General features: G+C 36.8%; 26 protein-coding genes and 1 pseudogene across 36 annotated transcripts; 14 read left to right on the forward strand and 13 right to left on the reverse strand.

Moving 5' to 3' along the window:
* Positions 1 to 3,081: 3,081 nt before the first annotated feature.
* Positions 3,082 to 4,836, reverse strand: LOC106380733 (chaperonin-like RbcX protein 2, chloroplastic). Its single transcript, XM_013820560.3, has 5 exons — positions 4,284 to 4,836; positions 4,128 to 4,219; positions 3,950 to 4,007; positions 3,486 to 3,551; positions 3,082 to 3,401 (listed from the first exon to the last, which is right to left on the reverse strand). The coding sequence occupies exons 1-5, from the start codon at positions 4,545 to 4,547 to the stop codon at positions 3,279 to 3,281; spliced, it is 603 nt and encodes a 200-aa protein (XP_013676014.1). The 5' UTR covers positions 4,548 to 4,836; the 3' UTR covers positions 3,082 to 3,278.
* An 8,810-nt stretch (positions 4,837 to 13,646) lies between these two features.
* LOC106377778 lies at positions 13,647 to 16,849 on the forward strand (annotated as a pseudogene).
* Positions 16,850 to 19,276: 2,427 nt separating this feature from the next.
* Positions 19,277 to 21,092, forward strand: LOC106377777 (F-box protein At3g26010). The gene is given in 1 exon segment (XM_048746487.1): positions 19,277 to 21,092. A coding segment is annotated over 1 exon segment (1,287 nt). The 5' UTR covers positions 19,277 to 19,509; the 3' UTR covers positions 20,797 to 21,092.
* Positions 21,093 to 21,219: 127 nt separating this feature from the next.
* Positions 21,220 to 24,413, reverse strand: LOC106379207 (transmembrane protein 45A-like). Its single transcript, XM_013819215.3, has one exon. The coding sequence runs from the start codon at positions 22,358 to 22,360 to the stop codon at positions 21,452 to 21,454; it is 909 nt and encodes a 302-aa protein (XP_013674669.2). The 5' UTR covers positions 22,361 to 24,413; the 3' UTR covers positions 21,220 to 21,451.
* A 5,675-nt stretch (positions 24,414 to 30,088) lies between these two features.
* Positions 30,089 to 33,464, reverse strand: LOC106379206 (peroxidase 58-like). Its single transcript, XM_013819213.3, has 4 exons — positions 32,112 to 33,464; positions 31,360 to 31,557; positions 30,858 to 31,023; positions 30,089 to 30,723 (listed from the first exon to the last, which is right to left on the reverse strand). The coding sequence occupies exons 1-4, from the start codon at positions 32,319 to 32,321 to the stop codon at positions 30,308 to 30,310; spliced, it is 990 nt and encodes a 329-aa protein (XP_013674667.1). The 5' UTR covers positions 32,322 to 33,464; the 3' UTR covers positions 30,089 to 30,307.
* Positions 33,465 to 34,065: 601 nt separating this feature from the next.
* Positions 34,066 to 35,917, reverse strand: LOC106379205 (peroxidase N-like). Its single transcript, XM_013819212.3, has 4 exons — positions 35,616 to 35,917; positions 35,301 to 35,483; positions 34,717 to 34,879; positions 34,066 to 34,618 (listed from the first exon to the last, which is right to left on the reverse strand). The coding sequence occupies exons 1-4, from the start codon at positions 35,817 to 35,819 to the stop codon at positions 34,194 to 34,196; spliced, it is 975 nt and encodes a 324-aa protein (XP_013674666.2). The 5' UTR covers positions 35,820 to 35,917; the 3' UTR covers positions 34,066 to 34,193.
* Positions 35,918 to 45,534: 9,617 nt separating this feature from the next.
* LOC106380728 lies at positions 45,535 to 47,506 on the reverse strand. The gene has a single exon (XM_013820555.3). The coding sequence runs from the start codon at positions 47,184 to 47,186 to the stop codon at positions 45,903 to 45,905; it is 1,284 nt and encodes a 427-aa protein (XP_013676009.2). The 5' UTR covers positions 47,187 to 47,506; the 3' UTR covers positions 45,535 to 45,902.
* A 1,190-nt stretch (positions 47,507 to 48,696) lies between these two features.
* Positions 48,697 to 50,262, reverse strand: LOC106379203 (mediator of RNA polymerase II transcription subunit 31). 3 transcript variants are annotated; one of them, XM_022695843.2, is made up of 6 exons: positions 50,123 to 50,262; positions 49,938 to 50,035; positions 49,789 to 49,867; positions 49,629 to 49,707; positions 49,117 to 49,358; positions 48,697 to 49,026 (listed from the first exon to the last, which is right to left on the reverse strand). In XM_022695843.2, the coding sequence occupies exons 1-6, from the start codon at positions 50,167 to 50,169 to the stop codon at positions 49,014 to 49,016; spliced, it is 558 nt and encodes a 185-aa protein (XP_022551564.1). In that variant the 5' UTR covers positions 50,170 to 50,262; the 3' UTR covers positions 48,697 to 49,013. The 3 variants fall into 3 exon arrangements, with proteins under 3 accessions (XP_022551564.1, XP_013674665.1, XP_048602447.1); XM_013819211.3 differs by having other exon boundaries at positions 49,771 to 49,867; positions 50,123 to 50,261; XM_048746490.1 differs by lacking the exon at positions 48,697 to 49,026 and having other exon boundaries at positions 49,092 to 49,358; positions 49,771 to 49,867.
* A 691-nt stretch (positions 50,263 to 50,953) lies between these two features.
* Positions 50,954 to 54,516, reverse strand: LOC106380727. The gene is made up of 7 exons (XM_022696365.2): positions 54,143 to 54,516; positions 53,368 to 53,872; positions 53,125 to 53,281; positions 52,855 to 52,899; positions 52,344 to 52,509; positions 51,799 to 52,172; positions 50,954 to 51,559 (listed from the first exon to the last, which is right to left on the reverse strand). The coding sequence occupies exons 1-7, from the start codon at positions 54,332 to 54,334 to the stop codon at positions 51,244 to 51,246; spliced, it is 1,755 nt and encodes a 584-aa protein (XP_022552086.2). The 5' UTR covers positions 54,335 to 54,516; the 3' UTR covers positions 50,954 to 51,243.
* A 9,130-nt stretch (positions 54,517 to 63,646) lies between these two features.
* On the forward strand, positions 63,647 to 69,313 carry LOC106380726 (zinc finger CCCH domain-containing protein 25-like). The gene is made up of 10 exons (XM_013820553.3): positions 63,647 to 63,856; positions 63,949 to 64,047; positions 64,124 to 64,479; positions 65,004 to 65,079; positions 65,154 to 65,207; positions 65,326 to 65,394; positions 65,482 to 65,547; positions 65,635 to 65,703; positions 65,788 to 68,382; positions 68,462 to 69,313. The coding sequence occupies exons 1-9, from the start codon at positions 63,746 to 63,748 to the stop codon at positions 65,857 to 65,859; spliced, it is 972 nt and encodes a 323-aa protein (XP_013676007.1). The 5' UTR covers positions 63,647 to 63,745; the 3' UTR covers positions 65,860 to 68,382; positions 68,462 to 69,313.
* On the forward strand, positions 68,070 to 69,313 carry BNAC02G09270D. The gene is made up of 2 exons (XM_013820551.3): positions 68,070 to 68,427; positions 68,524 to 69,313. The coding sequence occupies exons 1-2, from the start codon at positions 68,070 to 68,072 to the stop codon at positions 69,270 to 69,272; spliced, it is 1,107 nt and encodes a 368-aa protein (XP_013676005.1). The 3' UTR covers positions 69,273 to 69,313.
* Positions 69,314 to 73,561: 4,248 nt separating this feature from the next.
* LOC106349577 (GDP-fucose transporter 1-like) lies at positions 73,562 to 75,381 on the reverse strand. The gene has a single exon (XM_013789571.3). It carries the CDS (start codon positions 74,709 to 74,711, stop codon positions 73,722 to 73,724), a length of 990 nt encoding a protein of 329 aa, XP_013645025.2. The 5' UTR covers positions 74,712 to 75,381; the 3' UTR covers positions 73,562 to 73,721.
* A 4,007-nt stretch (positions 75,382 to 79,388) lies between these two features.
* LOC106380723 (26S proteasome regulatory subunit 8 homolog A-like) lies at positions 79,389 to 82,005 on the forward strand. The gene is made up of 9 exons (XM_013820546.3): positions 79,389 to 79,783; positions 80,162 to 80,259; positions 80,371 to 80,595; positions 80,676 to 80,738; positions 80,823 to 80,986; positions 81,087 to 81,243; positions 81,326 to 81,424; positions 81,517 to 81,627; positions 81,710 to 82,005. The coding sequence occupies exons 1-9, from the start codon at positions 79,582 to 79,584 to the stop codon at positions 81,848 to 81,850; spliced, it is 1,260 nt and encodes a 419-aa protein (XP_013676000.1). The 5' UTR covers positions 79,389 to 79,581; the 3' UTR covers positions 81,851 to 82,005.
* A 130-nt stretch (positions 82,006 to 82,135) lies between these two features.
* Positions 82,136 to 84,131, forward strand: LOC106380722 (GTP-binding nuclear protein Ran-2-like). The gene is made up of 5 exons (XM_013820545.3): positions 82,136 to 82,453; positions 82,582 to 82,651; positions 82,870 to 82,926; positions 83,031 to 83,148; positions 83,494 to 84,131. The coding sequence occupies exons 1-5, from the start codon at positions 82,151 to 82,153 to the stop codon at positions 83,909 to 83,911; spliced, it is 966 nt and encodes a 321-aa protein (XP_013675999.2). The 5' UTR covers positions 82,136 to 82,150; the 3' UTR covers positions 83,912 to 84,131.
* Positions 84,132 to 84,332: 201 nt separating this feature from the next.
* On the reverse strand, positions 84,333 to 86,591 carry BNAC02G09310D (DUF724 domain-containing protein 1). Of its 2 annotated transcripts, none has more exons than XM_013820542.3 (3): positions 85,896 to 86,591; positions 85,128 to 85,513; positions 84,333 to 85,043 (listed from the first exon to the last, which is right to left on the reverse strand). In XM_013820542.3, exons 2-3 carry the CDS (start codon positions 85,509 to 85,511, stop codon positions 84,504 to 84,506), a joined length of 924 nt encoding a protein of 307 aa, XP_013675996.1. In that variant the 5' UTR covers positions 85,512 to 85,513; positions 85,896 to 86,591; the 3' UTR covers positions 84,333 to 84,503. The 2 variants fall into 2 exon arrangements, with proteins under 2 accessions (XP_013675996.1, XP_048602449.1); XM_048746492.1 differs by lacking the exon at positions 85,896 to 86,591 and adding an exon at positions 85,599 to 85,867.
* A 264-nt stretch (positions 86,592 to 86,855) lies between these two features.
* LOC106380719 (tRNA dimethylallyltransferase 9) lies at positions 86,856 to 90,527 on the reverse strand. The gene is made up of 11 exons (XM_013820541.2): positions 90,225 to 90,527; positions 89,924 to 89,977; positions 89,788 to 89,830; positions 89,600 to 89,708; positions 89,321 to 89,519; positions 87,974 to 88,202; positions 87,783 to 87,877; positions 87,610 to 87,704; positions 87,440 to 87,515; positions 87,202 to 87,344; positions 86,856 to 87,121 (listed from the first exon to the last, which is right to left on the reverse strand). Exons 1-11 carry the CDS (start codon positions 90,474 to 90,476, stop codon positions 87,022 to 87,024), a joined length of 1,395 nt encoding a protein of 464 aa, XP_013675995.1. The 5' UTR covers positions 90,477 to 90,527; the 3' UTR covers positions 86,856 to 87,021.
* Positions 90,528 to 90,795: 268 nt separating this feature from the next.
* Positions 90,796 to 93,437, reverse strand: LOC106379933. Its single transcript, XM_048746499.1, has one exon. It carries the CDS (start codon positions 91,126 to 91,128, stop codon positions 90,874 to 90,876), a length of 255 nt encoding a protein of 84 aa, XP_048602456.1. The 5' UTR covers positions 91,129 to 93,437; the 3' UTR covers positions 90,796 to 90,873.
* A 187-nt stretch (positions 93,438 to 93,624) lies between these two features.
* On the forward strand, positions 93,625 to 95,334 carry LOC106380718 (probable receptor-like protein kinase At5g20050). The gene has a single exon (XM_013820540.3). The coding sequence runs from the start codon at positions 93,905 to 93,907 to the stop codon at positions 95,255 to 95,257; it is 1,353 nt and encodes a 450-aa protein (XP_013675994.1). The 5' UTR covers positions 93,625 to 93,904; the 3' UTR covers positions 95,258 to 95,334.
* Positions 95,335 to 95,854: 520 nt separating this feature from the next.
* LOC106377773 (acyl-protein thioesterase 2) lies at positions 95,855 to 97,888 on the forward strand. Of its 4 annotated transcripts, none has more exons than XM_048746494.1 (9): positions 95,855 to 95,978; positions 96,071 to 96,152; positions 96,226 to 96,337; positions 96,483 to 96,519; positions 96,620 to 96,668; positions 96,801 to 96,905; positions 97,108 to 97,258; positions 97,368 to 97,447; positions 97,538 to 97,888. In XM_048746494.1, the coding sequence occupies exons 2-9, from the start codon at positions 96,122 to 96,124 to the stop codon at positions 97,708 to 97,710; spliced, it is 738 nt and encodes a 245-aa protein (XP_048602451.1). In that variant the 5' UTR covers positions 95,855 to 95,978; positions 96,071 to 96,121; the 3' UTR covers positions 97,711 to 97,888. The 4 variants fall into 4 exon arrangements, with proteins under 4 accessions (XP_048602451.1, XP_013673473.2, XP_048602452.1 ...); XM_013818019.3 differs by having other exon boundaries at positions 95,858 to 95,978; positions 96,620 to 96,689; XM_048746495.1 differs by having other exon boundaries at positions 95,868 to 95,978; positions 96,091 to 96,152.
* Positions 97,880 to 99,830, forward strand: LOC106380715 (nudix hydrolase 19, chloroplastic). The gene is given in 7 exon segments (XM_013820538.3): positions 97,880 to 97,885; positions 97,969 to 98,109; positions 98,112 to 98,630; positions 98,708 to 98,953; positions 99,020 to 99,119; positions 99,203 to 99,295; positions 99,372 to 99,830. Coding segments are annotated over 7 exon segments (1,389 nt in total). The 3' UTR covers positions 99,656 to 99,830.
* Positions 99,831 to 99,832: 2 nt separating this feature from the next.
* On the reverse strand, positions 99,833 to 101,123 carry LOC106380716 (mitochondrial pyruvate carrier 1). 2 transcript variants are annotated; one of them, XM_048746498.1, is made up of 5 exons: positions 100,973 to 101,055; positions 100,654 to 100,761; positions 100,509 to 100,563; positions 100,295 to 100,430; positions 99,833 to 100,117 (listed from the first exon to the last, which is right to left on the reverse strand). In XM_048746498.1, the coding sequence occupies exons 2-5, from the start codon at positions 100,750 to 100,752 to the stop codon at positions 100,075 to 100,077; spliced, it is 333 nt and encodes a 110-aa protein (XP_048602455.1). In that variant the 5' UTR covers positions 100,753 to 100,761; positions 100,973 to 101,055; the 3' UTR covers positions 99,833 to 100,074. The 2 variants fall into 2 exon arrangements, with proteins under 2 accessions (XP_048602455.1, XP_013675993.2); XM_013820539.3 differs by lacking the exon at positions 99,833 to 100,117 and having other exon boundaries at positions 100,291 to 100,430; positions 100,654 to 100,762; positions 100,973 to 101,123.
* Positions 101,124 to 101,957: 834 nt separating this feature from the next.
* LOC125575020 lies at positions 101,958 to 107,994 on the reverse strand. 2 transcript variants are annotated; one of them, XM_048746497.1, is made up of 3 exons: positions 107,118 to 107,994; positions 106,623 to 106,644; positions 102,478 to 103,107 (listed from the first exon to the last, which is right to left on the reverse strand). In XM_048746497.1, exons 1-3 carry the CDS (start codon positions 107,589 to 107,591, stop codon positions 102,998 to 103,000), a joined length of 606 nt encoding a protein of 201 aa, XP_048602454.1. In that variant the 5' UTR covers positions 107,592 to 107,994; the 3' UTR covers positions 102,478 to 102,997. The 2 variants fall into 2 exon arrangements, with proteins under 2 accessions (XP_048602453.1, XP_048602454.1); XM_048746496.1 differs by lacking the exons at positions 102,478 to 103,107; positions 106,623 to 106,644 and adding an exon at positions 101,958 to 102,286 and having other exon boundaries at positions 107,118 to 107,742.
* A 1,318-nt stretch (positions 107,995 to 109,312) lies between these two features.
* Positions 109,313 to 111,001, forward strand: BNAA02G04710D. Of its 2 annotated transcripts, none has more exons than XM_013820536.3 (5): positions 109,313 to 109,561; positions 109,728 to 110,036; positions 110,257 to 110,421; positions 110,499 to 110,550; positions 110,639 to 111,001. In XM_013820536.3, exons 2-5 carry the CDS (start codon positions 109,777 to 109,779, stop codon positions 110,726 to 110,728), a joined length of 567 nt encoding a protein of 188 aa, XP_013675990.1. In that variant the 5' UTR covers positions 109,313 to 109,561; positions 109,728 to 109,776; the 3' UTR covers positions 110,729 to 111,001. The 2 variants fall into 2 exon arrangements, with proteins under 2 accessions (XP_013675990.1, XP_013675991.1); XM_013820537.3 differs by having other exon boundaries at positions 109,346 to 109,561; positions 109,739 to 110,036.
* A 216-nt stretch (positions 111,002 to 111,217) lies between these two features.
* On the forward strand, positions 111,218 to 112,932 carry BNAA02G04720D. The gene is made up of 3 exons (XM_013820534.3): positions 111,218 to 111,459; positions 112,171 to 112,395; positions 112,489 to 112,932. Exons 1-3 carry the CDS (start codon positions 111,295 to 111,297, stop codon positions 112,702 to 112,704), a joined length of 606 nt encoding a protein of 201 aa, XP_013675988.1. The 5' UTR covers positions 111,218 to 111,294; the 3' UTR covers positions 112,705 to 112,932.
* Positions 112,933 to 113,702: 770 nt separating this feature from the next.
* Positions 113,703 to 115,771, forward strand: LOC106379199 (SPX domain-containing protein 1). The gene is made up of 3 exons (XM_013819206.3): positions 113,703 to 114,859; positions 114,930 to 115,056; positions 115,162 to 115,771. The coding sequence occupies exons 1-3, from the start codon at positions 114,587 to 114,589 to the stop codon at positions 115,557 to 115,559; spliced, it is 798 nt and encodes a 265-aa protein (XP_013674660.1). The 5' UTR covers positions 113,703 to 114,586; the 3' UTR covers positions 115,560 to 115,771.
* Positions 115,772 to 115,906: 135 nt separating this feature from the next.
* On the forward strand, positions 115,907 to 117,031 carry LOC106379198. 2 transcript variants are annotated; one of them, XM_013819204.3, is made up of 4 exons: positions 115,907 to 116,008; positions 116,152 to 116,316; positions 116,487 to 116,642; positions 116,704 to 117,031. In XM_013819204.3, the coding sequence occupies exons 1-4, from the start codon at positions 115,929 to 115,931 to the stop codon at positions 116,735 to 116,737; spliced, it is 435 nt and encodes a 144-aa protein (XP_013674658.2). In that variant the 5' UTR covers positions 115,907 to 115,928; the 3' UTR covers positions 116,738 to 117,031. The 2 variants fall into 2 exon arrangements, with proteins under 2 accessions (XP_013674658.2, XP_013674659.2); XM_013819205.3 differs by having other exon boundaries at positions 116,757 to 117,031.
* Positions 117,032 to 119,369: 2,338 nt separating this feature from the next.
* Positions 119,370 to 120,733, forward strand: BNAA02G04750D. The gene is made up of 3 exons (XM_013820533.3): positions 119,370 to 120,054; positions 120,144 to 120,316; positions 120,393 to 120,733. Exons 1-3 carry the CDS (start codon positions 119,536 to 119,538, stop codon positions 120,550 to 120,552), a joined length of 852 nt encoding a protein of 283 aa, XP_013675987.1. The 5' UTR covers positions 119,370 to 119,535; the 3' UTR covers positions 120,553 to 120,733.
* The last annotated feature ends 3,776 nt before the right edge of the window (positions 120,734 to 124,509 follow it).

The following is a 124,509-nucleotide window of genomic DNA, read 5'->3' on the forward strand; positions in this document are numbered from 1 at the left end:
ATATTTCTTTTTGTGTCTATAGCCAACTTTCAATCCATATCTAGATTAGTCAAGATCAAACACAGATTTTCCAGAGTCAAGATCAAAAATATATTATCGAATATTCGATCAACCATTGATCCAATCAAATCAACAATCAAACTTGTTTCTTTTTTACAAAAATCAAGCTATATGGATTTTCCCATATTCAAATATTACACATTTGACCAGCAGATTGGATTGGATTCATCAAAATCATACCATCATATTAATATTGGTCCAGATATAGTGTTGGGTTTGCGAGTTGACCCGCCCGCCCAGCGACGGATCAAATCATTTTCTATTCAAAAAAACAACCCGCTTGATCCGTAAACAAAAAATCTAAAAGGCGCATCCGCTCGCCCAAACCCGCCGGAACTGCAGATAATATTAATTATATTAAAAATAATTATATTAATTCTTTTTAAAAAATAATATTAAAATAATATATTTATAATTAAAATTTTATAAATATTTTATATTTTTAATAATTTTTACCAAAATAGTTTTTAAATTTTTTTACCAATCAAATATGCTAGTAGTATTAGCTGCTAGTAGTATTCGATAATGAGCTGTCAGCAAACCAAACGCCCAAAACATTTGCAAGTGAACCAATCAACGTTTAGTTCGATGTGAAACCTCCGACTGGTAAAGATTTTCGCTTTAGGCTTTGACTTTAGAATTTTGGCTGTAGAGATTTTAATTTTAAAGGTTGTGTTATTCTAAATATTTTTAAAAGTCTGATTGGTATCAAAAGCTTTACAAACTGTGACTATTATAAAAGCATATATTTATATTATGAATTATGTACAAAAACTAATATAAAATCTGTAAGAATGCAAAAATCTTGAAAATAAAATATGAGAAAGTATTCAGAACGACATAATTGAATAATCAAAAATTACACTAAGCAATGGAATAAACTGAAAAAAATAGATGAAGTTGTTGAGTGTTTATATTAGGGGTGAACGTTTGGGTCTCCATTTGGGTTTTGGTTCAGGTCTACTCGGGTTTCAGATTTTTGGGGTCAAAGATTTCAGCTCCAAAATTTTAAATCCGTTCGGATATTCAATTAATTTCGGTTCGGATTTGGTACTATTTTTTCAGATCGGATTCAGTTCAATTCTTCGAATTCAGATTTTTGCCCAGCCTAGTTTATATGTGTAAAAATTCTAAAACACACATCTTTTGAAACAGGGGAAGGAAGTATTATGTAATTTGAAACAAGAAATTTGTGAAAATTTATCAATACAATGTATTTTATTTATTTTTTGTCACAAACAATAAGAATTTATGTTTATAAAAAAAAAGAAGTTGAAATTTAATTTGATTTAGTTTAATTTTTATTAGATTTTAGTTTTGTTATGTTACATATTTTTATTTTATTGTTTTAGTTTTTATTAGAGAAGGAAAGAAACTTGAAAAATGCAAAAAAAGAAAAGAAAAAAAAATTTCACAACCATGTAAAGTCTAGTTTATCTGGCTTTAGAACAAACAAATATTTAAAAGGAGTAAATAGTTAATAGTCGACGGTTGACAACTGTAGAAATTTTTTTAAAATAAAATTAATTATGTTTAATGGGATTAATCAAATGTTACTTTTGGTAATGTTTAATGGGATTAATCAAATGTTACTTTTGGTATTATGGAAAAAATTATACTATATAGATAACTTAAAGTTGAAATTATACCACAAGGATAACTATGTTGTTTTTTTGTTCTGTTTTTTCAAGAAAAAATTGAAAGTAAAAGCCTCGAAAAAATTGAAAGTAAAAGCCTGATTGGTTTTGTTTTGACTTTCACGGCCGTAGAATATTCTAAAGCCCCAACAGTCTTACACGCCAATCGGAGAGAATTGTAAGAAATTTTGTTAACAGCTGTCTCAACCGTAAATGCTAACACGTAACACCGTAACCGCTACGGCTAAGAGTGAACCTATCAAGGTATTTGAAAATCAGCCAAACGCTTACACCGTAATAAGCATAGATAGCACTTGTGCACGGTGAGTTTAGATGAAGCACCACCGACTTTCAAAGATTCAAAATCTTCGAGAGAGCTCCTTCTGCCGCCGAACTTCGAGCTCACCAACTTCCCTGCTGTACTTTTACCTGATCACCTCTCTTTCTTTCGCTAAATCTCTCAGAAGCCATGAGAGGGTAAAACTTCAATGATGAAGAACAGTTATAGCTAGTCTCTTAAATCATAGTAGCAGGAAGTTAGCTGATGTTGAGCTCTGCTGGTTTCTGGTTACTCAAGCTTTTCTTGTATCCACTACAACTAGTTTACATATGTTTAATCTTTATCTTATATATTTTTGTTTTTGTCTAGTTTCCAATTCTAAATGGTGAGAAAGAAGAGAAGGTTCAACTCAAGACTCTGAGACAAGACATTCAGACGGTATGCATGTTTTTTCCAGCTATCGTTTCCTTCTATCAACTTTTGGATGAATTCTGCACAAGCTCGATCAAGTGCCCACTATGATCCTCATCATAGCCTCTTATGCGTTGTCTCAGGGTGTAAAAAAGGGTTAAACCAATTGTTTCCTCCGAGTTAAACTGTCAGGAAGTTGTTTCTGTTGTTTTCTTTTTTTCTTAGTGGAATCAAATTGGTAAGGTATAAATGAAACTGCTTCACTGACTTTTAACGCATGTGGTACGTTTGAAGTCAGCTTAAAGTTCATCCTAGTTACTGGCAGATTCGATGATCTAACTTTGTGTTGTATGCTTTCTTTCTCACATCTAAATCAATTTCAGTCTTCAATTTAACAGTTGTCTTGTGGCCCCCTTCCGCCAGTCCTTCGAGTCTGGAGTAAAAGATTTCGTTTCCCTTATTGCATGTGCTTTTTGACTTCATCAAATATATTCAATCCCACAGTTTTGTCAGGCTGAGATAAATCTCAACTGTGACAGTTCTTGCACAACTCCCAAGTGTTCTCAAGTCATGTTCATGTCCAGTGCTATTAGCCTGCTGTAATTATTTGGCTGTAATGTTCATGTTTGGTCAATTAATATGGCATATCAGTGTTAATGCGAGAGGTGTAAGCGTGAGAGATGGCTGAGAAAGTTTACGAGCCCAAGCAGGGTATAGTTTTCTTCCCCCCTTATATATCATAAACAGTACATGCCAAGAAAGAATAGACACATATACACAATGCTCAATGACTGTAATCTTATATGTAAAATCAAACTAAAAGAAACTCAAGGTCCTAAAATTATGAAGCGAGTTGACGAAAGCAAATGGCTGCATTGTGACAGCCTTCTTCAGCCAATTACCTCGGAGCTTGAGTCATCAGAAGGCCATATCACGGTCTCCATGAGGCGTTCACGCATCAACGCCAAGTTCTCATCGGATATATCTTGGTATATCTTCCCATGGTCGCATTTCTACAAGCAACAACAAACTATACAAGATTAGTTTTGAGTCTTTTCTGGTTCACATGGCAAAACCGGAGAGGCGGGAGATTGTACCTTGATCCACTTGCCATACAAGTGGAGCCGCGTGATCATCACTCTTTCCGCAAGCTCCTGATTTTCCTACAAGTAAGTTAAAAGACAAAGCTCTCAGATGAGACAACAAAAGTACTCTTCTGTCTTGCCATGTTGATATATTTTCTATACCAAGCTCTAAACAAGGCTGAATCAAACATAGTATAGCACAACACAGAGTGTGGTTTTATGATAAGAACAAAACCTATGAACTTGCTTATTCTTATTCCAATTCCATAAAGTGAGAAGAACTGTCAACACAAAGGCTGATCCAAACCCTTTTAGTAAAATAATTTGCTGAGGTAAGTCTTGTATATATATACTAGAGTCCTCACTAACTGCTCTATAACCACCCCACCAGAGCTACAATCAGCTACAAACAGTCCTACGCTAGATATAGTAGAGACCTGCTGCTTAACTTATTCAACTAGGCTTTATAGGATTACCTTGCCGAGTTTGCGGAGGAAACGTTTACCATCGGTTGGTCTGTTTGATACGACGTAACTGTTGTAAAACAAAAGCATACACATAAAGATCAGATGCCAAAAAAATGATCACCTAAGTGTTTTTGTTGATGCAATTCATCCTTATAAAGAACTTGGAGAGCAATAAGAAACAACTCACTTATAGAACCAAGTGTACCGGGGAGGATTCATTTCGTAGAGCTGATGAAGAACCGTCCTCACAGCTTTATATGTAAAATAGTTAATAAGTTGCTGCAAAACAAGAAAAGTCAGAGACATAAACATTTTGACTCCTCTCAGAAACAATCATTCTCACCGTTTTGACATCTCCAAAGGTATCATCGTAGTTCCCAGCAACGTCCTCGTTCACAATCAAGAGCTTCCTTTTGCTCCTCCGATTCGCTATCCTCGGTACACGCTTCGAAGAAAGCCTGAAAACAATGCCCGAGCCAGCAAAGGAGCTCCCCAGCTCCAGCTTTCTTGCACTGCCAAGGATCTTCTTCTTGCTCCTCGTGTGAGCATCCTTACATAAACATGAATCCATCACCGATGAGCCAACAACAAACAGGGCACCCACCATTACTCCAAACAAAAAAAGATCAAAACTTTGACTGGGGAAAGCGAACTCCAAGAAATCAAGAACACAGTAGGTGGATCTATGGTGAGAATCAGACCAAGAACAAAACAGAGAAACAGAACAAAACAGAGAGAGAGAACACGAGTTGGGTGTGTAAGATGGAAAATGGCCGTTGAATACTAGCCAGTCAAAATCAGGGACAAGTGCTTTAGATATTTTATTATATTTTTTTAAAATTCTTAAACGCAACAAAGCAAAGGCAAAGTAGAAAACCACCGGGTGGGCTTTCGGGTTCACATGGACACGTTTGTACTTATTGTCTTCTTGTAACTTTGCGTAAATGAGGAACAACACTAAAGTAATGGACAACCTATATAGCACATGGCCATCTCAGAGGAAGAGAGTCGCAATAGCCACGAGTTCGAGCTCAATCTACACGTGAATGGTCTCGAACTAAAAACGTGTTTTTAGTATTATAGTATGTGAATGTGTCAAAAAGACAAGTTTTTCGATCGGATCTATGTGTAATGATTCTACTTGAAATGACCTATGTTGTTAGAATGCACCATCCACTGAGTTATGACATACATGATACAACTAATAGTAGTAGGGAACTTGAACGGCCAGAGTCTTATTTTGGTGGTGATGAACGAACTCGGGAAACATTTAGTCATGTTGTCTAGATACAGACCTTTTTTTTCGTGGAAACGAGTTTTAACATTTGACATTTCGTGGGAACGTATTTGTACAAAGTTGACTGACTAACACTCGACTCCACCGTTATGTGGTGTTGAGTGATTGTTGAGAGTAATCACTCGGTGATTAGCATCACAGCTTCATTCATCATTCCTGGAAGCTGCCCTTTTCAAAAAGAAAACAAAAAGTTCTGTTAGTGCAGGTGCCTCATCTATTTCCTACAACCCAGCCTGGATCACTTGCGAGTTGGCTGGTTTTAAAAGGAGCTAAGGCAATAAACACTCGGAGAAACCAAACCAAAAGCCATAACATTTGATCGAGGCTTGTGAATAGCATTCAAACAAACAGCATTTCAGGTTTATCAGCTACCTATTAAGCTACCAATACGAGCTAAAAGATCAAAAAACGAACCCACTACTTTCAGTTTCAACAGAATGTAGCACATGTACAATCCGAAAAACAGCAATGAGAAAAAGTATAAACTGCTGATGTATCTTCTCTCATTATCTCAAAAGAGATGATCTTTTAGCACCCTTTTCCAAGCTTTTTGCTTTTACCCTTTGTGGTTGGTTTGGTATAAACTTTAAAGGAAAGCCTACAATTACATGATGGTCATTTACAATCCCAAGCACCTAAACAGGTTCAAGTTTAAGATCCACTAAAATTTTGAACCCAGAATCTAATCCATATCATTCTCAAATACATCCTCTAGAACCCTAAACAAAACCCGTAAGCTGCTGCCATCTACGCATCATGGCGTCAATTGATTCGTTATTACCAAAAAGTTCAAATTAGATTACCCATCAAAACTCAATAAAGTTGCCAACTTTGAGATCAATTTCAAAAACCCAGAAGCGCAGCATCCTAAAGAAATCATCTTTACCTGGAGAAAACTCTTCCAAGAACATCCAGAGACGCCGCACGAATGCACAGTCTTGAACTGGTCAATACCAAGCTTCTTGTTGATAAACCCAACCTTGAAGTAGATCGAATCCGTGGGAGGCAGATCGACCTTGATCTCATCGACATCCAACCAAATAAAGAGCCGCTTCACCTGAATGCCCTCGAGCTCGGTGATGGAGCCGTAGCTAATGCGTCCGGACACGGTCTTGTCGTAGCGAACGCGGTAGTCGAATTCGATTTCGCAGGACCTGGCTAAGCGGACGACGAACAGGCCGTCGTCGGAGAGGGTGAAGTTGGTGACTGTTAAACTATAATCTAATCTCTCCTTGATACATTTACATAAGTTAGTTATTTATGTTATTACACAAAGAGTTGTAACTCTTCAAGTTGTGTCCTTTAGTATAAAGAGTTGTGTCTCTTATACTTGTATTGATTCGATCTCTATATAAAGATCAATCATCTGTTGTAAACTTAATTACCGAATCTCAATAATACAAAAAGTATTTTCAGAAAAGTTTATAAGCCTGAAACGTCTATCTTATTCTTTCTCTCGAACTCGTGTGTAACACACTGTGATCGTTGTGTAACACAAGCGGTTGGTAAAAGATTAACATGGTATCAGAGCTTTACGTTTGAGAGGACAAAGGAAAAAGCACTAGTAAGAGAAACACTTGGCGTGGAGAAAAGGAGGCTAGAGGATTTTGTCATACGATTTCGGAATCACTCGAAACGATGAAGAATCAAGTAATCCCCATATTTGATGGAGAGAAGTACGACTTCTGGAGCATCAAGATGACAACCATTCTCAAGACCAGGAAGTTATGGTCTGTGGTTGAAGAAGGCGTAGCAGCCCCACCAGCACAAGTGGATGAAACCCCTGAAACAGCAAGGGCAAGATCGCTTAGAGAAGAAGCGATGATGAACGATACATTGGCTTTGCAAATCTTGCAAACTGCTGTATCGGATCATATATTCTCACGGATTGCAGCAGCATCAACATCCAAAGAGGCGTGGGATGCATTGAAGGAGGAGTATGAAGGCTCTCCTCAAGTTCGTTTGATTAAACTTCAAACATTGCGAAGGGAGTATGAGAATCTGAAGATGTATGAGAATGAAGACATTAAGGTCTTCACAGATAAGATAATTGAATTGGCAAATCAATTAACTTATCATGGTGAACAGAAGTCAGATGTTCAACTCATACAGAAGATACTCATCTCTCTCCCAGCCAAGTTCGATAGCATAGTCAGTGTGTTGGAGCAAACAAGCGATTTGACTTCAACAAAGATGACAGAGTTGATCGGGACCTTGAAGGCTCATGAAGCAAGGCTGGCTGCAAGAGAAGAAAGCACCAGTGAAGGAGCATTCGATGCTCGTGTTAAACACAAAAATTCTGGTGTTACACAAGACAACTCAAAGCGCCAGGGAGGCAAGAAGTGGTGCGGTTTCTGCAAGAGAAACAACCACAATGAGAGCGAGTGTTGGAGGAAACAGAAGAAGGAAGATCCAAAGAAGGATCACAAAAGTAACAAGGAGTGTTACAATTGTGGCAAGTTAGGCCACTTTGCAAATCAGTGCTACTCAAAGAAGAAAGAGAAGGCACATCTGAGTCTCGAAGAAGATTCAAATGAAGATCACATGTTGTTCAGTGCGAGCGAAGCAGCAACAACAGTGATGGAAGATGTCTGGTTAGTAGACAGTGGAGCAACTAATCATATGACAAAGGAGGAGAGTTACTTCTCAAAGCTTGATAGGAGTATCAAGGTTCCAATAAAGATTGGAAATGGAAGCACAGTCATGACAGCCGGTAAAGGAGACATTACCGTCATGACCAAAGGTGGCAAGAAGACCATCAGAAATGTATTCTTGGTTCCGGGTTTGGCAAAAAATTTGTTGAGTGTTCCACAAATTGTTTCAAGCGGATACCGGGTGAGTTTCCAAGAGAAGAGATGCATCATAGATGATGCAAAAGGAAGGAGGATAATGGATATCCCAATGACTCACAAAAGCTATCGAATCAGGATGAGTTCGGCTCAGGTAGAAGAGGCCTTGAGCGCTAGTGAGCAAGGAAAGATGGAGACATGGCACAAGAGACTTGGTCATGTAGGCGACAAAAGGTTGCAACAAATGCAAGACAAAGACTTGGTAAAGGGATTACCAAAGTTTAAAGTCAAGAAGGAAGCATGTGAGGCGTGTAGACTTGGAAAGCAATCACGCAAAAGCTTCCCAAAGGAATCTCAAACTAAGACAAGAGAGAAGCTTGAGATTGTACATACGGATGTATGTGGGCCGATGCAGCACCAGTCTGTTGATGGAAGCCGATACTTTTTGCTATTCTTGGATGATCATACTCACATGTGTTGGGTATACTTCATGAAGCAAAAGTCAGAGACATTCTCACTGTTCAAGAAGTTCAAAGCAATGGTGGAGAAGCAATCGGATTGTACCATCAAGACACTGAGATCAGATGGAGGTGGTGAGTTCACTTCACGAGAATTCAACCGGTTCTGTGAAGAAGAAGGAATCAATAAGCAAGTCACCTTGCCTTATTCACCACAACAAAATGGTGCAGCGGAGCGCATGAATAGACCTTGGTGGAGATGGCTAGATCGATGTTGGCAGAGCAAGACTTACCGCTCAAGTTATGGGCAGAAGCGGTATACACTGCCTCATATCTTCAAAACCGTCTGCCATCAAAGGCAATAGAAGAAGATGTCACTCCTATAGAGAAGTGGTGTGGACACAAGCCAGATGTGTCACACATGAGAATGTTTGGTAGCATATGCTACATACATATCCCAAATCAAAAGAGGAGGAAGCTAGACGTCAAGGCAAAGCGTGGAGTCTTTGTTGGATATAGCAACCAATCCAAAGGCTATAGAGTTCTCATTTTGGAGAATGAGAAGATTGAAGTATCAAGAGATGTCGAGTTTGAAGAAGGAAAGAAGTGGGATTGGAAAAGGCAAGAAGAAGTGAGGAAGACATTGGAGTTGTCTATGGAAGACTCTTACTCGCCTGAGGATCAAACCGAAGGTGCATCCAGTCCTGAGAAACAAACCGAAGGTGCATCCAGTCCTGAGGAACAATTCGGAGGTACTTTCAGTCCTGTTCTTTTTCAAAATGATGATCATGATACTAGTAGTGGAGATGAAGAAACTTCTGAGGCACCAAGGAAGTTCAAGTCCATGGTTGATATCATGGAAAGGGCACCGAGAGTAGAGCTTGATGAAGCGGCTCAAGCTATAGAAGCTTGTCTTCATGCAAATGAAGAACCATACACTTATGATGAAGCGTGTGGTACCAAGGAATGGAGAGAAGCAATGAATGAGGAGATAGCCATGATTGAGAAGAACAAGACGTGGGAACTAGTGGACAAGCCAAAGAAGAAGAATGTGATAAGTGTGAAGTGGATCTACAAGATCAAGACCGATGCAAACGGCAATCACATCAAGCACAAGGCGCGGCTAGTTGCAAGAGGGTTCTCTCAAGAGTATGGTGTTGACTACCTTGAGACGTTTGCTCCTGTCTCAAGACATGATACAATACGAGCCATACTTGCCTATGCGGCTCAGATGAAGTGGCAATTGTATCAGATGGATGTGAAGTCAGCCTTTCTCAATGGCGACCTCAAGGAAGAAGTGTATGTCACACAACCGCCTGGGTATGTGACACACGGGAAGGAACACAAAGTGTTAAGGCTACACAAAGCTTTATATGGTTTAAAGCAAGCCCCAAGGGCATGGTATGGAAGGATAGATTCATACTTTCTTCAAAACGGTTTTGAGAGGAGTATGAATGATGCGGCCTTATACATCAAGAAGCAAGGAGGAGATGTGTTGATCGTGAGTCTATATGTGGATGATATAATCATCACAGGAAGCAACATTCAGAGCATCAACACATTCAAGGAGAACATGAAGAAAGAATTCGAGATGGTGGATCTTGGATTGTTGAACTACTTTCTTGGAATGGAAGTAATTCAAGACAATGGAGGCATATTTCTTTCACAAGAAAAGTATGCAAACAAACTTGTAGACAAGTTTGGGATGCGAGACAGCAAGAGTGTAAGCAACCCACTTACACCACAAGGAAAAGGAGTTGAGGATGACAAGGAGTATGGAGATCCGACTAAGTATAGAAGCATCATTGGAGGGCTTTTGTACTTGTGTGCATCAAGACCTGATGTGATGTATGCAAGCGCCTATCTCTCAAGATACATGTCATCACCTCGCATGAAGCACTACCAAGAAGCCAAGAGGGTGTTAAGATATGTCAAAGGAACATCAAACTTTGGAGTGTACTTCACAAGCGTGAAAGAACCAAGACTTCTAGGCTACACAGACAGCGATTGGGGTGGTTCTAAGGAAGACAAGAAAAGCACTTCAGGTTATGTGTTTACTCTTGGATCAGCCATGTTCTGTTGGCAGTCAAGCAAGCAACAAACAGTGGCGCAATCAACAGCTGAAGCGGAGTACATAGCCGTGTGTGCAGCAGCAAATCAAGCAGTGTGGTTACAAAGACTATTTGAAGACTTTGGTCAGAAGTTTGAAGGAGGCATTCCGATCTTATGTGACAACAAATCAGCAATAGCAATTGGGAAGAATCCGGTGCAACACAGAAGGACGAAGCACATAGAGATCAAGTACCATTTCGTGAGGGAAGCTGAGCAAAAGGGAATCATTGAACTGAAGTATTGCAAAGGGGATGATCAACTCGCAGACATTCTCACAAAGGCATTGGGCGGTTCAAGATTTGAAGATCTAAGGAAGCAGCTTGGAGTCAAGTCGAGATATGATTAAGGAGGAGTGTTAAACTATAATCTAATCTCTCCTTGATACATTTACATAAGTTAGTTATTTATGTTATTACACAAAGAGTTGTAACTCTTCAAGTTGTGTCCTTTAGTATAAAGAGTTGTGTCTCTTATACTTGTATTGATTCGATCTCTATATAAAGATCAATCATCTGTTGTAAACTTAATTACCGAATCTCAATAATACAAAAAGTATTTTCAGAAAAGTTTATAAGCCTGAAACGTCTATCTTATTCTTTCTCTCGAACTCGTGTGTAACACACTGTGATCGTTGTGTAACACAAGCGGTTGGTAAAAGATTAACAGTGACGGAGTCCGGCAAGAGGCCGCTCGGGAGGCCGTATTTGGGGAGGAGGTCGTAGACGGTGGAGAGGGAGAGGGTCGTTGTGGTGAGGAGGGTGAGAGAGAGGAGGAAGAGGGTTGAGAAAGAGAAGCGGTGGAGGGCCATGCTTTGTTGGAGGATTAGAGAAGAAGAAGGAGAGAGAGACTTCCGGAGATTTTGATGGGCTCTTCTCCCTTTGTTGATTGTTGCCACGCAAATCCAACAATATTCAACTCAATCAAAAGTTTAGTTTTTAATGTTTTCAAACATTTAAAACTATATTAAATTTTAACCATAAATATATTTTTATCACTGATTTTCCAATAAAATCAAATTAATAATATTTTTTATCACCGATTTTCAGTAAAATCAAATTGATAATATTCAATAAGTGTAATATTTTATAATGTATATTATTAAATAATAAAAACGTTAAAAATTAAAATATTTATAGAGTGAATTCGTTGAATATTCAAAAAAGAGTGAAAAATGAATAATATAGCTACGCAACTGTAATAATCAGATGATGGGGACAATGAGCATGATAAACTAAATCCAAAAATCCAACTAAATCTGATTTGATAAAAATAAATTTGAACCGGATTGAATTCGATATAAATACCGAATGAGTCTTGTTATACGGTATTTTGGTGGCTGTGGATTTTATCCGGTCGAATGAATATCCGAAAAAACTCTAAAAATTCAAAACTTCAAAAAGAAACTCATATCAAACCCGAACTCACTTCCAAATAAGTATCCAAAATATTATTAAGTATCTAACTTAAATATTTATTATTTAATTAATCAACTCAAATTCTTAGTTCATTTTTATTTTGGTATTTGGTCAAAATTTAAATTTTCACGTGTTAACAACAACCTTTGAAATTCAATTATGAATAAGTTTGATTTTTAAGTTTAAACATTACTGCTTTATTTTGAAAATTAAATAATGCTTCATACTTTTGCTAATTGTTAGTTTTAACTTGTTTATGTTTTTTTTCCTCTTAACGACTACTTTTTCCACCAAATTTTTTGTTGGTGACAATTGTTAAACTTGCCAAGTTTGTGAACTAAATATCTATTTTTGAACCGCAAACAAGTATGCGAGTAACCAAAACTCGATGTAGAACTGAACCCAAAGTTAAAACGGGTTCAACTAATTAGTTTTTGATGTTTCAAACCGAACTTGAACGAAATTCGAACCGGACTTTAAAACTATCGAATAGGATCAAATTTCATGCCTCCAAAAGACCGAAATCCGACTGAACTCGAACCAAATCCGACTGGACACTCAAACGCCCATGCCTATATATTCTCTAATGTATGCATCATTTTAATCTACTATACTTCATTTGTTTGAACTTCAGAACAAGAAGAGTATAAATCTTTGGATTAAAACAGTGTTTTGAAATTTGAAAATTCTTTATATGTAAAGAAGAAGTCTGTATATATACTTATCATATGCATTCATTCTAATCTAGAAAACAAACCCTTCTCTGAAAAACAGCTTCAAACATCACTACTTCTGCCACCGGGCCGGGGCTCAAATGTTAATTTTAGTTGGGTTCATCGTGGGTATGTGGATCTGTATCATTAAGAGCATGTGCAACGCTAGATTTTAGCTAATCCTTAGCGTGAATCCTTAGTGTTTTAGGATTAAAAAAACATTAAAAAAACGGGAAAGCTAAGGATGAATCCTTAATTAAAGAGAAGAAGGACCAGGTCCTTAATGTGCTGGCGTAAGGGAATTGGTTCGGGACTGGACCAAGTGAGAGGTTTTTTTTTCTGTATTTCTTTTGTATTTCCATGTTGGAGAGTCATGCGTTGTCTGTTTCTAACCATGATTCATAAACCTGATTAGTATTCTTTTTTTTTTTAACTCTAACCATGATCCATAAACCTGATTAATAATTTTTTTTTAACTCTAACCATGATTCATAATATTTGGAACAACTTTGGTAATGATGAAGATGTTTAATTATTGTATGTTTACATTTAATCATTCAATAAATGAAAATTTTTAATTTAAAATTTAATAATTTTTAATTTATAAGATTTTATTCAAAAAAAAAAATATATATATATATATATCTAAGGACTCCATGTTGGATCACACCATTGGACCTACAATTATGATTAGAATCCTTAACTATTCAAAAAAAAAATATCATTATTATATTGCTAAGGATTCCAATGGTGGGTAACACCATTGGAGTTGCTCTAAGGGGCTACTTGTGTAATATACGAAACCCTAGTCTTTTTTTTTATTGAAAGCAAAAACTACTTAGCGAACAAATAAAACCTCGCGCGCTAGTTAAACCACGAAACCCTAGTCTTTTCTTTTTTGCGGAGACTAGTTTCAATGGCAATGGAAACACAAACACATCTCATAGAAGCCATGTTGACGGAGGTTCTAGCGAGACTGCCCTTGAGAAGCATCGCGAGGTTCAAAACGGTGTGCAAAACGTGGAAAACGACACTCGAATCTACGTACTTCCGTCGTCTCTTCGTGTCTGCTCACCGAAACTCCTCTTCCTCATGGTCACTAGTGTTTGTATCAAAAGAAATCATAGGGTTCCATGGATGCGAGACATGGGATCTTCCAAAATCTCCAGCTTCTTTCATCCCACCGTCTCTTAAACGCTTTATTTTCGGTTATCTCAGCTACGCGGCTTCTTCCACTACAAGAAAACGTTGTGTACTCCGACAAAAAACTTCCGACAACATGAATTGTCACAAAAGTTTCGATGGTGTAGCGAGAATTTACCGAGAAAGGCGAAAATTCATCGGAAAGTCGTCAATATTTTCCGACAAACCCGTTTTCTCAGTATCTTCTCGGAAAATCTTGTCGGAATTTTCCCAGAACCATGCATTATCGGTAATTATTCGGAAAGCTCGTCGGAAGATGCTTGAAAATTTCCGACAAACCCGGTTTCTCAGTATCTTATCTGAAAAACTTGTCGGGATTTTCCGAGAACCTTGCATTCTCGGAAATTTGTAGGAAAACTCGTCGGAAGATGCTTGGATTGTTCCGACAACACATAATCTCATAAAATCCTCGGTAAATTTGTCGGAATAATCTCGGATTATACCGACATATGAGCTTTCTCGGTAGTTGGATGAGATATCATCGGAAAATTGACAGTTCTAAAAGTAAGTTATATTTGTCGTCGTTTTATCTTGGTCGGGTGAATCTGCAGAGCAATGGTCGTCGGAAGTTTCAGAGCAATGGTCATCGGGACTTTCAAAGCAATTTAGTAAAAAAGATACATAAAGAAATAAAAGATACAATACATAATTATAATATTTCCCAATAAAGAAATAATATTTCTAGTCCACGAAAGTCCATATCCACTTAATGTGCGTGTATATTAATATTCTTATTTATTTATTTTTCTATCTCAGTCTTTATTTTCCTTTCTTCTACCCTGTCATTTTCTCCTTCCTCTCCAGATCTGCTTTTTTTTTTAGCAACTCTCCAGATCTGCATCTAAAATCCTATCTCCGCTATCCTTTTATTCTCTTAATTATTTTCGATTTTCATCATTCAATTTATTCTCTTCGTTTCCTCATTATTCCTTCTTGCATGGTCTCTTTCTTTTCATTTCTGTCAGATCTCCGTTTTTTTGAAAAAAATACCAAAAGATTCCTTACATCACCACCGCTTGAACTGCTTACGCCGCCATCATCACAACTCCTTCGACTGCTGTTGCCGCTCACCCACCTACGCCATCATCGTAACTCCTTCCACTGCTGTTGCTGCTCACACTCCACCATCACGGCCACTTCGTGCATTACACCAACATCATCACACTCCACCATCACGGCCACCGTCAACGCCGCAGTCTACACCGCCACCGCCGCACCGTAAACTAGCCCGCCTGAAGTTCTTCCATTGCCGTTACTGTTTCTTTTTATTTTAGTTTTTAGAACTTTTGTATTTAATTTCTTTATTGCTAATGAATTTTTGATAAATATCATATTATTTTAAATTTCTTTTATTTCATTTTTGTTTTTTTAATTCAAAATATTAAATTGTCGGAAGTTTATAGGAATATGTTTCTCGGAACTATAACGGGACGTTTCGACCAACTTCCAACGAATGCTTCCGAAGATATTTTTTATCGGAATTTATCGACTACTTTCCGACAAATGGTATTTACCGAGAGCCAAACTCCGACTAAAGTTGGATTGTCGAAAAATAGTGGGAAATACCCATTACCGACTAACTACCGATGAATACTACCGTCGGAGTGTGAGCTTTATTCTTGTAGTGTTCTAGTGGATTGGTTTTGCTTAAAGACAGCTCCTACTCAAATGAATCTTACTGCTACGTGGGCAATCCAGTTTTAAAACAGTGGATTCGAATCCCACCAGCCCCAAGTTACTCCGTTGTGTTAGGTTTGGTTACTCGATTGGACGAGGATGGTGTCGTTTCCAGCTTCAAAGTGATTAGGATAGATTCGGTCCAATCTACGAATAATGATCTCGCCTGTATTTGGAGAGTGTTTATTTATTCCTCCGAGATAGGGATTTGGAGTTTCAAGAAAATTTACAGTCCGCACCATATCCAAAACATGTATTATTATATTACTCTGAATGGCACGATTTACATTAGCTGTGTGAGTGTGCATGGAGTAGTACTCTTATCTCATGATTTCTATTCTGAATCCAATGAGTTCCGGGTTGTGAAATTACCTGAATATCAGAGTGACAAGAAGGGCATCAGAAGATCCTTGACTACCTCCGGAGGCTTCATCATGTATGTCACAGCATTTTATCAAACGGAAGATGATGTTTTGAAGATTTGGAGGTTATGATGAATCTTGGAAACTTTTGTGGGTAATCAAGCTCCCGAGTATCAGTGTTTATGTACCCATGGCAATGCATCCATTTGATATAGGCACTGTTTATCTATGTAGTCATCATGATCGTCATTTGGTGTCATGTAACTTGCGTACACTAAACTATACAATCCTCAAGGATGGATGTCAAGATTGTTTCATTGACCAGTCTGTTTGTGACAGCTTTGTGAATGGGGTATCTGATCCAAGATCATCTTCATATTGGTGGAATGGAGTTTCAGTCAAGTTCTTACCATTAGTTCTCCCGCGGTGGATGGGTTCGGTGCCTTGTCCTCCCCAAGCTGAGATGATAGATACAGTTTCACTACTTTCTTATATGACTTCAACGGAGAGAACAATGAAAAAGGAAAAATCGCAACGACAATGATTTTTAGATGTAGTGGTATGAATGTGGTTTACTTTTCCTTGTTTGTGTTTAAGATATTAATATTGTGTCTAAGATATTTAGAAATAATATAAAATGTTTTAGGAAATTTTGACGGCCACAAGCCTAGTGAACTTTTGACTGCCATGAGAATGATAGAAGAATGGAAGGTGGATTTTGAATTACCAAGCACAAACAAACAAGTGTGTTTCTCTTACCGCAAGAAGGTTAACAACAGGATCATATAATGCAATCTTATAAAGTTACAGGTGGTCTGAGTTGGTTAGTTCTAAAAATTAATTTAGACAGTGTTTAGGTGTCCCTCTAGACCGCAAATCGTTCATAAGTAAAACGATATGCGTCTGCCTAAAACACTAATTCTGAAAAATGTCTGATACACCCTTAATTAATATTTCTTGAACATTTGTTAGAAGAATTTTTTGAATCTAAAAAAAATAAGAAAGTAGTTAATCACTTATTGAATTAGGCATGAGCGTTTTTACCTCAACTCGAAGTACCTACATAAATCTGAACCGAAAAAATCAAAACTGGATTCGAACTGTTATACAAAATTATCCGAACGAGATTTATGAGCTTAGTACTTTGGAATTTGGTTATAATCCGAACCAAACCAAAATCCAAACTAGGATCCGAAAATATCCGAAATTAGTTACTTGTGTTAATGTTTTTAAATAGGTTAAGATGATTTAGATATTTTAGAGTATTCAAAATATTTTTGCAGTTTGTTTTATTTGTTATTTTGAATACTTTTTAGTTAATTTAGATAGTTTAACTAATTTTTAATTAGATTTGTGAATAATTTTTATATTTTGAATTTTTATTTCAATTTTTGAGGTTTGAAAATATATTTTTGGACGATTTCAAACATTGGTTACAATCCCAACCGAACCCGGAATGAGCCGAACCGAATCCAACCTAATATTTAGTAAAAGCTCAACGAGACTTATGAACATAATACCGAAAACTCAAAAATCCGAATCAACCGAACCGAAACCGACGGACCTCCCGAACGCTCAGGCCTATATTGAATAAATAAGATTTTCTTCAACTGTATATAATAGATTACAACGATTTTCTTCAACTGTATATAATAGATTACGACATGTTCATATCTATACAACACATTACATACAGTAGAACCTCTATAAATTAATAATTTTAGGACTTTGAAATTTTATTAATTTATAGAGATATTAATTTACAAAAAAAATTATCTAAAATTATTATTTTAAGATATATTTATTCTAAGATAAGAACAATATTTGATTTTAGTTTATAGACATTAATTGTTATTTTTTGAAATTTGACATTTATGTTAATTTTATTATATTATTTGGTGTATATAATATAAATTGCATATAACTTAAATGTGGATTTAGATATAATATTACTAAATCTCATTAAAAATATATTAAGTGCTAAGAAATTTAAAGATAATTCTATTGTGAATATAAAACAAACAATATAATAATATGTTCTTACTTATATAAAATATGTATACATATAAATTATTAATTTATAATTTTAATGAGACTATATATTTACATAGAATTTTCTAAAATATTATTAATTTATTATTTTATCGATTTGGGTCAAATTTTGAACTGGTCCAAATTGAGACCGATAAATTTTATTAATTTATAGAAATTAGTAATTTATCGAATATTAATTTATAGATGTTCTACTACTGTATATGGATTGTCTCCCATCTGAGTAAAAAATATCTATATTCAATCACATGATCAAGCTCTCTGAATTGGAAAACGAAAACATCATGAGAAGTTAATAGTTATCTGTGGCCATGATTTCTCAAGCTAGTGACTTAACTCCATTTCGTGACTCGGAATCATGAACTTCAACCATGGTCATCATGATCTCCATGTCTTTGGATTCGTTTGTTTGATTCTTAAGTTTAAACAATATTGCTTTATTTTGCATTTTAAACAATGCGTCATACTTTTATAGAGTTGCTAATGTTGCTAGTTTTAATTTTTAACTTGTTTATGTTTTCTTTTCTCTTAACGACTACTTTTTCCACTAATTTTTTTGTCGGTGACAATTATTAAAATTGCCAAATTTGTGAATTAAAATGTCTACTTTTGAATCGCAAACAAGTATTTGGATAACCAAAATCCGATATAGAAACAAACCCTAACTAAAAATGGGTTCAACGAAGTTTATGATATATTAATATATCTGAATAGAACCTTAGTAAACTTGAACAAATATCGGACCGGACTTTAAGAATATCCGAATGAGGTCAAATTTCATGCCTCCAAAAGACAGAAATCCGATTGAACCAGAACCAAATCCGATTGGACATCCAAACACCCATGACTATATATTCTCTAAATGTATGCATCATTTTAATCTACTATACTTCATTTGTTTGAACTTCAGAACAAGAAGAGTATAAATCTTTGGATTAAAAAAAAAGGAAGTCTGTATATATACTTATCACATGCATTCATTGTAATCAAGAAAACAAACCCTTATCTAAAAAAAACAGCTTCAAACATCACTACTTCTACCACCGGGGCTTAAATGTTCATTTTAGTTGGGTTTATCGTGGTATGTGGATTGGTATCATTAAGAGCATCTTTAACCCTAAACCCCACGTTGGGGTTCTTTTTTTTTTTTTTATCTGATTAAAAAAAAAAATTTAAAAAGAGAACTAATCGCGGCGGCCGTCATGTGTCAGTGGAATCCACAAACAGTACGAGAAACGAAGAAAGAGAGTGCCTTATTTTTGCATACGGAAGGGACGGTGGTTTATGTTTTGGTGGGGCCATGCACTATTTTTTGGGTAGAAACCCCCATTACATACGGGATAAAGATGCTCTGAGGGGCTACTTGTGTAAATACTTGGCCTTCTTGACTTTTTTTTTTTTATTGAAAGCGAAAACTTAGCGAACAAATAAAACGTCGCTAGTTAAACCACGAAACCCTAGTCTTTTTTTTTTTGCGAGTGACTATTTTCAATGGCTTTGGAAACACCAAAATGTCCCATAGAAGCCATGTTGACGGAGATTCTAGTGAGGCTGCCCTTGAGAAGCATCGCTAGGTTCAAAACGGTGTGCAAAACGTGGAAAACAACACTCGAATCTACGTACTTCCGTCGTCTCTTCGTGTCTGTTCACCGAAACTCCTCTTCCTCGTGGTCACTATTACTGTGTGGCACAAAAGAAATCATAGGGTTCCATGGATGCGAGACATGGGATCTTCCTAAATCTCCAGCTTATTTCATCCCACCGTCTCTTAAACAGTCCTACTCGGCTTATTTCAGCTACGCGGCTTCTTCTAGTGGATTGGTTTTGATTAATGACAGCTCCTACTCGGATGAATCTTACTGCTACGTGGGCAATCCAGTTTTAAAACAGTGGATTCGAATCCCACCAGCTCCAAGTTACTCCATTGTGTTAGGTTTGGTTACTCGAGTGGACGAGGATGGTGTCCTTTCCAGCTTCAAAGTGATTAGGTTAGCTTCGGTCCAATCTACGAATAATGATCTCGCCTGTATTTGGAGAGTGTTTATTTATTCCTCGGAGATAGGGATTTGGAGTTTCAAGGAAATTTACTGTCCGCACCATATCCAAAACATGTATTATTATATTACTCTGAATGGCACGATTTACATTAGCTGTGTGAGTGTGCATGGAGTAGTACTCTTATCTCATGATTTCTATTCTGAATCCAATGAGTTCCGGGTTGTGAAATTACCTGAATATCAGAGTGACAAGAAGGGCTTCACAAGATCCTTGACTACCTCCTGAGGCTTCATCATGTATGTCACAGCATTTTATCAAGCGGAAGATGATGTTTTGAAGATTTGGAGGTTGAACGATGATGATGAATCTTGGGAACTTTTGTGGGTAATCAAGCTCCCGAGTAACCGTGTTTATGTACCCGTGGCAATGCATCCATTTGATATAGGCACTCTTTATCTATGTAGTCATCATGATCATCATTTGGTGTCATGTAACTTGCGGACACTAAACTATACAATCCTCAAGGATGGATATCAAGATTGTTTCATTGACCAGTCTGTTTGTGACAGCTTTGTGAATGGGGTATCTGATCCAAGATCATCTTCATATTGGTGGAATGGAGTTTCAGTCAAGTTCTTACCATTGGTTCTCCCGCGGTGGATGGGTTCGGTGCCTTGTCCTCCCCAAGCTGAGATGATAGATACAGTTTCACTACTTTCTTATACGACTTCAACGGAGAGAACAATGAAAAGGAAAAATCGCAACGACAATGATTTTTAGATGTAGTGGTATGAATGTGGTTTACTTTTCCTTGTTTGTGTTTAAGATATTAATATTGTGTCTAAGATATTTAGAAATTAATATAAAATGTTTTAGGGAACTTTGACGACCACAAGCCTAGTGAACTTTTGACTGCCATAAGAATGATAGAAGAATGGAAGGTGGATTATGAGTTACCAAGCACAAACAAACAAGTTTGTTTCTCTCACCACAAGAAACTTGAAAACAAGAGATATAATGCAATCTTATAAAGTTACGGTGGTCTGAAATATTAGTTAGTGTTCTAAATATCGATTAGACAGGTCCGCCTACATCGCGAATCATTCATAAGTAAAACGATTTTTATAAATCGTGTAGACGGTGCCTATGTGTCTGCCTAAAACACTAATCCCGAAAAACGCCTAACCACTCTCTTAATATTTCTTGAACATTGGTTATTAGACTTTTTGAATCGGAAAGAATATAAGAAAGTAGTATATAAGATTTTCAAGTGTATATAATAGATTACGGCACATTCATCTATGTACAACACACTACATATATGGATTGTCTTCCATCTGAATACAGAATACGTCTATATTCACATGATCAAACTCTCTGAATCAGAATACGAAAACATCATCAGAAGTTAATAGTTTTCTGTGGCAATGACTTCTCAAGCTAGTGACTTAACTCCATTTCGTGACTTAGTATCATGAACTTCAACCATGGTCATCATGATCTCAGTGTCTTTGGATTCCTTTGTTCGAAGCTCAGAATATTCAATTTTCTCACCATAGATCCTTTGCAAGAAAATATAAAACCACATTGCAAAGATGGTCACACCCACCAGAAACAAACTAAACTGGATATTAACCAATGATAATGCTCTATGAAGTCCTTTCACGCTAGAGCATCTAATGGTATGTTTACCCTCTTCAATGTGAAGAAAGCAATCCTTGGGAACCAAACTTGGCGTCCAAAGCATGCAAGCCATTGACATAAGCCATATTCCTTGGAAAGAAATACTAAGTGACCGAACAAAACTCACCAAGAAGCTACTCGGTAAGGCGATACCCAAGAGTGTTGTCACCAAAGAGACAAAAACCACGAGCTGTAGCAACAAATGGTAGTGGCCCTCGACGCCCGTGTGGTCAGCCGAGTGGAAATGGAAGAGAAAGAGTTGTTGGGCGAATGCGAGGGCCCCGATCAAGTTGATGAGGTCCCTATGAGCCACTGGTCTTGTTTTGTCAAAGATGATGGCAAAAGCGGCATATGTGATGAAGGTGATGGAGATGCAAGAGTGTTCAAAGTTATGGAGATGGTTTGATGGGATAGTTCCGTCATTGGGATCAAATGGTTGGTGGTTCTTTTGGCCAAGGAAGAGTTCCACGGAAATGGAAAGTGAGGAGGCTATAATGATCACGAGAGGCTCTAAATATCTTGGTTTGGAAAGGGGAAACCATGTACATGATACGTATGATTTTGGATGTAGAGAAAATAGTTTGATGTGGTTAAAGAGGTGCCATAGACCAAGTGAAAAGAAGAAAAATCCTGGTACGATGTGACCCACCAATGTTCCCATGTTGAACCTTTGAAGGTTCAGATTATGGAGGGTTAAAAATATAACTTGGGGGAAAGATGCATGAACTGAAGTTGAGTATAATAACAGTTGAATGAGCAAAGATCTTGATTTTACTTCAAGAATTATGATGCTTTGTGTATAGTCTAGTCATTGTATGTGTAAGGCAAGTGAGGAGACACGATTGGATTTGAATATTTTTATAAAGTCGATCTCAAGTAACTTGTAAGTATAAGCTTACAACCTTACGTGTGTGTTTTACGTTATCATATTTTATCGGTTTTCGTAATTGTGCTTAGGCTATTTGGAGGTCTCATTTCTAATACACTCCCGTACGTTAGGCTTATCACGCAACACAACTTAAGAGAAATAGGAACCGATATGGTTGCAGAAGCGAAAGCCACATTATGTTTGATCTATAATTTCTTTAAAATATAAAAATGAAAATGAACACATGCATAAAAACTATTGCTTGTAAATTGTATAAACTTTAAGAAATAAAAAATGTATTATTTTTCAAGCATTCCTTTTGTTTTTCAATTAAAACGTTCGTTTTTTTTTTGCACCAATGTCTTCATTACTAAATTTAAACGATTACAAGACTATTAGCAACATCGTACAAACCACGATGTGCGAAAACTGCGACATAAAGTTCAAGGGTAAACAAGGATAGAGACACAAATTTCGAAAAGTTTGATAAAACATTATGAAAGGTACAGAAATTGCCACTTGTGATCCAATCTAATAAAAGCTCAAACCACATCTCCAAATCTTCAAATAACAAACGATTAGTCACAATATCAAGTGACGTCGCAACACCATCCGAAACCTCAACTCTCATCTGAACAAGAGTTGTTGCATCTACCGGCTCCAAGTGAACCTTCACATAAGATAGCAAACGGCTAGGAAATTGGTAAGTTTTCCCGGTTTTGGTTACCGGGGTAAGGTCACCTCTTACAAAGAGGAATTTTGATGGAATAATTCTCTCCTGTGAAAAGGAGGATGTGGAGAAAGATCTCTCTCGACCCGAGTGAGAGGAAGTTTGAATAAACTTTTCCATGGTGGTTAAGTTTAACAGGTTGACTAAAGCAAGCTTACTATGAATCAATGGAGTGCTTGAGCTTGTAGTTGTAAAAGCAATCACTGAAAGTATGAGCACTTCTTTCTCTGGCCAAAACCCAGCATAAATATCAAGAAAAATCGAAAGTGCTCCTCTGTTGCCTCCGAGGTGATAAACAAATGGCAGGCCAGTCTAAGATACTATTCTTATGAAGCTTTGGACCTCCGCGAAAACATATACAGATCCCTACCTGAGTTGTTGGAGCTGGCAGGGAAGACAACAACACAAACTGTAATCTTTTATCACCAAGGGAGGTTTGAAGAACCAGTCACATCGCCTAGCCTGAGTGGACTCCGTGTAGAGCAGCAGTATACGGCGGTGGATTTGTAGCTCAACCATCGGATTCTTAGTAGCCGGAATATTTTCGCAGTATTGCACATACTCTTTAACAGGTTTGACTAGCAAAGGGAGAGGAACCGCCTGGGAGATGCTTTGTTTATGCCATGACCAGATGGAACAGATGTTCCCCATAGGGAGAGTATGCTTCACCCATAAAGACGACAGACAAGGTAGGATGCTTTTTTGAAAGGTTCATCGGGGCTTAAACCCGAGATGCAGTGAGAGGCGGTGGATGAGAAAGCTAGTGAATTCAGCAGCGAGATAAAGACAAGTCACAGAGATAGCACCACCGAGAAAGACATATCCAAGGAGCTGCTTCTCCGCCGCGAGCACATAAAGCCACTACGCCTTAGATTGCTCAGCAAAAAGAAAAGGAACAGACTAAAAAAGAGAGAGAGACGGTAGAAGAGCAGAGAGACAAAGAGGGAACAGAGGTGAGGTGAAGAGTCCCGACGCCGGCGAGCTTGAGCATCACCGGCGCCAGAAAATGGTGACATAGGGGTTGCCTCGATAATGGTGTCTGAGAGGAGCGGCTAGGGCAAATCAATTAAAACGTTCGTTAAAGAAAATATTTACTCATCTCTTATGAGTAATGGATACAAATGCCATATCATTGTACGTCGTAGAAAAATAACTGCAGGTGGCTAAAACGGACTAAAAACTTGGTAACGACACGATGAAAGAAAATAATTGACTTGAAGTAAAGTAGGTATATATCGCAATGAAATATTTACCCTCAGAGACACAAGTTGAGTTTACAATATCACTAAAAGACACATTGTTTACTGAGCACACTTTATCATGTTAGTTTTACTAAGATGACCCTCAACCAAGTGACATCTTCAAGTAACTAGACATCCCATCCTACTAACCAAACTCGTTACCCAACCCAACTAACCAAAGAGATTCCTAACCAAAACCGAAATCTGATTTTTATCTTTTTACAAATTGATAACTTTTTTAACTTTTTTACAAAACCTTATCTCTTCTTCTTTCTTCACAAATCCATCGCCGGTGAGATGAACCCTAATTTCTTTCTCCCCGATTGTTTCTAGATCCAGAAATCAAAACCTGAAATTGGATCCAAATATCAACTTTCGGAACCCACGTCTCTTCCATTGCTCATCTGTTCTGCGAATCTGTATTTGGGTTTTCGTGTTTCCATCGTGAGCAATCTCTGTATCCAAGCCTCGGAAATCTGGACAGATAAAATCCAAATGGAAGGTTAGCTCCCGCTTCTTAAACCACTTGATTCTGTCTGTATGTAACGTGAGTGTGGATACAATGGTGGTGGTTGGTGGAGGTGGCTACTCGAGTGGAGGTGGCTACTCGAGTGGAGGAGATGGTGGTGGATACGGTGGAGGAAGGGATGGATACCGCAGTGGAGGCGGTGGTGGTTATGGAGGTTTGGTGTAAGACATGAGGGTAGTTACGGTGGTGGTGTAAGTGGCTCCACGCGTCTCCCGACGACGCATCTCATGTCCACACGTCTCCCGTTCCACGCATCTCTCATCCACACATCTCCTGTCCACACATCTTTTTTTGTCCACAATGAACTTCCATTTACCTCAGGAACCACATACTCATTCTCTACATATCACCAAACACATCTCAGCCATCTGCACTTAAGAAACAAAATAATCAAAATCATGAAAATTTTACCCCCTAAGACACTGTCTATGTTACCAATTACCTTTAGAGGCACATTGTGTTGGGAGAACATTTTTCCATATCAATTTGTTCAATATTTTGTACATGTTACTTAGGCTCGTAAATCCAATATATGATGTCCACGATAACGTATCCACATTAAATCTGAAATCTAACATGATGTTCCTATCCACAACAATTTGTCCACCATAAACACATCCACATGATTTTTGTCTACCAAAACATATATCCACCAGTAGATTATCCGTGAAATTAATGTTCATTTATTGCAAACAACCAAAAACGTCCATGTTTGGTTTATTTTTTAAAAACAAACAAATTTCTCGTTAACTTCAAAAAGAGGCATTTTCGTCTCAAAATGGGAAGGTTCTACACATATAAAGTGTGTTAAAGACACAATGTGTCTTTGTGAGTAAAGAATTGCCTAATAAAACGAATTAAAGATTGATTGAATCGGTCATGGGGGCTATTGCCTAATAAAACGAATTATTCTTTCGTATACAGATTGAGATCCGCCGTTGAATCGGTCTAGTGGAGGATAAGCTGTTAGTTGAATCATCATTGGTGTGACAGAATAAATGATATAGCTTTACAAAATAGAATAACTGATAATTATAGAAACATGTGGTTTCAGATATATGTTAAGGAGTGATTCATTAATACATATGAAGTAATTTCTATAATACATTTATTTTATTTTGCAATAATGCAAAAACTTTACAAAGTGTAGTTTAGAAATTATATAGTTGGTATACATATAAAAATAATTTACACTTTTTGCTAAATTTGTCATTTATCTGATTTGAAATAAAAATTGTGAGTGTTATAAAAATTGGTATTCGATTCGCAGAAATATGAAACCAAAGATCGTATGTTATGGTTAAAAATTATTTTATTAATTAGGAGGAGTTTACGTTTTAGACTCTACTTTTTTTTGGAGTTCAAAGTTTGCTTTTACTAATATTAATTAATGATATGGCGTAAATCATTTTCACCGAATTTCGAATTAGGAACACAACCGCACCAATGTCTACGTTTAAATTAACTGGTCTACCAGTTATTGTGGTAAAAGTTATATGATTTACTGATAGTTTTGGACCTTTTGGTTGAAATATCTGCTTTCTGTTAATGCATTAGGGTTTTGACCTTTTCAACATGACTTCAATCCTGGTTTTTCAATATGACTTCAATCCAAGAAAACTCATGGTCAATATTATTTCCATTTTTGTGTATGGGTCCACTTAGAGGTCCTCTTTAATCCTTGGGAACTTTTTCTTTTATACATGAGAAATTAGTAGCTACACCAACAAAGTATAGCGTATTTAGCAACCTACCAAACGACACTGTGTACAAAATCTCGTCAAATGTTTAAGACATTTATATCCCTATAAGCCTTCCACGTAAAGTAACTATTCTGTAGCCGAAATATTATGGGGCGATTCTAAAATCTTTGATGTGGATTCGGAAAGATTTTATAGTCACTTTCGCATATATGGAAATCTTCTAGTGCCAGAGACGAACAAGGAAGGGAGTAATCTATTACACAGACTCTCTATCTATCTCCCCATTTCTCTTCATCTCTCACTTTCAGAAAAAGAAACAAATCACAATTGCAAATCAAAAACCACTATTCAATTCTGGAGAGAAATTTTGCGGTTAGAGAAGAACCAGTTGGAGTGAAGGTCACAACACTGTACCACAAACCCTTCGGTCTCATACAAATTTTGAATTGATATTTTTCTTTTTCTCTGATCTCTTTCCCCAAGACCCATCGCCGTGTTCACAGTTCTTGATTTTATTATCTTGTGGTGCAAACTTACAGAGGAGGAAAAGAAGCTGCAAGATAAAGTAATAAAGTCACTGGAAAGGGGAAAAATGCTACGACAAGTAGCATACTGAAATTGTTTTTATTTTGTCTTGGGGAGGGTTTATTGTCATCACCTCTGTCACTATTATCACGCTGAAATTTAATAGGAGTAATGTCATATCTCTTTGGAAAATATCATTTTGTCTTTATTATGTCTTGAACTCGTAAGCTCTGGTTTATGACTTCATCTAGTGTCTTGTTTTGTTTCTTGGATGTGTGTATCAATTTCCATCGATGTTGTTTCAACTGATATTTCAGTGTTGTATGACCTGAATATTTTCTCTAATTTTGCTTTGTGGTGTAGTATGTACGCACTTAGATTTTCCTGGCATATACATTTGTAATTAAATGTATTTAGCCATATAACTAATATTTTATCAATCAGTCCTTTACATTTAGATATATATGATACTTAGTATAGGTAACCCAATTATATTAGCCGGTTGTCTTAGTACATATCAGACATCTAGTTGCCATATCGATCGCTATTGCCTTAACTGTGGTAACAAATCGTACATGCGCCATATTCCAGAATGGTCCGAGACATCTGAAGCCACAAACGATTGAACCATATCGGTCTAAAACGTCTCCTACTACTCAATTCAACTCAAATATCTCAAACCATATATAATCATCAATTCCTTATTTTTCAAAGTTATATTGTCTGTATACAGAATTTTGTATGAACGTTTATATTAGCTTAAGACTATACATTAGATACATAAACTTATTTTGTAACACATCAGATTCATAAAATTATTTGATTATCCGGTTAAGTATCAGATACATATACTTATTAGATTAACCGGTTAAGACGCATCGGATATGGAAACTTATTAGATTAGCCATTTAGAAAGCATCGGATAGATAGACTTATAAGATTAACTGGTTAAGACACATCGGAAACGGAAACTTATTAGATTAACCGGTTAAGACGCATCGGATACGGAAACTTATTAGATTAGCCGTTTAGAAAGCATCGGATACATAGACTTATTAGATTAACCGATTAAGATACATCGGAAACGGAAACTTATTAGATTAGCCGGTTATCTTCTTATTAGATTAGCCGGTTATCTTTATAGATATTTGACATCTAATTATTGTTGACGACCCTTATTGTTTAGACCATGTTATTAAATCGAAACAATTAACATATCCTTAGGATATGTAGTAGCTCCCGTGCTTGTTTTCTAAATTGTATAACCGTAAATTATTGGATATTTATTTTACTTGCGAGTTTTCATATTATATGTGAAATGTCCCAGCCTATTGTTCCTTTATCAATGTGATATGTAATGACAATATTAATTTCTTCGTACTGTAAATAAACTTTGATACATTTGCTGCCATCGACATTTAGCTATACAAAAAGTGTTATTATGATGTTTATCCTTTGAAAACATGCACCTAAGTCATATGATCTGATCATGTTACTAACTTTGATGATTTTTCTTGAAAGCTTTTTACATGGACATCACATATTAGATAAGCATTATTATTTTTGAAGACATGGCATTCCAAATCGCTCAACACACCACCTCAATCGCCTCCCATCCCCCTTCTACTACATATCTTATAGATGGGTTGTTTGCAGGTTACTTTGTTGTGGCCTATCACTTTGCATCTGCTGCAAACAATAAAAACTGATGTAACATATCTGACTGAAATACATGTATATCTTTCCATGCCGCATTTTTTTCTTTTATCTCTATTTTTCTATCTTTTCACAGTAAAGTCATCGTGGTGACAAGTTTTCAAAACTGTTGTCTGGCTAATATATATTGTACCTGCGGTACCAAAACTATTGTTCGGGCAATATTATTTTTACACATATAGCTAACAATTTCAAAATAATAAAAAGAATTACTTTCCTGTGGTTCATTGTTCCAGAGCTTTTAGCATGCCAATGTTTTGATTGATAAATCTCGCTCACCGATTCACACAGGAAAGCTAAGAGGATCGTTGTGACAGCTCGGCACTCTTCGAACGTAGGAAGAATCACACAAATCACACAGAAGCTGGTGAAGTAGATGACATCGTTAATCGAAATCATACAACATCTGGTTCGGATTTTGATTGCTTCCAATCTGATTCCGGCATAGGTCGACATGCTCAAGATTTATGAGAAGAAACAAAGTGCACAACGTGCAACGACATGTACATCTCCGTCACTAAGGATCCCACCATCATCTTTGACGAAATCTTATCAGAGATTGAAACGAAGGAGGAAGATATATCGAAAGCTCCACATTTTTTTCATAGCCATTGGCTCTTCTCTCTCCTTTGCACAAATATTTGTATGTATGGAAACTAAATCTTCCAAAGGATTTGATATTGAGTTCCACCGTTTCCGATAGTAAATATGTGAATGGGGAAGTGGTCTCTCAATGTTACTATAATTCTTAACCCTTCTCGAGAACACAAAAAATCTAGGACATATCTTAGCAAATCTTTTTGATATCTCACAAAATCTATTTGCCAGCTATATAACCTACAACACAAACATGGTAGAAAATCTACCGCCAACTGGTAAGAGCTTTAAATGTCATTTTGCACATACCTTATCTACAACAAAATCCATTTTTACACTGTTGTAGGTATTTAGTTAATTTCGTGGTCTTTTATGGTTTTTGACCAAATTACCTCTTTTTTTTAACCCTTGAGAATTAATTTTAAGGAATTACGATTTCACAAATTTTCCAAAACTAAATTATTATATAGGGACATAGGGTCTAAATTGAAGACAATATGTAGGCTAATAGAAAGATCGTGAAGCTCTTCTCATATGTGTACATATATGATTTTAAAAAATAATAATAACAATGGCATGCTTAGCCTGAATAGTAAAACAAAATCCAACGGAAAAAAAAAGTTGTGGAAAAGCACAAATTTGCTACCACTTATTCCATGTAATATTTGATCACTCGAAGATGCAGTGATACAAATAAAATTAGTTGACCCGTCTGCAGTCTCTACGAATCTCACCTTCAGTACCCGTGAGAGTCTTTACGTTTCCCATCTTGATCATCGATCTAGCAAAGATTCTAAAGAACTCACTTTGGTTCTCTGCGAAACGATTCACCAAAGGTACAGTGGGAGCTCCTCTTGAGGAAAACAAGATTTGATCTGATTCAAGTACTCCACGGTTGTTTTGAAGGTTCTTGAAATAGTCGTTATCAAATGAGTCAGGGCTCGTAGGATCAAGATTTACTAAGGCGGTGGGACTTCCGCCTCGCGGGCATTGTCGTCGCAACGTTTGCAAGAATGCCGGTTCAACACTCGGGTCCGACTGTCCGTTGATACCATCAAAATTGTTCACACGATTGGTTATCGCTGCACACTGAACCCTCCCGAAGGTATGAGCACCTGTACAATTATTATGATTCATAATTATGATAGATTTAATACTTCGAAGTACTATTGATGTCCTGATCTTTATACATTATGAATTATAATCATATTTCTATAAGACGGTCAAAAGAATTAAAACGCGAATGTACCAGATAAAGCGACCAAATCGGTAGTGTCAAGATTATGTTCAGAGAACTTAGTGGTAAGGATATCGAGAGAGTCAGGTCCTAGTGGAAGTGCAGCCACCGCATCGTCACGGTTGGCGGTCCGACCATCTCTCCTTCCTAACAATACGTCCCATGACGGTCCTCCCGCCTTGAATGAAATGAAAGTTCAAATAGTTATATAAAATGTTTACGTAAAATTGGAATATAAATTCAAGAAATGTCGCCTATAATGATTTCTACTAATGCATGTTATGCCAGCAGTGCCGGCCCTGATGGAAAGCACACCAAGCACCAGCTTCCAGTCCATCCAAAAAAATTAAAAATCAGCTTTTTTAAAACAAATTATTGATATATATACGGTACTTTAGTAAATAATATACGAAATAGGCCAAGTTTTTGAAAAATGTTTGTGGTCTTTCCAATGTCAGGACCGCTACATAAAATTAAATATTTGAAACACCTAGATTTTGAGAATTATCATTACCAGTGAGACAGATATTTCAGCTGTGATAGCAAGGATATCGGCACAAGAGACAACTCCAGGGCAAACATTCTCGAGAGCGGTTTTGATTTCATCGATCACCTCGAAACCGCCAAGAGAGCCAGCGTTTTGGAAAGCTTCCTTTTCACCCTCTACTCCATCCGCCAGAGCAGCATCCAATAGTACCGAACCATCGCACCCCTGTGGTTCACACGCTTTAAGCTCAATGTTCAGTGCACAAGTATATGTCTATATATAATTATCTTAGTCATATTGTAAATCTATAACTACATATTTTCCTATGCCTTGTAACTTATTTAGCCCATGACTAGAGAAAAAAGTCAAGGAAAAATAATATTTTAGTTTATAGACTTTTTACCATCGTAATATGAAAATCATGTGAATGAAGGAATATGTAGTCCAAAATATAACTAATCATTAAAAACTTCAAATTTGATCTTAAAAATCAATGACTCCACTAAACTCACAATTTACAACACGTTGGTACTTTGTATGGTCAATCAGTGACGTGAACTATTAGTACCTTTTGAAGCCAAAAGAAATAGAGTTATGACCTTATTAATATAAACCACGGTTTGTTTATATTCAACATGAATAATATGATATTTCTTTTATTTCAAAATGAATCATGAGACCAAATGCGCATTGAATCAGTTGGTTTCATTTTTTTTTGTCAACCAATCAATTGGTTTCATTATAATCTGAAAAGTGCTAATGAATAAAATAGATCTTACGTTCACGAAACAGTCGTGAAAGTGAAGGCGCATGACTTGAGCAGTGAGTCTAACGTCGCTACGGCTTGCTTGCTCCAACAGGCTCCGAGCAATGACTGTGACATTAGGGCAGGTCGTGGAGTAAAAATCAGAGGTAAGCTGAGCATTACCCAAAACCCCAAACATCAAAATCGAGAGCAAAAGCAAGGGAATAATATTGCTTAGACCCATTTATATTGTCTCTCTTTGTTAAACCGAGAGATAAGAAGGCCAAAGGAATTTGTGGGTTGATGCTAAAAGAAAGATTTTCGTAGCCTTTTATAGAGAGCTTGTATCTAACGTTAGAAGAAAATTCTCAGTGTTGTAGGAAAATAAATTGTTGAAGGATAAATAATGGCTAAAAGAAATATATAGGTTTCAAAAATAAAATATATAGTAATATTTTTATAATCAAATCATCAAACTAAATGTATATGAAAAAAAAACTTTGTATTTATCTCTCATGAATAATAGATAAAAATGTCATATGAATGTACATCATGAGCTAATTGATTTTCTGACATAAAAAATACAAAATTTTAGAAAATATGATGTAATATAAAAAAAAAAAGCTACAAATTTGTAGTAACAAAAATCCACGAAAGCAAACAAAAATTCCCGTACTAAGAAATAGGAAAAAATACGTCAACACGAATTAATAATGATGTGTTGAAATTGGATCATGCTTACTATTCCTCCCGCGTAGATTTGAACGTAGTTTTAATTTCTTGTATTTCAAGCCATCAAAATGGAGCCAGTTTTCTAAAAATAATTGGACAGTGTTGTTGTCATCTGCTTAAAGATTTGATTCGTTGAATTTCACGGAAACTAGTCGTTTTTCAACTTTATTTTGCCTACCTTTAATATTTATCGGCCGACATATGCGATGAAATTTGATAATGACACCATCTTACACAAGAGAAATGCTGCAACTATTTTGCATTAATTGTTAGGAGTTTTATTTTGATATATATATTGGAATTTAGGCTTGGGCATAAAATCCGGAAACCGAAATCCGAACCCGAACCGAAAAACCCAACCCGTTATCCGACCCGAAACGTAAAAATAAACGTAAAATACTCGAACAGGTTTTGTAGGGTGGTACAAAAAATATCCGAACCCGAAGTGTTATTAACTGAACCCGAACGAGTAACCCGAAAAATCCAAAATTAATAGTCAATATAAATATTTTGAAATATATATAAGTATTTCAATTATTAAATTTAATATTTGTGGTAATATTATATATAATAATAAATTTTAAAATTCTAATAAATGCTTTAAGTACACAATTAGTTATAAATAAGTATTTTATAATTTGCTCATTGAAATAAAAAGTCTACTCTCTATAAGGCAATACATATTGTTTACAAATGATGTTTGTTTTTATGCTTGAATTTACATTTTATTGTTATTTTATCAATTTTATATGTGATATATTAATTTTTATTTAATTTAGATGTTTTTCTTTATGTTTTACTTCAAAAATTTTGTTTTTTACTTTGGTTATATCCGAACCGAACCGATATAACCCGAATCCGTATGATATATGATTACTTTATGGGTTTTATGATGCAATACAATTTTGAACCGAACCCGAAGTGTTATTATCCGAACCCGACTCGTACTAATAAAATTTTAGTATGGGACCTAGAAGCGTAAACCCAAAAATCCGAAAACCCGAAAAACCCGACCCGAATGCCAACGGGTACCCGAACGCCCGGAATTGGTTGATAAAGCATAGATTCAAAAATCTCTGTATCAAAGGTTATACCCCTACTCGAATTCTTCTGATACCTGACTTTTGATTTCTTGTGTTTATGTGAGGTTTAAACACACATTTCTAGTTCATTTAAGTTATTTTAGTTGCATTTAAACATTATTCTGATTAGCAAAAAAAAAAATTAAAACATTATTTAGGTTGCGTGCATGCAAAAATCATGAAGAGTATGTGCATATTGGAGCGGATTAAAAGCAAGAAACATAAGATTGCACACGTGGCCATTTTGAAACACACAAGGGCTGATCAACTCCCAAACATTGCAGAAAATAGGAACACACAGACTAGTTATTTATAACCCTACAGTTTTTCCTAACCTCCCCACTAGATCCATTAACAAGATTCGTAATACCACCCATTTTGATCATCGAACGAGTGAAGTCCCTGAAAAACAAGTACTGGCTCCGACTATAAGCCTCCACAAGTCTCTTTGTTGTGTTCACGGCCAAATCACTCGAGAACAGAATCTGATCCGAACTCAAAAGACCTTTCCCTTCGAGGAGGTTCTTGAAATAGTTGTTGTCGAAGGCGTAGGTAGAGTTCCTGTCTAGGGGAGCTGTTTGGTTTCCACTTCCTCCGGCGGGACAAACTGTTCGCAGATCAGACAAGAGTGTTGTCTCAAGTGTTGCGTCCGGAGATCCTGCGCCATCAAAGTTGAACAGCCTGTTGCTGAAGACATCACATTTTGCTTGTCCAAAGGTGTGAGCTCCTTTGTAATGAAAAATGTACATGCATAAGTGATAACTACTTCGAAGAATATAATACCCAAATAAAAATAATTTTCATTAAAGAAAAAAGTAATTAAACCTGATAAAGCTACGACGTCGGCGGCATTAAGGCCAACAGCTACAAACTTGGCAGTAATAGCGTCTAAGGGTTCAAAAGGAGATGGTAGATTATTTGCACTGCTCTGATTTGCCACAAGTCCATCTTTTCTTCCTAATGCTACTCTCCACTGAGGCCCTCCGCTCTGCAAATCAAATCCCGTTATGGACGACGGCCAAAATATCATAAAGATATATAACAATAGTTAATATACGAAAGCATGCATCATGCATCTGTATTCTGTAATTATATAGACGACCAAAGAAAATAAACACTAATCTCATGTTTTAGGGCATCCGTATTAAAGAATCACTTTATAAAAATTACCAAAAATAGTAATATTATAATAAAGTTATATGCATTGAAGGTCTCTCAAAAAAAATATCATGTCTAGTACTAAAAATAATGGCAATGGAAGTCACTGTATAAACTTTTGTTTCTTAAAATCTGTAACTTGTGTTAATTATATGAAATCTCTAACTCAAAATTTGATTAAGGATCCACTGAAATTAAATTAATCATTAAGGCTTTGATGGTTGTTAAATATTGGGAACAAAAAGGCTTACTAAGACAACCGAGTCGCGAGCGGCTAAAGTGAGTATATCAGCACAAGAAACAACACCAGGACATGCGTATTCCACAGCGGCTTTGATCGTATCAATTACGTCAAATCCTCTTGCAGAGTTTAGATTTGGGATCGCTAATTTCTCGCTATCGTCTCCATCCAGCAATACAGACGCATCGCATCCCTGGAAAGTTCACGCTAAAGAACTGATGACAAGCTAGTGTTTGGAAGTATGGAAAAATTGTTACAATATTTAAACCGTAAACATAAAACAAGTATTTGACAGAAAAGAAAACGTAGAGATAGCAATACATACATTAACGAAACAGTCATGGAAATGAAGACGAATGAGAGAAGCAGCCATCCGAGTATCGGCCTTCAGGGCGTTCATAACTTGTCTGCGGACAATTGGTACAAGATACGGGCATGATTTAGCGTAAATGTTAGGGTTTAGCTGTGCCTTAGCCCCTGAACAAAGCATACACAGGGTGAAAACAGTAAGCAAGACATGTCCTCTCATTGGCTATAAGATGGCTTGTTTAGATGAGTTACTAGAGTGATAGTTTAATACGATGTTGAAGAAATGTGGTTCTACTTATAGAGAAAAAAATAGGTAGCAAAGGGCTTAATTGTGCTTCTGTTAAGTGGACTATTACGAGAATGATTAATGGATGGTGACGCATGGAGGCTTCGAAATATTAATTTCTTGTGCTCAAGAGGACGCATTAAGCTCCATGTTTTTTTATAATTCTTGTAAGATTAGGCACAAAGAGGCATTCAAATTGATAGACTCATGAACTTTCTATCGTGTTTTGTATGTTGGCCGGTTTTATATTACGTAATCCACTAAAACTAGTGACTGTAGTCAACTTTGTATAGAATAGGGCTGCATGTATTTAAATGTATTTTTAGGACGCAAGTGGACATTGTGTGAAACAATTTTCCCTACTGGTACTTACACGTAGGGATGTCAAAATGAGGTAACTCGTTCAATTCAGTTCAGCTCATAGTGAGCTCGACTATTTCATGAGTTACCTCAGATCAGCTCATTTATTATATGAGCTTCAATATGTTAACTCGAACTTAGATCATCTAGATCATGAGTTAAATGAACTAACTCGTGATCTAAATAAAAATAATAATATAAAATAAAATAGTGATAAAATAATTTCTATAATAATGTTCAAAATTTAAATGTTAAAAAATCTAAAACATAAATATTAAATACTAAATAAAAACCAACACATGACAAAAAAAAAACAACACCTAATATAAATTAAATTAAAGCAAAACCAATGATCCAAATTCATATTTTTCGTGAGAGTCTTGAGACAATTCATCTTCAATGTCTAAACAGTATAGTTTCTTTTTTTTTCTACGAAAAAGTTATAGATAACTTTTAGAAGTTTAATTTCCATATTATTTATATGTATGTTTTACATTTTAATTTTAGAAGATAAATATAAAAATTATCTATTTTTTACATAAAAAAATAGAAGTATCCAAATATAATATATATATATATATATTATATAATTGTAAGTATAAAAATGAACAAGCTCATAAGCCAGCTCATGTTCATTAAAGATCGTTCATATAACCCGTGTTCTAATTTAAGCTCGATCATTAAACTCATTTATTAAATGAGCTTAAAATATAGAGATCATGTTCATGAAAAAACGAGTTGGGTTGAGTCAGCTCATGAGCTATAGCTCATTTTGACACTCCTACTTACATGTATCTTTTTGATGAGATTGAGCCTGATAGGAACTATGCACATGAATTTAGTTAGAATTTATTCTCACTATACATAAAGAAACAACATACTCATGATGATATATATATTTAGAGCCAGTTAAATTAAAACAGGTTTAGAAAATCCATTGAATGTTATTGGATCACTATTTAAAACATAAACTTCAACGGATATTTCCTTAATTAAAACTATATATTGCAATTAACAGATTTAAGTAGCTTAACCTTAAATGTATATACTTTTATATAAATAATGAATGAACTTGAGAATCAATGAATATACCTAAAACCAAAAAGATGTATATCAATTATCCATTGAAATGCTTACAAATGAGAAGATAATTGATATCTTAAAGTGATTGACTGATTGCTAACAATCCCGAAATGGATAAAACCATTCATTGATAGTTAACTAATTGTGTAAACACATCAAAAAGTACTTAGCAACACTGACGACTACCTTGATAATGATGGTATTCCACGTAGTAGTCAACTTATTATGATCGGTTTTAGCGGTAGTGTTACTTTCCCACTTGAACCTAATTATATAATTTTGCAGTAATTTTATATAATTCTTTTGTTTACAAAGTGCATCGTCCAAATTGTTTTCCACTTCGCGCTATTAGCAATATCGGCACGCCAAATAAAATATAACAAAAGCCACGTGCATTTATACATATTCTTAATTCTTATCTCAATATTGTATACTTATGTAAATTCCACATTCGATCCCACTAGAGCTATTTCAAGGCGTCTTCTCTGGTGGCGTGGTCAAGAATCAAGATGAGCATCTGAATACGGATGGTAGCCCCACAATATACAAATAGAGAAATGAATCAAACTGCATAAATGTGGGATAATACTTGACAAGAATGTGGGAAATAGTAAAAGAAACGATCCAGAAAAATAAACTTTGAAATATCCTCGGTAATCTTTTTTTTTTTTGTAACTTGGCTTTCATTAGAACATAAATAGGAAAATAAAAATATTACAAACCCATAAGGCTAGTGTTATAGGACAAAAGCCCATACCTGAAGAATGCCAAAACCTATGAATCTCAATGAGAACTAATTAGTTGCCAGGCCATGAAGAAGGCAGAATCACAGAGCGTAAGCAGGCCCAGAGTAGGGAAAGTAGGGTTGTTAGCGGTTGGGGGGTGGGTGATCAGTTAATGTGAATAGGGGGAGAGATCGAGAGAGTTTGCATCTCCTTGTAATGTTACACGAGCCATCTATGCATCATCGCTGAAGATAGACGAGGGTTGGAGTCTCGAAAACTTGAGATTTTGTTTCTGATCTGGCGGTCAAGCAAGCGGAATAGCACATCCACCGATCTGAAGACGTTCGTGTGAAGCCGAGCGTTACGTTCATTCCAGAGCAAATAAAGGGTTGCTTGTCAAGCCGTCATCAGTAGAAGACGCGCCGATTTCGCCATCTGAAGATTCTGAAGCTGAGCAATCGATTGATCCCAAGATCGGAGTGGTTGCAACCGACACCGAGCAGCTACTTGACTCCAGAGGTCGAAACTGTAGTTGCATTCAAAGTAAAGGTGGTTCCTCGTTTCAGTGGTTGAGTTACAGAGGAGGCAAGAAGGATCAACTTGAAGCCCCCAGCTTTGCAATCTATCTTTCGTAGGGCAACGGTTGAGCATCATGAGCCAAGAGTGGAACGCATGTCTCGGGATAGCGGAGAACCAAATTAGCTTGGTCCATATTAGATTTTGGATGTCTCCTCTCAGATAGGTATAGATATTTCCAGTGCTGAAAACTGTTGAGATCTTTCCTTGTATCTCCCATTCATAGTAGTCTTCAATATCCGTCAGTTCGATGGTAGTGATGTATACATAGAGTTCTAACATTGCGTCTGATCTTGCAGGTGGCAAACACCAACTTCCATTTCGACATAAGGAGGCAATAGTTGCAGTTTTTGAAATGCCTAACCTGGAGTTTGAGGCAGCTTGTAGTGCGAGGATGCATCCTTCCGGAGCCCAATTTGGGGACCAAAACCGAGCTCGTCGACCATTTTCAAGCCTGATCTTGATGAGAGGGAAGACAATCGGCCTCGCTTTGATCAGCTTGTTTACGAGCCATGAGTATGACTGAGATGGCTTGATCGTCCAGTAGTTATCCAGGCTCCCTTTGAGAATAACTTCCTTGAACCATGCTGCCCACACAGAGTCTTCTCTGAAGAAGAGGAGCCAGATTAGTCGAATACAACATGCTCTGTTCCAGGTTAGCAAGTCCTTAACACCTAATCCCCCTTGATCTTTGGTAAGCGTAACTCGGTCCCAAGCTACTTTAGCAGAGTGATGACCTTCCAAATTTCCTTTCCATAAGAAGAAGCTACACATTGAATTGATCTTGTTTATGCAGGCTTTTGGGAGAAGGAAAGCAGAGCACCAAAACGTAGTGATACCCGAGATGACTGTTTTAATGAGAAGAAGACGGCCAGAGTAGGATAGTGTTTTGACAGACCAAGAAGAGAACTTTGCCTTGATTTGTTGTAGGAGTGGCTGACAATTTACCAGCGATAACTTCTTGGAGTTAAGGGGAACACCCAAGTAGCGAAACGGTAACGATCCTTTCTGCATTCCCGTAGATGCCTGTATTGTATCAACTTCCTCTTCTGACAGACCTGATGAGAAAAAACTCGTTTTTTGGAAGCTTACCGCAAGGCCCGATCGCAACTCGAACTCTTTCAGGACTTTGAGTACTTGTTGCACTGAGTTAAGCGAGCCATCAATGAAGATCAAAAGATCATTAGCAAATGAGAGGTGAGTGAGTTTCATTGCACTGCATTTTGCATGGTACTTGATGTTATTGTCTTGCGCCGCTTTGTTCAACATTAATGAGAGGAAGTTCATCGCAATGACAAATAGATAGGGAGAAAGTGGGTCTCCCTGTCTTAGCCCTCTTCTTCCCTTGAAGTATCCATTAACTGTCCCATTATAACCCACCATGTAACTAGGGGTGCAGATGCAAGCTTTTAACCAAGACAAGAATAATGGTGACAGTTGGAGACCACGAAGACAAGTGAGGAGAAAATCCCAGGAAAGGGTATCAAAAGCTTTCGCTATATCGACCTTAATAGTAATCCTCTTGCTTCCCTTGTTTTTGAGATATCCATTTATTAATTCACCCGCTAGGGTAGTGTTTTCAACCAGTAATCTCCCCTTGATGAAAGCTGTTTGACATGGCATGATTAGGGAAGGGAGAATGGGCTTGAGGCGCTTTACCAACAATCTGGAGAGAACCTTATAGATGGTGTTCAGACAAGCAATTGGCCTGTAATCTGTAACTTTGCTCGCTCCCGGAAACTTCGGAACCAATGACAGTATGGTGGCGTTTGTGGAGGAAGGCAGGAAAGCAGTGGCGAAGAAACTCTGTATGGACACAACAACTTCAGAACCAAGAACGTCCCATGAGGCTTTGAAGAAACCCGAGGTTAGACCATCAGGTCCTGGAGTCTTGTTGGGGTTTAGTTTGAAAAATATGGCTTTGATCTCTGATTCAGATGGTAGTGTTGTCATTTGCAGAGATTGCTGGTCCGTCACTCAAAAAGTGGTCAATTCCTGAAACCAGTAGGTCTGAGTAAGCAGCTGAGGGCGACAGTTTCCTTGCGGGCCTAGTACTGACTGGAAGTGGGAGATGGCGTGGCTCATCTCAAGGGGGTCAATGATTAGGAATCCCGTGATAGTTATGAAAGATCTGATCGCATTATAGCTTGCTCGAACTTGACAAATTCTGTGGAAGTAAGTTGTATTCAGGTCTCCCTCTCTTAGCCAATTGATTCTCGACTTCTGTCTGAAAAAAACACTCTTGAATCTGACACAGGAAAGTCCATTTCTGGTGAAGGTCTCGTTCCTCTTGGTACGTCTGCGGAGAAGGGGATTGAAGTGCTTGTACCTGCACATGTTGCAACAAACTGTAAGTATCACTCACTCTCTCTTGAATTTTTGAATGATTTTCACGGTTTAGAGTTTTCAAATCTGTTTTGATGAGCTTTAGCTTCCAACACATATCAGCAAGGGAGGAGCACAAGCTTCCAGTTCTAGTCCACGCTTCAAGAATGATAACGGAGAAGTTGGGGTGTTTTGTTAAGTAGTTTTGGAATTTATAAGGGTGGGTACCAGCAGTGGGGAGGTGATAGGCAAGGTCCAGGAGACAAGGGGTATGGTCAGAGATATCGGGGGGGAGAAAGGAGGAGAGGGCATGAGGGTAAGCGGCTACTGCAGTACTATTAACCAAAAGTCTGTCTAGCTTCTTTGCAATAGGGTCATCTGGCTGATTATTTGTCCAAGTATGGGAAGGACCTGTGAATCTGAGGTCAAATAATCCGAGCTGAGTGAGACAGTCTTGGAGTAGATACATCTGATAGTCATTCGATGAGACAGATGGAGAGGAGTGCTCAGAGTGGTGTTGGATTTGATTGAAATCGCCTCCCACGAACCACACTTTGTTTTCCAGATCCAAGGAAGAATGGAGATGAATCAGCTCAGTCCAAAGATCTGAGCGATCAGCAACAAGATTCGAAGCATAGACAGCAGTATAGTAAAATGGCTCTTTGTTGGGGATAGTGATGAGACAGGTAAGGCTTTGCCAGCTCTGGTGAACAACATGGAGCTTCAGTGGGTCTTTCCAAATGAGGATTATTCTACCGTCTTCATCCGATAGGTGGTTAGAGGTAAAATGCCAGGCTGGGTAGAGTTTGGTCAGTAGGGGGCAACATAGATAGTTCTTTAACATGAGATTCAAGGATAGCACCAAAAAGAGGCTTATGGGTAAGAAGCCAACTAATAAATATATGATGTTTATCCGGGTCATTTAGGCCTCGGATGTTCCAAAAAAAGAGTTTGACACTCATTAAAGGTGTGAAGGAGGATCCTCGTTTTGAAAGCAAGGATCAAGAAGCAAAAATTTATTTGTACGGAGGATAGGGTCAGGAGGGTTGGAAAGGGGGAGGGAAATTTGTGGTGGTGGAGTTTTTGACATGGCGGAGAAGGGTAGTGCTTTTATGGGGTCAGAGCATAGGGGGGAGAAAAGGGTTCGAGTTTGTATTTGGAGTGGAAGTAGGTGAGAAAGTTGGTGATGATCTAGATCTTTTAAGAGAAGGCCGTGGGTGAGGAGGTGATGCTGGGATTAAGGCGTATGCGGTTTGAGCTAAGGTGGGAGGAGTGTGAGGAGCAAGAGAACCAGAGGGTGGAAGAGAGGGTTCAGGTTGGGGTGGTGGATTGGCGTGCGAAGCACTCAGTTTTTCAGATGATGGAGGGTTTTTCTTGACAAAAATCATAGAGGAGGGCTTTTTAGTAGTTTGTTTTGGTGGAGGAGTTTTTGGTTTGGTCGATGGAGGAATGGGGTTTTTCGGGGGGGGGGGGGATATAGTGGAGGCAGTTTTTGATGACATGTCCCAGTTCATGGCAGTGTGAGCACGTTGGAGAGACCCAAGGGTAGTGCACCAGGACCTCAACAACTTCACCGCTTTGGCGCTGAAACTCAACTACCGAAGGCAACGGCTTGGTAAGATCTACTTCCACCTTTACATGAGAAACTGTTAGGCTCACCAGATTTTTTGTAGAATCATATGTCTCCTTTGGTTCACCTACTAGGCCTGCTACTAAGCTTAGACCCTTGTTGTAACGAAGATCAAGAGGGACACCAGTGAGGTGAGCCCATATCTGTATAGCTTTCAGTGTTGGAGTGGACATAGAGTGCTCAGAAGACCACTGAACAGTGTGGAACATAGTCACCAATGTACCATACACACTTCTCAAGGATCTTGCTGCGAAGGTATTCACTTGGGATCCTTACTAGAGTAGAGCGATTGATCTTTTCCCCACATATGATTCAGCACACTCTGAATCTGATTGAAAGGTGGAGGTTTCCCGTTATAATAGCAAATAATGAAGTCTCTATGAAGCTCAGCTCCTTCGTGGAAAACCTCATCAGGGATAAGAACTCTCGGCCTACCCGACTCCGAGATTGATACAGGAGCAAGTCTTTTAAGAGTTTTATCCTCAGAAGCTCTGATTTTCTCAACTAGAGAAGACTCAGAAGCGACATTGGGAGCAGCAAAGGGGGGAGGAGTCGAGTTATTGGGATTTTGGTTGGAAGTAATGGTTTCAGAACTAGGGTTTTGGGGAACTGTGTTTTGGGAGGTAGTTTGTTGGTCATTTGAGGAGACTTTGTTTGTAAGGATGGGGGAGGGTTGATTTGGTGGTAGCGTGGTAAATCTCTGGGTAGTGAAAGGGGATTTAGAGCAAGATCCTGCCTCCACTGTGTTAACAGGAAAGGAGAAAGAGACAGTTGGTTCAGATCCAGTCTGGGGATCAGTTTCATGCCCTGATATAGGACCAGTTTCTATTTGAGTGGCTGCTCCTACCATCTCTTCTTGAGGAGTCATAGTGATGTCCACAGATTTGGCAGCAGCAACAGTTTGAGAAGGGTACCTAGCTCCACGAACAGAGCGTTGGACAGTAGGGTATTTGAACTTAGGGGCGGCCGGGGAGGAAGTTAAGGGTGGGTAATCTTGGGGCGACAGGGGGGAGGTTGGGTCTAGAGGGTCTGGGGGAAGGTCAGGCTGAGGGGGTGGGTCACCAGTAACAGACGACGGCGGACTAGAGCCGGAAGAGCGGCCAGGAACTCTACAAGGGTTCTGCATTGGGAAGCGAGTCAGAGAGCTTTTGACTTTTTTAGCTTTATTGACACTTATCCTCGGTAATCTTCATCTGCATCTTCTCATGGTGTAACAGCGTAACTCATGTAAACTCCATAACTTTAATGTAAGCTTTTTAGAATATCACATAACGCGCCAAACGAGTGGATTGGTACATGAATTGAATCACATAAATCAACGGCGTTTTGTGCAACTCCTATAAATTGAAGTAATTAAAAAATTAGAGCAGCCGCATTAATGAACCCCCGGTTGGGGTTCATCATTTGAATTTTTTATTATTTTTTTTTCATTTTTCGTTTGTTTTTAAATATATATATATATATATATATATTGACCAATAGCGGGCCGCCACGTTGCGTGGGGCCCGCTGAACAGTAACGACCCGGGTTCATGCAGAAGGGGCGTGGCGAGACAGAATCGTGACTGTAGCATTTTTTAATAATTTTTTTTTTCGGGAAGCGTGTGAACCCCCTATTGAACCTCTAATGCGGCTGCTCTTAGCGCTTTAATTTTTTCATTATTCAAGTGAGACTGTGTCTATCCTTTATATAGATGGAAAAGTCAATATTCTTCTTTTATGTCCAAGTTAGGTGTCCGGTTCGTATTATAGACATTAACCCGCTCAACCCACTGACCAAGATGGGCTCATACTTGGGCCGCATTAACTGTTATCAGATGCAAACCCAAAAAGAGAGACGAGTAGCAAAAGTAAAACAAATTTTGATCGAAGTAAAGGATTATACAAGAATCACGGACATCATTCATTATGTCTGCAAGCTCAGCTCTCTGCAACTGTCTCAACCCGAGACGCATACACTGCCTAGGCCTGGGCATAAAATTCGGAATCCGAAATCCGAACCGAACCCGAACCGAAAAATCCGACCCGTTATCCGACCCGAAATGTAAAAATACCCGAACGGATCTTGTAGTGTGGTACAAAAAATATCTAAACCCGAAGTGTTATTAACCGAACCCGAACGGGTAACCCAAAAATCCGAAATTAATAGTTAATATAAATATTTTGAAATATATATAAGTATTTCAATTATTAAATTCAAAATTTATGGTAATATGATATATAATAATAAATATTAAATTTTTAATAAATAATTTAAGTGCACAATTAGTTATATATAAGTATTTTATAATTTGCTCATTAAAATAAAAAAGTCTACTCTCTATAAGGCAATACATATTGTTTACAAATAATGTTTGTTTTCATGCTTGATTTAACATTTTTTTGTTATTTTATCAATTTTATGTGTGATAGATTAATTTTTATTCAATTTAGATGTTTTTCTTTATGTTTTGCTTAAGTTTTTGTTTTTTTTTACTTCGGTTATATCCGAACCGAACCGATATAACCCGAATCCGTACGATATATGATTACTTTATGGGTTTTAAGACGCAATACAATTTTGAACCGAACCCGAAGTGTTATTATCCAAACCCGACCCGTATTAACAAAATTTTAGTATGAGACCTAGAAGCGTAAACTCGAAAACTCGAAAAATCCGACCCGAACGCCAACGGGTACCCGAACGCCCATGCCTAACTCTGCATGTGCTACTAAAGAAAAACAAAGTATGTTCAACGCAGGCACGGAACCATAGGTAACTTTTTTTGTTTTTGTTTTTTTTGTTTGATAGAAAAAAAATTAATTAAAAGCCGAACCAATCGCGGACCGTCACGTGTCAGTGAGATCCGCAAACAGTGAAAGCAACAAAGAAAGATCAGTCCTTATTTCCTTACTTTTGTGATCGGTTTTAAAAGCTTTTGTGGAGAAATAAACCTAGTTATAACCAGAGATAAACATGATCTTAAAACTCTATCATCCATAAGTTTTTTTCACTACAATGAACTTTGCTTTTACTACAATCTTATTAACCACGGAACTTATCATCAACAAGATGAACCAACCAGGTCAAAGAAGTAAGGAAAACACGACCTGAACCAGCAGAAGAAAGCTTATCATGACTTCATACGATCTTCACCGGAGGAAAGCGACTCTCCTAATTCCTGACTCTGATACCAAAACCGATAAGAGTACTAGACTAAAGCCTAATAAAGACAAGCACATTTTGACATATACAATCTATCAATAACGCCTGTGCATATAAGAGACTCACACCACCTACAATCATAGGTTCCCTTCCCTCTTCGATCCAAGTACCATATCATATGGCTATTCCTTGTTCTCCAACAGAATCATTCTCACATGCATCTTCAACCTTCGCAGTTCCCACTTCATTTTCCTTACTCTGATCCATACCAACCATAACCCGATCAGCTTCCTCACACTGTCCACCTGAAACTTCCCTAACAACCTTCTCACCCTGTTCCTTACCTTCAACTTCTTTCACCGCAGACTCATCCCTAGCCGCAACTTCCTGCATACAAACATCTTCTGCACCTACATGATTCTCCTTGGTGTCACCACTAGTACGAGCATCAGAGCCCCCAGTGTCATCACCCTCATCACTCCCAGACTCATTCTCAACAACTTCCTCATTACCAACCACGCTCCTCGTCTCAAGAAACTGCAACCTCCTCCTCAAATCCCCCAACTCCCTTTCCATCAAGAACAGCCTCTCCTTCAAAGTCAAATTCTCTTCCTCCAGCTGCGCAATATGACTATCCTGATCATCAACTCGATTCTCCAACACATTGTTGTAATCAGACCCGCCGCAGCTCGGATAAATCATCTCAAACCGGCTCAGATCATGGTCCAATCTCCTCTCAACTTCAACATGCTCCTCCACATCACTCTCACTCGATCCTCCCTCATCATCATCATCGTCGTCGTCATGGCCATCAGGTCGCAGCCTAATCAGCCCCTTCATTGAGCCGTAACCGTCAACGCCCCACTCCTCCTTCGCCATATCTCCCAACACCTCCCTAGACGGAGAAAACATCGGCGTGGGGAGTACTGCCGGCGTCACGGGGCACGGAGACACCAGATCCGCGATTCCGCCGGATTTCTTGGCGCGGATGATAAACGACGTCGTGTTCCTCGGAGCGTAAGGGACGTAACGGTTGTTGTTGTTGTTGTTGTTACCGTACTTCTTCTTGGGGTAAAACTTTTTAGTTTTTAGCCGGTTCTGAGTCTGCAGCTCGTTGAGCGGCGGCGGCTTGTAACCGCCTCCGATCTGAGGATTGTAGGTCCTCCTGATTGGATCCCTCATCTTCTTTCCTTTCCAATTGCTGTTGTTGCGGTTCGTTTTCGAGGAGAAGTTGTTACGGTACTCGCTAGGGTTAGGGTTGAAGCTCCGGGGATTCATCATCAGAGGCTGGTTGTTGTTCATCATAACCGGTGGCTGCTGGTTCATCATACCGATAATTGGATGGTTTAAGCCTTGAGACTGGTTCAGCAAGGGATTCTGGTTCATCATAACCGGGTTCATCCTTTGCGGATGCGGAAGCTGAGGTGGAGGATTCATGAGCTTAGATGGATCGTTCATTCAACACACACAAACACTAACGGAAACTAATTTGGATAAAAAAACAAAAAAAAAAAACACACAAAAAGCTAATTTCTCAGAATCTCAGAGATCAATATGAGTGCTTGGAAGTGCAATCCCCAAATACAAACCCCACAGATCAATCAAACAAAGTCAACAAGAGAACTTTCTCGAATTTAAGTTTCGGTGATTGGGATGTAGCTCGATTTCGTATTTAGAGTTTTCTTTGTTCAATTTAATATGAAAATTTTGGGAGTTGAGAATCTTCTGTAATTTGGATCTGGGGACTTGGGAAATGATGAAAGGAACTTGCTTATGAGAGATGATGAGAGATTCTTTAAATAGAGGCCAAGGAAGCCTCGCTGGGCTAATCAACGACGGAGATGCGATACGTTGAATCCAACGGTTTTGATTTATTTGTTTCAAGGGTTACGTCGGTTACGGGGTTCTTTGATTATTATTAGGCTATTAGCTAATAATTATAGTCATTTCTCATTTTGTAAATCTAACTCTAATAACTTTGAAAATTGGCAATAAATCTGACATATTTTTCTGTAGTTAGCTGTAATAAAACTTGCTGAAGTAATAAATATGTGTTTTGAGTTTTGAGTGAATGAATATATACAAAAACAAAAAAGAATGAATATATACATTAATCACAAAATTGGAGTAATAGCTCCTATAATAAATCACCCAGGGAAAAAGTCAACATTTTATGGCACAAAGCCGTTTCTAGTCTATCATGTTTGAAAATGCCTAGAAATTATCTGTTTGTTAGAAATTGAAGTTCATGTGAGGTTTCAAACGAAGGTCTTTCTCTGCTACCAATACCATCCATCACCCACGCAAAAGGATCTGTCGGGAGAGTTAACAAGCGCAGTGAAGATAGATAGATAGATAGTCAGATTAAACATACTTGACTTCTCATGGAAAACTCTTTTAGCTTGGCTTGAGAAAATTCATTTTGCTAGAAACGCATAGTTGACTTGGTGCTCTATGATTTTGACGGGGAGAGATGTTTTCCTTGTAACATTAGTGCAATGTACCAGATCTTGAACCTAGATGTACGTTAAAACTCACACACTTTTTTATCAATTACTTTACCATGAATCTAGCCAGAAAGTGTATGGTCTATCGAATCCTCTTTTATTAATTCCATGGAATCACTTTTTTTTTGTAACTAAAACTGTTATTGTCACGAATGTAGCACAGATTCGACCAACAAGCGCTCAAATAATTTATACCGACACAAGCAATCTCAGTCGATGACTAATGTTTGACAAGTCCAATAACCTTTTTTTTATTGCTTCTAATCTCCTCAAGTTCCACGGAATTTACATCACACCGGATTCAAGCAAAGAGGTTAATGCTACCACGTTGTCTGTCATTCATCTAACTGATCATTTAGCAAAGATGAGTAGATTGTCCGCAGAACATAAATGCATCAACTTAACTTGTTATAAGTGACTCAAACATTGCCAACTCTTTGCAAAATTCAATTATATGCATGAGTTAGAACATTCATTCATTGCAATAACTAACGAATGTAGCATACCGAATAAATCTCAAAACTACCATTTACTAAAAACCCAACAGCCTCAATAACGTCGATCTATATGACCAGAGAAACAAAAGACAGACTAATACTGATTAAGGATTTGTATACCATAGACAAAGATTGACACCGTGAACTACAGCTTCCCACTACAGCCTAGTATGACATGGAATGAATATAAGGAGCTTTGTAACTTGAGTCAAGCAGGCTTCCCTCTCTAAGGAAACGCAGGAAAGCATATCCCAGACCCATGGTGGCTGCTTCAGGGCAGCTCATGGACCCTTCCTGATATTATATGCGTCACATATTAGAATGCTACTTCATTCTTCTTTAAGAAAATAAAATAAAAGTCAGGAAGAAGAAAGAAGCACATACTTTCTCTTCCTACGATCAATCCCAGCAGAAACCATATTCCTTGTTTCATTCTTCGGAAGCATATTACTGTACTGCATCGGAGAAGGAGCTGGAGATGGAGCAGCAGGTGCAGACGGGGCAGGTGGCAGAGAAGCTGGCGGTTGTGGAGCTACAGGCTCAGGAAGAGGCCGTGGTAGAATGTGCTTCAGCCTGTTGTTTCTGTAGTTCTTCCAATAGTAAAACTGTTGCCTATGTGCCAACTCCTAAAACAAAAAAAAAAAACAAATTCAACATAAGAAAGGGACAAGAACATAAGGGTTAGAATATTAAACCGAACGTTGATAAAAAAAAAAGAATACTAAACCGAAGACAACACATAATCACAGAAAAAAACTAGCGAAACGTAAGGAGGATTTGTACTAGAGACCATGAACTCTTCCAGCCCCAAACCTACTCCAAAACACTGGTCTATACTACTCACTAACATGCTGGTGAAACATGTTTTGTCAATGAATCTTATTACATTCATTTACCTTGTTTGCAGGATGGGCCATAGCAGTTCTGAAGTTGGGGTTTTGAAGAAGTTCGAGGAAATAAAGGCAGTGTGGATACCTGTAAAAGATCATAAACATAAAGAACATAAAAAAAACAGACAAGACAAGCTTATTAACTCACATTATGAACTTGATGTACTCTGGTCGCTGCCAGTACTGAAGATACTTCAAGTATCCAATAAACGCTTCATCTTCAAAATAGCGATTCTGTGCCAGGTCTACGAAACACAACCCAAAAGCTCTTATCACTTAAAGCCCTAGAACGAATCCTAAACTCTATAAACTTACAGTGGATGTAAGTAGGATTAGCGAGACACTGAACGAACTCGAGTTCAAGTAAGAATCGTTGCCTTCCACCGTCGGGATCATTGTAAGTGTTCTTTGGCCTGTCTCAATCACAGAGATGCGAAATTAAATAAATAGGAATAAACCCCCGCAGAATTGAAGCGTATGAAAGAGGAAAATACACTCACGGGGATGGGGGTTCTGATGTATCATCCATCTCCTCTGGCGAAGACATGCGACGAGTAAGCGAGAGTGCGACGGTTACGGAGACGACTCGAGTCACCGGGAGATAACAGACGGAGACGGAGGCTTTTATGGTTCAGGAATTGAATATTTGGGTTATATTACCAAAGCTAAACCGGTTTGGAATCAGACCGGTGTAATCTAAACCGGTTGCATTTATTATTCATTGGTCACGCGTAAGTTTTGTACTTTTGGGTTGATGTGTTCATTGTTCATGTTAAGCCTGCAGGTTCGGTTACTTAGGTTTTCCGGGTCGGTTGGTTCGGAATTCGGTTGAAATGCCAATTTGAACCGATATTTTTTTTTTGGTTCGATTCAATAGTTGTTGAATTTTGGTTTCAAAAATTTCTACCAAAGCTTTTGAATTCAGTTTATTTTTTTTTTTTTGAATTGGCTAAAAGTTTGAAAAAATTAGTTAAGTTTGGCCAATTCGGTTAATTTTGCTATTTCGGTTTGAGATTTTGGTTAAGCTCGATATAATTTCTAAAACAAATAATTTAGAAAACCAAACTAACCATAGTCGAACCAAAATTGTTTTACTTGCCGAATCAAACCGAACCTCGTAATCGAATTGAACCAGAAATCAAACTTTTTGGTTTGGCAGGTTCGGTATAAGCCTAGCCTAGTTCATGTTATCAATCTCTTTGCTCATATAAATCACCAACTGACGATGCTAAATTTGAAGACATATGGTATCTTTAATGCAACCACATCTTGCCACAATAGTTGTTTTAACTTTGAACTCTAGTTTTGAAATAGAATTTTGGGACTAGAAATCAATAAGGATTCTGCACTCTTTCTTCTTCATGCTAACTATGGACAATGTTTAAGAGTTTAAGAAAATGAGATTCTATTCAGGTTTTAGACAAGAGACAAGCTGAAATATATCTAAATGGCTCCAACTTTGTAATGGACCCGCGAAATGAGAGAGAGAGCTACAACTTTTCCATATGTACCAAAAAAAGTTAAAACATACCAGTGTCATCAGACCCCGGACTCAAACTACGCAACTCCTAAATACAAAGTCATCAGGTTGTTTCCATGACGCAAGGCCTTTACCAGCTTTTCACCATAGCTTGTGAATCCCAATTTCTAAATCTGACGAGATGGAGACAAGTTGCTGAGAAGATTGCCACTCAGCTTTGAACACCCTTTTCTTATGAGCCTTGATCGACACAGACGGGCTCGGCGCATTGTACCGGATATCGAAGATATGGATCACAGGGTCCGAAGAGCCAGACGAGATGTGCAAACCATCTGGAGACCAAGACTGGTTGATTAAAGCAGACTGCGACTCGCTGCTCTCTTGCTTCCACCCAAAAGAAAACAGCTCCGTCTGAGGCAATCTCACATCATACAACCGAAGTTGCCTGTCTAGCTGCCTGCAAGCAAAGTAACTTTGAGGCATTTTCTTGGAAGGTTATATATAAAGACTAATTTCCCAAAAGACCTAAAAAAAAACGTTTTCATGACCAAAACAACATCAAGAAAATGATTAAAACCATTTGTACATTTACTCTATATATATATAATAAATAAATATTTAAAAAATAAAATAAAAATCGATTTAAAAAAAAAATATCCTAAACTTTTTATATAAATCCAAGAGTTTGTTTTATACCTTGTGTGAACCATGACAAGATTAACATCACGAGGGTTTGGCAGCAAGTTTGTGCATCTGTTGTCTAGTTTATGCTGAAACGTGGTTTTCTCTGCTCGAGCATCGAACCCGACGAATCTCCTGTCGTCTCCACATGACAAGACGAGATTGTTGTGGCGCATTCCAGCGACTCCCATCACGGATGAGGAGTGTAAATCCTTATGCAGAAGCCTCGACTTCCATGCGTTGCGCTCGCGTTGTTGTTCGCGCCATAGCACTACCGCGTGGTCACACCCGCTTGTGATGAAACAAGGATCGTCCCACGGTGTAAACATGATTCTGTTGATGAGTCCTTTGCTGTGAGGCCTGTCTTTCAGAAATTTTGACTCACAACTCTGCACATTAACAAAGATCCAACCACATAACTACCTCAGTAACAGTATAGCCATTAAGTTAGATCTTACAATAGACAGATAAGTCAAAGGTTCGACTCACAATTTTGCAATCAAAGTTTAAACAAGGTAAAATGCTAAAGTGCCTAACAGCTTTTCATATACTCTTTTTACCTCTCTAGCTTCGTTTAGATATAAGGCTGATACTTGAGCATGACCTTCATCTGCAGTATACACAGAGAAAAGTTCACTTCTGTGAGGATGCCAAGCTATATCTTCTGCCCATCTCTTCTGATCTAATCCTACCCGATTAACGGTGTTAAACAGTGTAGGTGAGGACCTGCTCAATGGTGGAAGCAATATTTCATAAAAATAAGACTCTGAGTCAAACACTATCTTATAAGATCTCTCGTCTATATATATAGCAGTTTGTTGATAAATATAAGCAAAACTGAACTTAGCCGACATATCATGTGGGATAGATAAAGATGATGTCAAATGGAAATCTATATGAACTTGATACACTTTATAAATCAAGGAACTCTATATGGGTTTGAAGCAGTATAATCCAATGACCATCATAAAAGATTTCAACACATAATAATAGCCATTAATCAACTAAATCTCAAGAAACCAGCAAGAAATATCACAATTGGTAAACCAGGTGTATATGAGGTAGACATACCTATTAGAATGAAGCTTCCAAAAATGAACCACACAATCCAATGCACTGAAGAATAACCAAAAAAACAAAACGAAAGAAGATTAAGCAAATGACTAGAGAGTATATTAAATGAGCTAAACTTTGTCCAATGTCCACTGTCTTTCTTGGTAGTAGAACTCCAATCTACAGTAGTGAGACCGAGTTTCATCCACAAGACTATACAGTAGATCGTGCCTCTTATTCAATTTTTAAAAGAACAAAAACAGACAATAGTGATTTAAGAAGAAGCACCTTGTGGCAAAAAGATCACGGTTTGAAAGAGAAACAGCAACACTTCTCATTCTTTTGGTGTGGCAACTTGGTAGCATAGCTACGGCACGGCTTTTGATTGTGGGACGCAAAGAGCTCCTACCTATAAGCGCTATCAACTCATCATTTCCATTGAACTCTGAAAAAGACAAAATAAACAGATTCAGACCCGATGAGATACTGAGATGTAGCAAATCGACCAAAAGAGGAGGCTTTTTCTATTACCAGACTTTTCCTGCCGAGCTTGTCCAGAAATGTTAGAAGAAACTCTGATCCTTGGCTTCGCAAAGCCCTTATCAGTGTGGCTATCTCGAGCTTGAACTTCCCTAACCACTCCATTAGATATAGTGGAATGAGATCTCTTGGCTTCTTCCCTTGGGAAACTATAACTCCTTCTAACCGCTGGTTGAGCTTGTGCGCTCTGACTCACTTCTGATCTGACAGAAGCAGAAACTTTCCTCTTGAAAGAAGGCGGTAAAATAATGGACGGCAACTTCGAAGGATCCTTCTCACTACGTGGATGTGGAGTAGATGTTTCATACTCCATCTTCTCACCACGCGCATGCGAAGTCGAGGTTCCATTGGCTGTATTCACCTTATCTCCCTCGCTCCAGAACTCTGTTTTACCAGACACCTTTGGTTTTGCCTTAGAAAAGGTATCACTTTCAACACGATCAAGTTGTAAAAACTTGGTCTCCGCATCTTCCATCAGTTTTCTCTCTTCAGCAAGCTGCAAAACGTTTAAGAATTTAAAAAAAAAAAAAAAAAATCAATAGAGACAAAACAGGACATGTAACACTCCAAGAAGACAAAAAAAAAAAAACATGAAAACAACAACCAAAATAACAAAAGCTGTAAGCTTCTTCTTAGCAGAAAGATAACATTAGGATCATTATATCAATGATTATGCTCGAAACTGAACTCTAGCTTAAACAGTAATCCCAATTAGTACAATCCGAACTTCGCTAAGATAAAATTAAAAAAAAAAAAAAAAGAGGACCTTTCTCTCGAGGATTGAAATCTGGTCTTTACAGAGTTGGATTGACTTGGCACGCTGGTCCATGAACTCTAACAGACCTTCTTTATCATCTGGGATTTGAGTTGGATTATCTTCTTCTTCCATTCTTCGTTTCTTCATCGCCGCCGCCATCTCCATAGCGCAGCCTCCGTTTCCCTCTTCCCGACCGATCATGAGAAGTGTGGGGATTGATTGATGTTTTTCCCTCTAGTCGTTTCACTTCCCCCCTCCAATCACTTTCTCACATGTAGCGGTTTCTGCCACCTCACTAGGGATAGATAGAGTCGAACGAAATGTTTTTAAATATTAGTGTGACGGACCATATTTGGAATTTGAGACTGCTGATTAGATGATTATATATAGAAGATAACACTTTGATCAAAAAAATATATATATATATAGAAGATAATGTTATAAGATAAACTTTGAAATGATCCTCCACCCCTTTACCAACTTAAGCACTATGATCATCTACTCATCAAGCACTATGATCACCCACTCATTTACCAAATCAAGCACCATCTTTGATATTTTATGCATTGTTGTTCACTATAAATACCATCACTCATCTCACTCTTTTGTACACCATAAACAAGAACAAGAGTTTATAATCAAAGAACCATTACATCTTCTTCTTCTTACTTATAATAAACTCTCTCACTCATAGTAGTGTTATTTGCTTCTTACGGGTATTAAATTCTACTCTTATTTAAATTTCTCGATACTATAAATTATAAGTTATTTCATAACACGTTATCAGCACGATCACTCTGCGATTCGGTAAAATTTATTTGTATCATTTATACCCTGTTATAATGGTCGGTATACCGCCTCTACTATTATTTATATCATGTTATAATGGCCGGAATACCGCCTATATTATTTACTAGTAATTTAATTTATTTATTGGTCGGCCGAGCCGCCTTATATCCTGTTTATTATTTATTGGTCGGCCGAGCCGCCTTATATCCTGTTTATTATTTATTGGTCGGCTGAGCCGCCTTATATCCTGTTTATTATTTATTGGTCGGCCGAGCCGCCTTATATCTTGTTTATTATTTATTGGTCGGCTGAGCCGCCTTATATTATGTTTATTATTAATTGGTCGGCCGAGCCGCCGTATAATTTATTTATTATTCTGCATTGATCGGCTGAGCCGTCGCATGATTTGTTGTCATATAACATAAATATTTCATTGTCATAATTTTTCACTTTTATGAAATTTTATAGATTTGATTGACCGTTTAATACGATATTTTCAGACTAATTTTTGGTGCACTCGATTTAACCCAACGGTCACAAAGAAAATTTTTCAAAAAATTTCCCCTTTCTCCAACGGTCATGAACAGTAATTTTCATCTATAAATACAACTCATTTTCACTTCATTTCATCATCCAAAACATCTCATCTTCTCTCAAAAATTTCAAATCGCTCTCCTCCGATTTTTCAAGAAAGATGATTCGCGCACTTTTGTTTTTATGTGCCATTTTTATTTGTGTTTCTATTTATGGTTTATTCGATGGAGAATTTACTCCGAGTGAATTTAAGATGATTATCGGTTTAATTTTATTTACATCGCTTCTCCTTGTAATTGCTTGTATGGTTAATGTAAACGGTTTTTAAATTATGAAGTTCTAATAAAATTATTATTTTGCGTTTTACAAATGGCAAACGTCGAGAAACTCCAGTTCCCGGCTCTGAAAAAAACCGGCGAAAATTATGTCAGATGGGTCACAAATGTGAAACCTTATCTTGTAATAAAAAAAAAATATAACCGAAGCGATAATAGTCGGTAACAAATCGCCACCCGAGCATATAGCCGAAGCGATAATCTTCCTGAAGAAGCATTTAGATGAGAATCTAACTCACGACTATGGAGACGTTGAGGATCCAGCCGTATTATGGCAAGCCTTGAAAGACAGATTTGATCATCAGAAGGAAATCAATCTCCCTCACGCTCTTGAAGAGTGGAAATGTTACAAATGTGGATGTAAAGGACATTGGTCCCGTACATGTCGTACTCCCCCACATTTGTGCAAGTTATATCAAGAATCCATAAAAGGAAAGGCTAAAGAGATGAACCTCACGAAAAACGTTGAAGGGACCTCATACCTTGAATCCTCTGATTTCGCAAATGAGCTGGACTAGAATACTCTTGAAGAGTACGGAAATGTTTCTAATAAGACTGCTGAATAGTCCTCATTTCTAATATATAATAATTATGTTTTTCAAAGAATAATGTTGTTTTAACAAAAATATATGTATAATTATTGTGTGTTTTCTTTATATAATCAATGAATAAATTTCACGTTTCACTTTTATTTAATGTTTATGATAATTTCAGAAATGGATCAAAATACTAATGGAGCAAAATCCAAGAAACGGATTCGTGAAATATGCATACCAGATAGTGGAACAACGCACACTATTCTGAGACAAAAGAGATATTTCTCTGATATAAAACCGACAAGAATTGTCGTCAATACAATATCAGGTCCTGCAGACGTGATTGAAGGAACTGGTAAAGCAAACTTTACTTTGCCGAATGGAACAAAATTTTCCATAAATAATGCTTTATATTCTCCGAGTTCTAAAAGGAATTTGTTGAGTTTTAAAGACATATATCTTCACGGATATGATACTCAGTCTGCAACTGAGGATGGAAAGAAATACATGTATGTAATTTCTGAAAAATGTGGCAGAAAACACATATTGGAAAAGTTTCCAGAACTTCCTTCGGGATTACATCATACTTATATCGATGAGATCGAATCAAATCTTGTAGTAAAACGGAACCCAGAAGAGTTCACGTTATGGCATGATCGCCTTGGCCATCCAGGCAGTACAATGATGCGTAGAATCATAGAGAGCTCACATGGTCATTCACTGAAAATCCAGGAGATTTCTCAAGGGAATAAAATGACATGTGTTGCATGTTCTCTAGGAAAATTGATCGTAAGGCCATCGCCAACCAAAATCGAGAAAGAATCACCAAAGTTCCTTGAAAGAATTCAAGGTGATATATGTGGACCGATACATCCACCATGTGGACCATTCCACTATTTTATGGTATTAATTGACGCATCCAGTAGATGGTCACACATTTGTCTATTATCATCTCGAAATGTGGCATTTGCGAGATTTCTAACTCAGATAATCAAACTGCGAGCACAGTTTCCTGATTATACTATTAAAAGAGTTAGACTAGACAACGCTGGTGAATTCACATCCCAAGCATTCAATGACTATTGTATGGTAATGGGAATTGAAGTTGAACATTCGGTTGCTCATGTTCATACGCAAAATGGTTTGGCTGAATCTTTAATTAAGCGTCTGCAATTGATTGCAAGACCATTGATCATGAGATCAAAACTTCCAACCTCTGTATGGGGACATGCCATTTTGCATGCAGAAGCACTCATTCGGATCAGACCGAGTGCATACCATAAGTATTCCCCACTTCAGTTAGCGTTTGGTCGAGAACCAAACATTTCCCACTTTAGAATCTTTGGTTGTGCGGTATATGTGCCTGTAGCACCACCACAACGAACAAAGATGGGACCACAAAGAAGGTTGGGAATATATGTTGGTTGTGATTCTCCATCAATTATAAGATACCTAGAACCACAGACTGGTGACGTATTTACAGCACGTTTTGCTGATTGTCATTTTGACGAAAATGTATTCCCAGTTCTAGGGGGAGAAAACAAAAATGTTGGAAGTGATATAAAATGGAGTGTACCATCATTGTTATATCTTGATCCTCCTACTAAAGAGTCAGAACTAGAAGTTCGGCGAATTATGCATTTACAGAGTATAGCTAACCAGCTACCTGATGCATTTGCAGATACCAAGACGGTAACTAAATCTCATATACCAGCTGCAAATGCTCCTGCTCGTATCAAAATGCCAAATGAACAAGAAAAGGAGGATGACACACGAGAGCCAAAAACACGCCTGAAGCGTGGTAGACCTGCTGGTTCTAAGGATAAGAATCCTAGGAAACAGAAGAAAGCTGAAATATATGATGCACCCAAAATAGCAGAAAATATTTTGGGAGAAATAAATGATAAGGACTCTGATGAATCAGAGCATCATGAATCGAAAGATAATCATGAGATTTCTATTAATTACATCCATAATAAAAGGATATGGAATAGAAATGAACAAAATGATCTTGATGATGCTTTCTCATATATCGTGTCAGGTGAGGTAAATGAAGATACCGATGATCCAGAACCGAAATCCATATATGAATGTCAAAAGAGACATGATTGGAATAAATGGAAAGAAGCAATACAAATCGAACTTGATTCGCTTAACAAACGAAAAGTGTTTGGATCTATTGTACTCACACCTGAAGATGTGAGACCAGTTGGGTACAGATGGATTTTCGTTCGAAAACGAAATGAGAAAAATGAGATTACAAGGTATAAAGCTCGCCTTGTAGCCCAAGGATTTTCTCAAAGACCTGGTATTGATTATGAGGAAACATATTCTCCTGTAATGGATGCGATCACATTTAGATTCCTGATGAGTCTAGCCGCTGATAAAAATCTTGAGATGCGTCTCATGGATGTTGTTACAGCTTATCTATACGGATCATTAGATACTGATATCTACATGAAAATCCCTGATGGATTTAAAATGCCAGAAGCATTAAGTTCCAAACCTAAAGAGTTATGTGCAATAAAATTGCAAAGATCATTATATGGGTTAAAACAATCTGGACGTATGTGGTACAATCGTCTCAGTGAACATTTAACAAAAGAAGGATATGTGAATGATCCTATATGCCCATGTGTTTTCATCAAGAAAACAACATCCGGATTTGTGATAATCGCGGTATATGTTGATGATCTAAATATTATTGGAACTCAAAAAGAAATACAAAAGGCATCAGACTATCTCAAAGGAGAATTTGAGATGAAAGATCTTGGACAGACACAGTATTGTCTTGGCCTACAAATAGAACATTCACAAAATGGTATATTTGTGCATCAATCCACATACACTAAAAGAGTGTTGAAACGATTTAACATGGATAAATCAACTCCTCTTAGCACCCCGATGGTCGTTAGATCACTTAACATTGAAAGTGATCCATTTCGACCACCTGAGGAAAAAGAAGAGATACTTGGTCCGGAAGTACCATATCTAAGTGCAATTGGAGCGTTGATGTACCTTGCAAATTGTACACGGCCTGATATATCATTCGCTGTTAATCTTCTAGCAAGATTTAGCTCATCTCCAACACGAAGACATTGGAATGGAATTAAACATGTCTTTCGTTACCTACAAGGGACTATTGATTTAGGCTTATTTTACCCTAAGGATTCAAATGGTCAAATGGTTGGTTTTGCAGATGCAGGATATCTTTCAGATCCACACAAAGCCCGATCGCAAACAGGATATGTTTTTACTATCGGAGGCACTGCTATATCTTGGCGTTCTCAGAAACAAACGCTTGTGGCTACCTCTTCAAATCATGCTGAGATCATCGCACTCCATGAAGCAAGTAAAGAATGTGTATGGCTAAGATCTATAAGCCAACACATTTGTTCAAGTAGTGGGATTGACAAAAGTACGGGGCCAACTATTCTATATGAAGATAACGCGGCATGTGTTGCTCAAACGAAGGAAGGATATATCAAAAGTGATAGAACCAAACATATACCTCCGAAGTTCTTCTCATATACTCAAGAGCTCGAGAAGAATAAAGAGATTGAAGTAAGATATGTTCGATCATGCGACAATGCAGCCGACCTCTTCACAAAATCACTCTCTACTTCGGTATTCAGAAAACATGTCCATAACATTGGAATGCGTCATCAGAAGGATCTATGATTGCTCAATCGAGGGGGAGCTTACGTAGTTGTACTCTTTTTACCTAACTATGGTTTTTCCCATTGGGTTTTCCTAGAAAGGTTTTTAACGAGGCAACAAAGACGTTGAGCGAGAGCGGAGAGTGACACCGGTTCCCAAGGGGAGTATTACGAAACTTAATTTAATACAAGATGGATGATCAAGGGGGAGTGTTATAAGATAAACTTTGAAATGATCCTCCACCCCTTTACCAACTTAAGCACTATGATCATCTACTCATCAAGCACTATGATCACCCACTCATTTACCAAATCAAGCACCATCTTTGATATTTTATGCATTGTTGTTCACTATAAATACCATCACTCATCTCACTCTTTTGTACACCATAAACAAGAACAAGAGTTTATAATCAAAGAACCATTACATCTTCTTCTTCTTACTTATAATAAACTCTCTCACTCATAGTAGTGTTATTTGCTTCCTACGGGTATTAAATTCTACTCTTATTTAAATTTCTCGATACTATAAATTATAAGTTATTTCATAACAGATAACACATACTATATCTATACATATACTAAATCTTCGCAAAGATATCACATTTATTGAGAGACAGTAAAATGAGAAATTTACTCTCAGAGACACATTTCAAATTATGAATTACTCTCATAGACACTTTGGCCCAAGTAGACACTTTCTCTTAGTAAATTGTCATAATTACCCCTTATCTATGTAAAGAGTAACTATTGGATAAGTGTCTAACTAGATCGTAAAACCAAGCAACTGAACCAACCGATTTTCTCATCTTCATTATAACGATTAGAAAACTAGTGAGGAAAATAAAAAAAATTCGAAATATAATGAAATCTTTTTCACTTTTGTAAGACAAATCCCCTTTTCAAAATCGATTACCCCCCCAGACATGAACCCTAATTTTTGGCTCTTCACCAACTTCTACTAAAACCACAGATCGATCTGAACCCTAATCCACTTTCTCAAATTCGACATCTCCATCGTGGCGTCTTTGGTGAAGCGTCGGAACCGTCACTTTGTTCAAGCTTTCTGTCTCCACCTCTAGCTTTTGTTCGATCTGAAACTTTTCCGCCAGCTCTTCATACTCGACCATTGGTGAGTCACACCATGAATTCAGAAACTCCAATCCATTCTCAATCATGACTCTCTGTTCCTAATTTCATAAATATATCTAACAGATTCATATATGAAAAGTTAATTTCTTGTCTGATTTTTTATCTTGGTTCATGAGGGTAAAAACAGTGGTGGAGGTGGCTACTCGAGAGGAGGAGGTGGTGGTGGATGTCGTTGTGGTGGTTGTGGATACAGAGGTGGAGACGTGAGGATGAAGAGCTGGTGGTGATTATGGATGCCGTGATGGTGGATGCTATGGTGGTGGATGTTGATACGGAGGTGGAAGACGTGAGGAGGAGGATGTGGTGGTGGATGCCGTGGCTGTGGATACTGTTGTGGTGGATGTGGATACGGAGGTGGAAGATGCGAGGAGTAGGAAGTGGTGGTGGATGCCGTGTTGGTGGATGTTGTGGTGGTGGATGTGAATATGAGGTGGAAGACATGAGGAGGAGAAGGTGGTGGTAGATACGGTATCCACAGAAAATTTTGTAACATTTTCATGTCCACCAATTTGTTTGTCCACATATATAGTATCCACAAATTGTCTACGAGAAACCTTGTCCAAAAGAATTCGCCCACAAAAACTCGTCCACAAATCAACACATCTTCGGATCGTTGGATGTGCTTTCTTCAAAATGATCTGACGTCCACGATATATTCTCATAAACTCATATATCTAACTTTTTGTTTTATTGCTTTATCTTTTATTGCAATTACAAGGTAATTGGTTCTTTTTCGGTTTGCTTCCTTAAAATAAGCATCTTTCTCTTTAGTAATAGCCAAAGTCATTTCTGTCTCAATAAAGACAGCTGCCACGAAAAAGTGTGTCAAAATTGCTTTGTGTCTTATAGAGTAAACAAAACTCACAATGTGTCTTTTTATGTAAGTCTCTCCAGTAAAATACATGGCTGTAAAAGTCTTAGTGGGAGTGTAGAGGAAAATATTTACACTCTGCATTAGCATTACTGTATCACATTTCTAAAATATCTTCTAATACCAGTGTTAGGTGTCACGTGTTAAAACTGATATTTCCTATGGACGTCAAAATGAGATATAACTTATGAGCTGGTTCAGATCACCTCAGCTCAATTTTTCGTGAGCGTGATCTCTATTTCTTAGGTTCATTTAATAAATAAATTTAACGATCGAGATTAAATTAGATCATGAATTATATGAACGATATATAATGAACATGAGCCAGCTCATGAGCTTGGTGGTTTTTATACTTACAATTACATTTATATATATTGGATAACTTCTATTTTCTTAGGTAAAAAAACTAATTTCTATATTAATCATATTTATCTTCCAAAAATTTAAATGTAAAATATACATAAGTAATATAGAAATTAAACTTTTAAAATTATCTTTAACTTTTTAGAAAAAGAAAGAAAGTAGACTCTCACGAGAAATATGGATTTTGAATCATTGTTTCACTTTTAATTTAATTTATTTTAGGTGTTGGTTTTATTTAGTATTTAATGTTTTGGATTTTTAATATTTAATTTTCTAATAATGTTATAGAATTTATTTTAAAATAATTATTTTTATATAAGATCGCGAGTTAGCTCATTTAACTCATGATCTAAATGATCTGAGTTCGAGTTTACATATTGAAGCTCATATTATAAATGAATTGAGTTGAGCTACCTCATGAAAGATCCGAGCTCACTATGAATTGAAGTGAGCTGAGTTGAGCGAATTAGCTCATTTCGACACCCCTAATATTACCTAAATGTTGTAGTGTGTAACTTACACAAAGCATGGTCGAGGGGTACGGCCGTACCGTAAAACGAGTGTGGAAAGGTGAAATATCTGGATTCAAAATTTACCATCTCAAATATATTCGCGCTTTTGTCGAAAGACATTTAATTTACATTGCGAACAGCTAAATCTGTCTGATTCTCTCTGATTCCCTGGTTATCAAAAGAAAATTATGATGCAGTGTGCAAAATCTAATATTGCAGACCTCAATTTGCTACAGTCAACTAATTTTGAAAAGTTTGTAGCTATTTTCCCAATTTTTTCACATTTTATGATTTATGTTCTAGTTTTCAATCCAGCTTACAAGTCAGTAAAAAGGCACAAGTGTTATAAGATAAACTTTGAAATGATCCTCCACTCCTTTACCAACTCAAGCACTATGATCATCTATTCATCAAGTACTATGATCACCCACTCATTTACCAAATCAAGCACCATATTTATTATTTTATGTATTGTTGCTCACTATAAATATCATCACTCATCTCACTCTTTTGTACACCATAAACAAGAACAAGAGTTTATAATAAAAGAATCATTACATCTCATCTCTCTTCTCCTTCTTCATAGTAAATATTCTCTCTTTCATATTTATCGTATATCTTCTTTCTGCGCGGAAAATTAATCGCCCTTATTTAAATTTCTAGACACTATAGAATCATAAGTTATTTTATAAGGACAAGCGATTTGTTTTTTAGCTGTGATTGTGTTAAAGCCCAATAATATTAAAAGCCCATTTAAAATTCGAATTAATTCAAAATTCACCCCACAAAGCTCTCTGTCTCTCTCTCTTGCCATGTTTGTGGAATCTCCAAAGTCAAGTCGTTAGAGCGAGTAAACTAATAATGACGATGGACGATAACAACTCCGTCTACGTCGGCGGCCTCCCTTACGACGTCACCGAGGAATCTCTCCGCCGCGTTTTCTCCCCTTACGGCACCGTTCTCGACATCAAGGTCAATTTCAACTCTTCCCCCCCTCTCCCCCCTTGTTGCTGCTACAAGTTCCTAAATTTAGGGTTTTGATCTGTTCGGACGAGTATGTACAGATTGTGAATGATCAGAGTGTGAGAGGGAAATGCTACGGCTTTGTCACATTCTCTAATCGCAGATCGGCTGATGATGCGATTCAAGACATGGATGGGAAAGTATGTTTCTTTTTTCTAATCTTTATTGTTGTCCAAAACAAGAACAAAGTTTGAGCCTTTCGTTCATTGTAATCAGAGGATTGGTGGGCGTGTAGTGCGTGTGAATGAGGTGACGACAAGGTTTGGTGGAAGGTTGAGTTCAGGTGCTCAGGGGAGGTTTCAACCACAGAGCCCTGATAGGAGAAGTGATTTTAGTTGTGAGAGGGATCGGTACAGAGAAAGGGATAGGTCTCAGGAGAGGAGAAGAGATCATTATGAGCATTCACATGGTTTTGAGAGGAGAAGTGATCATGGTATGGTGGATAGGAATGGTTATAAGGAGAGAGTTTTCGAAGGTGAAGAAGGAGGAGATTGGCGTGGGGATAGTGGTAGGGGAGTCAATGGGAATAGTGATCACGAAGGAAGGAGCCAAGACACAAAGAGAGAAGATAGGTAAGCCTTCTTAACGGGATGCTTAGGTAGAGTTTCGTCACTCTGTAAAACAAAATCATCCATACATGTCGTGGTTAAGTCTGATTAGTTGTTTCCTTATAAACAATCTGCAGAAGGTTTAGTTTAATGGATTTAATTAGAAGTTTTACTATTGTTGGCTTTTGTGCATTTTGCTGTTTGAGGAATGGTTTGGCTTGCTTGCCCTGTAGCCTATGTGACAAATCTTTCCATGAAACACCATTCTTGGAGGCAAGCACTTTAGGAATTCCAGTTGTAGTGGTGATGATCCAATATAGAGTAACCAGGTTATGCCGGCAGGTAGATTGTAGTTGATGTAACAGTAATTTATCAAACTAAGTCATTGTAGGTGATAATTGCACTATGTCATTTAGATTACTTTATTTCAGATTATTTTATGCACTGCTTGGACTTTAACTTGCACCACTTGTTTTTGTAAGAACTCTTTGATTGCTATGTTTTAGTTGAGATGTCTGAATCCTTGTGTGATTTTGCTGAATTAACAGTTCTATGGTTGATGGTGGGCGTGGCAGAGATGGCAAAGATCACATCTCTAACTCAAGTGGAGATCACAGTTTTCAGGTAAAGATGATGTTTGTTAGACGTGTATTGATGCATAGTATATAGTTCAGGTGAAAACTGCGTCTTGTATGCAGGTTAAAGGTGATATTGAAGCGTTGATTAAGACTCGTGACCTGCTTCATGATGAGGTATGAGGTCGCTTATCATGAATCGTTTTCACAATTTAGTATAAGCCAATGGAGCAAACAGTTTCATTACATTAATCATGTGAGATGGAATAAATGATTGTCTAGTTTCGCTCTTAAGGTACTGGTGATGGAAGGCAGATTGAGAGCAAAAGAAGATCTGTTCACAGAGCTACAGGAGAAGTTTGAGGTATGTGTCTACTATGTCTTACGAAACCAATATGTTTTATTTTAGTTTTACCATTGCTTTGTTCTCATTTGAAATGGTTTAACATAGAGATTAGAAGATTTATTGAACGATGAAAAGAAACTGACTTCACAACGCCGAAAAGAATTGGCAAAGGTAAACAAACATAGGTTCGGGTTTCGTTTACAATGCTAGTTTGGTCTTTGTCGAGTAAGTTTGATGTTTGGTTTATGTTTTTGGTAGCTACATAAATCATTTTCAAGGGTCAGAGAGTGTACAGACAACTTGAAAGACTGCGAACAGGAACTTCAGGTTAGACTCTAAATTTGTGCATTCTAGTGATTGTCATTACATAAGGGTTAGGTCTCATCGAGACAAGTTTCTTTTTTTTTGCAGTCGCTTGTTAATTCAGTAGCTAGAGAAGGCGTGGCTGTTGCTGATGAAGGACTAGAAAACGGGTACGTGTAGGGCAAGGTGTAGCGGAATGACTGCAGTCATTCGCATGTATGATTTGTCACGCCTTAAGTGTAGCTTTGGTGTCTTTCAAACCAAGCTAGGTTGATTTGGTACTAGTTGGCTCAGATCAACTGGTCTTTTAGCTTGCAAATGATTAAAGAGAATCATTATTAAAAAGTAAAAATCTCACTCTTTGTAAAAATCTTACTCTTACATTTGCTCATCAATTAACAATAGTGTGCAAAGCTTCAAAGCAAATAAAATGTTGAATTAGTCTCAAGAGTTAAAGATTCTTAAGCATCAGGAATTAGTCTAATGTTTAATTGGATTATTACTTTTTTTGTGATACATACCGAGCATACACTTGTGATTCAAGCCAAGCTAGGTTCATTTGGTACTGGTTGGCTCAGGTCAACTGGTTTTGGCTTGGAAATGATTAAAGAGAATAACTGTTAACTAAGTGAAACGCTATTTGTAAGAGTCACTCACCAAATTACAATAATGTCCAAAACTACAGGTTTATTATCAAATAAACTTCAAGCAAATAAAATGTTTAGTTAGTCTAAGAGTCAAGATTCTTGAGCATCAAGAATTAGTGTAATGTTTAATTGGATTCTTATCTTCTGTGATTCATACCGAACAAAAATGATCAATCATTTAGAAATGGATTATATGCTAAATTACAAAAACATTAAAAACTTTCTCTGAAAAGTGACATCACTGAGAGTGAAGTGTCATTTATTTATTGGATGAATTTTTGACAAATTTTGTTTTCTATTGTTTGCCTAGTTCTTTACTACTCCATCTGTTTCATTATAAGTGTCGTTTTAGGTTTCGGCACACGGGTTAAGAAAACAATTAATTTTGTACATTTCCTATAAAAAAAACACTATTACTTATTCATGTAACCATATTTCAATCAATAGAAAAATAAATTTTGCAATAAATTTTGCATTGAAAATCGAAAACGACATTTATTTTGTAACGAAAATTTTTTTCTAAAACGACACTTAATATTAATAAAATACTTGGTAATAGCTAAACTGTTACAAATTTGTGACCAAAAAAAAAAAAATCTAAATTGTTACAAATAAGAAAACAAGAAGAATGGTCGACAAGAAAAAAAAGAAAAGGATGATAAACAAGTTAAAACAAGATTGACCCCGGCCATCATATCCACCGTCCATTCACTCGTAATCACAAACTTTTTTTAAGTTGGATTAAGATGTGGCCACCCTTTGACCTATCGTTGCTTGTAAAGCCAACCAACACTCAAATCATTATAGACGACGATCTTAATCCAACCCCATTTAAGATATTCTATGCTTTTCTTCTCATATAGTAATGTACAATATTCATAATATATATCCTCAATCGCTACTTAGACGTCTGAGATACATGTGACTAATGCCCTCAAGAATCATCGATTTTTGTTTTGTATCTTGGATTATAACAAAACATGATGATTCCATGTTAAATGTGATTGCCATCCGGAAATAAAACTAGCCACGAGCTTTTCCATGGAAAATATAAGATTGAATGACTGATCTTGTGTCTAATATGTAGTCATGTTGCCAAAAAAATGATCACAATTCGTTTAGTCTCAGTCCATTAGCCAATTTATGTGACTATCAGTCAATGTATTCTTTGATATGTACGTTTACTCGCACATTCCTTGGTAGATATTATTCTTGGCGACCAACGTATATTGTTAAATCGATGTAATTATGAATATTTTAGTGGTTTGACAATTATGATTACTGGAAGAGTAATAAGGTACCTTTGTTAAGCAAAAGTTTTAGAAGTAGTCCTGTAGATAGCACTCTCGAAAAGGTGTTACTGGAAGAAATTATAAAGTTAAAATGTGCTCCAATACGTAATTATGATCGTATAACACTTGTACTGGGTCGCGGCATGAGTCATGCTCATATCAGCATGTGGTTTCGATGTTTCATTAAACTCGAGTTAAAAAAAATGGTATTTCAAAACTTCATTCCATCATCCAATTATCTCTAGTTTGACCTAATAAGTGAACTTTAACCTATTTTATATTTCCACCACAAAATATAAAAATATTATACAATAACGTAGATTTTATATTTGCAATGATCAAATATAATATAGAAACTATATCTTTTTACCAAAAAAAACTATACTCTATCTTCTATATATAACCAACAACATTGAAGCTGATCCTTTCAGATCAAAAACTCCCCAAAAATATGGAGAAAAGCCAAAGATGTAACAAAGACACAAACACCAACATAGGCTTCTGCCTTCTTCCCCCTGAGCTCATACAGAACATTTTATTCCACCTCTGCATACCTGAGATCATCCGAATGAAACTACTCAACAAGTTTGTCTTAAACACAATCTCTGACCAAAGCTTCATCAGACAACTCAACCATGGATCACAAAGAGACACATGGATCTTTGTCTATACAAGGCGTTGGCGTCGCGACAACGGTGTGCTTCACGGCTTTTCCAACCGTTCTGTACGGTGGTTCAAGATTCCGGTGGCTGAAATTTTGACCGGTGAGGTTTTTCCCGGTGAAGATTTATATTTACTAACGGCTAGCGGTAACTTTCTTCTCTTTGCTTCTAATACTCATAGTGGAATCTTAGCCGTTGATTTGGTGGACAAGAGTGTTAGAAGAATCAACTCATGTCCTTTAGGTCCACGTGGCACGTCCTCGTGGAGACGGTCCGGAATGAAGCTTGTACCCGATCCATCAAATCCAAGTCATTTCCGGTTTATGTTTGCTGAGATGGTAAATAACCGACCGGTTTTGTTTACTTATCATTCTAATACAACCACGTGGACTACTAAAGAAGCAGAGGAAGTAAATAATTGGGGATTTAAGAAAAACAATAACGTTTTCTTAAGCTTATCAAACCGACCTCACGAGAGTATTGTGATGAGCGTGGACGATGGGTCGATGATGAATCGTGTTCCATCGATTTTGAGGCCAAGGTTGAACCAGGACGCGATCAGAGGATGCCCTTCAAGTGTTGGATTCAGCAGGAACGATCTAGAGAGTCAGTTGTTACATATACATGGAGATGATTACAAAGTTGTTATTGGGTTAGACACGATAGAGTTATCAAAGATGAAGAGAATGAAAAGTCTAGAGGTTTGGAAAATAAGCTCAAACGGTGAGAAGTGGGAGCTAGTGTCAAGAGCTCCAAGTGAAGTGATCAGCAACAAGCTTTGTGGTGTGATGATGGGGTGCTTAGAGAGGAGACTAGGGGTGATTAGAGTGGCTTTGATGACGAACCGTGAGGGTTTATGGAATATTATATGGTTGGATTATGATAAGGAGAAGGATAAGTGGGAATGGGTCCCTTTACCACATTGTAGATTCTTGCAAGGCTCAAATATGGCCGGTATTAGCTTTTCTTCTGGTCTCACTTTTTCATTGTAACACACTTCAAAAGTTTAATATAAATGTCGATATCAACCACCCGGCCATACGCTTTTTTAATATATGATTGATGAATATAATAAATGAATTTCACGAGCTGGGGCAGTGTCAATGTGTCATGCTTCTTGAGGTTTCAAGTCAACCACGGATGCAAACTCTATGAAATAATTGAATCACGGGCTTTGAAAGAAAGATGCAAGTCGAAAATAATTGAAAAGATACAAATGGTTCAAAACAAAATAAATTGCCGTGACGCCATAAACAAAGATTCATTTGAATCTTTACAAAAACTAGTGAAAACATATAAAACCCCCGTATAAGCAACCATATAAATATAACACTTTTCTTTTTGTTTTAACATGTGAAAAGATTAGATCATGAATCGATAAGCGCAGAATGTGAATGCCCTAATGGTTGAACAAATGTGATTCTATAAATCATTTTTTTATTATTCGAGGAGCATTGATAAAAAATAATTTTGGCTTAATGTGTTTATTACATGTGTGTCATTTTCTAGGTGTCATCACCACATGCACTCTCACTTCATTTTTTTAAAAGCCCTTTCTCAACTAGAATAATTACAAACAAATGCCACTGGTCATTACATTATACTATAAGATTTTCGATCAACATTACACTCGGATTTAAAAAAAAACGGGGATTTAACTAAGGCAACATATTATTACCATTCAAAGAAAGACTTTATTGTTTGTTCGAAAACTTGGAAGTGGCTCATTTAAATAAGGAAATAAAATATACGTGTGTTTTAAGTCATTTACGCTTGAGTAAATAATTGATTCTTTAAACTTCGTACAACTAAGTTATTTACGGTTTGAATTGGTTATTTTAGCTTGATATGCCGATTTGTAATAAAATATCATAACATGTATTGTTGTTCATATCTAATCTTGCAACAAGTAAACCATGTTTATCATAATGTTTTGAAAAACTAATATGAGCTTCAAATCATTTTATGATCTTTTAGATTCAAGTCATCGAAAATCCATTTTTTATTCCCAAAACTTAATGCTTCAAATTTAAAAGGAAACACAATTGAATTAATCACGGGATCGAATATATTATAGAAAAAAAAATGAGAATGTTAACGTATTCAAGGAAACAAAATTCGAAGAATTGAAATACTTACCTTAATCGATCGGAGAATATTTGTGAAATAAAGTTTGCGTGACCAGAACTTGTATAGTATCACATGGTTTGATCCCTTTTTTTTACAGTAACGTCGTCATTAAGTGTGTCGCTTATGGTGCACTTGCTCATGTTTTCAATGATTTATGGAATTCTATAGATGCAGACATAGTATTATGTGTTTTACAGTATTGGCAAATTAATTGGGGACAAGATAATCTATTGTATTTATTGTATATAATAAATCTTTTGGAGCTGATATTATATGTATATCTTGCTAATATTTTTCATCTTTCATAATAAGGCCGACTTAAGAAGGTTACTAACATTGATGGGTTTTCCAAAATTGTCTTCGACCCCACTGGTGTTCCAGAAATTGATGATTTGCAATTGATGTAATACATGCATTCACATATTTTGTTAAATAATGTTTTTAATTTTTCAAGATGATCTCTTTGCTATTGCTCATAATAGGATTGCAAACGAAGACTTTTGAAGACATTATTGACAACAGTTATTTTGTCTCTATTTTTCATTTTCTTTTGTTTTCTGATACATTGTTCCTTTTATATTTTATTAGACTATTGCTTATGTTTCATTTAATCTTATATTTATAATTTACCTTTATGCAAACAAATATACAATTTAATTTTAAAGTCCATCGCATATAAATTTATATTGACATACTAAATTTTTTAGCTATAACCCGTATTTTCTTACATATATTTTTCTTACTATGACTTTAACTTTTATTATGTCTACGTATTAAAAGTTATAATACTTGTTCCGCGCAGGGCGCGGATTATCACCTAGTGTAATATATTGTAGATGCTACCAGGAACGAACAAAAATATGTAAAGCCGGCGTTGTTATGCAACATTCATCATCCACAATCGACGATGGAGATCCAGTCAGATTCCATCCAACCCACGACCTCAACTTTTCTTTATCCAAAGAGTCTTTATAAGCTGGCTACGTGGATCTGAACTCTGAAGCACATTTCTCTCGCGTAAAAAGATAATTTAATAGTATAAGTTTGCACTAAACAAATGTATCAACGTATGGCACTAAACAAATGTATCAACGTATGCAAAGTGCACGTGGAGTACTGTCAATATAATAAGAACCATAATATTATACACAGTCTTGTTCAACACCTAAACGAGTTCTCTTCCACTACGAACTAAACAATCGATTTTAGTCTTTAAATGGCGAGGAATATAAGACAAAGAAAGATCAACGAAACACACTTTGACACGCAAACTCATCTAAGTGGGGTTGAAAAGGCCGATCAATCTAAAGGAGCGAACATCATCGTCTCTCCATATTCAAAAGTGGACATTTGCGAGTACACTCGTATGGGGTTATTAAACATAATTCTAAATAAGCTATCATTAGTCTTTTTCAAAAAAAAAAAAATAAGCTATCATTAGTTGTGTTAGTCGTGTGATATATAAATAACAAAAATTTAATGTATACATATCATGCTTTTATGAACACGGCGAGACTCTCCACCCAGACGCCGTCAAACCCTAATCCCACCAAATCGATCTTGTTTTTGAGGGGATCGAAGGCACTTGTCGCCGCCGGTCTCCTCCTCCGCCTCTATTTTGCTCGTCTCAGCCACTTTCATCGATCCCATCGACCGCCGTTACCTCCTCTTTGTCGAGCTACTCTGGATTTCTTCTTCGGTGGATCTAATCGGAAGCTAGAGGCGCGTGCCTCTCTTCTCTAGAGTACAGACGAGGGTGTGATGGTGGTGCGATTCTCGGTGGCCTTGATTCTCTGCCTCTTCCGACTATCGGCGTAAGATCTGGGTCAGATCTTAATCTCAAGAGTGGTGATTTTTCGAGAGCGTAGCTACCTCTCTTCTCATTGCTGCCTTGCCTCCCGACGGTTCAAGGGTCTAGTAGCTTCAAGGTTCTTTAGAGCCTCTCCTCGAGAATTCGTTTTCTCTGAGCACGGCGGAGCCGTGGCTCTCCGTTGAGGGCCTCTTTCCTTTGCTTCAAGTGTTAGCTTCCATGGTTTGTCCCTGTGTTGTGGCTTGTGTCTCTTTCTATTGTTCTTTGGTGGTTGAATACTTAGGGTTCTTCGAGGACAGTCCCGCCGTGTTCCCTCCAGGTCATGATGCTAGAGCCTCGCTCACACTCGGATTCACCTGTTTTTGAGGTGTCTACTGACTTCTCCAGATCTTCATCTCCTTCGCAATGCTCCGGGATGCTTCTCTTGACTGATTTGTTGTCTGCACTTAATCTTTGGGTCGCGTGGCCGGACTTAAGACCGCATGCGCTTGACCATGATACCTGAGTTTCAAAACAAGTGTGGTCAGCTTTGATAGTCAGGTTGTGAGCTTCCCGAGCGGTTATTGGTGTTGTCTTCAACGAAGCCCACCTCAGCTTGCACCGGATTGGGTGTTGCCGGCCCTCCGTCGTCGCAGCTTGAGAGAATCTCCGGGTTTGTCGTCGGCATTTCAACACCGTTTTAGCCTACTCTTCGATGATTAAGGCTCAGCCTCAGGTATCAAGAAATGCTTGTGTAAGGATTTAATAGTTAATGTTTGTTGCAATAATCTTAGTTCTGAGTGTTGTTCACCTCTGAACACTCTTAGTTCTCTCTAGGTTCTATGGGTTTTTTATATTTTTGCGGCCAATAGAATCTGAATTAGCTTTCGAGCAGATCAGATTTCAATTTGTATTGTGATCAGACCTTCATTCAAGTTAATGATATTTACATTTTTAGCAAAAAAAAAAAATATATATTATATTGAATTTTTTCGAATAATAACAAAAGAACCCAAGAAAACATACTCTCCACAAGAGATCAATGTGAACATGTGTAGTCCTGAGTCACTCAGATCACTGAGCATTTCAGGCTCTGTGGTGCTTTCAGAGCTTAAAAATCGATTTCAGGGCTACAATTATAGAAAGCTGCGACACATTCAATGTTCTGAATCAAATATATATCAATACCAAGACCTGGTTCACCTATCATGTTTCAACTGACTGAATTTACAGATTCTAGTAACTGACAAAAACTTGAAACATTTCAAAAAAATGAAACTCCAGAACTTGAATTTACATCAGAACAAAACAGAGCATCAAAAACCTATACTTGTCTGTAATAATCTTACAAAACGCAGAGAGTAAGATAAAAACTTATTTTCTTGTATTAACCGGTAGACAAGGATGCTGTTTACAAAATTGATACTGTAGAGGCCATAAACATTACAAGAAAAAACTCTTTGAAGGCCAAAAAAAAAAAGTTGAGATATGCAAATTGAAAATCAAATGCTAAATAAACAACTCATGCATCAGTATCTCCTTTACTCAACTCCCTCAACTCATCATCAACCTTGCCGGTATGCGGTTTCTTAACCACGGTTGTTACAGACTGCTGATAACCAACACCACCACAGATAGTAACAAGCAAACAAACCAAACCAACAGGAGTCGCATGCTTATCCCAAATCACAACATTAATCACAACGGTCAAAAACTTATTCACCACACCAGTCACGGTAAAAGCAGTGGCCGAGATAGCTTGCCTAGCAGCGAATCCAAAGAAGCTGATGAGAAAACCAAACACACACGACAACGCCACGGCGAAAAACGCAACGGGGTCGAACACGTTCCCTCCGTTAGAATTAACGGCCGTTAAAACGTCCGTGTGCTCTCCCGTGAGAAACCAGAAGACAGGCGCGATCATGAGAGACAATAGATTATTGTAGAGAACGAAGCCCCACGTGTTGAGGTCGAGGCTCGAGACCATGTGCTTGATGTAAACCATCTCGGTGGTGATGGTGACGAGGTAGCCCAGGGCCCACGAGTAGGCCGTCAGGGTGAAGGCGGAGTCGTTCGCGACGTATCCGACGGCGCCGGCGAGGATGACGAGGAGGGAGAGGAAGGTGAGGCCGGAGGGGGGAGGTTGGGAGCGGAGGAGAGTGTCGGCGGCGGCGACGAGGAGAGGGGTGAGGGAGCGGAAGACGATGAAGGTGTCGACGTTGGCGTGGCGGAGGAGGTTGGTGTTGGTGAAGATGGCGAGGTAGAAGACGGCGGCGGCGGGGAGGAAACGCTTGGCGGTGGGGAGGGAGAAGGGGTCGTGGCGGAGGAGGCGGAGTTTGCCGAGGAGGTAGGCGGAGAGGGAGGAGGTTAGGTACTGGAGGGCGGTGAGGAGGGCGGGGTAGTTGAAGTGGGTGATTGCGAGTTTGTTGATGACGGCGAGGAGGCTGGAGCAGAGGGCGTAGCCGATCACGAGGCTGCTTGTCGCGTAGTATTGTTTGCGGGAGGGTGGCATTGTTGATCGGAGGAGAGAGAATGGATCTGGATCGAGAGACGGAGAGTTTAACTGTTAGAGGAGGAAGGAGATGACTTCATCAGTGTTGTACGAGATGGGTCCCTACGAGATTGGCATTTGCCTGTAAGACCACCTCGACAGGTGGTCCTAACAAAGAGTTCTCAACCAAAAGCAATAAAAAAAAAAAAAAAAAAAAAGCTAAATACAAGAGAACCGGTGTAAAAAAAGGAGCTTAAGAAATGCTAAAAGCTCGAGAAGCCTTAAAGAGAGAGGAGAGAGAGAAACTAGATCTACTTTGGGACCGGCGTACGGCCGGCGCGTGAGCGCCCGTGCCGTCGCCGGAGCCCTTTTTCTTTCGCCGAAGTTGTTCCTCTTAGCCCCTTCTCCACCGTCCTGTCAACGACCGTCTTGTCCGAGCTCTGGTACCGCAACCATCCCTAATGGTGGCTCGGCTCTTGGAGTAATGACGCGCTCGAGAGAGTTCACCAAGAGACCGAGGGCTAAGTAATTCGACTCATTCACATCAAAATCATGAATGTTTGGAATCCAAATGCCCCCATAACCCAGCAGATAAAGTACATAGTCCGTTTTAGGGATTAGTGACTTACCTTCCCTATGAGTTCTAGTCTCAATAAGAATGCTAGTTCTTACTGTTCATATGTTTCGATTCCATTAGTAATGAGGATTTGGAATATCAACTTTCTATTCACTCGTGGGATCCGGGCGGTCCGGAGGGGACCACCACGGCTCCTCTCTTCTCGAGAATCCATACATCCCTTATCAGTGTATGGACAGGGCCAATCTCCGTCCGGCCCGAGGAAACCTTTGCACGCCTCCGTTACCTTTTGGGAGGGTTGGAGGTCCACGGTGGAGAGGGAGCGCCTTGCATGCTCAGTTGTGGTGTTTTTCCGTGAGATGGAAGCTAATCTAGATCCGTCTTCACCGGTTTTATGCGGGAGGCGGAGGCTTACTCAGATCAACCGTCGCCGACTTTAGCTTCTGGGAAGGGGAGTCTCCTTCAGCTCCGACTTCGCCGACTTTTAGTTACAGAGAGTGGAGGCTTGCAAAGCTCCGCGCTGCCGCTTAGAAACCCGGTGTCCTTTGGGTTAAAGTTACTAGTTCGATTTGTGTCAAGTTCGGTGAGGTTGCCGTTAAGGTGGGCGTTTGGGTCACTGCGGATGAGATATCGTTAGACGATGAAGCTCTCCGGCGATGGTGACGACTTTCAAGGGAAAAAAACAGTGGTTCTCGGTTCGCTTGTCTAGGGTTTGAAGTGATTCAAAGTCGGTGGAGATCTCGGTGATCGATGGAACTCGCCGGCGTGAAGACAGTGCGGTGAAGAACGTTTATGGGTTCGTTGGAGGCTTGTCTGTTTCCAAGCTCCGACGAACGCAGGTTTAGATGGTGATGCTCCGGCGGCGTAGAGGCGGAGGCGGTTAAGTTGAGACGGTTGCGACGCGTGTCGCGTGAACGGAGCAGATTTCTCCACGTGTCTAGCCTCCTTGACTTGCTATCCGACCAGGTCGTCCGGTTTCTGGGTCTGGGCCGAGGGCCCATTTAATCTTTTGTTTAGCCCGTAATCTCTTAAGCTTTAAGCCGTTTTTTGTTGTATTCGGGCTTCAACCGATTACTGGGCTTGGCCCATTTATTTAATATAAAAAAAAACATTGACGGAAAAAAAAATGCTAGAAACTCCTAATGTGTCCCTTTTGTATTGGATATGCGTTAAAAACAAAAGGGAAAAAAAATCCCATCTATTTTTCATCGGTTTCTTTCATCTTCTTCCTTCTTCTCTTTGCATGTTACGAAATCGATTGATCACTCCAGCATCTCCTCCAAATCCGTCAATGAAATCACCATGAAGGTTTGAATTTTTTGATTTTTTAAGATTGATTTGAAGCTGAAATAGAAGTGGGTTGATACAAATGGGTCTGAGAATCTATTCAACCACTCTGTACATCTGCTCTTTTTATCTATCTTACATCGATTTTGTATATGTTAATATTCATATGTGTTTGTCCAGATTTGGTGCCATCAAGACTTTGTGCCATCAGTTTGGTTCCATCGATTTGGATCCAAAACTCGTTGTATTCGAAAGACCCGGGAGAGAGGAAGAACACGGACGTTGTTACTTATGAGTTCAAAAAAATGTTACTGTTAATTCGGTCAAGTGGCCAGGAATGAAAATATGAACACTTCAAGGTAGAACGGTAGAACCTATGAATAGTTGATTATAGATCGCATACAATGTGTCTTATCTCATCACCTTACCAACCAAGGCTAAGTACTTGAAGATCAATTTAGTCCGTTCGGAACGGGAAATTGAACTCTTCCAACTTTAAGTTGGACCACCCAAATCTGAATCGATAAATGGATTGTTTATTGCTTGTAATCTTTTTGTTTTGACTTGTTACTTTCAAGTTTAAGAAATAAGATTACTGTCGATTTGTCAAATGTAGGGGGTGTCAAATATGAGCTATATAGCTCATGAGCTAACTGAGCTCGGCTCATTCTTTCTTTCATGAGCATGATCTCTATATTTTAAGTTCGTTTAATAAATGAGTTTAATGATCAAGATTAAATTAGATCAAGAGTTATATGATTGATCTTTAATGAATATGAGCTGGCTCATGAGCTTGTTCATTTTTATACTTACAATTATATATATATATATTATATTTGAATAACTTCTATTTTTATGTAAAAAAAAAGATAATTTCTATATTTATATTCTAAAATTAAAATGTTAAACCAAATCTTCTTAAGAGATAATTTCTATATTAATCATATTTATCTTATAAAATTAAAACGTAAAATATACATATAAATAATATTTTTACCAATTTGGTATTTATCAGATTTCCAAATTTTTTGTATATTTTTACCAAATTTTTTTTCTTTGAAATTTATTAACATAATAACCTTAAAAGTCTAATTTCTTATATTAATATTTCTAATATTAGAGTTTTTAACGACAAAACTACAATTTCTAAAATTGTGAATCTTGTTTCGTAATTTTACTAATGAATACAGTCCAAATACTTTTTAGTTTTATGTATTAAAACCATTCTAAATAATGTTTAACAAACGATCCACCAAAAAAAGTTATTTAAGAAAAAAATAAATAGTATTAATTTTTTTATATAACTTTGGATGTATTTCAAAAATCAGTTATTTTTTCAATTAGATTTGGATATTCAATTTCCTCTAATTTTAGTTCCATTAGGATAATTTGATAGATTAAATTGCTGTGGGTTGGTTGGTTACCCATCGTGGCTTAGTCATCTTTTCAGCTAGGCCCCTGCTCATGATCTTCTATTATCTTTTTGATTAAAGTTGAACCTTGTAAAAACTGTGATATCTTTATCTTCTCATCAATGAAATTAGGGTTTTTAGTAATTAAACTCCTCGGCTAAAGATGAATCGTAAAAAAAACTCTCAACTAAAAATCCTGTGAAATAAACCTTCAACTTTAATTCTGTTAACATATGTTATCCTCCGTCTAAAAAACCGTGACGGAGGATGACATATGTTAACGGTTTATAAGTTGAAGGTTTATAATGTTGAAAACTTTGTTGAGTTTTTTTTTTACGATTCAAAAATAGTTGAGGGGTTTTATCACTAAAAGTAATTAAATGTTGTTAAATTATTTATTATCATTTATACATTGTTTTAGATTGATTTATAAGCCTTTAAAACTAATTTATAAATTTTAATACATTAATCTATTATAAAATTAATTTACACATCTTAAATTAATAATTTTCAACACTACTTACAACTTATTATAACTTCAAATATTAAATTATTTGATATTTGGCAATAGTGATATAAAAAAATTAGTGTGTTTATATCGTCATTGTCAAATATCAAATAATTTAAAGTTTTTAAGTTATATTAAGTCTTAAGTAGTGTCGAAGATAGTTCATTCATGAAGTCACTCATTCTATTTAGAGTAGGACACACTTTTTCCTATTTTCATGATTTCCGTCATCCGGCTCATACTTTCCTATTATCCTATATTGTTCTTGATTTATTGTATTACTTTATGTTTCAAATATATTACTGATCAAGATAATAAAAATATACCATATTTATTCAGAAATAAATGAGAATAAAAATAATCATGCATTATTTTGGAGGGGAGGTGGAAAATATGAGCCGGATGACAGAAATCATGAAAATAGGAAAAAATGCGTCATACTCTAAATAGAAAGATTGACTTTATAGATGAATTATCCTCGACAATACTTAATAACATTTAATGATTTTTAGTGATAAACCCTCTCAACTATTTTTGAATCGTAAAAAATACCCTCAACAAAGTTTTCAACATTATAAACCTTCAACTTATAAACCGTTAACATATGTCACCCTCCGTCATGGTTTTTTAGGCGGACGGTAACATATGTTAATAGAATTAAAGTTGATGATTTATTTCAGATGATTCTTAGTTGAAAATTTTTTTTACGATTCATTTTTAGTTGAGGGGTTTAATTACTAAAAACCCATGAAATTATAGTGTTTTGAAGAAGGATAATTTGATAGATTATACTGGATCCGAATCAGGTATTCGAATAAGGTCCGTCTTTATGCTCAACCGTAAATTTGGAAGGATTGAGTGATCAAGAGACTCTAAAGCATGTAGAGGGTTCGCGAGATATTGAAAAGGAAAGAAACATTTCAATTTTTGAGTTAATTTCCTTTTTTACCTTCTCGGTATCGTCGGTATTTAACTTTATATGTAAGTAATGTTTGCGTCGTGAGAGGGTTTTCAGATTCCGATCGAAACTCAGATAACTATTCTCTCTTTCTCCTCCTTCTGGGTTTCATCAAAATCACAAATACTCGCGACAATCATTGAGAGGATATGGCTGCCGTAGGAGTGGAGTCGATGCGTCCCGAGTCAGCGATGGAGGAAACCTGCAACGTCAAGATAGCGGCGGCGAAACAAGGGGAGGGGCTTAAGCAGTACTATCTCCAGCACATCCATGAGCTCCAGCGCCAGCTCCGCCAGAAAACTAACAACCTCAATCGCCTTGAAGCTCAGAGGAATGAACTCAATTCTCGAGGTCCTTTCTTCTTCCGATTTAGTATTCTTTGGATCTGGGTGCTTTTAAAAATGTGATTTTTAGCAGCAAGAAGCTACCTTTTAATTCAGATTCTTTGATTCTGTTTGACAGCTATCTGTGCTAGCCGCATAACCTATAGTTTGTGGTTCATTGTTTAAGCTGAATGTTTAGAGTTATCTAGAACATGTTTATTAGTATATACTGCTAAATGAAATGACGAAAGTTTCATATTTTTGGCTTCTTGTTTATTTTCTTGAATGAGATTTCAATTTCAAGATGATGTGAATGTGAATGCTCTTGTGGAAAACGCATGGCTGTTAGTGTTGCTACATTGGTGCTTGAAATACTAATTTTTTTTTCCTGAACCAAACCAAACAGTACGAATGCTCAGAGAAGAGTTGCAGCTGCTTCAAGAACCTGGTTCCTATGTCGGTGAAGTGGTCAAAGTGATGGGGAAAAACAAGGTCTTGGTTAAGGTACGATGAATCCTTATATCATTTTGTTTTAGAGTTAATTTGGCGTTGTATTTTTTTTGTTTTGTTATCTTATGAGCTATCAATAAGACTTGTACTCTTATCATTTTCCAGGTTCATCCAGAGGGTAAGTATGTTGTTGATATTGACAAAAGCATAGACATAACGAAGATCACACCATCAACAAGAGTTGCTCTCCGTAACGATAGCTATGTTCTCCACCTCGTCCTGCCAAGTAAAGTTGATCCGCTGGTCAACCTTATGAAAGTTGAGAAGGTTCCCGACTCCACATATGACATGATTGGTGGTCTTGACCAGCAAATTAAAGAAATTAAGGAGGTATGCTTTCTAAAAGTCGCTGGTTAATCATCTATCCATTCTGTTGTTTCATTCTTCTTGACAATTTAATTGTTTATCAGGTCATTGAGCTGCCTATCAAGCATCCTGAATTGTTCGAGTCTCTTGGAATTGCGCAGCCAAAGGTACACATGCATTACAAAGCTTCTCTCTATACTGTAACGGTGTTAAGTGGATTATAGATGATTTCATCTTCATTTCTTTTCTAGGGTGTGTTGTTATATGGTCCACCTGGAACTGGGAAGACACTTTTGGCTCGAGCTGTAGCACATCACACTGACTGTACGTTCATCAGAGTTTCTGGTTCCGAGCTGGTCCAGAAATACATTGGAGAAGGTTCTAGAATGGTCAGAGAACTCTTCGTGATGGCAAGGTCTGTATATGCTAGTACTTTGAAATTTCCAGCATGGTAGACAGTGCTTGTAAATACTTTTGCCTGTTGGCTTACCTTACTATTGCTGAATGGGTTTTAGGGAGCACGCACCATCAATCATCTTCATGGATGAGATCGACAGTATTGGGTCTGCTCGTATGGAATCTGGAAGTGGAAATGGTGACAGTGAGGTCCAACGGACTATGCTTGAGCTTCTCAATCAACTTGATGGATTCGAAGCGTCAAACAAAATCAAGGTACTTGTTAAAGTTGTCAAAGAACTCTGAAAAAGAGAGTCTTATGGTATACTTATTTATCCTCTTCTAATTACTGTTACAGGTTCTGATGGCGACAAATCGAATTGATATTCTGGATAAAGCTCTTCTCAGGCCAGGAAGGATTGATAGGAAAATCGAATTCCCTAATCCTAATGAAGATGTAATGCTTGTGTTTATTATTGCTTGAGTAGATAGTTTTAGTAGAGAACATGTTTGGCTAATGTGTATATATTTTCTAAAATGTGTTGGCAGTCACGTTGTGATATCTTGAAGATTCACTCGAGGAAAATGAATCTGATGCGTGGGATTGATCTGAAAAAGATCGCAGAGAAGATGAATGGTGCTTCAGGTGCTGAACTGAAGGTAAAGTGTCTTTGTACTCTTACTTCTCTATCTCTCTCCATAGTTTCTTTCTCTTATGATGTTGGTTAACTATGGTCGTCAGGCTGTGTGCACGGAGGCGGGCATGTTTGCTCTGAGGGAGAGGAGAGTACACGTGACACAGGAAGACTTTGAGATGGCGGTGGCGAAGGTTATGAAGAAAGACACAGAGAAGAACATGTCTTTGCGTAAGCTCTGGAAGTAGGAATCTCTTTCGTTTGTACTCTAAAAGGGAGAGCCACCTGAGAAATAAGGGGTTTCTTTTTTATCACGTGTGGTTCTTTATGTTTCTTCTTTAAGCCTTTGAACAAAGTGTGTATTTACTGCCTAAACACTAGTTTAATGTTCCCGTATTTCATCCTTTACCAACTTAGAGACTATTATTCGAAGAAAGAAAAGCAAGCCACCACAGAGTACGTTAAGATATAGTTTTGATTAAAGAGGAAACCGTAATCAAACTTGTTGCACTACTATAAAGCCAGACAATAGTGATAAAGTCACAACCATGATGCGAGACCGTAATCATCTCCGTCAGCACCGTAAGTTTCTTTATGATTCGTCAAACGCACGCAGGAGACCGCGTGGGACTAAAGCTGAAAAAGATCTAACGGTGGAGAAAGCTGCGTTGAAATTGCGGAGCGATCAAAAAGAAGGGAATCTAACGGTCGTAAGAATAGCGTCGGACGTAAGCGAAAACCCTTGCAAAAAAATTTCCTCTTTTAAAAACCCCCAATCTCCCTCTCGCCGCTTCTCTCCTTCTCAAAATATCTATCATCTCCCCGCACGCTCTCGCGATTCCCAAAACATGGTAAGCTTCTCTTTGCTGGTTTTCTTCTGATCGATCGATTAGATTGCGTTCCTTAATCCATGCTTTTCACTCTCAGATCCGTTGTATTCTTCGTTGATTCTAAATTGATCTTGGATTTGTCGTTGCAGGCTCTACCGAACCAGCAAACCGTCGATTATCCTAGCTTCAAGCTCGTCATTGTTGGTGACGGAGGCACAGGTATTTTTTTTTTGTTTTTTCAGTCTGTGAAGTGTGATCGTTCTACGCAATTGAGAATTTGCTAGAGGCCGTTGTTACGTTGGCGGCGATCGAGATGATTATACGAACCGATTCGTATATATATTTACTCACTGTTTGTTTTCAATCAGTAGATTTTGTATGATGATTGAGATGTGTATGATGATTATTTTGCTAAGCTTGAGATTTCTCTTTTGCAGGGAAAACCACTTTCGTCAAGAGGCATCTTACTGGGGAGTTTGAGAAGAAGTATGAACGTAAGTATTAACGAATATTTTCTCGTGAATACGCATTGTCTATAAGTATTCTTCATTAATTAAACTGAATTTTCTGATTGATTTTTTGGGGTGTCGTGTTGCAGCTACCATTGGTGTGGAGGTTCATCCTTTGGATTTCTTCACAAACTGTGGCAAGATCCGTTTCTACTGCTGGGATACTGCTGGACAGGAGAAGTTCGGTGGCCTTAGGGATGGTTACTAGTAAGCAGACCCTTTTACTTGCTCTCTTTTTTTTACTAAAATCTGTGGCTGTATGTTGTTGAAGTAATCCCCTTGGATCACTTAATAGCATAAGGTTGGTCTGTGTAGTTTTTGAATAGCTCTGGCTATGTTGTTGAAAGAATCTCCTAGGATCACTTACTAGCATAAGCTTTAATATGTGACTGTTTTGAATAGCCCTGGCTATGCAATCTCCTTGGGTCATTTGCTAGCATAAGATTAATATGCGCAGTTTTGAATAGCTATGGTTATGATGTCGTAATGGTTGATTTGGTGTTTCCTTTTGGATATATAAAGCTAATCGTTTTTTTTTTTTCATTTTTGCAGCATCCATGGCCAGTGTGCTGTGATTATGTTTGACGTCACAGCACGACTCACATACAAGAACGTTCCAACATGGCACCGTGATCTCTGCAGGGTGTGTGAGAACATTCCCATCGTTCTCTGTGGGAACAAAGTCGACGTGAAGAACAGGCAAGTCAAGGCCAAGCAGGTGACGTTCCACAGGAAGAAGAATCTGCAGTACTACGAGATATCCGCCAAGAGCAACTACAACTTCGAGAAGCCCTTCTTGTATCTCGCTAGGAAACTTGCTGGCGACCCTAACCTTCACTTTGTCGAGTCACCAGCTCTTGCTCCCCCTGAGGTTCACATTGACGTTGCTGAGCAGCAGAAGAACGAGGCTGATCTCATTGCCGCCGCAGCTCAGCCTCTCCCTGATGATGATGATGACGCTTTTGAGTAAACAAAAAAATCTTCCAAGAATGTCTGCCCCCGTGGGAAGCTTTGCGTTGTCTGATTCTCTCTTTTGTTTTGGTTTTGTTCTATGTTGCGTTGATGTTACATATAGAATGAACCGAGTGTTTTAGAACTGATATTGGGGAAGTATTGATATTGTTCCGGTTTGGAATAGAGTGAGTTGTTTTTGAACCCAAAGAGATTTATACAATCAAGGATCTTTTCTCTTCGCTTGAACACCGTAGACTCTTAACTTGAATCTGTTGAGGTCTAGTTTGTTTGTATGTCATGTGACTGTTTTGTTTGCATGTTGCCTGCTGTGACTGTTCACAGCTTGCTTGTTGTTTGTTTCACTGTTGTGTGACTAGTGCCAGCTGTTTTACTGTTGTGCGATCAGTCGCAGCGATTTGTGACCACACGTTGTTAAGTTACATCGTTGAAACTAGAAACTATACTTGCAGGAATCGTTCAAAATGACATTTACAAGCTCAGGAACAAGGAACCAAATAGCTTTGTTTGAAAATAGAGTGACAATTTGTACAACCTTAACCTTCGTTTTTATTCTATGTAACACAGCTTGTAGTTGTTAAATGATGCTGCTATCTGTATGTTTGACTGTTATCATCAGAGATAAGGTTTCTTATCTGCATCAGATGTTCCTCATTCGAGATGTTCAGTCTCAGACGGAGGTTTGTGATCCACGTTTCTTGTTCCCATGTTATAATCGGTCCAGATGCGTGCAATCTCTCGATACTGCATCGGTATTCATCCAACTCTAGCTTATGAACATCAGCAGCTTCTGAGCCTTTTGCTGTAAAGCCAGACTTCTTGGTCTTGATGTTTCTGTAGCGGCAAGAAGATGACTCTGTGTCACTAGAGTTACCAGTTTCTATGGGGGTGAAAGAGACAGTAGTTAAACCATCCATGTTCACGCTACAACTACCAACAGAAGAAGCAACACTCTCTCCATCTTCTTCGACGTGTGTAGTTTGATTGTGTGGTGTAACCAAAGAATAGGTCCGTTTCTTTGGACCTTTTCTCGAAAGTGCATCAGATGCATTGACTTTGTCTTTGCTCTTCAAATTCACCTTTCTCCTTAAATTTTCTGTTGAAGTCTGAGCACTTAATCTCGATGAACCCTTTAACCAAATGGTATAAACAAAATGTCAGCTCACAAAAAGCCTTTGAAAGATTTGTTTATTAGAGAGGAAAGAAACAGGTACCTGCCCGACCATGATCCACTCATTATCTTGCCAAGATTGTCTGACCCGAATGTCAGATTTGTTTGCCTTGACCTTCAGTGAGGAGCCAAGCAATCTAACCATGAAGCAATCATTCTCCAAAACCTTGGACACTATAGCCATCTTCCAGGAACAACTTTCAAAAACCTCAAGAACGTCACCAGGAGACCAAGAATGTAGAACTTGCAGAGGAGGCTCAGGTCTCATACTCTTCCTCGGTACCCTCTCTGTAGCGTCATCAGTATCATACATGACAGTGTAATAATGCCCATTACCGGACATTATCTCAGCAGATCGCCAAGCACCAGATGGAAGTGATGATTTGATCAACACTTCCACTTTAGTTCCTTTCTTGAATCTCATCATTCCTGCAATTTAAAAAAAAAAAAAACATGTGATGATGTGAATATCTTTACACATTCTAACTGATCCATCATTGTAAATAGTACATACAAATATCAAGAAATAAGCTGGACCAATAGATCCATAAGAATCTTTCACATCCACAAACTTCAATCTATTGTCAGATTCTTTTGCTTCATAATCACTAGAGATTGCAGAGAAGTCTACTATTTTGCAAAGCAAGAAAACAGTAGAGAGAAACATAGCATGGATTATTCAGATGTTAATGAAACTGAAAAGTATGATGATGACTCAATGTATATATGATCAATCTTCATTACTGAGAAAATTGGAATGAAAACTCAGAATTTCAATTTAGAAAAAAAGCATAAAAGATATTGTGTTTACCTTAAAACAAAAAAAAAGAAGTTTGGTCAGTGAATGTTTAGCACGCAAAGGAAATCATGATTCTGTTTTCACAAACAAAATTTCTTTTTTGCTATTTGATTTTCTGGGTAACCAAACATGGATCAAAGGGGGTAAAGAACAGAGAAAAAAAAACTTATATGCAAAGAAGAAAATAAGTTTTTGGCTTATTACACATCAGCAAGCAAAACAAAATCCATATGATTAATTTTAAATGAAAAACATTCGAAAATAATAGTTCAAGGTGTAAAAGTCCCCTTTGGGCTCTAGCACTTTTATCCATCAAGCCCGCATGAGACATGGCCTTTTGTTTGATAGTTTTTTTTTTTTTGACTAAAATGGGTGATGATGATGAGATAAATTGGTGAGTGACAATGATTTGATGTTTTATTGGAACTATATATTTAAAAAAATAAATAGTTTTTTTTTAACGTTGTCCATGGCACAAGAATGTTAAACGTTGGTATCTAGAATGGAAAGTTGATTTATAATGACAACTAACATTTACGCAGAAATCATTTACGAGTGGAAGTAATTGGCTCTGGTTCATGCATACGAAGCAATTAATATAGGAAACAAATCAATATAGAGGTTAATTCGTAATTGCTCAATTTATAATTCACTAACAATGTCATCAATACAAAAGACGTTTAAAAAGGACGATAGATATGTTATTTATTTATTTCATATCGGTGAGCAGCACGAGCAAAGTGCGTGTTTGGGTGTGCCAAAAGTAAAAAAAGTTTTACAGAGAAATAGAAGAAGAGAAAAGCGTTATGGGGATGGTGAGAGGTCAGGTGGCTTTATATAGTTTATATAATTCCCACTTCACTTTTGAAGACATTAAAAATACTGAGAGATTGTAGGTTCCATAATAACGTACCAAAATAATATTTTAAAATGATATTGTCGTTGTCTTGCATTATCTTGATTCAGAATGGATAATGGAACCAACTGTTTTTATTTGCTCATAATTATTTGGATGCAATAGGGCGTGAAAAAACAGACACAAATTCATTGTTCATTAAAACAATCTCTCAAAATTTCATTACAGAAAGAGCAACACACTTGCTTTATCTTGGATAGAATGATAGTAATGCAAGTGGTGTTACGTTGTTGTTCCTTCCACGCATGAAACTTTACTCTTACACCCTTCACTACTGATCCACTCCAACACCGATGAACAATCCTCTCGTCCTACGAAATGCCTTCACAAAACAGATTCCACAAACCATAAACAATCAGAACAAAAAAAGAAGTGCCTAATCAAGTGTTTTGATCTCTGTACCTGTTTCTGGGACGGTAACCCTTTAGTGCATTAGCTTCTCGAGAGTTTCTCAAGTCTTTGTTCATCCTGAGAGAGTCTGGCACCACCAGCAGCGTCTCTCCTTCCTTCTCATATGCATCATAAATGAACTCAAGTATTGTATCCTACAAGGAGGCCAAAAGGATATTATCACCAGCAAAACCAATACTAACATAAAGAGAGATTGAATAGAACCAGACACATGTATATATATATATACCAGAGGTCTAGAAGCATTGAGCCAGTGGTACATAGGCTCACACCTGAACCATGTCATTTGCCTTTTTGCAAAGTTCCTGCCCATCAATCAAGCAAAGATATGAATGCCTGTGCAGAAGAAGCTTATATGTAACACTAGATATTTTCAAGTCTATGCAGAGGAAAATCAACCTGGATGCTTGCTGAAATTTGTTTAAAAACCCATAGAATTCTCCAGGGGAGCTTACACCTCTTTGTCTACGGCATTTTGATAGATATTCCATTGCCTGAAAACAAATGATATGATAAACTCATCAAGGAAAACATTTTTTCACAATCAAATAAAGAAAATAAAGAGTTTTTACCTGTCTGTAACCAATGGCACGAGTTGCGGAACTTGTGTTTGGAAGAAGACCAAGATCAAGAAGCCATCTAGCTTCTGTCAACACTCCATTGGCACCTGATGTTGAGAGACAATAAACATCAAACAAAAAAATGAATTCTGAAGAGTTATTAATTACTATTGTCTATTATTAAGGAGCTGCACTTGTTTTACCTGAAAGCATGTCTTCACATCTAAAATCAATAGACCTGTATAGATCAACACGTGGGCTTGACAGGAAAAAACAAAGGAAGTCATAGTCCAAATCTGTCTCTATGTTTTGGATAGAGATATCAGCAGATGAACCATTCTCATCAAAGTCGTTGTTGGCATCATGAGAATTCAAATTTTCTCGAAAGGAATCGTATGGAACGCGAAAAGAAGACGGAGGAGATCCAGTTGACTGCCATGGAAACAAAAACATACAAGTTATAAAAGCATAGACAGTGTTCTACACCTAAGCAGCCCCGGGACCGGGACGGGGACCGGAAACTGGGACGGGAGCGGGGACGGGAAACGTCAAACTTAAAATTTGTAGATACGGGTACGTCATAGAAACGGCGACTATATTATAAGAAAATATAAAAATATCCATAAGTCTGAAACATAAGTTTTAACAGAAGCAAGAAGAAGGTAAAGAAAATGCTTACGTGTTTTGTTGCTTGTGATATAAACAACAAAGAGACAAGAAGGGAAGGAAAGTGCTTATGTGTTCTGTTGCTGATATATCAGCAGAGAGAGAATGGTCGGGACTTTAGTTTCAAAGAGAAAGAAGAAGATGGACGTGCAAGAGACTGAGAGTGGAAGAATCGAAGAGACATAGACTATTATTTTTTTTAATTACAACTTTTGATCTTTTCAAAATTAATAGAATAAACACATTAAACATTTAAAACATATATGGTTTGATTTTTTACACTTTTTATAACACAAAACTTCATGGATACGTCTATTTTTTTTTGCAGAAACGTTTCCGGAACGTCTCCTTCTCTGCCCAAGCCCGTACCCGACGATTCTTGACGTCCCGGGTTCACCTCACACATATTGGGGACGTTTCCTATGCGTACCCGAGACGTCCCCGTCCCCCCGACGAACCCGATACGTGAGACGGCACCAAGTTGGAGTACCCGTGCAACCTAGTTCTACACTTTACCAAGTTTAAAAATGCATAGTCCATAAGAAAAACAATGACAGTTATCCATCCTATCAAGCAAGACAATCTATAGCATGGTTCAAAAAAAAAAAATCGGTTTAAAATCCATAAATTTAATCCTAAGTCGAAACAATTTTCATAAAATCCGATTTATATGATTCAAATCAGTTTAAACTCTTTTAAATCGGTTAAATTAACCAATAATGTTAGTACAACTCTATAAATTTGTCTAGTTTCTTTTGTTTTGTATATCTAATTTTGATATTCATCAAAATAATTGTTTGGTTAAAGCCAAAAACTAAAATATTTTATAGCCTACGCCCTGAATAATCTGCCTAAATAACAGTTGAAGCTGAGAATTGTCAAACCTTGAGTATCTCAAGGCTACGCCGTAGTCTGTACCAATCATTACGAGGTAAAGAAGAAGCTTTTTGATCACCAGCATTGACCACAAACTCAACAGCTCCATCCCAATTGTAATCAGTTTGAAAATCAATTAGCATATCGTGGACCTCAGAGACGATCTCTGGAGAAGGTTTAGGCAAATCTGGCTTCCCATATATAAACCTAACATCAACGAGAAGCATTACAGGATGTGTGAAACATATACAAGAGAGGTATATAAATCAATCTCCTGACAGACATACCATCTCAGGTACAATCCAGTGCCACCTGTAACTATGGGAACACGCCCTCTACTGAGAATGTCTTTAGTAGCTTGCCTTCCATCTTCGAAGAATTGCCCCACAGAGTAGTCTAAATAAAAAGCATAAAAATGAGTTCTTTTTCTGGATTTATATCATAATGCATTTAACAAATGAGAGATGAAACAAACCTTGAGATGGATGCAAAATGTCGATAAGATGATGTGGCACCTCCTGTACAAACAATATGCATAACGTCAAGCAGTCAAAGGTATATACTTTCATACAACAACATCAGATCAAAATGAATATACATCAGAAGGATACCTTTCTATCGCTAGCTGATGGCTTGGCTGATCCAACATCAAGGCCTTTGTACACCTGTGTGTCCAATCAAAACAAAGCAAGAACCTTTTTTTTTTAAAAACACCAAAGTTGTGGACTTTGATCAAAAACTTCAACTTTATCATTTCAGACACAATTTGGTCAAACAGACAAAACTCTTGAACTGAAAGTACACAGTCTTGGGTTTTAAAGTATTCAACTTTATGTTCAAGACCCTATGCACTCTTAGTGAGCTTAACCAGAGAGAGCATACAAGTAAAAGATTGAAGTGTGACATTGGCACCTGAACGGAGTCAGCACTGATGATTTCGCCGTTGAGACGCTTAGCTAGCTCCAGGGCGAGTTTGCTTTTACCGGCGCCGGTGGGACCAGATATCACAATCACCTTCTCCTTTTCTGAGTTTCTCTTCCCGTTCAGAGAAACAGAGCAAGTCGTGGCGGCTCCGGAGAATCTCCGGCGAAAGACAAGGCACGGTGGTTGCAGTCTCGAGGAACACGTACGGGTTAAAACTACGCCACTGTGAATAATCACCATTATAGGTGGAGTCTTCGAACGTTAATGGAAGCTTCAAAAACTTGAAGAAAGCTCAGAGACGGAGAGAAGAAGACAGCGAGCGAAGGATTAGAGAAGTACGGTTCGGTTAGGTTTACTGATTAAACCGAATCCAATTTATGAACCGAGTTGGAAATGGTTTAGTTACATTGCCGCTCGAAACGACGGCGTTTAAATAATGTTTCATCGGGTTTATTAATTTATATACATGTTACCAACAAAATGAAACATCACATTAGGTTATTGATCCAGGAGTGTTACAAGTTTTACAATAGGCAAAATTGTGATTAAATTTTATAAACAATACAATTATAGGCAAATATTCGAATTAAAATTATAGATCGTAACGTTATTCACAAATCAACGAAAGGTCGTTGCTTTACGTTTGCATGTTATTAGTGCTAGTAGTAGGAGCACTTGAAAAAGCCCAAAGAACAAAAGCACATAGAAAGAGAACAAGAGGGATTATGTGAATAGCTCTCTCTCCATTGACAGACTTGTAACTATTGTTGTGAAGCATCAGGTCCTTCTTGGCGACGTCATAGACCGAGAGATCGTCGGGGCTTGAAGAATCCGGCAAGAGGTTAATCAGAAACTCTTCGGATGGCCGAGAACTAATCTGTAACCTCTGCATACTTGTAAACAAATAGTATAATCGGCGATGTCACCTTGTATGGTTTCGTGACAACTTTGCGGTTATGTAAGGTTCTGTATTCATCACAGTTTCAACTATATATATAAGAGTTCAAAAGTCAAAGCATATCCTTAGAGACATTTAAGATAGCATATTCAAATTCCCGAAGTTGTGGCTTAAGTTATGATGAATCTGATCAGTGAACTTTGCTTTCAAATATTAAAGCTGTTATTATAATTTTCGATGACGAGACTAAGATTCGCTTAGGCTTCCAAGAAGAGTTGATAAAATATGAAAACAAGGAAAATATAATAATAGTATTTACCAAAATATGTACGATCCTATTAAATATCACTTTAATATCCAGTATTAGCAGGCTAGTTAAATTTCTTATAGAATTATCCAATCTTATAGTATATCCCTACATGATATTAAAGTGATCTTGATCAGTAGAATCATACTTTGGATATATATAATACTTTGAAATGTAAAATAACATGTAGATGACCAAAAAAAAAGATGTAGATGATCTTAAACCAAAAGTGTGCGTGTGAAGGCACAACCACAATGCATGCATATTCCAAAAATTATACACGAACATTTACTAAACATGTATCATGTGTAAGTGTAAGTGTAGTTAATTCTTTTTCTTTTGATCAATTAGCTTTATGAAAAAATCACATACAACAAGAAGTTACATTGTTTGACCAATTTCTAATAATTCTATTTTCATGGATACATTACAAATCAAGATATCGAGCGTTGACAAATAAACAGCAAGGATTAACTCTTTCAAAAGTTTAAGATATGTGTGTTGTTTGGAACCTTGCAGCGAACTTGAAGGTGCACATGCGCTCTTTTTTCTTAAGTCAAAACTTGTGTTCATATGACATTAGACTTCTTCTTTTACAATTTTCGATTATGCTTAAACAAATATCTAGTCAGAAATATGTCCTACACCAAAAATATCAAACAAAACCTTATCTTCCCATTCCCATATATAGTATCAAAGTCCATGTGCTATCCATAAATCGATATCAAACTTTTCTTCACGGCTTTTATTGCAGGCATATCCAATCATTTTAAAACCTGTTTTGACTTTTGAAGATTCAAAGGTTCTTAGAAATCACTCTACCAATTACGATTGTACTTGAAAAAGCCAATACATGGAAGCAATTTATTTGAATAATCATCCTCAGCTCAATCTTGAGTTTGCAGTTCCTTTCTTGTGGTTAAAGCTTCCGACTAAAGTTTAATCTGAAGAAGTCAAACTGTAAAATTAGTATAAAATTAAATTGGAAGCATCTTTTGTTTGTCAGCCAACCAATGAGAAGTGATATCGTATGACTGATTTACGTTGACCAAGTGTGATGAACGAAAGATGGAAGGCCAACCAAAGCATACACGGTTTTAACTTTTAACTAACCGTAACCTTTGACCCCAAAAAAAACTAACCATAACCAAGCGTTGACTTGGAAAATACAGAAGAAAATAAAACAAAAACAAAGTCTTTTTCCCTAATAAAAATAAAAACAAAATTATACTCTATCCGTTCCTAAAAGATCTATGTTTTAGAATTTTTATATTTTTTAATAAAACATATTGAAATTTAGCTATAAATATATAATTTTTTGTAATTTTATATTTTTTAAATTTTAAAACCAATAAATTTTAAAAAATGTAATTAATTATTGAAATTTCACAATTTTTTATTATTAGTTAACAAAAATTACATTGAAAATATAAAATATGTATATTTTTGAAACAAAAGTTTTCTCTAGAACGTTGATCTTTTAGAAATGGAGGAGGGAGTAATATTTAACGATGTTCTCTCGTGCAAAACTTTTTTGCTCAAAATTATAACATACACATTCTTTTTATATGCTCAAAGATTAAGCAAAATCGATCGAAGATGGCACAACGGGTTCAACCGATAGTTTATGTAAATAAGCGCGAGTCCACCAATTAAGGCATGTTTCCGACCGGCGAAACCAGTCTGCGAAGGCAAACCTAATTTATTAAATTATTACATTTCAGCTGCATTTTCAAAGTCAACAAATGCTCACGTCCGGCAAATATTACATGTACTATATTTTAGTTTTTGATATACTTTTGTCCTTGAGGTAGACAAACCAACCGATTTGAATCTGACCACACATTAGGATTATACAAAATTAAAATTTTGAATCTGACCAAAATAGAATACACGTTAAATTTTATACTGTATATGGCAGTTTTCCCTAATGAATTTTTTTTTGATGCACGCACTCAGATCGATTGAAGTTGTAGAATTTGTCAAATTATATTTTTTGGCATATCACTTTCCATAATTACAAATATAAATTTACAAAAATACTACTCTTAAAATTGAACAATATAACCTACCACAACTTGCACATGTTAGACAATGACTCATTTAAGATAATTTATGACAAACCTAACTTATAGTTGTACATTGTACAATATACGTCTCTATATAAAATATAACTTTATAATATTTGTTTAACCAAAAATATTCCAATTGGCCATGAGTCCAACAACTCTTTTTTGCTTTTGATATTACAAATTAAAAATAAAATATTATTTAAAAACACGGAATCTCAATTGCAGACAAACAACTTAAAAATATAATTCAATTCAACACAAGAAAAAAAAACACAATAAGATACAACCTGTTGTGTCTTTTTAATATATTTTATTTAAAATATTGCCTTCCTCCTTGTGAATTCAGCTCACGAGATGCTCAAATGAAGTCAGACAAGCTCTAAAGCCTGTAATGGAGGACAAGAAAGCAAACATAATCGCCACCATATCCATCATAGCCCTCCTCACCGTCATAATCACCGCCAGAGTTACTCTAAAACTCTCCAAAACGTTTTACCTCATCGCCGGCGTCGACATCTCCCTGATCCTCGCCGTGATCTGTTTCCTCGTAATCCGCCGCCGCTACAACAGAGAGAGGAAGATCCTAGTGTCAAAGTACGTCTCCGAAGGCAGAGAGCTCCGGATCGAGTACAGCTTCCTCCGGAAAGTCGCCGGAGTCCCGACCAAGTTCAAGCTCGAGGATCTCGAAGAAGCCACCGACGGGTTCCGGATCCAGATCGGAAAAGGCGGGTCGGGGTCCGTCTTCAAAGGAGTCCTCAAAGACGGAAGCCAAGTGGCCGTGAAGAGAATCGAAGGAGAGGAGAAAGGAGAAAGAGAGTTTAGGTCAGAGGTGGCCGCCATAGCTTCCGTGCAGCACAAGAATCTAGTTCGTCTCTACGGTTACTCGTCCGTGAATCGCCAGAGGTTCCTCGTCTACGCGTACATACCTAACTCGTCTCTCGACGTCTGGATCTTCCGGAACCGGAGATCAAGAGGATGCTTGACGTGGGACCAAAGGTACCAAGTCGCTGTCGATGTAGCGAAAGCCCTAGCTTATCTTCACCATGACTGTAGGTCAAAGATCTTGCATCTTGACGTGAAGCCAGAGAATATTCTCCTCGATGAAAACTACAGAGCGGTGGTTACGGACTTCGGACTCTCAAAGCTGATCGCTAGAGACGAGAGCCGAGTTGTGACGGAGATTCGCGGCACGTGCGGATACCTAGCCCCGGAGTGGCTTCTTGAACACGGTATCTCTGAAAAGTCTGACGTTTACAGCTATGGGATCGTGTTGCTTGAGATGATCGGAGGGAGGAGGAGTATTATGAAGGTAGAGGTCGAGGAGACAAACAAAAACACGAACAAGAAGAGCAAGAAGAAGAAGCTGGAGTACTTTCCGAGGATAGTGAACCAGAAGATGAGAGAAAGAAAGGTAATGGAGATTGTAGATGAACGGGTGGAGGCAGGTGATGAAGGGCAAGTGATGAAGCTGGTGTGTGTGGCTCTTTGGTGTATACAGGAGAAGGCTAAGAATAGGCCTGATATGGCTATGGTGATTGAGATGCTTGAAGGGAGAGTTCCGGTGAGTGAGCCGCCGGATTCGCAGCTTGTTGTGGTCGATCTTTTGGCTGCGGGCGATGATGATGATGCAACTACTGGTGTGCGACGTGTTGTGGAGGTACCGAGGTTGCATATTCAGAGGGAAAGGAATTTTCGTTTGCCGTCTATTTGTTCTAGTATCATATCTCCCATTTCTCCACGGTAGAGTTTTGGTTTTGTTCATTTGGTATGTAATAATCAGACAGTTTATTAATAGGATTGAACACAAGGTTATGGTTTTAACTGGAAGCTATCTCGCATCTGAAATGAAATAGTGATTCTACCAAGCTAAAGTCCAACTCAAAATCAATATGTAAAATAAGCACAATTTATAACCAGCATTGAACAAAATAGATTTGATTGTTTCAAATAAATTACCTTTCAATTAAATAAACCGAAACCGAACTGAGAATCATTATCTTAAAAACCGATACCGAATTAGATCCAAAAATTTGTAGAATATTAGTTGGTTCCTTTCTAACATTGTATCCAAACTGAAAACCGAAATAAAGAAACAAAACCAAACTAATTTCATAAATAACCAAACAATTTCTATATCGAACCGAAGTGAACCAAAAACCGAACACCAAGACAGAAGCATAACACCAGAAAGTACAATCCTAGGAATTAGGATTGTAAAGCCTTAACCAAGTTTGGTTGGTTCAAAAGTAAACCGAATCTCCCAAATTCTATTGTTATGGGACAGACTGGATCAAAACAAAAGGATGGGGATAAAAGTGAAAAGAACTAATTAATAGTGGGGGCGCTAAGAAAAATGTAAGTGCAAGCCATATCAAAAGTTTAATGGGTTGCTTGCTGGCTGCTGCTGAGCCACTGGCTTCCTTAGACTTCTCCGTCGATAAACTATAGCCGAGGCACGGTCTCAGGTAACATCTATTTCTGTTTTGTCCTGTGACTTTCACCAATACTTTCTTCATCTACTTCTGTAATATATCGTTTTGATATTGGTCTGAACTAGACTGTGTTGCTTTCCCCAAGTGCTTCTTCTCAGCATTGCTTGTTATCCGAAATGAGTATCTCTGGTGCTGCACTTGGTTCAGGTTAGTATATTCCTCTTTTGTGTGAGTTCAAAATGAAGAAACATAGAACAAAATTAACTCTCAGTTATTTCAGGAAGAATTTTAGGAAGAGCGGTAGAGTTTGGGAAAACTCATGTGGTTAGGCCCAAAGGGAAACACCAAGCTACTATTGTCTGGTTACATGGTCTTGGCGACAATGGCTCTAGGTATGTCTGCCACTGGTTTTTCAATTTGGAATATTATTTAGCATCATAGTCTAGATCCAAAGCCTTTTCTGAATGATTCAGTCAGTTTAAAAATTTGGCAGTCAAGACCTTAAGTCTATTTTTTTTATTTTTAACCTGACTGCAGCTGGTCTCAGCTTTTGGAGACCCTTCCCCTTCCCAATGTGAGTTATAAGCTTTAGGTGATCCTCAGCAGTTGCCTTAATCATGTTCCTATTACTTTACCTTTATCAATACTAACTCATCTTTTTATCTGTGTTGTAGATCAAATGGATATGCCCGACTGCTCCTTCTCAACCTATAAGTTTATTTGGTGGTTTTCCCTCCACAGCTTGTAAGTTATTTTGCTACATAGCACGCAGTCTTACATTCTGGTTAGTGGAAAGTAGTACTAATCGAAATAGAGAGGGAGGGTTTGATGAGTTGCTTCTGTAATTATATGCAGGGTTTGATGTTGTGGGCATCAATGAAGATGGACCTGATGATGTAGAAGGACTGGACGTGGCTGCCGCACATGTTGCAAATTTGTTGTCGAATGAGCCTTCTGACAGTAAGTTTTCCTTGCAAACTCGCCTCTTTGTTCTCCTCCATGTGGTTACTTAAATAGTAAAAAGATCTAGTAAGCAAGACAATTAGAACTTTGATGTATGGTACATTGTTGTAACTGAACAGTAAAAGTTCAAATATAGAGAGAGACATTATTTTTGAAATTCATTTTTCTAAAGAAGTGTGTTATATTTCATTGCTCAAAGTTAAGTTAGGTGTTGGAGGGTTCAGCATGGGTGCGGGGACGTCTCTATACTCAGCGACTTGTTTTGCAGTCGGTAAATATGGAAATGGCAATCCTTACCCTATCAATTTAAGCACAGCCATAGGCTTAAGCGGTTGGCTTCCTTGTGTTAAGTAAAGTTTCCTCTTTGTCCCTAAACGTTCTTCTAGTTTAAGAACTTTTTTTATAAATTAACTGGATATTTGAATGACTTTGGTATGTTTATTATCCTTTGTTTCAAAGGACACTGGCTGGCAAACTAGAAGAGGAACAGATCAAGAATCGAGCTGCGTCCTTACCAATTTTAGTTTGCCATGGAAAAGGTAATATTACCCTTGAAAACTTTGAAAATGTTTCATCACGATACAAGTAAAAGAAGGGTTACATTTTGAAGATTATGTTTGGTTTTCCAGGTGATGATGTGGTGCCGTACAAGTTTGGGGAGAAATCTTCAGAGGCCTTGATATCACATGGGTTTAAGAAGACAACGTTCAAAGCCTATAGTGGACTTGGTCACTACACCATCCCACAGGAGATGGATGAGTTGTGCGCTTGGTTAACATCCAACCTCGGCCTCCAAGGTTGAAAAGGCTTTTCACTTATGTCACTAAATTAACCCCTTCAAACTCTTGAGAGTTTCATTGATTTGGATTGGATCCTTCGTATTTTCACTTTAAGATGTATAACATCAAAGCATTATATAACTAGTCTTTGAGAGATTTGTATGGGTTGTTCAAAAAAAAAAAGAGACTTGTATGGTTGTATTTAAATAATAAATTAAAATATCTCCGTCGGTTTGCGCGCGGTTAACTGATTGCAAATTCGACACGTGTGAGAGAAATAGCTCGACACGTGTGAGGAACAGACTCGTCGGAGTCATCGTTTCTCATCAAGCGCGGGGGAGAAGAAAGAAAACAGAGATGCTCTGTTTCTCTCTTCTTCTTCTTCTTCTTCGTATCACATTCTCTTCAGATCTGTAAACTCTAGAACTTAGCCGAACGGACTAACAACACTCTCACGATGAACCTAAGAACCCACGCGTACGCAGGCAACCCCTTAAGATCCAAAACCCCAAAATCCACCGACTCCTTCTCACCTTCCTCCGCTTTCAAATCCCTAAAATCCCTAATCCCTTCAATCCCCAATCACCCCACGCCTTCCCCCGATTTCAAAGTCCTCCCCTTTAGCAAAGGCCGCCCACTGGTCTTCTCCAGCGGCGGAGACACGACGCCTCTCTGGCATCTGGGATGGATCAGCTTATCCGATTGCAAGGCTCTGTTAGCGACTCGCGGGGTTGATCTCGACGAGAACTCGCTCGTGTATTTAGGACCCAAGGTGGAGGAAGATTTAGTATACTGGGCGGTCGACGTGTCGTCTCAAGAAGAACACGGCGTCGTTTTGGAGTTAGCGAGTAGGAAGCTCTGTTTCGTCGAGGTTAGGACGTTAATGGTGGCTGCTGATTGGGAGGATCAACGCGCTATGGATGAGTTAGCTATTGCAGGACATGTATGTTGAAAGTATCTTCTTTTTAAAGTCTCCTCCTTTAATATTGAGATTATGTATTGTTATGATGATAATGACAGGCGAGAGCGTTGCTTGAATGGCACAAAGTCTCACTCTTTTGTGGAGCTTGTGGAGGTTCAACTGTTCCGAAGGAAGCTGGGAGAAGAAAGCAGTGTTCTAACGAGGCTTGCAAAAAGCGGGTTTATCCCCGGGTTGACCCGGTTGTTATAATGTTGGTTATTGATCGAGAGAATGACCGCGCGCTTTTGAGTAGGCAAGCGAGGTTTGTGCCGAGGATGTGGAGTTGTTTAGCTGGGTTTATTGAGGTATGAATGAAAGCAGACAAGCCTTCTCTGTTGTGTGTATGTTATTATATATGATGATTCTGATAGCCAGGGGAGAGCTTAGAAGAGGCTGTGAGGCGAGAGACATGGGAAGAGACTGGCATTGAAGTAGGAGAAGTTGTCTATCACAGCTCTCAGCCTTGGCCTGGTAAGTTGACTTAGTTTAGGAACTTTTGTTTCTAATGCCAAAAAATGCTTTAGAAACGAGGATATGCTTGTCTTAAATCGCAGTTGGACCAAGTTGCATGCCCTGCCAGTTGATGGTTGGGTTCTTTGCTTTCGCCAAGACTCTTGACATAAACGTAGACAAGGAAGAGTTAGAAGGTAGAGTGACTTCCACTTCCTGCTCAGAGTTTCTCAACATTTCATCACGTTGACCTTTTGTTTAATGTTGCGGCAGATGCTCAATGGCACAGTAGAGAAGATGTGAAGAAAGCAGTGTCGTTTGCGGAATACAGGAAGGCGCAAAGAACAGCGGCTTCAAAGATAGAGCAGATGTGTAAAGGTGTGGAGAGAAACCAGAGTCTGTCAACTGATTTCAATGTGGAGAGCGGTGAGCTCGCTCCTATGTTCATCCCGGGTCCAACTGCCATAGCTCATCACCTGATCTCAACATGGGTGGATCAGGGTTCTGGCAATGTTCACTCAAAGCAACAACCTGGTGTCTCTCTCTCAAATCTGTAGCTAGAAAGAAAGTTACAACAATGATGCTTTTAGAGAAATCAAACTGTTGCTGTTGATTGCCTATTTTGAATTGCAGAGGCCAGAGGGTACTGTTATTATGTTTGTTAAAGAATTTTATTATTATGTTATTTCATGTACTATCAAAATGGAATTTATAATAAACTCTTATAAAACATATGAAGACGAAATGTGGACTTTGCGACTGGTCCCAAATTTTATTACAAGCGGTATACTTATTTCAAACAAAAGAGATATATGTCAATGAAGGATCCAACAAGTAAATCATCCATAGGTTGGGGACAGAAGACAAACACGTTTCAAAGGAAAATGAAAAATAGATGGATCAAGGATTCATTAATTTCCAAGAACTGATATGCTGATGATCCGTTGATCATCGGAAGCAGGGGTTGAAGAAAGCTTTACTGAGCCGGTTTCTCCTCTTCTTTAGTTGAGGATAGATACCTGTCATTAAGCACGTTTAGATGATTTTCAGAATAAGCTAGAAACACAAGGCTAAAGCTAGAAACTGTACAAGCATATTGCATCATACTGGCTTCGTCTCTAAAAGTAAAACTTGTTTGTTTATTAGCTGAATATATATATCATATATGGTTCTGTGTGAGATGTTATAGAACTTACCCTTGGGATCTAGCCCAACGCGAGAGCTGATAGAGCTGAACAGTCTCATTGGAAGCATGGCAGGCAAGTAGTAAATAGTTGCGTGGCTGCACCATCCATGCAAATCTCATGAACAATGCAGAGTAAATGCACATGGCTGTAACAAAACAAATGTAATGAGAGAGAGGCTTAGCTTAGCTAATAAACCCTTCTTCATAATAATAATATTTCTTACCTGAGGTCATGTTTCCAGAGATCATCTCAGGGGGCTTTTGCATATCCACCAAACCCTATTAGTTGTTCAAAATCAAAAATTCAAAACGACAAAGAGTGAATCCATCCACAGTGGTTTGATTGATAAAAAGAAGAAGAAGACGTACAGCAGCAACAAAGCCCCAGTTAGCGATAGGACCCCAGAAATGGGTTGTTTTAGGTCCAACCGGACTGTTCAAGAACGCTTGGAACCCTGATGCTGCCATTTTATCCACCCTGCAATCATTTATTATTACTAATCATTATAATCGAAATCAAAAGGATTTCAATTGGGGATTTTTTTTTTCAAAGTCAAATTCGACATAAGCACAATAACATATCAATCAGTTCCCCAATCTCAAACACGAACAGAAAGCTAGCAATCGGTTTTGATTTGATTCATCATCACTCTAAGACGATCTACGTTGGGATCAAACACAAACAAACCTGAGGGATGCGATGCGAAGAGGATTTGAGAGAGGAGTGAGCGAGCGAGGATGGAATAACAAAACAAGTCTCGAGAGAGATGCAAGTGGGTTGGGCCTTCTTCGTTAACCACTTTTTTATGTGAACCGAATCTTACCTATTAATTAGAATGAGAGGCCGGTTTGCCAAACCGGAGTTACAAAAAGGATTAGCTACTCCTTTGGTTTTGAAATGAATAATTTAAACTCGCGTAGCGCATGTCCATTGGGTCATTGCGACAGTTAGGACAAATCAAAGAAACAGGCAGTAAGTTATGTTTGCTCTTTGTTTTTTCCTATTTTTTTGGCAACGAGAAGAATTTCACTTTTATGTGGTCATTGTTGATGGTTGAGAACGTCAATCGGTATGAATTTAAAAAACGAACTAGTGGAATGTATCGAGTTTAGTGGATGGGCGAAAGTAGTTTGTAATACATTGATTTGGAATTTTTTTTCAAATCGGGCATCTGAATCGCCTTTTATCGGATTGAATAAAATTTATATTTCAAAAAAAAGGTTTGCATGTTATCCTGATAAACGAGTGTTTTTTTTTACTTTTTGCAGATCCGTTATATGGAATTAGTCATTATTATGCTAAAGTCGAAGACCAAATAGTTTGAGTGGTATATTCTGAATGCGCACGGGAGAGGGATCGATATATAGGCAAAGGTTTTTTTTATAACTATAATAACAAAGTCTCATTCATAACTGAACCCAGTGAGGCTTGTCTATGCTTACGTCAAGCTGTCTCCTAGAAAGGATTTGTCCCCAATAACTAGTATATCATTAGCCGTAATATTTAGCTCCACTCTTGCTCACCTATAGCCTTTCGTTAGTTCTTACATTTCCGGAATCTTAATCACATTATTTCAATCTTTCAAGGAATAAGATCTTCCGAGTTGATTTTCTTTTGTTGGACGTACGCTCATATACATATAATCCAAACAAACTCAACCCACAAATAAAACTAGGGTTCAAATCCTTCTTCCAACTCTTTTAATAACAGTACAATACATTACAGTAAAATAAAGGGTAGGAATCTACAGTAAGCCTTTTCAATATGATTGGTACAAGTTACATCCTACAAGGAAGAAAATAAAACAAATATAATAATACAACGACTAAGAAAGAAAGAAAATCAATGGGGAGAGGTAGAACGAACTTTGGTTTTAAAGAGGAGAATGTAGAGTTTGTCCATTGAGAAATAAAGAAAACAACCTGTGGAATGTGTTACGAATGACCCGAAACTTGACCCCACTATGCAATGCCATGCTGGTCCATACCCTTTGTCAAATTCCTGCATTTTGTTTTTCATATCTCACTTACATTACAACCTATTTATTATGTTTGTATATACAACATGCATGAATGAATCATAAACCTTCGCATCTTCTCTTATGTAATTCAGTTAATTAACTGAACATCTTTCGTAACTTTGTTCTTCATCATTGACATGATATGTTTCTAAAATGCAACTCGATCCATCAGTTAATTAATTGGTCTTCACGGTTTTAAAATCTTTTTTTTTTTTTGAAAAGGCTTTCAGATCATTCTTGCTATGTCTTTTCTTTGTATGTGCACTTAATTTTTTTTTTAAGTTGTTGACCAAAAGAATGTTTATTTTCTATAACAAAGCTTCTAGCATTTTGTGATATTTTGAAATATGATTTCGATGCTAGTTCTTCAGTTGTTCCACCATTATGTTATACATTTGAATGTTCATGATAGGAAACATCTTTAGCAGAATATTTGTTTTGTACACTTTTTAGTGTACATAGTTATAAAAATCATTCTTCTATTTACTAATTGTCAACAAAAATAATTGCCAAGAGAGCTTATAGTCAAAGCACAGCGTTCCTTAACGTGGAACAACAAAAGAAGGATCCAAAATAAGTTGAAAATAACAAAGGGATAAGAGTGAAAGAGTACCGCATGGTTTTTTTGAGGACCAAACATTATTTATTCACCCACATTAAATTTTTTTTTTTGCAGCTCATGGAGACACCAGTCATTTGATTGATATGAAAAAGGAATTGGTTAAGCGGCATGATGTGTCTCTTTCCCCCTCATACTTTGTATTCATTTTAGATGTTTGGTGTTGAAAATGAGTTTTCTGACCAGGGCCGGCTCAAACATTTTAGGGACCCTGGGGCAAAATAAAAAAATGGACCCTTTTACATATAAAATTGAAATGTTGATATTATAGGTACAAGGTAAAATAAAATCGTTTTCGTTTGAAAAGACAAGTACAAACCATAAAATAAAATAAAATAAAACTTTGTTCTTCTTATAGCTTCTTTTTTCTCGAGAATGAGATCATTTGTTTCGACAAAAACCTTCAAAACATCTTCCCGCAAATCTGAAAAAAAAAAAAACAGTAGTCATCCTAAAAAGAAATGCAATCATAAGAAACAGTTTTTTCGAGCTTTACTCGATGCAAAATCATGTATGACAGTTTCAAAATCAATGCTTTCTAAGATATTCTTTTCAATAAATAAAATAGCTAAACCATTCAATCTTTCTTGAGACATTGAAGATCTTAAATAATTTTTCAACAACTTTAATTTTGAAAAGCTCCTCTCTGCTGAAGCTACAGTCACAGGTATAGTCAAAAGAATTCTATAAGCAATTGAAACATTTGGATAACAGCCTACACTTTCAACAAACTCTAGAACTTCACTAGGTTCTATAGATACACCTGGTAAAGTCGTTTGCAACATTCTCAATTCAGAAAAAAAGATCATTCAAATCAACATCAAAAGAATCACCATTAGAAAAAGTATTGTAAAAGTTTGTGCAATGAGTTCGAAGTTCACTTTCATCTAACACTTTTAATCTCAAAGAATCGAATAAAAACCCAAAAACACTTTTAAAATTCATCATTTGATCAAACCTGTTCTTCACCGAAGTTATTGCCATGTCCACAACAACAAAAAAATAGTCAACTCTAAAAGCATCCTCACCTGATAATTGTACTTGTTCACCTGAATCAGTTTCATCAAATTGCTTTTTCCTAAAGACACGACGCTTATTTGGAAAAACAGGATCAACATCCATCTCATGAGCAATATTTTGAGCTATTTTCAAGCTAGAATTAAACCCTTCATTTCTATATTTTTCAAAAAACAGCAGAACACCTTCAAGTTGTTTTAAAGCATTGTCAATGCACATAGATTTAGACTGTAAGTTCTTACTGGCCGAGTTAATAGCAAACAAAATTTCATACCAAATGACCATGCCAAGTAAAAATTCAAAATTATCAATGCCATAATTAAACTTTCAGCATCACTTTTTGTCATAGCATCTTCACATGATTCATACAATTCTAATAAAGCTGACCTTACTTGCAAAGCTTGAAATCTGATAGCTTTCACGCTATTAATTCGGCTTTCCCAACGAGTATTAGATAATGATTTCACTGTAAAAAAAGGAACATGGTCAAGTAAAATTTTCCATCTCTTTGTAGAACTAGAAAACAGAGTATATATGCGTTGCACAACTCCAAAGAAAGAAATAGCTTTCAAACATGAATGAGCCATATCACTAACCACAAGATTAAGACTATGACAAGCACATGGCATATACAAAGCTTTTGAGTTTATATCAAGCAATCGTCTTTGAACACCTTGATGTTTTCCTTTCATATTAGAACCATTGTCATAACTTTGACCCCTCACATTATCAACATCAAGAGTAAGAGACTTTAGAACATCTAATAATTTTTCAAAGAGCCCTAGACCAGATGTGTCATCTACCTTTAGAAACTCTAAAAAATACTCTTCTACTCTAACTTTTTTATCAGACATGTTCACACATCTTATTATTATAGTCATTTGCTCTTGGTGGCTCACATCTGGTGTACAATCAAGAATCACTGAAAAGTATTTTGCCTCTTTGATATTTGCAATAATGGAAAGCTGAACATTATGAGCCAAAAGAGAAATAAACTCATTCTGAATATTATGGCCAAGATAATGATGATGAATTTCATGATTTTGAATGCGTCTAATATGATCTTGGATTATCAAATCAAATTCTGCAATCATTTCAATAGCTCCTAAGAAATTACCATTGCTATCTTGATAAAGTTTCTTATTTTTTCCTCTAAAAGCTAAGCACCTTTTAGAAAGAAATTTCACAATAGCAATTATTCTAGTTAAGACCAGCCTCCAACGTTCTTTTTCTTTAGCAATTTCTTTTTGGAGTTCTTTATCAATTGTTAGATCTTTTTCTAATCTAACTTTTAGTTCATTCCAAGTTTTTATATTAGTCATGTGTTCTATACTTCTCTCATGATCTTTAAGCCTCTCACTAAGATGTTTCCAATCTTTAAATCCATCATTTGCTAACATATTTGAGCAGCCAATGGATTTAAACAATTTGCAACAAAAGCAATAGACTTTGTCCACATGTTGAGTAAACCAACCAATTTCTATCACTAGTTTCTCCATTACTCAACTTTCGAGAATAATAATTATATGAGAAATGTCTAGAATACTTATCTAAAGGAAACACAAGATTCATTTCTCTTTTAGGCCCTTTTTCAATTAGCACATCTCTCATTTTGTTGTCAAGACTTTCCCAGGACCTAGGATCATAAACATCAAGACAATAACTTGGTTCTTCAAAAAAATTCTGACTTTCAACATTAGATGCATTAATCACATTATCATGCTCACTCAAATGACTAATCCCATCACCAAAATGATCATTTGATTCAGGAATATTATCCACACAATAAGATTTCAAATTTTCATCAGCATTTGTTTTTATCAAAAATTTATCTAAAGAACCTCTTTGTGATTCAACAAACAATTCACGAAGTCTTTTTCTCTTCCTCTTTTGACATCCAGAATTAGTTCCAAGTCATGATGCAAGCAAAAAGTTAAGTAAAAGGAAAATTACACCTGGATTTTAGAAGCAAAAACTGAATTGACGAAGCCTGGATGAAGCTGAAAGTGAAATGGATACCTGAAACAAGAAAACAAAAACAATACTCAGAGGTTTAAGAAAAGAAAAAAATATTTTGCTCAGTACCAAAACAAAATCAATGATCTGTGTTTATGCACATGTATTCTCCAGGCTGGTCTTCTCTTACATCAATTGGTAATTTATGCTTGTGTAGAGAGAACAAAAAACAGGACAGTAAACAAAATAAGAAAGATCACTTACAGAAAACAATCAACGATGCCCTTGAAGAAACCAGGAAGAACCAACGATTTTGAAATTTTTTAAAGTTGTATCGTCACCATTCACCAGGCCTGATCGTCACTGGAAATATGCAGGGGAAGTTTTTCCAGAAGAGAACTAGAGAAGAAGAGTAGAAGACGCCTTAATGAAGATACCTAAATAAACTCACATTACGGTAACTATTAATTATAATATTTTATTAGTTAATTATAATTTGGTAAAAAATTATACAGATCAACATAAATAAGATTTTGTTTCCATAAATTTAGATTTGTAAATTTCGTATTTATTATATTTCGTTTTACAAAAACTTTAGATTTATAGTTTACAAAAAAAAACTATATTAGTACATTAAAAAAAAAAAAATTATGGGCCCCCTCCAGCAATGGGCCCTGGGCCAGTGCACTGCTTGCCCCTTGTCTTCAGCCGGCCCTGTTTCTGACTAGTTGTTCGTATAAATGTGGACTGAACGAAAAATCCAATAGAAGCTATATTAATCTCATTAATTTGTATACCCATTCCACCTATTTAATCGTCTACAATAATTCTAAGACTATAATATCACACATTTAATGCTCAACTTTATAGACGTTCTAAAACACTGTCAAATGCTGAACCTAAACACACAAAATGAGTTTAAATATCTGTTATTTGTTGTGTATATATCATAGACCTCACTCCAATCAAATCACAATGACCAATATGAAAACACAATAGATGCTTCTGATGCAATTGCAACCACTAGACTGTACGTAGATCTATTAATCCACATTTTTTTATATCATATTTTAGCGATATTGTAAGTTTTGGCATCGCAAATTTTATTTTCTATTCATGAAAACCCGCATCTAGTGATATACTTTTGCATTTAATCAAATGATAAAATAGGAGAAAGGAACAAAAAGAAACACGAGAAAGGAAGAGAAGAGAAGTGTTACCTTCTTGAGATTGAAAGCCATGTGCTTGGAACTAAACTTCTCCAAACTATCTAATGTCGTTCTCGCACACCTGAACGCATGTGCCTGCATAAACCCCGGCATGTCCGCCGCTAATATCCTCACCGTTAACATCTCCGCCGCCGCGGCTATCCTCGCCGTTGTATCCCTCTCCACGTGAGACACCGATTTTCTCCCTTCCTCCGCCGCACCACCACCATCACCGCCTTTCTTTCTCTCTTTACTACTAGTCTCTAACTCGAAGATGTCTCTCACCAGATGGTTTGGCATTTTGTTTGGACGGGGGACTATGGGTTTTGATGCATCTTCTTGCGATAGTGATGATGGTGGGATCGAGTCTTTGTTGGGTTTGAATTTAGGGTTTATGAGTGACTGCTTCGATGTGGTAGTGGAGAACTTGTAGAAGCTCATGAGACTCTTCTTCTTTTTTGGTTTCTCTTCGGTTGCCATATTCATTACTATGTTTTAAAGTCTTTTGCGTTTGTGGGACTCTTTAATGGCTCATATGTGTTATTTATAAGGAAGCGGCAGAGGATGACAAATGAGTCCTCTCTAATATTCTCTAAGACATATTTCAATTGAATAGAAGTAAATATAATTTATAATAATATAAAATTTTATTTTATAATAATAAAATGGAATGCATGCTATGCGTACGTTTTAAACATTTTCTCATATAACTATTTTTTCTTATATAACTTTAAAATCTTGTAATTTGGTGTGGAGAAGGATAAATATTGTGGAGAAGATAAATAATATGAAAAACGGGACTAGCTTGGGGTGTACAAAATATTGACTAATCTAGCTTCACATGGCATAATTAGCCGAGCTGCATATAATATAGCTTCGTGATGGTATGAAGGATAAATATTGTATTATACATGTGGCATTGTTCTGATAGTTGTTTAAGCGATTGATTCGGTGGTGATACTAGAGCAAAACTAGTAACAAATCATTACCTCTAGCTAGTCACAATTTTGGTAATTTATTTAATCACTGGGTAAGAACCCTTTTAATATACACCAAATTAAGCCGTATGATCAAACGCCAAGACAATGATAAGAACGGAGACAAATTGAATAATGTGGATTAGGAGATGAATAGGGTGATTGACAGAGAATCAAACCATGTGGGTTGTTCTGAGTCAAGTGAAATTAACGTTTTATTTACTTGTCAACAAGTCTAATCAACGTATATTGGTTTTTGGGATATACATATACGTAGACAGATAGATGGAAATGTTTATTTTTCTTGTTCTGTAGACAAACACACTAATTGTTCAGGGTCCCTAATCTGATATTTTATGCTCAACAAATCATGTCCCGGTCATATATGGACCCTCTCGACTCTTGTTATTCCAGCCAATTTCGTTAGGGGTCTTACACAATTTGTTTGTAGTTAAGAACTTATGTGCATTTGGTTTATATATTTGTTTGTAGGTTGACACCAATCTCAATAATAGCCACAGATTTTCTGTGGTCTGATGATTATCCCGTAATGAAATCGAATCTGAACACACATATGACCAGTGAGTAACATATGGTTAAAAGATAACATAAAATTTTAGTTGAGGTATATATTTTTGAAAATTACAACTTGGTCTTCGTTTCTCTGCACTAAAAAATAAGTAAAGTACACAAAGATCGAACATATTTACTAATGACGCGAAAAGCATTGAGAGATGTACTTTGTTATGACCGTATCTGATCTCAAGCTTTCAAAACTGATAGTCGGTAGAGTTGAAGCGTGACACGAACTCCCTTCAAGTCCCTAATGCACGAACCCAAGCTTCCAAGTCATACTTTTTTTCCCAGCTGCATGGTTCAAAGCTCCGGAGACAACCAACATGACTCAGTAAGCTTCAGAGGCAGAGCCGGTCCTGAGATTAACATATTCACTTAAGGCCGCAATCGAGAAGAGAAAAAGTGGCTGGTTTTATACATTTTTCAGAAAAATTGACTGTTTTTAAAAGCTATACTTTCCAGTGAAATTGGTAACCGCAAGCGAATGTTTGCTTTGATTTGCCTTAAGGCCGTCTCTGTTCATGGAAAATCCATCCCTAGCCCATATTTCGTATATAATATATATAAATAAAACTGGCATACCAAAAAAGACTTTTTTTTTTTGGTGCGACTCATACCAAAAAAGACTAAATCCATCAGTTTTCACTTTCCTCTCTAATCTATCAATGGAATGTGGTTTTGTGAAATTTAAAATACATAATAGAAAAAGGGATGAAGCGAAATACGACGTCGTACGGTCAAGTCTCAGCTCCCAACCCTTTGAAAACGGTTCAGTTACAACAAGTCTCACGCTTTCACTTCCCAAAAGCTAAAAGCTTCAAGCTTCCTCCTTTTTCTCAAACATTTGTTAAGAGAATTGGGATCGCTTCTTAGGGTTTCCACCACGAGCTCTCTCAATCTCAGGTTAATTCAATCTCTTCCTTCTCTCATTCTCAGCTCTCAATTCCCGTTTCCGATCTCTCAAAATCTGGTGAATTCGACGAGAATTCATCTTTCTTCAGATCTTTTGATATCATAATTTTGTAATTTCAAAAGAAAGATTGAATTTTTATATGGAATGGTTCTCTAGGGATTGTGTAGGCTCTGTTGCTGCAGAGGAGGTAGGTGGGAATACTATCATGTCTGGTGGAACTCCGCGTGGTGGTGGCGGCTACATTAGGCAAAGGCACAGCCAAGGATATGCTTCTGGTGGGGATGATCTTGAGGACGATGCTTGCTCTAGGCACCAGCCTTTCTCCCTCGAGAGTCCTAGGTGTAAGACTTGGGTCGAGGTTCTGGAGAATGTGCTTTGGATTGCCTCTGCTGTGTTCATCGTTTATTTTGGAGACATGCACTCCAATATGATCTACATCTTGTTACACGATGCTCGGATCAAAAGGTCACAGCTTTTTATTGTTTCTTGATCTTATGTTGGTTTATTGTAATCAATCAAAGTAGGATGAAATGAACCTTGAGTTAATTATGGAAAGGCCTTTCCTTTTAGGTGGTTTTGATAATGCAGATTGATTTTGATGTAGTTTTTTGCAGTTTCAACATTGTTTTGGATGATGGGTCTTGCTGAAAACATACTTAATGCAATCGTTTGTCTTGGTTTGTAGGATGCCTTTGTTTTTGGGGATGTTGGGAATTGGTGTGAACGTTGTGATCATAATCTACGAAAGTTTGTTGTCGTGGAGCATGAGGAGGTTCGATGAGAAATGGGAGCTGTGGAGTATCTCTGCTCTGCCTTTCATCACCCTCCTTGGCATCATTTCGTTCTGCCTGTAAGTGAAACAAACCCCATATCTTAGGAACTACCACCGGGAGTTTTTTGAGTCTGAGAAAGTATTGTTAAATGCAGGCTCTCCTTTGCTCTGTGGCCTATATGGGGATTCTTGACTCTCCCTCTTCTGGTATGACCTCTTAGACCATACTTATATATAAATCGTTATTCTTGTAGATACAATACAGTAAATGGTTTTATGTTTTTGATGAATGCAGTTCACATTGTTCATGGCATGCCTAGTTGTGTTCCCACATCTGACAATCATCAAACTCAGGCCTCAAAACGAAGAACTTCGCATAGATTGAGAGAATTGGAGTTAGTTACTGGGAGAGTGAGTGGATGGATACCCTTTCTGTCTTCTTCTTGTTGGGAAGTGAATAAGTGTGAAGAGGAAAGGGAATGTGGGTTGGTTTGAGGTATATATAGATGATAGATATAGATGAACTCATTGATGATCTTAATAGTGAGAGGGATCTTTTTTTTCTTCTTCTTAATGTCTTTTTGAGTCTCTTGAGAGTACATTTGGTTCATGTCTTTGTTTCATTTCCAAGTGCAGTGAAGTGAAAAAACATTCTCAATCAGCTCCTTCAAACTCTTTAGTTTCATCAAAAATTGACAAAGCGGAATAAAAGAAAAAAACATTTGCAAAAAAAAAAGTCTTGTACCTGACATAGGCAAACAAATCAATGCAGGAGTACTAATCTATGTTTATAGCGTCATTAAAAAATTAATGAGATAAATTTAAAGGAAAAGGTTATTAAAATTTTATGATAAAAAGCAAACTGTAACAAAACTGCGAAGTACAAATGTAAAGAGACATCGGTTAAAAGACAGAAAGAAGCATTTAGTTGTGGTTGGTTGAGGATAAGAGATGGGACACGTAATTCGACAGCTGCTGATAAACCCTCCTTCTTCCTCGTCCCTTCTCCGGTGCCGGACTACTCTCGACTCAAACTATGTCTTCTCTCTGAGAACCTCAGTTACCAAATGCAAGGGCAGATTCTCTTGTCTTTTCTCCGGCGGCAACCAGAGGGAGGTTAGTTTACTTACTTCCCTTTAATTGTCTGTGTGTAAAGCAAAATGGGTTTCAAAGTAATTGCTTAAAGATTAATAGGGAAGTAATCGAATTGTCTGGAAGGTTTATGGGTTTTCAATTTTATCGCATAAAAACAAAACATTTTCTTTGTTTGTGACTCTGGAACTTGAGAATTATTCAGGATAAGAGGAGTGGTTCTTTATCTAAAATGGATCCAGAGTTCGTATTGATGGACTTTGAACAGAATCTGGATGCATTTGCCCAACTCTTTGCTATAGGGTAGTCTAAAACTTGATGTAGCAGTTGATTAGGCTTTTGTGAGTTAGTTAAAGTGGAGTGCGTGAGGGTTTGAGTGTTCTTCTTCTGTCTGTGTTTTTGTTATAGCCTTGCATTAGTCTTATCACTCTGATTTGCTGTATTGGTATATGAGCATAACAGTTTCTTACCTTTGCTACTTTCTATGGATATATATAACATGAACTACTTTGTTTTAGCTATAACTTCCTTTAGTAATTACATAATCACACCTTTTTTAGCTTAAGACTTAATCTCTTCTCAAGCATTTTCTTTTGCCAAATATGATTGATTGCCTTTTGTTGTTCCTGATAGAACAAAAGAGAAGTGATGTGTTTTAGAGACGGAGAAGGTTAGCATCATAGCCTGGTGGCTAATACCCTTTTGCTCTTCAATTTATTTTTTGATTGTTTGCAGGAGCAAGCTCGTAAAGCACTGGAAAGCGCTCTTGGTGGGAAGAAAAATGAGTTCGACAAGTGGGACAAAGAGATTAAGAAGAGAGAAGAATCCGGTGATGACGGAAATGGTGGCAAGGGAGGAGGAGGAGGCTGGTTTGGAGGCGGCGGCGGCTGGTTCAGTGGTGATCATTTCTGGAATGAAGCACAACAGATCACCATTACTCTCTTAGCAATACTTTTCGTGGTATGTGTTTTGTTTTCCTTACTAAGAGAAAGACTTGTTTGTTGATGGTTTGATTTTTTTTTCTTTTTGGGGGGCTTGTGTAATGGTTGGCAGTATATGATAGTTGCGAAAGGTGAAGTAATGGCTGCATTTGTGTTAAACCCGTTGCTGTACGCGCTGCGAGGAACACGAGAAGGTTTGACTTCTTTAAGCTCCAAGCTCATGGGAAGACAAGCTTCTAAAGTGAATGGTGCTAGCTCAGAGGAGATATGGAAGGACAGCCAGGTCTCTGCTAAAGAAAGCGTTGTCCGAAAATGGGGAAGTGACTGAAACAAAAAGTTCATAAAGTTTAGTCATTGAAGTCTTTGAATGTTTTTCTTCTTTCGGTTTCTTTTAAATATCAAGATGAGATCAGTTTTTGTAATAAATGATATTTAGGCCTGCTACTTCGGTTTTCCGACACCAAACCGAGTCATTTTTTTTTTTTGGTTTTCAGTTTACTGTAGTTTTTAAAAATAATTCCGAAATAAACTGAATAATATTACGGTTTGGCTATCAGTTAATTTTGGTTTTAAATTACCAAAATTAACCAAGATTTTTTTTGGGGTTCAGTTTGATTGAGTTTGGTTAATATTGGTCTTGTTTGGTTTGGTATTATTTATTTATTATTTATTTTTAAAAGATCGGTTAACTGTTCTGTTCGTTCAAACCGAACGAATAACCAAATTGATTTTCAAAAGCATTTCGCACCAAACCGAATTCAAAACCAAAAGTGAACCAAAAACCAAAAATCTCGATTCGGTTTGGCTCAAATCCGCATGAGTAGGTACATTCTCCTGTAAACAAGAAGAGTAGTAACTTTTTTGATCTAGCCTTAGTAAACAGCAAATCAAGTCTCTCGGCTATGTGACTATGTCTTCATATGCCATCTTCAATAAATAATGACCAAATCATAGATGAGGAAGCTTGAATAGAACAATGTAGAAATCATATCCTATGGATAAATCTAAAATGTCAGAATGAACAACATCCTTGTTTTGAAGCATATGACTATGTCATAAGAGTTTCAAATTTGACTCGAAAGTTTATTTTGAGTAAGAAACTGAACAAGAAAAGAAACTCAACCAATTGTGTGTTTTCTTTTGTTAAAAATCCTTAAATAAAACTAGCCAACCCACATCTTAGTTGTAGTATCTAAGACGCCAGCAAACCCACTACGTAATGTTTTAAAATGTTGTAAAATATTTTTAAGATAGAAAAATGAGTGATGTAAAGTTGAAAAGTAACATAGAAGTTTTGCAGAAACTAAAATATAGGCAACGTCATCAATGGAGGGAGAGAAACGGTATGAATGGAGACGCGAAATATCGTTGTCATTTGGATGCTTTAAAGTTAAGAAAGATGCTGAGGTTTATACCCTTTTCTTATTGTTAAGAGCAAGAATATTCCCATGATGGACCGCAAAAACTAGCAACCATTTGTGCAATACCTCTTTTTAATACTATATCTAAATCAAAAGTGGTAATCGTCAAACTATTACTAGTAAAATGACCATGGAGACAGAGATAGATCATTAAGACCTAATGTCCCACATGTCTTTTATCATGATAATCTGAGCTGGATTTATTAAGATTTATTTTTTTGCAAAAATACATTTATACTTCCTCCTCCCTTACACTAAAGTGAATTTTTGATCTTTTCATACAATTTATGATATAAAAATGATTTCTTTATAGTACTATAATTTCAAAAGAAATAAGTAATCTATCATTTAAAAAAAATTGTGGAACTGATGAAATATGTTTTTTTATAAAATATAATTTAAAGTTTACTAATTATAATATAGAAGAACATATTCAAGTAGTCTATAGCTAGTATGTTCAAAAAAATTTAAAATTCATCAATGGAAAATCATAACTGGTTGGTTAAACCAGAATAAAGTAAGAAAATTGATAAATAAAAAGTGATGTATGTGAGTGATATTTATAAACCGACCATGCCCATGTGTAATAACCTCACCCACAGCTAGCAATAAAGAACCACATTGAAAAGAATAAAACCAAGAGATATTCTCCCAAAAGAAAGACACAAAAAATGGATATTCCAAAGAGAAACCTTTGAGAATATTCTTCTAAAACCTATTATAACCTCATCATCTTCCTTTCTTCTTCATCCCTACACTAAAGTTTTCCCAAAGAAACAAAAAAGAAGCATGAAGTTCGGTAAGAGTCTGAGCAACCAGATCGAGCAGACGCTGCCTGAATGGCGTGACAAGTTCTTGTCTTACAAAGACCTCAAGAAACGACTCAAGCTCATCACCTCCACAACTCAAGATCGTCCCACTAAACGTCTCCGAGTTGACGCCGAGTGTTCCCTAGGAATGTCCAAAGAAGAGATCAGTTTTATTCAGTTGCTGGAGAACGAGTTGGAGAAGTTCAACAATTTCTTCGTTGAAAAAGAGGAAGAGTACATCATCAGATTGAAGGTACTAATCATAACGAACATTTTGAATCTTATTTGATTCATTATTGATATGTGTGTTGGGGTAAGAACAGGAGTTGAGAGATAGGATTGTAAAAGCTAAGGACTCAAAGGAGAAGATGATGAGAATGAGGAAGGAGATTGTTGATTTCCATGGAGAGATGGTTCTCCTTGAGAACTACAGTGCCTTAAACTACACTGGTAACTTGTAACCCAAGTTTCATATCTAATCATGGTCCTTTAGCATAATTGTATTTTATCTCTAGGAAGAGACAAATGTTGAGATATGTTTTGTAAACTAAACAGGATTGGTTAAGATACTGAAGAAGTATGACAAACGAACCGGTGATCTCATGCGCTTACCTTACATACAAAAAGTTCTTCAGCAACCCTTTTACACGACTGACTTGTTGTACAAGCTAATAAAGGAATCCGAGGCAATTCTTGATCGGTTTTTCCCAGCTACACAAGAATCTGAGGATCCTACTGATGCGACAGAGTCTGAGAATATCCAAGCAGAGCTCTCAGAGCACAAGTTCATGGAGAGCCTCCACATGAAAAGTACAATAGCTGCTTTGCGTGTATTGCAAGAAATCAGGAGCAAAAGCTCCACAGTCAGTGTCTTCTCGCTGCCGCCACTCCAGTTAAACGGGTTAGATGAGACATGGAAGAAGATTCCGTTGTTGGAGCAAGAAGCCAAATAGAGTGAGAGAGATGGAGACACTTCTTTTCCACTTAGAAGCTAACAGATTATAAAACCAGACACATTATCAATGTGGACATCTTTTGTCCTTATTATTAAGTTCTTTGTGGTTGTAACTTTGTTTCTGTGTTGTGTGTACTAATCGATGTAGTATACCACTTCAGATTTGTTACTTGTTGATTCTCTTTTTTTATTCAAAGCCATTTTGCTCAATGACTTGACTTAGTTTCACATTCTAGACTTAACTTCCGAATGTCACAACTTACGTGTGATGATCTAGGCTTGCTCATGAATGCCTAGATCATAAAAGCCCATTATAACCCAAGTAAACATAAAGCCCATAAAAGCCCATTATAAGTAAAATCTGCAAATGCCTTGGCTCCACTCTAAAACCCTTTCATTTTCAATTTTGGTATCGCTTCCTCTTCCTAGTCGCCTTGAAATTATCAGGTATCTTGCTTGATCCTTTCTTATTGATTTGAATCTTCACCATGATTTAATATATGGAACTAGTTAGAGACTGATTACAGATTAACCAAGATTATGAGGTTTAATACGTTCTTTAATACTGTTTTTTGGAAAATTTGCAAAAGTGAGGGAACGATGAAGGTGAAATCATCTGTGAAGAAGAGGTGTGAGTCTTGTCAGACAGTGAAACGCCGTGGAATTATCTATATCATATGTTCATCCAATCCTAAGCACAAGCAAAGGCAGGGGTACTGCTCCATCTCTCATGAAGGAACAATACCAACTCCCTTGTAAGTGATATGTTTTATAGGTAATACTGGTTCGGACAAAGATACTAATATGTTTATGTGTTTTATTTTGACCATTGACAATACAAACTGAGTTAGCTAGTATGTTTTCATTGAAGAGTTGGAAGTGATAAGAGACTGAGTTGAAATGTATTTTGTGATTTAAAAAACAGGTTTGATGAGGCGTTTTCTAATCAGGAAGTGGTGAAGCTGCCTAGTCTGAGAGTATCTGCCAGTCTGGCGCCTCTTTTACACAAGAGGCCTGAGCCAACAACGATTTTCGGGTGGGGGGCAGGTTTTGCATCCATACTCTTCAAACAAGGGACTCAGTAAGTTGATCAGGCATTTCTTGTTTAATATTTTTACAGTTGTAATTGCAGTTTTTTTCAGGTTTCTGGTGAAGGCGAAACATCATCTTATATAAACACTTTTACTTTGGTCAGTTGTAGGCTCTTCTAGGACCGTGCGCCTTGAATGACCTGAACAACGAGATATATGACAAGCTTGACTGCTTGAGTATTCAGCCTTTCTTAAGATTTTTCTTTGACACATGTTGATTCAACATTTTAAAAAGTATTGAAGTTTCTATTAAACTTTTTTCTTACTAATAAATCACTTTCTTTGTTTTTGCAAATTATTTTTTCCATATGTTTATATTTCGAATTAGTATGTAAAACTGTTTAACCTTTTTGTATTGAAAATACAGAATGTTATTATTTGTGAGTTTGTGTTAAAAAAAAAGTTATTATTTGTGAGTCAAAAAGTAATATTTTGAAACGAGAAGAAACAAATGTACAAATTAAAATAAAATCATTAATTTAAACAAATGAAAGCTATAATACCATTTAATTTCATCATCAATTTGTGCAAACCGAAAACTAATTCCTTTTTCAACACTTAGCTACCTCTTGTTACCACAGCTCGTACAAAGACAAATTACAGAAAATAATATAAAGAGACGAAAGCACACCAAGTAAAAGCGAATCAAAAACAAAGAACTAGAAGCAAGTAGATATGTGGAAGACGAAGACCTTCACGACAACGACCCCTTCTCTCTCTCCACCGTTGAGCACTATGCACGTGGCTCCCGTACTGCGGTCACAGAAAGCCCATTCGGTGAGCATATCCCTGGTCCCCTGACTATCTAATCGTTGGACACTTCCACTTTTGGACATAGTGCCTCTTCATACATTACTTTTGTTTTAATTTCCTTCCTCGATCAAAATCATTCACAGCTTGATTCCAAAGACTCAGCTCATCAATAATTGACCCCCCCCCCCCCCCCCCTTTTGTTGAAATGTCTACTTTTCTGCTGCCATTTTAACCAATTAATATAGAGGAGAGGATGAAGGATAGTAATTGATAATTGTGTTTCTTTCACAACAAACAACAAAAACAATAAATGGATAAATGATTCACTTCACTTGTATATATAATTTGAACATGATCATTTCTCAAAGGTTCAGGATAGTCTGCCAATGAAAGTTAACATGATCTTAATAAGTGGACCATATATATGATGTAAAAAGTTATGGTTGTCTGAATAGATTTGTTCCGTTGAATATAGGCCATGTTAATTTTGTGCCGTTGAATATAGGCCATATTATCAACTTAAGTTACACTAATTATACTAGATCAAGTCAGTATCAGAGACAAGCAGGAATATAAGTCATGTTATCAACTTATAATGGGACCCCAAGAAATCAAAGATATAAATTGTTATGGAGGCAAATTGTCGATTTTATCGTCAGCCTTAGTAATAAACATGTTATCGTGAACCGCGCAGTCAAAGGGGAACATCCACCCACATGAAACTCGTATAATTACTTTTCATTTTGTTTTTTTTTTTATCAACTACTTTCCATTTTGTTTTAAAAACAATTTGCATGTTTTGCACACATATACCGATGGTCGACGTACATAGTACATAGTAAAATCAATTGAGTATTTGCAAATATTTTAAGTCTAAAAGAAGTAAACAACTAGGGTTGATGTAAAACATGATACATGTAAATCACAAATTTTATCTTCAAATTATAGAAATTTTAATGAAACATTTTTTCTACGCAAGATAACTAATTATTTTTAATTTTATTAGCACTGAATATTGACACTATTATAATACTATCAAACAGTGTTGTAATGTTTTACCAGTGACGTTTAACTCTCAAACATTAACCACACGAGTAACAAACTTTTGTTTTTAGCTAAGCTAAGAACAATTTGTTGTCCACTTTATAGTTTTTAAAGCTCTTTATGGTAAAAGTTGAGAACAAATGATGTTCCAGGACTGCTCAATAAATCAATATTGAAAAATCTGAAGTCCTAACGAACGGAGCAGAGAATAAGCAGACTTATCATATAGATGAAAAAATCTAACTAAACACCATTCTGGTACACAACTTGGAGAAAGCAGCCAATCAAACAATAAAAATCTTGGAGAGAAAAATAAAATTAAGAGAAAAAGACTAAAATAGCACTAAACCAAGTTTTTGTTCCCAAAGTAGCACTCAAGGCTCAAAGTCACAAAAATAGGTTTCATTAAAGAGGTAATGTACACTTATACCCCTAGGGTTAATTAATCCAAACCTTAGGGTTTAGAGTTAAGGGGTGGGGTTTTGGAATTAGGGTTTAAAATTTTATAAATAATAAATAATAAAATAAAAAATAAAAATTTTAAAAACAGTTTCAAAAAGTATTTTTAAATTATAAAAATAAAATCTGAAAAAAAAAAAAAAATTTGAATTTTTTTTTAAAAAAAAATTATAAAAATTTCGAATCTGAAAACATATAATCTGAAACTATAAAAAAAAAGTTTTATTTTTTTTTATTTTTATTTTTTTTTTTAATTTAATTTTAAACCAAGGATATTATAGATATTTTACCCTTTAATGAATGTCATTTTTGTGACTTTCTCCTTCTAGTGCTATTTTTGAGACATAAACTTCAAAAGATGCTATTATTGACAATTGCCCTAAAATTAATGAGTTAACAAAAAATAAGCAAACCTTCACGTGATAAAAAGCTAATCGACGGCTGAGATTGTTTCTCCTTCACCTTCCTCAACTAAACCATCTCACCAGTCAGTCACCAGTGTATATAATGGCACCGTCTTCACTTCTCTCACACCCACCCCCATAAGTTAAAGTCTCAATCTTTTCTCCTTCTTTCGATAGTAGAACCAACACTTTGAAGCTCAGAACTCGACCCACAAAAAAAAACATGCTTCTACGAAGCGCGTCGACTCCACTTCTCAACTCGTTAGTTCATGTCTCGACCCCAAAGGAATCTCCAAACGAGGCCGTTGATCAACGGCCCAGATCCCTCGTACTCTCTTCACCTTCCTCTTGCTGTTACAGCCCGATGTCTATACACTCCAGCGACGAAACCACGAGGAGGGTGAAAAGAACGGCGTCAGAGAGCGATCTACGCCACCTGACGACGACGAAGCCTCCGTCGAGCAAGTTCTTGAACAGTGCTGCTCTGATGGAGGACGTGGAAGAAGGAATCGGCTTCGGGATTATCCGCACGTCTTCTTACGACGGTGGTTTAGCGTTTTGGACATTAGAGGAAGAAACTGAGGTTAGTAGCGGCGGTGGCGGCGGCGGCGGGATTGTTCACGGCGGAGGAAAGGGCGGATCCGATGGTGACGATAGCACAGACGTTCATTATCGTAAGATGATCGAAGCAAACCCTGGAAACGGGATGTTTCTTGGCAATTACGCAAAGTTCTTGAAAGAGGTAACACTTTTGTCTTTTGTTTTTTTTTCTTCCTTTGTCTGAAAGTGCACGTGTTTTTGAGTGCTGATTTGTCTTTTGGTTTGAAACAGGTTCGAAAAGATTACTTGAGAGCAGAGGAGTATTGCGGGAGGGCTATTCTGGTGAACCCAAACGACGGGAATGTTCTGGCTATGTACGCGGAGTTGGTGTGGATGATTCATAAGGATTCATCTCGTGCTGAGTCTTACTTTAATCAAGCCGTAGCAGCTGCTCCTGATGATTGGTAAGAAAAGTGCTTTAACTTATCAAACTATCTCTCTCTTCTTTTGTGCTGATGTGTTCTTATTGTTTGTGTGCAGTTATGTACAAGCTTCATATGCACGGTTTCTTTGGGATGCTGACGAGGAAGAAGAAGGTGGAGAGGGGGAGAAGGAAGAGAGGCACGAAGAGGAACTTGTGACTCAAGCTTCTCGAATGAGTTTCTTCACCGGTCTTTCTCCAATTACGGCCATGTCTTAACTAAGTGGGCTCGGCGTATAGAATTAGATAAACTGTTATGTGACGTCTATGATCTATCATCTAACCCTTTGTTTAATATTAAATTCTTTATTTTTGCTTCGTTTATATGTTTGCTTCTCTGCTTCAGTTTTAGAATTTGTCTCAGTTGTGGGTAATAAATAAAAGTTTTGCTTTCGATAAATACAACGGTTTATAGATGAAAATGGCTGGTCTTGAACTGAGACGAGACATACACTAAGCCTATAACAATGGAGAACAACCGTGGAGTGATTGATGAAATTCAGCAAGAATTTGTGATTCATCCTATTTTGTTAAATCTCTTCATGATTTACAAGAAGGGAAAGCCATTTCTTGTGTTTTATTGTGCTATAGCCTTTAGATTACTAGAGCAGGCCAGTCCCCAGAGTTAGATGCCTTTGATTTTACTGCATTATAAAATAACTTGTGCAAAAAGTTACTGCAATGAAGAAAGCAGAAGTGGGCCTAGGGTGGAGATGACCAAGAGCAGCAGCTCTAATGGCAAGGGTGCCACAGCCCAAGACGCGCCTCACATAACTTGGAACAAGATTAAAGATGGCAGCACACTAGCAGAGTCCTAGTCTTATTTATCTAGAACTTGAAACTGAGTATGAATGGTGATCAAAAAATAAATTGGAACAATGCATTTTTAACATTCTTGAAAAAATTTACCATTCATAAAGAATAATTTTTTTTTCCTATTATTTTTCATTCTTTTTATTGTAGAGAAATATATAACAAATTTGTTTCTCACTAAATATGATAAAAAAATTTTATTCCTCATCATTCTTATAATTTTATTTCTATCCGTCTCCGATGTTTATGTAATGGTTACCAGATAGATCCAACATATTTTAAGCTAAGTATAATTAATTTTTAAATATGGTTTTCATAAAATAATAAGGTATAAGAAATACAGTCAAACGCAAATCTTATGAACGGCTCGAAATAGTGCAGTCAGACATGGAATTTTCACAAGTAGAATTATCTGCAAACAAGTTTTTCTTAAAAGATTTTCCCAATTATCTCAATAATAAATGTGGATCCTATGATTTAGAATTATCCTTTTTAAATTACTAGGGATTAACCCGGGCTACGCCCGGGATTTTTATTTTTTTCTAATTTAAGTTGTTAAATTATTTATATTTAGGTTATGATATATATTAATATAAATGTTAAGATGCATGTCATAATTAAAATTTATTTTTAAATTTTAACACGTTAAAGTAACATATTTTTTACTGTTTAAATATTTATATGTAATTTTGTTGGCTATCTAGTTATCATATTTAGCAAAACTATTTGTTGAGTATTTGAATAAATGTTTTAGATATTTAATTAAACTGCAGAGTATTTTCGGTTCGACCACATGCTCAACAATCTATCGATCCGTAAAAAGATGGACGATCTCCTTGGCCAGGTAAGTAAAATTTTAGCAAAAATATCTTTGATTTTCAAATATTAAGTATATAACTATTCTTTTGAATATTGTTTTTTTAATTGTATTTTTTGATTAAATTATTGTATGATAATGTTTATGTAAATATTTTTTGTGATGTTTGAATTTGTGTTGTTCGTATACTTAACCTAGATGATATTGATGTTTAACAATTTATTGTTTTCTGGAAATAGAAAATAATGATATATCAAAAAGTATCTAATACTTGTTAAATGATAGTATAATGTAAATTACATCCATTATTTGAAAATAACAATTTGTTGTTTTTTATTTTTTTTAAATCAGAAATTATTTTTATTTAAAAACATTATTCATATATAATATATTAGTTTAAGTTTGGAAGATTAATTTATATATATAAATTATGTATATTTAAAAAAAAATTTAAGATATTATATATTGAGTAACTGAATAAAAGCTGAATTTCTTATCTTGAAAATCAAATATTTATATTTTTGTCTTCATGTTGTACTCATATTTATAACTCAGTATGTTTTAAAAAAACTTAGTTTTAAGTAATAAACGAATTTAATAAATTAAATTCATCACCTATAATATTCTGTAAACTATATTTGAAAACTCTCTAAAATTATATTTTAAGCATAATATTACTATTATTTAATTTAAGTTATTTTAAGCATAATATATGCTAACCAACTTAAATTATATTTACAATAGGACCATCCTAAACTGGTTAATAAACCAAAAACAATACTAAACCAACATGAACCAATACCTGATTTGGCGAGGAAGGAAGTGTTTCGGGATAAACGCTTAAATGATTATTAACTGTAATGGTTTGATCATGAAAGAGTTAGTATGAATATTAACAATAAAATTATGGATTTGATTAATTTAAATTTGTAAGAATACCTTTGAGTCTATGAAAAGCAATTGAATTCCCATGAATAAGTTTGGTTTTTGAAAGTTGCGGGTTTTCCAACAATGAATCCACCTAACAAAAAGTTCGTTGTTATAAAAAATCTCTTTCAAGATCATTAAAGGTTTTTGGGACGGCAAGAGTTGATGGTGGAACCATTTTTTTGCTCGAGTGCTTTGAAGTTTTCCTTGATAGTGTGAGGTTGATGTTGATGGAATAATGAGTTTTATAAGGACTTTTTGATGTAAAACTATACATTTTTTTTTTTTTTGTTAAATGTGCTATTTCCATTTTTATATAATTTACTACCATTTTAAGATAGATGTACATTTTAAGATCGATGTTTAAATCTTAATGTACTTTTTCCATTTTTTAAAATGTTTATTTCCATTTCTTATATTTTTTATTTACGTAATATCTATATTTTATATTTTAAAATAGATATTTAAATCTTAATGTACTTTTTCCATTTTTTTTAAATTGTGTATTTACTTTTATCATATATTTTATATTTTAAGATAGATGTTTAATGCTTAATGAACTTTTTCCATTTTTAAAAAAAATTGTGTATTTACTTATTATTATATATATAATTCATATATTATATATTTATATTATTTACTTATAATTTATTTTCCTGTATATGTATTTCCATTTCTTGTACTTTTTATTTACTTAATATCTCTATTTTACATTTTAAGATAGGTGTTTAAATCTTAATGTACGTTTTCCCTTTTTTTTTAAATTGTATATTTCCATTTGTTATACTTTCTATTTACGTAATATCTATATTTTAAATTTTAAAATATATTTTTAAATCTTAATGTAATTTTCCATTTTTTAAATTGGGTATTTTCTTATAATATATATTTACTTATTATTTATTTTTCTTTATATTGTGTATTTCTATTTCTTATACTTTCTATTTACTAATAATTTTATAATTTAAGATAGATTTACATTTTAAGATAGATGTTTAAATACTAATGTACTTTTTCCATTTTTTAAATTGTGTATTTCCTTTTCTTATACTTTTTATTTGCGTAATATCTATATTTTATATTTTAAGATAGATGTTTAAATCTTAATATACTTTTTCGATTGTTTTTAAGTTGTGTATTTCTTTTTCTTATACTTTTTATTTACTTAATATCTATATTTTACATTTTAAAATAGATGTTTAATATTTATGTACTCTTTCCATTTTTTAAAAATTGTACATGTACTTATTATTGTATATATAATTAATTCGTATATTTAAATATTTATAATATTTACTTATTATTTATTTTTATATATATTGAGTATTTCTCTTTCTTATACTTTATATTTAGTTAATATCTATATTTTATATTTTAAGATGGATGTTTAAATCTTAATGTATTTTTACATTTTTAATGTAAAACGGCAATGTTTAATAGAAGAACTTGGACAAATAGTCAAATAGTTATATTTATGTTTTTTTTTTTTTTTTTTAAAATGGTAATGTTACATTATGGAGATAAGCCGTTTTTTTTTAGTGAAAAATGGAAATCTTACATATGTTTAATGTAGTTTTTCCATTTTTTTATGTTGTATGTTTACATATTATTGTTATTTT

This window comes from Brassica napus, chromosome C2 (genome assembly GCF_020379485.1).
Source record: "Brassica napus cultivar Da-Ae chromosome C2, Da-Ae, whole genome shotgun sequence".
In the NCBI taxonomy this organism is placed as follows: Eukaryota; Viridiplantae; Streptophyta; class Magnoliopsida; order Brassicales; family Brassicaceae; genus Brassica; species Brassica napus.

Excerpts from the sequence above, each read along its gene's own strand:
- LOC106380733 (XM_013820560.3), bottom strand. The coding sequence starts at position 4,547 with ATGGTGGGTGCCCTGTTTGTTGTTGGCTCATCGGTGATGGATTCATGT. Across the intron at positions 4,220-4,283 it reads CCTTTGGAGATGTCAAAACG|CAACTTATTAACTATTTTAC; the intron begins GTGAGAATGATT and ends CTTGTTTTGCAG. Across the intron at positions 3,552-3,949 it reads TCCTCCGCAAACTCGGCAAG|GAAAATCAGGAGCTTGCGGA; the intron begins GTAATCCTATAA and ends ACTTACTTGTAG.
- LOC106379207 (XM_013819215.3), bottom strand. The coding sequence starts at position 22,360 with ATGGGAACATTGGTGGGTCACATCGTACCAGGATTTTTCTTCTTTTCA.
- LOC106379206 (XM_013819213.3), bottom strand. The coding sequence starts at position 32,321 with ATGGGTCTAAGCAATATTATTCCCTTGCTTTTGCTCTCGATTTTGATG. Across the intron at positions 31,024-31,359 it reads CTGAAATATCTGTCTCACTG|GCGGGAGGACCGTCATGGGA; the intron begins GTAATGATAATT and ends ATTTCATTCAAG. Across the intron at positions 30,724-30,857 it reads CGATTTGGTCGCTTTATCTG|GTGCTCATACCTTCGGGAGG; the intron begins GTACATTCGCGT and ends ATAATTGTACAG.
- LOC106379205 (XM_013819212.3), bottom strand. The coding sequence starts at position 35,819 with ATGAGAGGACATGTCTTGCTTACTGTTTTCACCCTGTGTATGCTTTGT. Across the intron at positions 35,484-35,615 it reads TCCATGACTGTTTCGTTAAT|GGATGCGATGCGTCTGTATT; the intron begins GTATGTATTGCT and ends TGAACTTTCCAG. Across the intron at positions 34,619-34,716 it reads CGACGTCGTAGCTTTATCAG|GAGCTCACACCTTTGGACAA; the intron begins GTTTAATTACTT and ends TTCATTACAAAG.
- LOC106380728 (XM_013820555.3), bottom strand. The coding sequence starts at position 47,186 with ATGAACGATCCATCTAAGCTCATGAATCCTCCACCTCAGCTTCCGCAT.
- LOC106379203 (XM_048746490.1), bottom strand. The coding sequence starts at position 50,169 with ATGTCTTCGCCAGAGGAGATGGATGATACATCAGAACCCCCATCCCC. Across the intron at positions 49,868-49,937 it reads TAATCCTACTTACATCCACT|ACCTGGCACAGAATCGCTAT; the intron begins GTAAGTTTATAG and ends TGTGTTTCGTAG. Across the intron at positions 49,359-49,628 it reads TGGCCCATCCTGCAAACAAG|GAGTTGGCACATAGGCAACA; the intron begins GTAAATGAATGT and ends TTTTTGTTTTAG.
- LOC106380727 (XM_022696365.2), bottom strand. The coding sequence starts at position 54,334 with ATGATCGGTCGGGAAGAGGGAAACGGAGGCTGCGCTATGGAGATGGCG. Across the intron at positions 53,873-54,142 it reads TTTCAATCCTCGAGAGAAAG|CTTGCTGAAGAGAGAAAACT; the intron begins GTCCTCTTTTTT and ends AACGTTTTGCAG. Across the intron at positions 51,560-51,798 it reads CTTGTCATGGTTCACACAAG|GCAGCTAGACAGGCAACTTC; the intron begins GTATAAAACAAA and ends CTTTGCTTGCAG.
- LOC106380726 (XM_013820553.3), top strand. The coding sequence starts at position 63,746 with ATGACGATGGACGATAACAACTCCGTCTACGTCGGCGGCCTCCCTTAC. Across the intron at positions 63,857-63,948 it reads GCACCGTTCTCGACATCAAG|ATTGTGAATGATCAGAGTGT; the intron begins GTCAATTTCAAC and ends GAGTATGTACAG. Across the intron at positions 65,395-65,481 it reads AGCTACAGGAGAAGTTTGAG|AGATTAGAAGATTTATTGAA; the intron begins GTATGTGTCTAC and ends GGTTTAACATAG.
- BNAC02G09270D (XM_013820551.3), top strand. The coding sequence starts at position 68,070 with ATGGAGAAAAGCCAAAGATGTAACAAAGACACAAACACCAACATAGGC. Across the intron at positions 68,428-68,523 it reads ATATTTACTAACGGCTAGCG|GTCCACGTGGCACGTCCTCG; the intron begins GTAACTTTCTTC and ends CATGTCCTTTAG.
- LOC106349577 (XM_013789571.3), bottom strand. The coding sequence starts at position 74,711 with ATGCCACCCTCCCGCAAACAATACTACGCGACAAGCAGCCTCGTGATC.
- LOC106380723 (XM_013820546.3), top strand. The coding sequence starts at position 79,582 with ATGGCTGCCGTAGGAGTGGAGTCGATGCGTCCCGAGTCAGCGATGGAG. Across the intron at positions 80,739-80,822 it reads TTGGAATTGCGCAGCCAAAG|GGTGTGTTGTTATATGGTCC; the intron begins GTACACATGCAT and ends TTTCTTTTCTAG. Across the intron at positions 81,628-81,709 it reads CTTCAGGTGCTGAACTGAAG|GCTGTGTGCACGGAGGCGGG; the intron begins GTAAAGTGTCTT and ends TATGGTCGTCAG.
- LOC106380722 (XM_013820545.3), top strand. The coding sequence starts at position 82,151 with ATGATGCGAGACCGTAATCATCTCCGTCAGCACCGTAAGTTTCTTTAT. Across the intron at positions 82,454-82,581 it reads CTCGCGATTCCCAAAACATG|GCTCTACCGAACCAGCAAAC; the intron begins GTAAGCTTCTCT and ends TTGTCGTTGCAG. Across the intron at positions 83,149-83,493 it reads GGCCTTAGGGATGGTTACTA|CATCCATGGCCAGTGTGCTG; the intron begins GTAAGCAGACCC and ends TCATTTTTGCAG.
- BNAC02G09310D (XM_013820542.3), bottom strand. The coding sequence starts at position 85,511 with ATGATGAGATTCAAGAAAGGAACTAAAGTGGAAGTGTTGATCAAATCA. Across the intron at positions 85,044-85,127 it reads AGTGGATCATGGTCGGGCAG|GGTTCATCGAGATTAAGTGC; the intron begins GTACCTGTTTCT and ends ATTTGGTTAAAG.
- LOC106380719 (XM_013820541.2), bottom strand. The coding sequence starts at position 90,476 with ATGGTGATTATTCACAGTGGCGTAGTTTTAACCCGTACGTGTTCCTCG. Across the intron at positions 89,709-89,787 it reads CATTTTGCATCCATCTCAAG|ACTACTCTGTGGGGCAATTC; the intron begins GTTTGTTTCATC and ends CTTTTTATTTAG. Across the intron at positions 87,122-87,201 it reads GGTTACCGTCCCAGAAACAG|GCATTTCGTAGGACGAGAGG; the intron begins GTACAGAGATCA and ends TGTTTTGTGAAG.
- LOC106379933 (XM_048746499.1), bottom strand. The coding sequence starts at position 91,128 with ATGCAGAGGTTACAGATTAGTTCTCGGCCATCCGAAGAGTTTCTGATT.
- LOC106380718 (XM_013820540.3), top strand. The coding sequence starts at position 93,905 with ATGGAGGACAAGAAAGCAAACATAATCGCCACCATATCCATCATAGCC.
- LOC106377773 (XM_013818019.3), top strand. The coding sequence starts at position 96,122 with ATGAGTATCTCTGGTGCTGCACTTGGTTCAG. Across the intron at positions 96,520-96,619 it reads AGACCCTTCCCCTTCCCAAT|ATCAAATGGATATGCCCGAC; the intron begins GTGAGTTATAAG and ends TCTGTGTTGTAG. Across the intron at positions 97,259-97,367 it reads GGTTGGCTTCCTTGTGTTAA|GACACTGGCTGGCAAACTAG; the intron begins GTAAAGTTTCCT and ends TTTGTTTCAAAG.
- LOC106380716 (XM_048746498.1), bottom strand. The coding sequence starts at position 100,752 with ATGGCAGCATCAGGGTTCCAAGCGTTCTTGAACAGTCCGGTTGGACCT. Across the intron at positions 100,564-100,653 it reads ACTGGGGCTTTGTTGCTGCT|GGTTTGGTGGATATGCAAAA; the intron begins GTACGTCTTCTT and ends AACAACTAATAG. Across the intron at positions 100,431-100,508 it reads CTCTGGAAACATGACCTCAG|CCATGTGCATTTACTCTGCA; the intron begins GTAAGAAATATT and ends GTTTTGTTACAG.
- LOC125575020 (XM_048746496.1), bottom strand. The coding sequence starts at position 107,591 with ATGAATATGGCAACCGAAGAGAAACCAAAAAAGAAGAAGAGTCTCATG. Across the intron at positions 102,287-107,117 it reads TGGCTTTCAATCTCAAGAAG|GAATTTGACAAAGGGTATGG; the intron begins GTAACACTTCTC and ends AACAAAATGCAG.
- BNAA02G04710D (XM_013820536.3), top strand. The coding sequence starts at position 109,777 with ATGTCTGGTGGAACTCCGCGTGGTGGTGGCGGCTACATTAGGCAAAGG. Across the intron at positions 110,037-110,256 it reads CACGATGCTCGGATCAAAAG|GATGCCTTTGTTTTTGGGGA; the intron begins GTCACAGCTTTT and ends CTTGGTTTGTAG. Across the intron at positions 110,422-110,498 it reads GGCATCATTTCGTTCTGCCT|GCTCTCCTTTGCTCTGTGGC; the intron begins GTAAGTGAAACA and ends TGTTAAATGCAG.
- BNAA02G04720D (XM_013820534.3), top strand. The coding sequence starts at position 111,295 with ATGGGACACGTAATTCGACAGCTGCTGATAAACCCTCCTTCTTCCTCG. Across the intron at positions 111,460-112,170 it reads CCGGCGGCAACCAGAGGGAG|GAGCAAGCTCGTAAAGCACT; the intron begins GTTAGTTTACTT and ends GATTGTTTGCAG. Across the intron at positions 112,396-112,488 it reads TCTTAGCAATACTTTTCGTG|TATATGATAGTTGCGAAAGG; the intron begins GTATGTGTTTTG and ends AATGGTTGGCAG.
- LOC106379199 (XM_013819206.3), top strand. The coding sequence starts at position 114,587 with ATGAAGTTCGGTAAGAGTCTGAGCAACCAGATCGAGCAGACGCTGCCT. Across the intron at positions 114,860-114,929 it reads AGTACATCATCAGATTGAAG|GAGTTGAGAGATAGGATTGT; the intron begins GTACTAATCATA and ends GGGTAAGAACAG. Across the intron at positions 115,057-115,161 it reads CAGTGCCTTAAACTACACTG|GATTGGTTAAGATACTGAAG; the intron begins GTAACTTGTAAC and ends TAAACTAAACAG.
- LOC106379198 (XM_013819204.3), top strand. The coding sequence starts at position 115,929 with ATGCCTTGGCTCCACTCTAAAACCCTTTCATTTTCAATTTTGGTATCG. Across the intron at positions 116,317-116,486 it reads GGAACAATACCAACTCCCTT|GTTTGATGAGGCGTTTTCTA; the intron begins GTAAGTGATATG and ends TTTAAAAAACAG. Across the intron at positions 116,643-116,703 it reads CTCTTCAAACAAGGGACTCA|GTTTCTGGTGAAGGCGAAAC; the intron begins GTAAGTTGATCA and ends AGTTTTTTTCAG.
- BNAA02G04750D (XM_013820533.3), top strand. The coding sequence starts at position 119,536 with ATGCTTCTACGAAGCGCGTCGACTCCACTTCTCAACTCGTTAGTTCAT. Across the intron at positions 120,055-120,143 it reads ACGCAAAGTTCTTGAAAGAG|GTTCGAAAAGATTACTTGAG; the intron begins GTAACACTTTTG and ends GGTTTGAAACAG. Across the intron at positions 120,317-120,392 it reads GCAGCTGCTCCTGATGATTG|TTATGTACAAGCTTCATATG; the intron begins GTAAGAAAAGTG and ends GTTTGTGTGCAG.